Here is a 144,179-nt window from a genome sequence, read left to right on the forward strand (position 1 = left end):
CCAGGGCTTCCTGCTCAACCCTGCCACAACAGGGACTGTACTAGTACAGCCTGTGTACTGTGTACTCCTCCAGTCCCATGCAATAGATCCTTCCTGTCGACATTCCAGGCTGTCCTGTGTTGGAAATCTGCCACCCTGTGACTCCGGTTGTATTCTGGCACTCTAAAATTTGTTCATATTCTCTTTTTAGAGATATTTGAAGGAGTTTGTCTTAAAGCTCAGGTGAGTAGTTGCTCTCACTCCACCATCTTGGCTCCTCCTCCTTGTGACTTTTCAAAATCGAATATGATGATTAATGAATAAAAGTGGGAATGTAATAAAGGGGAGGGGTTTGAAGCCTTCTTATAAAGAAAACCATATGTGTACATATTATCTATGTTTCAAATATCTCAGGCAATAGTTACATAAGGAAGGAAACAATATAGAAATGATGAAGGCACACTTAAGTTGAAAGAGTGTTGGGACTGGAAGCTCAATTCCGTGTGGACAGTCTCGGGCAGGTAAAAGTGGGACTTCTAAATCTTAGAGTCTTACGAGGCCCTCCATGAACAGCGGGGGTTCGAGAAGGTCAGACTGAGCTAGCTCGGCTAGCTCGGGTATTTCCGCCTCTCCCCCAGAGATACCTGATGGGTGGAGTCTCCCTGCCCTCGAGGTCGTCCCGGATTGGAGCACACCTAGTTACCTAACAACACGGTATTGAGATGCAAACTGTGTGGCTAAAGGTTAAGTAGGATTGAGGAAGCCTAAAAGCTCTCTCTTAGCACGTGTGGAGCCAAGAGGACAGTAAGGCTCCGCTTCTTTTCTTTCCTCTCTCCCCTCCCCCTCTCTCCCCGCTTGTACTTCTACTTCCAATCCCTTAAGCTTAGCCTCCTTAGGAGATCTCCCCCTCTTCCTCCTAAGGAAGACTCCCCTGCACTTGTAACCAATTCCCTGGAATAAAGCTCAACCCCTGTTCGACTCTGGAACGTCCTTTCTCTCATATGTGCATCCGGCGTGGCCAGCCGAAGACCTGGGACAGGTAGGAAAGACTCGGGTAGCCCAATACAGGCCTCTAGGCTTGGCAAAAGAGAAAAATAAATGTGGGAATAAACACCACCAGCAGTGACAAAAACCAAAATATCAGGGGAGTCAATATTAAGAGATTTCTTTCTAAAAGTATATGTGAATTCAAGGTTGAAAGTAATTCTGGAAGTAGCTAGAAAAGGTCCCCTACAAACTATCTTTTTATCCCTCACTGGCCCAATTACCATGGCAGATGGGAATCCCACCCTGCAATCTAAATAAACAAAAACAAAAATGCACAAAAGCTTCTGTAAAGAGAATTTCAGTCATCATCAATACATGGAATGTGTGCACACTTATACACAACAACAAAACTAGTTTGACAAAATGTTGGGATAATTCAGAAGGTGGTAAAGGAAAAAGAAGAACTCCACAGGGCTTATTTGTAGGATAATTCATCCATCTCTAAGAATGCAACATTTAATTCCATCAAAAGCAATGAATAAGTGAAGCTTGGAGAGATGAAGGGTTTTTGGTTTAGTAAGAAGGCAGATGAAATTCAGTTTTCTGCTGACAGTTACAACCCAAACCACTTTTATGAGGCCTTGAAAGTTATTTATGGGCCAACAATCTATGGTGGATCTCAACTACTCAATGCTGGTGGAGCTACATTCATTAGTGATAAGGACATTATCCTGGAGAGATAGGCTGTAAACTTCCATAGCAGTCTACACAGAACATCATTAATCAATGGGGAAGCCACTGATTGTTTACTACAAGTTGAAGTTAATCCCTCTCTACAAAAATTTCCACCTGAAGAAGAGGTTTTGAATTTTATTAAGCTTCTTTCATATGGCAAAGCAGCTGGTGTTAATTCCATTCCATCTGAGATTTACAAGATGTACATCTGGAATCCATTGTTCATTCAAAAGGTAACTGAAATATTCTGGGTTATGCATCAAGAGGAGTTCAAGGACACCTCCATTGTCCATCGCTCTAAAGACAAAGTAAATATATTGTCCTGTGACAATCACAGGGGTGCAGGGATCTCTTTCGATTAGTCATTGCTGTCAAAATTGTTGACATATTCCTTAATAGGCTCATCTTTCAAGTGGAAGATGATCATCAACCCGAGAGCCAATGTGTCTTCAGAAAATAACAGTCAATATGGTGTTTGCTGCACTTGAGGAGAAATACCAGGAGCAGAAGAGAGGTCTGTACACAACATTTGTAGATTTGACCAAGGCCTTTGATACTATCAGTTGCAAGTGCTTATGGAAAATTTTGTCAAAATTTGTTTGCTCAGAAAATTTCATCAGGATTGTACATCAATTTCATGATGGCATGATTAACTGGGTTCTGAATAATGGACAATGCTCTCTTGCTTTTTCACTGCATTCACTATTTATACAAATAAAGGCATCTAAATGATTAGACAAATACTAATTACTAATGGGTGAGTTCACCCAATACAATACAAATTAAAATATTATCTAAATCAGTTTACTCATTCAATGTCATATAAATTAAACTACTAAAGTGTTACTTTACAGAACTAGAAAATAAAAACAATAATGAAATTTGTCTGGAGAGGGGGAAAGATTGATAATACTAAAGAAATTAATGAAAAAAGAAATGTGATCTAGTATTGCTAGATCTAAAATTAATAATAATAATAAATAATCAACAAGATAATTTAGTACTGGATGAGAGAGAGGTTGATCAGAGGAAGATTAGATACACAATACAGAAAGACAAATATGTATAGTAGTCTAGTGCTTAATGAACCCAAGGATCCCAATATTTGATTAAGGTGTTGGGAAAATTAGAAGCCAGGCTGGCAGAAATTACAAATAAAACAACACTTCACAACATATACCAAGATAAGCTTTAAATGAGCATATGATTTAGCCATAAATGGTGACACCATAAACAAATTAGTGGTGCACAAGGAAGAAATTACCTGTCAGATACGTGGATGGATACAGTGAAGACTTTATGACCAACAGGAGATTGTTAAATTCACATGAAGTAAAGTGGACAATTCTGATTGAATAAATTAAAAAGCTTTGTAAAAATTAAGTGCAGCGAAAATTAGAAGAAAAATGGAAATCTAGGGAAAGCTATCTTTTCAGAAAGTTCCTCTAATCAATGTCTGTTCTCAAATATACAGGAAACTAAAGCAAATGTATAAGATTAAGGATAATTTTCCAGTTAACAATCAAAGGTATTAATAGACAATTTTCAGAGGACGAAATAAAAGCAGTCAATAGTCAAATAGGAACAAATGCTCCAAATCATTAGAGAAGTGAAAATTAAAATAAGTTTGAGGTATCACCTTATACTTATCAGATTGACTAAGATAACACAAAAGGAAAGTAACAAATGCGGGAGGGCATGTGAGAAAGTAGAAATTCTAGTAAGTACCATGTTGGTGGGACTGTGATTTAGTCTAATTACTCTGGAAAGAAATTTGGATTTATTTCAAAATTTGTTTTAAAAATTTATTAAACTGTGCATACCTTTTGATTCAAAAATGCTGCTACTACATCAATACCCCAAAGGCACAGAGTGAAACAAGACTGTGTGCTTGCTCCCATGCTTTGTACCATGATGTTTTCAACTATATTGTGAAATTCCTTCAATAAGAACAAACACAGCATCAAGGTCAGCTACCACATTGATGGCAAATTCTTCAACTTGAAAATGCGACAATCTGAGACTAAAGTGGAGAGAATGTTGCATAATTTTCTGTTTGCAGATGATTGTGCACTCAGTGCAGCCTCTGAACCTGAAATTCAACAATGTAGGAATCATCTTGTGTTAATTTTGACCTAACAATTAGCACCAAGAAAACACAGGTGTTCCACTAGTCAGAACCACACCATCCATACGTGGAACCATCAGTTACAGTAAATGGAGAAGTTTTGAAAACTGTGGATAAGTTCATTTATTTTGGCAGTATACTTTCTAGGTATATACTGACTGATCGTGAGGTTTATGCACACATTGTCAGAGCTAGCTCTGTGTTTGGGAGTCTTTGAAGGAAAGTGCGGCAAACTGAAGGTCTACGGAACTGTTGTGTTAACCTCATTGTTGTATGCCTGTGAAACCTGGACTGTAATGTCATGCCAGGAAACTGAGTCACTTACATTTAGATTATTTTAGGAAGATTCTGAAGATCATCTGGCATGATAAGATACCATACACTGAAGTCCTTTCTTGAACTAAACTGCCAAGCATTGAAACTCTTTCTCTTGAAGCAGAACTCTAGTGGGCTGGGCACATTGTTCAAATGGAAAACATACACTTGTCATAAAGACTACTTTATGGAGAACTCATACAGGGCAAGCACTCACACGATAGTCAGAAAAAGCTATACAAGGACACTCTCAAGGTCTCTCTTAAGAAATTTGGAATTCATTACTTCACATGGGAGACACTGGCACAGTATTCCCCAGTATGCTGTGCCCTCATTAGAGGAGGTGCTGTGCTTTATGAGCAAACAGAATTGAATTAGCTCAAAAGGAAGGTGAGATGAGTACATTTAGATATTCCATCCCTCAAATGTTCACATGGACCATTTGTGCCAGACACATGGTAGAGCTTTTTGAGTTCATATTGGTCTGATCATCCACAATCAAACACACAGTGATTTGACTCTAACATAGTGATATCACTTTGGTCCTAGTTGAGGAAGAAGGACAACGATTCAATCCCTGAGTGAATGCTGTGTTTCCATGGACAAAGATTCTACCCTTACAGGAGGGGAATCAGAGTTCCTGGAGGCAGTTTACACATATAAGGTGGTGGCAGAGTGGATCCATAATGGAGAGTTCATGGAAAATGGGAATAAATGATCATGGGATGGTGTAGGGAACATTAATAAGCTTCATACCCAGAACAAAGGAAAATTTCTGTCATGGGGCCTTGTTTCAAAGTTCTCTATCTTTTGAAGGCGACAGTGAGGCTCAATGTAGAAGAGAAGTAAGAGGCCTAAAACCTATGAAAAAATAATAGAAATTCTTTAAAAGAGGGAAGTTAAAATAGATTCTTTAGAATCTTTCATTCTATAAAAATATAGAGAATGAAGAGAAAATATAACCAAAAGCACTAATGAAGAGAACAAAAGGAAAATATTTATTTTTGAAAAATAAGATGGGATTTTAGGGAGGCAAAATAGCAGAGTAAGCAATGGATTACTGTCTCTCTCCCATTCCCATCCCTGAACACCCGTAACATACCACCCCAGAAGAGAACCTGGAATAGCAGACCCAGGTGAAAGACAGTGTGGAGCAGTCTTTTGATTCAGGAGACTTAGATGATCAGCAAACAAGTTCAATATCACTTGGGTGAAAGGGTCTTGCAATCCATGACAAGAAGCATCCCAGTAACATGGTGGCAGATTACTTCAACAAACCAATAGGAGATCCTGAGCCCCAGAACAGTAAAGTAAGTAAACACTAACACCAGAACTCCTCACATGCATTAAAGCAACCAGAGGAACTGGCAAACTCCAGGTCAGAGCACCAATACATATACTTGTGAAGCCTCAGGCAGGCATCTTCCAGCAGCCAGACATTCTCAAGCTACCAGCCCCAAGTAGGCAGGCATAACTCCAGGAGTGGACATCCCTTTTCAGCCCCAAGTGGGAAGGTGTCTTGAAGCAGCTTACTTTCATATGCTTCCATGTAGCCAGGAGCAACATAGAAGAATCCCACATGACCTTAGCAAACAACAGACACCACCACTAGCACCACAGCTCAACAGTAGACCTGACTAGCCAGCACCTGAGGCTCCTAGGCACAAAGTCAGTGACCAGGCCCCTGACCCTCAGAAGAAGAAACTTGGGATATTGCCCCTTGGGCTCCAGCAATAGAGCTTACTTTTAAAAGTCAAGAAATAGAAAAAGCATCATGAGTAAGAAGAAAAAAAAACCTTGAACACAGAGAACTTATATGGTGAAAAGGAAGGTCAAAAATATATACTCAGAGGAGAACAACATTGTCAATATATCTACAACTGAAATCAGAAAGGGGAATGTGAATGGGCCTTAAATCCAAAGAACTGTCTTGAAAAGCCTAAGAAGAATTTTAACAATAAAATAAGACAGGCAAAATAAATATTGGGGAAAGAAATTAGAGATATGCAAGAAAGATTCAATAGCTTGGAAAAGAAAGGTAAAAATTAAAAAAAAATAATCTATAAAAGTATTTCATTATAAACAAATTTATTATAAATAAACAAATATATTGTATTTATTATATATTACATAATAAATAAATATACTATATAAAAGTGTATAAAAATTATACTCCATAAAAAGTAAAATTTGGCCAAAAGGTAAAGGAGTTGTAAAAGATAATGGAAGAAAATACTTTCTAACCCACATCAACTGAAAAGGAAGTAAAATACTTAACCCTATCTCAGAAAAAGAAATTGCACAAGAGGTCAATAGGAAAAAATCTTCAGGGCCAGATGAATTTACAAGTGAATTCTATCAAACATTTAAAGAGCAGTTAATTCCAATACAATACAGACCATTTGGGAAAATCGACAAAGGAGTCCAGTCAAATTCTTTTTATGATGTAAATATGATGATGATACTTAAGCCAGGACAAACCAAAACAGAGAAAAAATTATAGACCAATTTTCCTAATGAATATAGATGCAAAAAATTTAAATATGTTATTAGTAAAAATGTTACAGCAATTAATCATGAGAATAATACACTTTGATCAGGTAGAATTTACACCAGTAATGCAGGGCTGGTTCAGTATTAGGAAAACTATCAACATTGTTAATCATATCAACAACAAAACCAAGAGAAACTATATGATTATTTCAATAGATGCAGTAAAATCTTTTGACAAAATAAAACATATATTCCTATCGAAAACACTGGAGAGCACAGGAATAAATGGAGACTTCCTTAAATTACAAGTAACTCTACCTAAAACCATCAGCACCCATTATACATAATGGGGATACACTAGATGCAACTGCAAAAAGATCAGGGGTAAAACAAGCATGTCCATTGTCACCACTGTTATTCAATATCACACTGGAAATGTTAGTTTTAGCAATAAGAGAAGAAAAGGAATTAAAGGAATTAAAATCGTCAAAGAAGAAACTAAGTTGTCATTTTTTTTTGTAGACAATATGATGATACACTTAGAGAATCCTAGAAAATCCAGGGAAAAAAGCTCCTTGAAATAATAAACAACTATAGCAAATCTGTAGGATATAAAATAAACCCAAATAAATCATATCCATTTCTATATATTACTAACAAAGTCCAACAGAAGAGATAGAAAAAGAAATACAATTTAGAGTTAATGGAGACACTAAAACATTTGACAGTCTACTTGCAAAAACAAGCCCAGGGACCATATGAACACAATTACAAAACATTTTTCCCACAAATAAAGTCAGATCTAAATAATTGGAAAAACATTAGTTGTGCTTGGGTAGGCTATTCAGTGCCATACCAATCAAGCTATCAAAAATTACTTTATAGAGGTAGAAAAAGTAATGTCAAAATTCATGTGAAAGAACAAAAGGTCCAGAATATTCAGGAAATTAATGAAAAAAAAATCCTAGGGAAGTGATCTACCCATATTAGATCTTAAAATGTATTATAGATCAGAAATTATCTGAACTACTTGGTAAGCTAAGAAATAGAGGGGTAGATGAGTGAAAAAGGATAGGTACATAACACACAGTAGTCAATGATTACATCAGTCTACTTTTTGATAAATGCAAGGACCCCAGCTTCTGGGATAAGAACTCACAGTATGAAAAAAACTGCAGGGAAAATTGGAAAATAGTGTGGCAGAAACTGGTCATAGACCAACATCTGACACCATATACCCGTATAAAGTCCAAATAGGCACACAATCTAGGTATAAATACTGATATTGTAAACAAATTAAGGGATCAAGGAATAGTTCATTTATCAGATTTAGGGAAAGTGAATAAATTTATGACCAAACAAGATATAGAGAATATTACGAAATTCAAAATGGATCATTTTGATTACATTAAATTGAAAAGTTTTTGCACAACAAGTCAACAAGCCTAGAGGGTCAATGGGAAACATCTATCCTGCTGCACTGCTAGCAGAGCTCACTCCAAGAGAGGTCATGCCAGTACAGAAAAAGAGTAGAATAGTCTGGTCCCAGGTCCAGGGCTGTGGAGGGGGTGGAGAATTCCATGGAATCTGTAGTAGCAGAGGGAGTAGTAGGGTTATTTCTGGAGCTCTAGACCCACAGATTCTGGGGAGATGGAATGGTGGACAATACATCCACACCCACTTCCACTTGAAGCAGAGTCCTACCTTGACAAAGCACAGAAATTCAAGTATTTGATTAGCAAGATGAGCAAACAGTGTAAAAAATTCAGAATTTAGAATCTTACTTTGGTGGTAAGGAAGACCAAAATACATAAATAAGTTTTGTAGATGAAGAAGACAACAAAGTAAAAGTTCCTCCAGCTGTAGCCTGCAAGAAAAATAGGAATTGATCTCAGGCCATGGTAGAACTCAAAAATGAGTTTTAAAGTCAAATAAGAGCAGTGGACGAAAAAATGGGAGGAGAAATGAGAGTGATGCAAGAAAATCATGAAAAGTGATTCAACTGCTTGCTAAAGGGGACCCAAAATGCTGAAGAAGATAACACTTTAAAAATAGAGTAACCCAAATGGCAAGAGAGATCCAAAAATTCAATAAGGAGAAGAATGCCTTAAAAAGCAGAATTGGTCAGATAGAAAAGGATGTCCAAAAGTTCACTAAAAATAAGTAATTCCTTAAAGATTAGAATGGAAGCTAATGACATTATGAAAAATCAAGAAATTACAAAACCAAACCAAAGGAATAAAAAATAAAAATAAAAACAGCAGAAAATGTGAAATATCTCATTAGAAAAACAAATGAACCAGGAAATAGATCCAGGAGAGACAATCTAAAAATTATTGGACCACCTGCAAGTCACAATCAAAATAAGAGAGTAGACATCATCTTTCCAGAAATTATCAAGGAAAACTGCCCTAATATTCCAGAACCAGAGAGTAAAATAAATATTGAAAAAAATCCACCAATCATATCTTGAAAGAAATCCCAAATTAAAAACTCCTAGGAATATTGTAGCCAAATTCCAGAGCTCCCAGGTCAAGGAGAAAATACTGCAAGCAGCCAGAAAGAAACAATTTGAGTATTGTGGAAACACAACCATGATAACACAACATCTAGCAGTTTCTACATTAAGGCATTAGAGGGTTTGGAATATGCTGTTTCAGAGGTACAAGGAGCTAGAATTAAAACCAAGAATCACTTACCCAACAAAACTGAGTATGCTACTTCAGGGGAGAAAATGGTCATTCAATGAAATAGAGGACTTTCAAGCTGAAAGGACCAGAGCTGAATAGCATATTTGACTTTTCAAACATAAGAATCAAGACAAGCATGAAAATGTAAACAAGAAAGAGAAATCATAAGGGACTTGCTAAAGTTGAACTGCTTACATTCCTACATAGAAAAATAATATTTCTAACTCTTGTGACCTTTTTTCGGTATTAGTTGGAGGGACTGTATACATATTGACAGAGAGCACAAGGTGAGCTGAATATGAAGAGATGATATCTAAAAAAATAAAAATAAAGGGTGAGAGAAATATATTTGCAGAAGGAGGAAGGGAGAAATAGAGTGAGGTAAATTATCTCTCATATCAGAGGCAAAAAAAAGCTTTTTCAATGGATGGGAAGAGGGGGGAGGTGAGAAGAATGAACCTTATGCTCATTGGATTTCACTGAATGAGAGAATAAGAAAATCTCTTACAATACAGGAAGTTTGAGAGAATGGTATAAATGAGTGGCAGTGGAATGATGAAAGGGAGGACAAATGGAAAGGGGGTAATTAGAAATAAAGGAGGGACAGGGTCAAAAGAGAGAATAGAATAAATGGGGGCTAGGATAGGATGGAGGGAAATATAGTTAGTCTTTCACAACGTGACTTTGATGGAAGTGTTTTGCATGACTACACATGTATAACATATCAAATTGCTTGCCTTCTCAATGGGGATGGGTGGGGAGGGAAAGAAGGAGAGAAGTTGGAACTCAACATTTTAAAAATGAAGGTTAATAACGGCTTTTAAATGCAATTGGGAAATAAGACTACTGGCAATGGGGTATAGAAATCTGTCTTACCTACAATAAAATAGAGGGGAAGGGGATGAGAGAAAGGAGGGAAGATTGGGGGAAGGGGTAATTGGAATGCACAGTGTCTTGGAGACTGGTGGAAGGGAGAGGTGGGGAGGAAATTTTCAGCTCAAAATCCTGTGGATAGATTGTTGAAAACTAAAACTCAATTAATTAATTAATAAAAAAGAAAAAGAACAAATTAAAAATCCCCAATAAAGTACGAAATTAGAAATACTGACAACCAAAGCAGAGATTAATAAAATTGAAATTAAGAAAACTAGTATGTTAATACATAAAACTAAGAGCTGGTTTGATGAAAAAGCCAATAAAAAGGATAAACCTTTGGTTTATTTGATGAAAAAAAGAAGGAAGGAAACCAAATTACCAGTATCAAAAAGTTAAAGAGTGAATTCACTACCATTGATGAGGAAATTAAAATAACAATTAGCAACTATTCTGCCCAAGTGCATGTCAATAAATCTGAAATTCTATGTAAGACAAATAAATATTTAAAAGATATAAATTGCCCCGATTAACAGAAGTGGAAATAAAATGATAAATTCCATTTCAGAGAAAGATACTGAACAAGTGGTCAATGAACTATATAAGCAAAAATCATCATGGTCAGATGGATTTCCAAGTGAATTCTAAATAAAAAATTTTTAAAAAACACAATTAATTCTAATACTATATAAAGTACTTGGAAAAGTAGGTGAAATAGGCCTGTCAAATTCTTTTTATGAAATAAATATGGTGCTGATCTCTAAATCAGGAAGAGCCAAAACAGAGAAAGGAAATTATGTAGCAATATCCCTAAGGAATACAGATGCATTTTTTAAAAATAAGATATAGAAAAGAGATAACAACTTACCAGGAGGATAAAGGCACTATTAACAGGTAGGATTTATACCAGGAATGCAGGGCTGGTTCAACACTAGGGGAAAAAACTATCAGCATAATTAATCGTATCAATAACAAAATTAACAGAAATCTTATGAGTATCTCAATAGATACAGAAGAAACTTTTGGCAAAATACAACACTCATTCCTATTAAAAACAGTAGAGAGTACAGCAATCAAAGGAATTTTCCTTAATATGATAAGTAGCAACTTTCTAAAACCATCAACAAGTATTATATGTAATGAGAATAAGCTAAAGGCTTTTCCAATAAGATCAGGATGTGAAGCAAGGATGTTCATTAACACCACTGTTATGTTAGCTTTAGCTTGTATTCATCCTTTGTTTTTGAAAAGGACCATGATATCAGAGAAATGATGACATGACTTGCACTTGATTTTGTTTTGAGTGAGGGAGGTCTGTACAAGATCACCAGCCTCACTTTCTTCTCCTGAGCCATCTGGATTCAGTGATTAGATATTCATCAGGATGACTGGAGATGGCCCAGGATGCACTGGGAGACCGTGGATAAATATAGGCAAGATATATCACTCAAGAATGTGAAAAGGCTACAAAGAAACAAAACCATCACTTTTGCAGATGATATGATGATATACTTAGACAATCCTAGAGAATCAACTAAAAAAACTACTTGAAATAATAAACCACTTGAGCCAAGTTGAAGGATGCAAAATAAACCTACATAAACTATTGCATTTTTTATATTAGGAACAAAGCCCAGCAGCAAGAGATATAAAGAGAACTTCCACTTAAAAGAACTATAGAAAATATAAAATATTTTGGAGTCTATCTGCCAAGACAAACCCAGGACATATATGAACACAATTACAAAGCACTTTTCACACAAATAAAATCAGATCTAAATAACTGGAAAACATAGCAGATGCTCATGGGTAGACTGAGCTAATATAATAAAAATAACAATTCTACCTTAATTAATTTACCTGTGTAATGCTTTATCAATCCAACTACCAAAAATTATTTATACAGTTAGAAACAATAATAACAAAGTTCATCTGGAAGAACAAAAGTTCCAGAGTTTCAAGGGAACTAATGAAAAGAAATGTAGGGAAGCTGGCCTAGCTGTATCAGATCTAAAACTCTATTGTAAAGCAGCAATGATCAAAGTAAGTGGTACTGACTAAGAAAGAGAGTGGTGGATCAGTGGAATAATTTAAGCACATAAAACACAGTAGTCTACGACTATAGTAATCTGTTTTATAAAACTGAAGACTCACGTTTCTAAAATAATTCACTATTTCACAAAAACTGTTGGGAAAACTGGAAAACAGTATAGCAGAAATTAGGCATAGACCAACAACTTATAATGCATACCAAGACAATATCAAAATGGGTATACTTTATATATAAAGGGTGAAAATAAAAACAAATTGTGAGAGTAAGGAATAGCTTGCCTACCAGATTTATGGAGAATGGAAGAATTTAAGATCCAACAAGAGAAAGAAAACATAGAATACAAAATGAATAATTTTGATTACATTATTTTTTTAATTACACAAAAAAGCCAATGCAACCAAGATTAGACGGGAAACAGAAAGGTGGAAAACATATTTTTACAGTCAGTGTCTTTGAGAAGGGTCTCATTTTTTAAAATATGTACAGAACTGAGTCAAATTTACAAGAATTCACTTCATTGCCCAATTGATAAATGGTCAAAGGGGATGAACAGACAGTTTCAAGATAAAGAAATTAAAGCTATCTATAGCCATATAAAAATTCTCTAAACAACTGCAGACTAGAGAAATGCAAATTAAAACAGTTCTTAGGTTCCATATCACACCTACCTAATTGCTCACAAGATGGAACTGGAAAATGATAAATATTGGAGAAAAGGAAATAGGAAAATTGGAACACTAATGCATTACTGGAGTTGTGAACTGATCCAACAATTCCAGAGAACAGTTTGGAAATGTGCAATATATATTTGACCCAGCAATATAACTACTAGCTCTGTATTCCAAAGAGATTATAAAGAAGGGAAAAAGACCCACATATGCAAAAATATTTATACCATGTATAAAAATATTTATAGCAGCTCTTTTTGTGGTGGTCAAGAATTGGAAATTGAGGTGAAGGTCTTCAATTTGGGAATGGCTGAACAAGTTGCAGGATATGAATGAAATGGGATACTGTTGTGCCATAAAAATACTGAGAAGGTGGATTTCAGAAAAACCTGGAAAGAATTGCATGAACTGATGGTGAGTGAAGTGAGCAAAAGTAGGAGGACATTGTACACATTAACAACAATATTGTGCAATTACTGACTTTGTTAGACTTTATTCTTCTGAGGAATGGAATGATCTAAGACAATTCCAAAAGACTGATGATGGAAAATAGTAGCCACATCTAGAAAAAAAAAATCAAAACAATGACAAAAAAATGCAGCTATGTAGTCTGAATGGAGATGGAAACATACCATTTCATCTCATTTTTTTTCTTTTCTCATGATTTTCCCTTTTCTTCTGATTTTTCTTTTACAACATGACTAATGTGGAAATATGTTTAATGTAATCATACATACTTATCCTTTCTCAGATTGCATATTTTATTGAAGAGAATGAAGGGGATTGAGGAAGGGAAAATTTAGAACTGAAAAATCTTTTAAAAAGTGAATGTTGAATATTAAATGTATTTTTAAAAGATAAATGATAGCGTAAATGAAAATAAAATGCTGAAAAAATGAAATCAAAGGGTAGGAAAAAAGATTTTTTTAAGAAAAAAAGATGAGGCAGAGTCAAGATGGTTGAGCTCTCCCACTTGAACTCTCCCACTAAACTCCTAAAAAACCTGTAAAAATGACTCTAAACAAATTCTAAAGCAGTAGAAGCCAAAAAATATAGAATGAAGCAAATTTCTTACTCAAGACAATTTAGAAGGTTGACAAGATGGCTCTTTCTTACTGAGCTGGGAACAGAGCACAGTCTTCATGGGCCACACAGTGTGCACTGTGTTAGAGCAGGGCTCGCAGAACTTAGTCACTGGCAGCTGCAATGGTTCTGACTTCTGAACCCACAAACTCTGAATACAGATTTGCAGGTCAATGGGAAGGGTTTCTCACCTGGCTAAGAGGGGAGCATAGTCTGGACCAAGCCCCAGAGTCCCAGGGTGGCAGCAGCCACTGCTGAGAAGGTAGGTGTTTCTGGAAAACTCCACTTAAAAATCAGATCAAAAGTCAAATAATTCACTGGGAAAATGAGCAAACCGGGGTGGGGGGTGGGAGACTATATATTCTTACTTCCTTGGTGAAAAGATATTTTCTTACATCATTGATGCCAAGTAAGATCAAAACATACAACCAGAAAAAGGCAATGGAGTCAAACTTCCTGCATCAAAAGCCTCCAAGAAAAACATGAATTGGTCTGACACTATGGTACTGGTCAAAAAAGATCTGAAAATTAAGTTAGATAAGTAGAGGAAAAATGGAAAGAGAAATGAGAGTGATGCAAGAAAATCATGAAAAACAAGTCAACTGTTTGCTGAAGGATAACCCCCCAAAATGCTGAAGAAAATAATACTTTTCAAATTAGACTAACCCAATGGCAAAAGGTGCAAAAAGCCAATGAGGAGAAGAATTCCTGAAAAAGCAGAACTGACCAAAAGCTCATGGAAGAAAGTAATTCATTAAAAATTCGAATAGAACAAATGGAGCATAATGACTTTGGGAGAAATGAGGAAATTTGAAAACAAAACCAATAGAATAAAAAAAAATGGAAGAAAATGTGAAATATCTCCTTGGAAAAACCACTGACCTAGAAAATGAACCCAGGAGAAACAATTTAAAAATTTTTGGACTACCTGAAAGCCACCATCAAAAAAAAAAAAAGAGCCTATACATCATCTTTCAAGTAATTATCAAGGAAAACTGTCCTGATATTCTAGAACCAGAAGGTAAAATAGAATGGAAAGAATCTGTCGATAATCTCCTGAAAGAGATCCCACAAGGAAAACTCCAAGGAGAATTGGGCCAAATTCCAGAGCTCCCAGTTCAAGGAGAAAATGTTGCAAGCAGCAAGAAAGAAACAACTTAAATATTGTGAAAACACAATCAGGATACCACAAAATTTAATAGCTTCTACACTAAGGAATCAGTGAACTTGAAATATGATATTCCAAAGTTCAAAGGAGCTAGGATTAAAACCAAGAATCACCTACCCAGAAAACTTGAATATAATACTTCAGGGGAAAAAATGGCCATTCAATGAAGTAGAGGATTTTCAAGAATTCTTGTTGAAACGACCAGAGCTAAATAGAAAATTTAACTTTCAAACACAGGAATATAGAGAAGCATGAAAAGATAAAAAGGAAAGAGAAATCATACAGGATTTACTAAAATTGAACTGTTTACATTCCTACACAGAAAGATCATATTTGTAAGTCTTGAGACTTTTCTCAGTATTAGAGTAGTTGGAAAGATTACATACATATAGACAGAAGGCACAGGGTAAGTTGAATACGTAGGGATGATGCCTAAAAAATAAAATTAAAGTGTGAGAAAGGAATATATTGGGAGGAGAAAGGGAGAAATAGAATGATAGAATGGGGCAAATTATCTCATATAAAAGAGGCAAGAAAATGCTTTTTTTTTCAATGTAGGGGAAAAGTGAGAAGGAAAGAGTGAACCTTACTCTAATTGCATTTGGCTTAAGAAGGGGATAACATGCACACTCAATTTGCTATGATAATCTATCTTACACTACGGGAAAGTAGGGGAGAAAGGGAAATGTGGGGATTGGGAAGACTGATAGAAGGGAGGGTAATTGGGAGGAGGGGGTAATTGGAAGTAAACACTTTTGAGGAGAGACAGGGTTAAAAGAGAGAATAAACGGAGGGTGGGCAGGATAGGATGGAGGGAAATATAGTTCGTCTTTTACAATATGACTGTTATGGTAGTGTTTTGCATAACTACCCATGTGTAACCTACATTGAATTACTTGCCTTCTCAGTGGGGATTGGTGGAAAGGAAGGGAGGAAGAGTAGTTGCAACTTGAAGTTTTAAAAATGAATGTTAAAAATTGTTTTTACATGAACTTGGAAATAAGACATACAAGTAATGGGATATGGAAATCTATCTTGCCCTTCAAGAAAATAGAGGGAATGGGGATAAGAGAAGGGAGGAGTGTGATAGAAGGGAGGGTAGATTGGGGAAGTGGGTAATCAGAATGCACTATGTATTGGGGTGGGAGGAGGGGAGAGAGGGGGAGAAAATTTGGAACTCAAAATCTTGTGGAAGTGTCTGTTGAAAATTAAAAATAAATTAATTTTAGAAAAAGAAAATACCATCTGCACCTATAACTGTAAGCACCTCGACATGCACAAGGGTTTCTGTTATCACAGATTCTTTGATCTGCTCTTCTAAATGAAAAGGCAACTTCTGAGGGGTCTGGATTCATTTGAATAAAGAATATATTTCATTCATTTTTCAGAGAAAATACAGAGAAATATAGATCAACAGACATGACTTCCAATTGTCTGACATAAGCAGTACATACATCATAAATCAACAGATAGGTCCAACTGTCTAACCATTACATGCATGCATAGTTAAGAGAGAGAGAAACACCAACATCTAGGTTTTTAAAGCCAAGGGGCTCTTTAACACCTCCCCAGAGTCTCATCTGGCCAAGCAAACACTTCCAAACTTAAGTCCCAAAGTAAAGCATCAACTCAGGGTATTTATACATTTTTTAGAGCCAGAGAGCATTCCAATCTTTGAGAACCAGTGCCTCATTAACAAAAGGCATGGGCGTTCTCACAAATCTTCCCAGGTACATGAACGAGTGGGGAAGAACTTAAATCACATTAACAATACAAATACATAAACTGTTTCTAGTTAAAGATATCTGCTGAATAGGGCAGTTCCCAGGCTCTTTTTTATCTTTTTAAACTAATTTGCATTGGTTAAAGTTATTTTAAAAGTAGTTGCAATTCCACTAGGTATTGTCCAATGTTTTTTTTCTTTTTTCAGAGTCAAGTTTTTCATATATAGAGAGGTATAGATTTAGGTACAAATACACATTTATATATTTAATTTTTATTCTTATGCGTTTTTAATAAATATTCTGATATTTCTCATTTTGTCATTGTTGTAAATGTTTAATGCATCAGAGTAGCCAGTCAAGGAATACCCAGTCATTGACTTTCATTCTCATTATATGACCAACACACCTTCCTTTTCAGTTATACTCTCTTCGATGTATTTTTTAACACTGCTTATATGCAAGATATAACTGATAAATATATTCTAGTCTATTTTATCCACATTTCTTTTTCTTATTTTGCCCTTAAGAAACTTTTTTTCCCAATTGCATGTAAAGTAAATTTTCAATGTTTATTTCTTAACATTTTGAGTTTCAAATTTTTCTCCCTTCCCCCTCCACAAGACAGCAAGTAATCTGATATGATCTATACAAGATGAATCATGTTAAATCTATTTCTGAATTAACCATGTTGTGAAAGAAGAACTAGAACAAAAGGGATAAACCATGAGAAAGAAAAAAAAAAACAACGAAAGTGAAAATCGTATGCTTCAATCTGTATTCAGACGTTAGAGTTCTTTCTTTGAATGTGGATAACATTTTCCATCATGAGCTTTTCAGAATTGTTATGTATTGCTGAGAAATGAGAAGTCTATCATAGTTGATCATCTGATATTCATTCTTAAAATTAATGATATGATTGTGCATAGCTATTTGATTGGAAAAAAAATTACAAATAGTGCCAAATCATTAACATATCATTTCCTGCCTGTTAAAATATGTTAGTTTCCTTTTCGTTATATTATTTAATGAGTACTTTATATGACCAATGACTCCTGATTCTTTTCTCAAAGAAAATATTATAGTTTTATGCATGTTTTTGATCTCCCTTTTTCTCATTTATGAAACATATTTTAAAATATATTCTGCCAGCCCCTCCCAACCCATATAACGTTATATATATATATATATATATATATATATATATATATATATATATATATATATATATATATATATATATATATATATACATACATATATATATATGTATATGTGTGTGTATGCATATATACATACATACACTATATGTATATGTGTGTATGTGTACATATATACACACATATATATCTACATACACATATATCTGTGTGTGCTTGTGAGTGTATTTAATTTAAAAGTGAGCTCAGCAATCTGCATTTCTCTTATTTTTTACTTCATTGATTAGATATTGGCTCACAAACTGCAATTTTCTACATATTTTCATGGTGTACTTTTTGCAAACATTTATTGTTAACATTGTCATATAAGGTGACCAATTATTTCACAAAATAATGCATTTGGTTGCCTTTGTACAGGTGACAGAACAAACTCTGCCAACTTCTTAATTTACTTTGCCAAAGAAAACCTATGACTCAGCCTTCTATTTAGTTGCAACATACTTCCAATGCCATTTATAGTAAGAATGTCATAATGTCATATCATTCTTCTAGTAACATGCTTCCTCATTAATTATGGGACAAGAAACTTTCACATTGAGAGGACTAATAGCTAACCTAGCAATAGGCATTTTAAAACCATGTGAGTTCCATGATTCTCTTTTATTTATTTTCTCACTGTCTCTTCAAATATAAATGAGAGCTGAGTGCCATTTGGTACTTTTCTTTGTTTCATGGATTGCTGTGACCAATAATTCATCACCAAATGAGTAGCTTATTGGTGATAAAAATCTCCATAAATAAATAGGTCGGTTTTTTTTTTTTTTTTGGAAATCAGATAAAGTCTGTTATGAGGATCAAAGATAAATAGGGAAATAAGAAGAAAAAAATGGTGAGATTTTATAGATTCATGTTAACAAGACTAGATGCACTACATAGAGGGGTATATTGGAGCCAGTTAAAATTATGCTTCAGAACTCGTTAAATTCTCAGTGTGAGCAGTTATACCTCAGAAGTTGATAGAGCTTGGTTTATTGTTCTGTTGATTGCCTGGCCAAAGGCGTCAAACTCAGATAGAAACAGGGGCCATTACATGACTATCCCTGAGGGCTACATATTGACTTATAAAACCATGTACTTGACACCTCTGGTCTCGAATTAAGAAAGTAACGAAAATCTAAATAATGCAGATGAAACATTAAAGTGTCTTGTAATTTTTTTTTCTGTGTGTGAGAAGTAGTCAAATATTTACCAGGATACACTCTGACTGCATCCTAGGATATTGAGTGAAATAGCTCACTCAATTGCTATGCCACTCATTATGATAAAGAGCAAGGAATATCACTGGAAAACAGCAAATGCAGAGAGAGAGAGAGAGAGAGAGAGAGAGAGAGAGAGAGAGAGAGAGAGAGAGAGAGAGACAGAGACAGAGACAGAGACAGAGACAGAGACAGAGACAGAGACAGAGACAGAGAGACAGACAGAGACAGAGAGACAGACAGAGACAGAGAGACAAAGAGAGACAGATACAGAGACAGAGAGAGAGAGAGAAAGAGAGAGGCAGAGAGGCAGAGACAGAGAGAGACAGAGACAGAGAGACAGAGACAGAGACACACACACACACACAGAGAAAGAGAGAGAGAGAGAGAGAGAACAATCTTCAAACTTTAAGTCAGTGAGCTTTATTTCAATAACTCACAATGTTCCATAAAGTAATTGATTACTGTGTTGACCTGTTGTATCAAGTTCTCTTAAACCTTTTAAAAGTTTTATGTACAAAATGCAAGCATATTACTTGTGAATGATTAAAATATCATTTCCAGTAATTTATGTAACATACTAGACTTAAGACACTCCCATTTTAATGTATTCTTTCTATTGTGAAATAGTATTTGCCTTTCATCATTTAATATCTTTCCCATTTTCTAGCTATGTAGATAACGATAGGTCAAGATTGCCCCTAATTGTGATGTTAGAAGGATTGAGTGGTTTAACTGATTTTAATGAAATATAACCAAAAAGCTTTACCATGGACAGGTTGTTCAAAGGAATTTGATAATTTTATATTCATATAGTCATAGAAGACCATACACACACACACACATATATGTATACACACATACATATATACATGCATACACATAAATATGTAATACATGAATATGCCATATATAAACTCCATTCAGTTATTTTTCAATGCCAATAATCTTACCTATCAGTAGGTAGCTGGGGTAGAAACTCACTCGTGATCAGACGAGAACCCCTCCCTGTGGGGTTGCTTAGCATGGAGAAGAGAAAATTTAGGAGATAAAATCATGGATCTGGAATGAGGAAGACCAGAGTTTAAATCTGTCCTCAGACACTTATTGATTCTGTGATTATGGGCACATCACTTAAGGAAAAAGTAATCACAAAACTTCTGTATATCTCTGTTTCCCCAATTGTATAGTAAGGACAAAATAACCCTTCTCTATGTTCTTGTGATGATAACATGAGAAAATATTTGTAAAGTACTTTGCAAGCCTTAAAGTGCAACATAAAAGTTATGCTATAATTAGCATTAATATAGCTGTCTTCACTATTGAAAATAGAAATGCATTGAGAAGAGGCTCCAGGCAATCCATTATCCAACATGCATTTATTTATCACTTATTATGTACCAGGCCAGGTGCAAAGTGGATAAAGTCATGGGCCTGGAATCAGTAAGATCTGAGTTCAAATTAAGCCTCAGACACTAGCTTTGTGACCCTGGGCAAGTCACTTCACCCTGTTTGCCTCAGGTTCCTCATCTGTAAAATGAGCTGGAGAAAAAAATGGCCAATGATTCTAGTATTTTTGCCAAGAAAATCCCAGATGGAGTCATGAAGAGTTGGACAAGACTAAACAACAATAGGAAAAGACTATGTGCCAAGAACTATTCCACGGACTGAAGATACAAGACTTGAAATGAAACAATCTTTGCTCTCAAGGACCTTACATTATATGTTAGTAGACAGTATTCATGTATATAAATATAGATAAAATGTAAATATACAGACAATAGATGCTAAATGAATGAAAATAATTAGCTAATTACTTATATAGGAGGGAGTTAGGAAGAGATGGCACTAGGATTGGACTTGCCTTTCTTTGACCAAGGAGCCATGAAAGGAAGCCTCAGAGAGGAAAATTTAAGGTTGATACCAAACAAAGAGTTGAGTTAACTTGTTTCTTTTCTTGTGGTTTTTTTATTATTTATATTTTATCAATTAATTAATCTTTAATTTTCATCATTCGTTTCCACGAGATTTTGAGTTCCAAATTTTCTCCCCATATCTTTCCTCCCCCCCCATTGTGAATTCTGAGACATTGTGAATTCTGACTATCCCTTCCACCAGTTAGCCTTCCCTTTAATCACTCCCCTGTTTGGCCTTAAGGCTGAATGGCTACCTGAGCCTTTTCTTACCTGTCATCCAGGTCTTTGGGGATCAACCGGATGAACGTGTTAAGAGAAGAGACTTTCCAGAATCGAACAAGGGTTAGGCTTTATTCAGGATCTTAGTTACATGTGCAGGGTGAATTCTTCCTCAGGAGAGGGGAATCCTCCTCCTCCCAAGGGGCAAAGATCGTACAGCAAGAGGATGGGAGCAGGAGAGGGGAGGGACCTTCTGCCCTCTAAGGGCCCCTCAGTGTGAAGAGCACCTTCAGGCTTTCCTGTCCCTACTTAAGCTCTCCCGAGGAATAGTTTGCATGTGAATACCGTGCCTACTCTCAGCCCTTAGCTAGTCAACAACAGGTGTGCTCAGACCATGGGCCAATCTCAAGGATGGGATACTCTCCCCAGCAAGTTTCCCATGGAGAAGAGGCGGAAATGGATGAGATAGCCCGTGTCTCACGCCTCAATTCCCAGCTGTTCCCTGGGGAGCCTCATGAGAACTCTGAGGTTTAGAAGTCCTCACCTTTACCTGCCCGAGACTGTCCACGCGAAACTGAGCTTACACCCCCAACACTCCCCCTTATTTCCTTACCCCTTACTTTCTTGTAACAGCAAGATAGATTTCCATACCTCATTGCCTATATATCTTATTATCCAATTTCATGTAAAAACAATTTTTAACATTTTTAAATAAAGCTTTGAGTTCCAAATTCTCTCCTTTCTCCCCTCCCCATACATCCTCATGGAGAAAACAAGCAATTCAATATAGGTTATACATGTGTAGTTAGGCAAAACACTTCCGTAATAGTAATGTTGTGAAAGCCTAACTATATTTCCCTCCATCCTATCCCTTCCCAATTATTCTATTTTCTCCTTTGACCCTGTCCCTTTTAAAAAGTGCTTGCTTCTGATCATCCCTTCCCCCAATCTGCCCTCCCTTCTGTCATTCCTCCGCCTTTATCCCCTTTCCCCTTACTTTCCTGTAGCATAAGACAGTGAGTGTCTTTTTGAGTGTATATATTATTGAGTATATATGTTATTCCCTCCTTAAGCAAAATCCAATGAGAATAAAGTTTACTCATTCCTTCTCACCTCCCCACTCTTCCCCTCTATTATGAAACCTTTTTCTTTCCTCTTTCATATGAGATAATTTATCCCATTCTATCTCTCCCTTTCTCCTCCCAATATATTCCTCTCTTACCCCTTATTTAATTTTTTTAGATATCATCTCTTCATATTCAACTCATCCAGTGTCATCTATCATCTATCTATCTGTCTATCTATCTATCTATCTATCTATCTATCTATCTATCTATCTATCTATCTATCTATCTATCATCTATCTAATTTCCCCCAACTACCCTAATACTGAGAAAGGTCTAAGTTGTTACAAATATCATCTTTTCATGTAGTCATATAAACAGTTCAACTTTAGTAAGTCCCTTATGATTTTTATTTCCTGCTTACCTTTCCCTGCTTCTCTTGATTCTTGTATTTGAAAGTCAAGTTTTCTATTCAACTCCGGTCTTTTTATCAAGAATGCTTGAAAGTACTCTATTTCTTTGAATATCCATTTTCCCCCTAAAGGATTATACTCATTTTTGCTGGGTAGATGATTCTTTGTTTTAATCGTAGCTCCTCTGAACTCTGCAAAATCATATCCCAAGTCCTTGATCCCTTCATGTAGAAACTGCTAGATCTTGTGTTATCCTGATTGTGTTTCCACAATACGCAAATTGTTTCTTTCTGTCTGCTTGCAATATTTTCTCCTTGATCTGAGAACTTTGGAATTTGGCCAAAATAGTCCTAGGAATTTTCCTTTTGAGATCAAGAAAGCAATAGGTGTGTTCTTTCAGTATCTATTTTACCCTCTAGTTTGAGAATATTAGGACAGTTTTCCTTGGTAATTTCTTGAAAAATGATGTCTAGGCTTTTTTTGATCATAAATTTTGGATAATCCAATCATTTTAAAATTATCTCTCCTGGATCTATTTTCCAGGTCGATGGTTTTTCCACATGAGACATTTCACTTTGTCTCCTATTTTTGCATTCTAAAGTCATTAGCTTCCATCTTCTCCATTCTAATTTTTAAGGAATTATTTTCTTCAGTGAGCTTTTGGACCTCCTTTTCCATTTGGTCATTTCTGCTTCCTAAGGCACTCTTTTCCTTATTGGCTTAATGATCCTCTTTTATCATTTGGGTTAGTCTATTCTTAAGGTGTTATTTTCTTCAGTATTTTTTTGGGAGGGGGTCTCCTTTAGCAAGTTGTTGACTCGTTTTTCATGACTTCCTTGCATCACTTTCATTTCTCTTCACAATTTTCTTCTCCTGCTCTTATTTGATTTTCTTTTTTACTTTTTTTACTTGACTTTCAAAGTCCCTTTTGAGTTCTTCCATGACCTGAGATCAATTCATATTTTTCTTGGTGGTTTTTGATGTATTATCTTTGACTTTGCTGTCTTCTTCTGGTTGTATGTTTTGATCTTCTTTGTCACCAAAGTAAGGTTCTATAGTCTGAATTTTTTACTGTTTGCTTATCCCTAGTCAAATACTTGGCTTTTTGTCAAAATAGGACTCTCCTTCAAATAGGGGTGGGGGTGGATGTACTGTTCTAGGCTTCAGGGACTTCAAATTAGCCAGTTAAATCTCCACCTTCTGTGGGACCAGGGCTCTAGAAGGAGCCACTACTGCTGCTGCTGCCACTGCCACCTCTGCCACATCACACTTCTCTTTCTTCCAGGTCCCACAGAATTTTCTCACTGACCTGCTGTGTTTGGCATTTGTAGGTAGAGAAGTATGGAAACCATCACAGCTGTCAGTGATTGGGGCTCCCGAGTCTTGCTCATGCCCCTTCTGTACTGGTGCAGCCCATGCCAGACCACACTCTGCTGCCATCCTGGTGCAATATGCCCTTCCTATAGACCTTTTAGATTGTCTTGGGCTGGACATGTGTTTCACTATATCATTTCATGGGTTCTGAAGCTCTAAAATTTGTTTAGAGTAATTTTTTACAGGTGTTTGAAGGAATTCAGGGGAAAGCTCAAACTAGTCCCTGATTTTACTTTCCTGTATTGGCTCCACCCTGCTCTGTGTGTCAGAACTTCTTAGTATGTAGAAATATTCCAAGGTGGATTGAGTTTCCTTGATAGATAGAAAATTTCATCTCATTAGAATTTTTCAAAAAAAAGATTGAGATCAGCAGTTGAGGGAATCCTCTTTCATTATTACTTTAGGGTGATACTCTCCTTAGCAGGTATTATAGAATAGATTGGAAGGCCTCTGGAGTTATTTCTAACTTGGAAAACTGGGGATTCTTCTTCTCTTTGACATTTAAGAATGACCTTCTCAATAACTCTGAGCTCTTTCACATTATTCCGTCTCTTCCAAAACTCCAATACAATTGAAGACAATGTTTGCCATCCTTTTCCTGACTCTCTGATGAGCAACAAAATGTTTGATTTTCCTCTCATAGATTTATCATTTTCCTTCAAGTATTTAGTCCTATTGACCCAGGCAACCTCAATTTCAAAACTATTAAAATCTAATATTCTATACTGTGACCCTGAGAGATTGACTAACTTTCAAAGAATAATTCATTTTCTCCAGAGAAAGATACATACATACATATATACAAACATATATACATATGTGTGCATACATATATGTGTATATGTGTGTATACATATGTACATATTTAAATTTTCAAAATGTCATAGAACATTGTAGACTAGCCTTTCTATTTATTATCACCTGCTATTACTCACCTTGGTGTACTTCTTGCAAACAAATATAAGCACCACTTTGACAAAACACAATTTTGTCACTATGGAGCGAAGGATGTATTTACGTGGAGGAAATGCCACTTAGATATATTAAGAAAACTTCACATTTATGTTTCATTGTTATGGAAACAAGGCAGCAGTATCAAGGTTATTTACTTAGAAATTGAACAAATAAACCCAGAAAGAAATTGAAAATTTCTTCCTATTTGAAAGCAACTCATTCCATGTTCATGGGTTTGCTTGTCTTTTCTTCTCTTACCACCACATTTTAACTGAAGTTAATATTTTTAGGATCTGTCTGGAGTCTAGTGGACCTGAGATGCTCATAAATCCACAGTGGTAGGCACTAGTCAATGAGGGAAAAATCCACCCCATAACTAGAGAAACAAGATTACTATAATTTAGTTGTCCTGAGAATTTCTCAGATTAACACTTTATTCATGCCATAAATGACTCAGTTTTTTTTTTAATGGAGAGTAAGAGGAATGCTGAAAGAAGGATAGCCAAATGAATGAATGAATGAAAATGCATTAATTGTCATTTATATGAAGAACATTGTTCTTTAGGTATGTAAAAATTTTAGTATAGGCAGACCCCACTTTGAAGAAGCTAACATTCTAATGGAAGAGCTAATGCCCATAGGAGAGAGATATTTTAATTTGGAAAGTCAGAAGAGTAGTGAGTAGAACCATAGAGGAAGTATATAGACTCATCCTTTCCACTGATGGTGGCAATATTCAGTTTACTATTATTTCAGAACTGAAACGATTTTGGGAGATGGGGTATTTGTATGGTAACAATTATCTTGGCAAAAAGATAGTGAGGAGTAAGGTACAAGATGATGGTAGCAGCTGGCCTGATATATAGAAGATGGAACGTGAGTAAATAGACATATTGAGATAAATGCTTTGGTAAAAGACCCAGAATCTCAGAGCTGGAATGGAACTTAGAGACCATTGCATCCAATCTGAACCTTATCAGAAATTTTTTATTTGGGGGGAGGAGTCAAGATGGTGGAGTAGAAAGATACACATACGCTAGTTCCGAACGCACAGCCCATAAAATAACTGTAAAGAAGAACTCCCAACAAATTCTGGAGCAGCAGAAGCCACAGAACACTAGAGTGGAGGAGATTTCTGTTCCAGAGAGACCTGAAAAACTCACATGAAAGGTCCATCACACCCTGGACCCTGTGCAGAGTCCAACCCTGCCTTGGCTGCAAGGCACTGAGAGGAGCAGATCCGAGTAGGCTTCAGGGACAGAATCTCCATCAGCTGTGCAGATCCCTCCACCCACAGGCGCCAAAGATCAGTGAGAGGGTCTTTTCAGCTTGCTGAGGGGGGAGCGGGGTGTCTCCATAACTCAGGCCACCTTGGGAGGCAGCAGCAGACAGGGGCTCTCAAAGTAGGCAGGAGCTCAGATCCATTGTTGAAGGTCTCCCAGTAAACCCCCTGAGGGAACTGAGCCCTGTGTGGCGGCTCTGCCCCCACCTGAGCACCTGAACTTAATCTCACACTGAATAGCAGCCCCACCTCTGCCAAAAGCCCTGAGGCTGGGAAGCAGCATTTGAATCTCATCCCCCAAGCACTAGCTGGGCAGATCTGGGGTCGAGATGAGTGTGGAGAGGAAACTCAGAAGTCAAGTAACTGCCTGGGAAAATGCCCAGAAAAGGGAAAAAAAATAAGACTATAGAAGGCTACTTTGTTGGTGAACAGATATCTCCTCCCATCCTTTCTGATGAGGAAGACCAATGTTTACCATCAGGGAAAGACATAGAAGTCAAGGCTTCTGTATCCCAAAAATCCAAAATAAATATTCAGTAGGCTCAGGCCGTGGAAGAGCTCAAAAAGGATTTTAAAAATCAAGTTAGAGAGGTGGAGGAAAAACTGGGAAGAGAAATGAGAGAGATGCAAGAAAAGCATGAAAAGCAGGTCAACACCTTGCTAAAGGAGACCCAAACAAATGCTGAAGAAAATAACACCTTGAAAAATAGGCTAACTCAATTGGCAAAAGAGGTTCAAAAAGCCAATGAGGAGAAGAATGCTTTAAAAAGCAAAATTAGCCAAAAGGAAAAGGAGGTTCAAAAGTTCACTGAAGAAAATAGTTCTTTCAAAATTAGAATGGAACAGATGGAGGCTAACGACTTTATGAGAAACCAAGAAATTACAAAACAAAATCAAAAGAATGAAAAAATGGAAGATAATGTGAAATATCTCATTGGAAAAACAGCTGACCTGGAAAATAGATCCAGGAGAGACAATTTAAAAATTATGGGACTATCTGAAAGCCATGACCAAAAAAAGAGGCTAGACATCATCTTTCATGAAATTATCAAGGAAAACTGCCCTGAGATTCTAGAACCAGAGGGCAAAATAGGTATTGAAAGAATCCACTAATCACCTCCTGAAAGAGATCCAAAAAGAGAAACTCCTAGGAACATTGTGGTCAAATTCCAGAGTTCCCTGGTCAAAGAGAAAATATTGCAAGCAGCTAGAAAGAAACCATTCAAGTATTGTGGAAATACAATCAGGATAACACAAGATCTAACAGCTTCTACATTAAGGGATCAAAGGGCGTGGAATAGGATATTCCAGAAATCAAAGGAACCAGGACTAAAACCAAGAATCACCTACTCAGCAAAACTAAGTATAATACTTCAGGGGAAAAAATGGTGTTTCAATTAAATAGAGGACCTTCAAGAATTCTTGATGGAAAGACCAGAGCTGAAAAGAAAATTTGACTTTCAAACACAAGAATCAAGAGAAACATGAAAAGGTAAACAGCAAAGAGAAGTCATAAAGGACTTACTAAAGTTGAACTATTTACATTACTAAGGGGAAAGACAATATTTGTAACTCTTGAAACTTTTTTCAATATCTGAGAAGTTGGTGGGATTAAACACACACACACACACACACATACAGAGCACAGAGTCAATTGAATATGATGAGATCATATCTTAAAAAATGAAATTAAGCGGTGAGAGAGAAATATATTGGGAGGAGAAAGGGAGAAATGAAATGGCTCAAATTATCTCTCATAAAAGAGGCAAACAAAAGACTTGTTAGTGGAGGGAAAAAGAGGGGAGGTGAAAGAAAAACATGAAGTTTACTCTCATCACATTCGACTAAAGGAAAGAATAAAATGCATACTCATTTTAGAATGAAAACTGATCTTACAATACAGGAAAGTGGGGGATAAGGGAATAAGCAGGGTGGGGGGATGATGGAAGGGAGGGCAATGGGAGGAGGGAGCAATTTGTAGTCAGCACTCTTGGGGAGGGACAGGATCAAAAGAGACAACAGAAGCAATGGCAGGCAAGGTAGGATGGAGGGAAATATAGTTAGTCTTACACAACATGACTATTATGGAAGTCATTTGCAAAACTACACAGATATGGCCTATATTGAATTGCTTGCCCTCCCAAAAGGAATGGGTGGGGAGGGAGGGATGAAGAGAATTTGGAACTCAAAGTTTTAGGAACAACTGTCGAGTACTGTTCTTGCTACTAGGAAATAAGAAATACAGGTAATGGGGTATAGAAAGTTATCTGGTCCTACAGGACAAAAGAGAAGATGAGGACAAGGGAAGGGAGGGATGATAGAAAAGAGGGCAGATTGGTGATAGAAGCAATTAGAATATTAGATGTTTTGGGGTAGGGGAGGGGAGAAATGGGGAGAAAATTTGAAACCCAAAATTTTGTGAAAATGAATGTTAAAAGTTAAATAAATAAATTTTAAAAATAAATAAATGAATGAATGAGTGAATGAACGAATGAATGAATGAATAAATAAATAAAAAAGAAAAGGAAAAAAAATTCTTTCTTTACCATACTGACTGATGGCCATTTGACCTGTGCTTGAAGATTTCCTATGATGAGCAAGCCACTAACTCTGAAGGCAACTAGTTCTATTTTTAGACATGTCTAAATTTTAAGAAATTTTCCTGTGATATTAAACCTAAATTTGACTCTAAAACTTCTGTGCATTTTTGTTATTCCTGGGCCTCTTCCAAGTGAGTCTTTCTTTATCCATACTAACCACATCTGTACCCTCCACTTGATTCTTATGTGACATAATGCCAAGGCCTGTCACCATCCTAATGACTCTCTAGGTGTTCTCTATATTATAAATATCTTTACCATAATGTTGTACTGAGAAACTGAACACAATATTCAAAATATTGTCTGAATAAGACAGACTGCACTGCAACTCTGAGCAAAGCTCAGTTTGGACTTCATGTTTCTTTGAATACAGCCTAATTTTACATTCATTTCCTTGACTCCCTTATCATTCCAGTGACTAGAAATAGGTTTTTAGTCCTCTACTCATCCCCAAATGTTTTAAAATTTTATATTTTAGATGAACTGATACCTTGCAATGTTCAAGTCATCTTATTCTCCTGGAAAAATTAATTTTGAAATCAAATTTGTCTTCTTTTGTAAAGAAATTTGGCATACATTTTAGGAACCACTCTACTACAATGAGGATCATAGGATCTGAATGTCTGGAGAGCTTCAAGAATGAAACTCTTGAAGTATAAGAGACAGATTCGGAGGAGATCTTAGAAAGTCATCAAATCTGGCCATCTTATTTTCCAGAAAAGTAAATTGAGGTTCAGAAATGCCATGTGACCTCCCCAGTGTAACATAGACCATAAGACTTGGAGGAAGGATTTGAGCTCAGATCTTCTTGACCCTAAAGTCAGGATTCTATCTCATACACCGTTCTGTCTTCTCTGTCCAGTATGTAACACACTGTCCTAATCACAGAGTGTGTCCATGACAACACTCAAGAATCTCTGGGAAAGTAATTTCAAAACGAAACTTGATTCAATATATCCTATCTTTATATTTTGGTACATTATACTCAGACCTTTATGACCTGTTCCCCTCTAATTAGTCTCGTTGCCTCTAGTCTTTCTTCTTTCCATCCATTCATCATGAAGCTAATGGGAATTGCTATTCCTAGAGCAGAATTCTGATCAAGCAATTTGTCTGCTTAGGAAGTTTAAATGGCTTCTAGAATAAAACCATACCCTCTGACTAGAATTTAAATCTCTTCCCAATCTAGCACCAACCTGACATTCTAATGTAACTGTCTTCAAGTATTTGGATATTTATCATTCAGAGGAGGGATGGTGCTTATTTACCTTTTCCTAGAATGTAGGATTACAAGTTGTGAATTCAAGTTCCAACAAGGCACATTTCGATTCTTCATAATTATTGGATCTTTCCAGAAAGACAATGAGCTATCCAGTAGGTGGTGGGCTGCCTATTTTGGAAGCTTTAAGTCATAATTAGGGTGATTGTTTTTTGGGTATGTTGTGGAAAGTATTTTTTGGGGGGGGTGAGTTGCACCAGATGGAAACTGAGGTTTCTTACAACTCTAAGATTCTGTGGTTCTAGGAATGAAGGCTATGAACTATTAGAGGAAATCGCCCTTACATTAAAGGTCAGTTGAAATGTTTCCAGTAGTCTTTGTGGAGCTATTTTTCTTTTAAATGAAAAAATAAAATTAGATGATGCTGACTAGGCTTAATGGTAAGTGACACACTGTGATCTCAATTAATTTACTTCCATGGCCAAAGGATGAGTATTCTTGATGCATCTTTCATTGTTTGTATAATCAGATAAACCTATTTTAAATTACAAAATGCTAGGACTAAATGACCGTGTAGGGGTCATCTGTTTCTATCTTTTCACTTCAGAGAACTACAATGAAAAATGGTCATTTCTCCATAAATGTGTCATAGACAGCTTAAACTCAAAGTCTTTAAGACTAATTTCATGTTTATGCTAAAGTCTTCCCCTACTCTGACTGCCTTTATTACTTTCACCCTCCCAGTTACCCAGGCTTACAACTTAGGTGTGATCTTCCCTCTCTCTCATCCTCCATATCTAATCTATTTCCAAGGACTGTCTTTTTTATTTACTTGCTTAATATCATAAATTGCTAGATTGTTGTTCATCCTTCATTCTCGAAGAGGAGAAATGACTTTTGAAAAGTGATATCTTGATTCGCAAGTGAAGCGGATTTAAGTGAGGCAGGGCTGTGCAAAGTCACCAGCCTCATCGTCTATTCCAGAGTCATCTGTGTCCAGTGGCACAAGATCAAGAGGACCAGTGATATCACAGGATGCAGTGGGGGATCTTGGCTAATATCTTTCCCAGGTTTCAATTTGTTTGAGGCAATGTCCATGCAGTGATTAAGGCTAGGTGAGAAATGAGGAAAAAAATGATCTCCTTTACAGATTAAAAAAAAATAATAATCTGGGAAGGGAAGACCCTCAGGGTTTCTGGCCAAATTAGAAACAATTACTATCTATATGTACTCTGAGTCAGCAAAGCACCCTAAAATGACCAAGTGAGGCTTGGCCTGGAACCTATTCTTGACCAGTGAGAGCCAGAGTCATTTGGGTTTGAGGCATGGTCAAGTAGCTGGGTTTGAATCCCAGTGAATTTTATCAAAACTTAGTTTTTCAACGCTATATTTTGAGAAATTATTAACTAGATGAGTTGGAACTGCACAGCAAAGCCTATGGGATCCTCCCTGGAACTGGGACACTCCTTAGCAACATCCTGGAGTTTTCCTAGCTGCCAGGGCTTGACAACCTAGGTCCTGATCATGTCACTGTCCTCAGACTTTTCTCCTTGGAGAACTTTGACTTGCATTTTAAAAGGGAAAGTAGAAACTGGGGAGCTAATGGAGTCTATTTGTAAAGGTGGATATATCTTAGGTGAGTGTGTAGTCTGGAGGTTATTAAGGAGATGGTTTTAAAATGATTTAATTCTTACTTTCACTGATTCTAATTCAGACCTATCCTCCCTTTCCTTTGCCTCTGAGTACCATTTGTTATAGCTGTCCCACTCATGAGGCCAAATTTCCTTATTCGTCAGTTTCTGTCTTAAATACTCTAATATGCTCTTATCAAAGCTGCCCCAATGAGGCCAGAAAAATTTAGGATCATCACTAGTCAAATCAACTCAATTCTGGCAATATGAGGGAGAGTCAAGACCATATTTATTAGACATTTGAAAAGCACATGTTCGTTCTGGGGGTTTGCTAATAGGATCTGCTGCATCTTCCCCCATGTCTTTACAACACATCTGTCCCATCTTAAAGGTATACACTCAAAGATAATAACACCACTTAACAATATGCACAATTCAAATGCACTAGAAGGGAATACAGCAACACAAAAACCAAAATACTAGTACGCAAAAACATAACTGAAAATACGTGGAGTAAAATAGTTAATTATCCCAATTTTATTTTGTTAATGGTACAGTAAATAAGTAGGGAAGAGAAAAAAATAGATGTAAGCTTTAAACCCCAGAATATCTTGTGAGGTGTCAAAATTTATATTCCCTTGGACAGAGCAACCACAGGTAAGGGCATGATTTCAAATGTGAGCAGAAGAAGAGAGAAGGAAAGGAGAAAAGGAGAAAGGAAGGAAAGAGGGAAGGGAGGGAGGGAGGGAGGGAGGAAGGAAGGAAGGAAGGAAGGAAGGAAGGAAGGAAGGAAGGAAGGAAGGAAGGAAGGAAGGAAGGAACAAACAGCATTGCCCAACTAGAACTAGCCATTTCGGTCTTCAGTGGGGCAACTACTATACCACTCACAGATTGTGGTTTGTCCTTCATTCTCAAAAAGGGCCAGAAATATGATGTCTTGAATTTAAGTGAGGCAGGGCTATGCAAAATCACCAGCCTAACCCTCTCCTTCCAAGTCATCTGGGTCCAATGGCAAGATATAGATAGCAGTAAATGTCCCCCAGACAGACATATTGATAGATAAGTGTATAGATAGATAAGTGGAAGAGAGAGAAAGAGAGAGAGAGAGAGAGAGAGAGAGAGAGAGAGAGAGAGAGAGAGAGAGAGAGAGAGAGAGATGTACAAATATATTTCCTTCTTTCTCCTTATATTGCTACCACACTGATGCAAGATTTGGTCACTTCATACCTGCACTATTGCAACAGTTGGCTGATTGGTCTGCCTGCCACAAATCTCTCCCCACTATACTCCATTCTCAACTCAGTTACTAGAGAAATTTCTAAAGCTCTGGTTTAACCATGTTACAACCGTATTCAATAAAATCCTTTGGTTTTTAAAGCCCTTCCTAATCTGAATTCTTCCTACCTTTACAAACTGCATTACACCTTTGTATCTCCTGCATATTCTATGATTCATTGAGACACTGGCCTCTTGATGTTCTTTGTGTATAACAATCTATCTACTTTGAATATTTTCATCATTGATCTCCTATGCCTGGAATGCTCTCCCTTCATATGTCTGTCTTTTAACTCCACTAGTTTCCTACAAGTCTCAGCTAAACCACAGTATTCTACAAGAATCCTTCCAAGTTCCCTTTAATTTTAGTGCTTTCCTAGACTACTCCCAATTTATGTGACATTTATCTTGTTTGTGTAGGGACAGCTAGGTGGAATGGAAGATAGAGTGCTGGTCCTGGAGTTAGGATGACATCTTCCTGAGATCAAATCTGGCCTCAGACTCTTATTAGCTATGACCCTGGGCAAGTCCTTTAACCCTATGTCTCAGTTTCCTCATCTGTAAAAATAAGCTAGAGAAGGAAATAAAACATTCCAATATCTTTGCTAAAGAAAACCCCCAAAAAAGGATCATGAAGAGTTGGAATTGACTGAACAACAAAATCTTGTTTGTTCATAGTGATTTTCATGTTGTTGCCCCCATTAAATGGGAAGCTCTTTGAAAACAGGGATTTTTTTTGCTTACTTTTCTTTCTTTTTTCTTTTTATCCCCAGTATGGAGCACCAATATCTGACCCTTAGCAGGTGCTTAATAAGTGCTAATTGAGTTGAATTGGATGGAGTAGGGTAATATTGAAAACTTATGTAAAGAAAATTTATTACACATGAATTCTCCATTTAATGAGTATTTGCAGAGATATGGTCAAGGTAAAATAAACCTGTCCTTTCTGCAAAAGATAGTGATCTCATGGAATGTTCAATTTGTAATATAGTTATTCTCCAGAACAGTAGGGGAAAAGTACAACTGTTATGCATTCTCCTGAAAAAGTGTTTTCTTCACCCAACTTTAGTGTACAAAAGGATTAAGGGAAAAATGATATGAAAGAATGGAGGAACCCCTAGCGTTGGATCTGCTCATTGGCTACTATGAGCAAGGAATATCTGGGCTGGTAGAAAATTCACAAATTTGTAAATTGCTATACACAGGATGGTTCTTGGTCAGTAGACCTTCTATTACTGATACAATACGTAAAGAAGTCTCTCCATTTTGGTAAAAAGAAAAGTAACAGCAAGAGTTTGTGTTCCAGGGCTAGTCTTTGAAAAATGCAAGCTCATTTGTAGACCACAGTGTTGCATCAGCACAGGACTTCTTCAGGAATCAGTGGATCAATAATTGTTTGCTACATACCTACCAGTGCCAGACACTATGCTGTGAGGAAGATACAAAGAAGCAGAAGAGGCAAAAGCACAATCTGGGGGTGGGAGGTAGCATGCAAACTCATATATATAAAGGAAGTTATATATAGGACAAATATGTAATATTTAACAGAGGGAAGACACTGGAATTAGGAGAGGAAATGTCTTCCTGAAAAAGATGAGATTTTAGTTGGGACTTAAAGAAAGCCCCAAATCAGTAGGTGGAGTTGAGGGAGTGGACTGTTCCAGGAATGGGGGACAGTCAGAGAAAATACATTCCAAAGCCTGAGTTTTCCCACTTGTAAAATAGAAATAATAAAAGCACGTTCCTCATAAGATCATGTGGATTAATTGAAACAATATGGAAAGCATTTCGCAGACCTAAATGTTCTATAGAAATGGCAGTCATCATTATTATATCAGCAAAACCCTAGGGGAGGACAGTCTTTAAGATGACATATTGTCTTACTAAATAAATCCACTGATTTTGTTTCTTATCATTAACAAACAATAAAATACGGTCCATGAGTAAATTCTTTATGTTAATAGACCATCTTAAAGTCTACAAAGTTCTTTAGATGTAATATGTATCATAACAGTTAACATTCACAGTGCTTCAAATTTTGCCAAGCAATTTGCATGTATGACCTCATTTGATCCTCCCAACAACCCTGGGAAATAGGTCCTGCTATTATCTCCATTTTTCAATTGAGTATGAAAGAGGCTGTGACTTTCCCAAGATCATACAGTTAATAAATGTCAGAAGCGAGACTCAAACCCAGGTCTTCTTGATTCCAGTTCAAGTATGCTTTCAACACTGCTACCTTCCTTCCTTATCATGCCTCTCTCTTAGACAAGCACTGCAGAGGGACCGTCAAATAGATAGACTTATAAGTGCTTAAGAAGAGAATGGCAATTTGGATCCAATTCTGGAAATTGTGCATCTTACAATGATTCTAATATGTTCTTTTCTCACAAATTCCATCTTTTAAACACCATTGTTCTCAATGGATAGAATGTGGTTTTCTATTATGAAAAACCACTATATCTAAGGTATCCAAATTGCAAGTAATCTAATGGAAGAGTGACAAGAAGCATATTGGTTGTAGTTAACTATTCCAAAACTCTTTACAATCTGTTCCCTTCCAACCTTGTGGTCTGCTTGCCAATTGTTAAACATTTATCATATCCATGCACCTTCTCACTTTACAAATGAGGAAACTGAGACCCAGAAAAGTGAAATAACTTACCCCATGTCATGCAAATAGTAAGTAGGAGTGGAAGGATTTGAACCTATGTCCTCTGAATCCAAATCTGGCAATTTTTCCAGTATAACACCCTGCCCACCATCTTGTGTCTTCTACTGGAATGTATGTTCCTTAAGAGAAAGAACTGGGTTTTTTTGGTTGTTTTTTTGTTTTTGGTATATGAATAGAGTGGGGTATTATAGTGTGATAAGTCATGAAATAATTACACATCTAGGTGGGATCTTGGATTAAGGGGCTGTACTCAGAGTCAGAAAGACTTGAGTTTGGATATGTTATGAATACCTATTAGCCATGTGACCTTGACCAAATCACTGAACTTATTTTAAGATTAAATTTCTTCCTTTCTATAATCTAGATAATAATTGCCCTTATCTCATAGAGTTATCATGAGAATGAAATGAGGTAATGCATGCAAAACCCTTTGGAAGCATTAAAGGATTATATAAATATTAACTCTTACTATTATAATAAATCATGTAAATAAGAAATTCAGAAAAAATTGAGAAGATATACATGAAATGACTTAGAGGCAAATACACAAAAGAGATGGAACAAAGTGGAAAATAACTATTGCACTGTAACTGAAGAAAAATTTAAAAGAAAGGCAGAATCTGAATAATTGGGGGAAAAATTAATGATCCCAGAGAACAGATAGCCAATGGAAGAATATTTTGGTCCCTACAGGCATCTTCCATTCATGAGGGAGCAGTGGAAGATTATCATAGAAGAACAGTGTAGACATAATCAGATGTGGTCACACTATGGAGTATTTGTGCTGAATTATGTTTGCTTGTTACAAGGCAGGATTCAATGGGTCTCGAGTGGATGGGGTAGGGGGGAAAAAGTGATTTTTTTTTCCAGGAATTAATGAGATGTAAAAACAAAAGACATTGATACATCTTACTTTTAATGTTAATAATTCCAGGAAGAGTAATGAAGTCTTTTTTTCCCTTTAGTTAATATTTTTCAAGTTTTGATGTTATGATTGTGTTTGTATTTTGATAAAATTTGCCAAAATCAATGAAAGGGGAAAGATGGAGGGATATGTCTTACCCTTGGGTTTTAATTTTATTTTACTTTGACCCTAGCTTAGAATCCTCCTCAGCTTAACCCCCAACTCCTTAAGTGACTGGTATGGTATACAAAAGGTCGAAATGAACAAGGCATAAAGACACCAATTATGTATTCTGGCTATGAATCACTTTAAATAGAGTTGACAATGATGATTTGACTCGTTGGTGTTGAACAAGGTAAATTCCTACCAAATATCCAGTCCAACACAGCTATGCTTAAAACAGAAATTCTTGAGATTTCTAAATCCTTGGTTATGCTTTTATTAATCTGCTGCATATCCCAAGGGGAGGCTCAGTGAAAGTCTGCAAATGGATGTTATTGAAAAAAAATACTCTAAGATTTCAGACAAGGAGTGAGAAGAGAGCAGGATTCATAAACAAATGTCTCCAGAGACATTCTTTTCTTCCCAAGAGCCAAAATCCTCCAATGAGAACCCTTGCTGCTTGTGCCTTCAAAGTAGTAATTTGTATTCCACCAAATTAGATGACTACTCTGAATGAATGAAGTTATAGCTTAATATTTTTAGTAATGATAACATTTGTAGGACAAGTGCTTTTTAAAGCCCATAGATATGGAATGTGGAGTGGCATTTTAAAAAGGTGACCTTAGGCAAGATTCATTAAGGCCCAGTAAATGTCAAATATTTTATCAACTGTGTAAAGTGGCATGTAGAGAGGTGTTTTTTTTTTTCCTCACCTCCAAAGCATGATTAAAACTGTGTCTTTTTAATAATAATATTTTTTCTGTATCCAATGCTTTGTTCCTTATGTGGGGCATAGAAAAAGATAAAAGGATGAAGGAAAACAGGGAGAAAGAGAAGGGTGAAAGGAAGGATGGAGGTAGGGAAGGATGGAAGGAAGTGGTGACTCATTTAGCACTGGTAGCACTCTATTAGGTATTTCACAGACAAGAAAAAATGCATTCAGTCCTGGAAATACAGAAGGAACAACAATGTTTTTTAAGCAGAATCAAGTGGGTTAAGTTCTGAAGGAACCCTTTCTGATTCTTATTTGGAATGGTAAAATCCTGATACTTTCTTACATTTTCTCCTTGGAGAAACAAAGACGCTCATTAGAGAATGCTATTTATTTTTTTTTTTTATTTAACTTTTAACATTTATTTTCACAACATTTTGGGTTACAAATTTTCTCCCCTTTTATCTCCTCCCCCCCCAAACCCAAGCATTCTAATTGCCCCTGTGACCAATCGGCTCTCTCTTCTATCCTCCCTCTCTGCCCTTGTCTCTGTCTTCTCTTTTGTCCTGTGGGGCCAGATAGCTTTCTTGACACCTTAACCTGTATTTCTTATTTCCCAGTGGTAATAACATTACATTTGATCCTAACACTTTGAGTTCCCACTTCTTTAGCTCCCTCCCTCCCCACCCCTTCCCTTTGGAAGGCAAGCAATTCAATATAGGCCAAATCTGTGTAGTTTTGCAAAAGATTTCCATACTAGTTGTGTTGTATAGGACTAATTATATTTCCCTCCATCCTATCCTGACCCCCATTACTTCTATTCTCTTATGATCCTTTCCCTCCTCATGAGTGTCGACCTCGGATTGCATTCTCCTCCCCATGCCCTCCCCTCCAACCTCCCCCCCACCCTGCTTGTGCCCCTGTCCCCCACTCTCCTGTATTATGAGATAGGTTTTCCTATCAAAATGAGTGTGCATTTTATTCTTTCCTTTAGTGGAATGTGATGAGAGTAGACCTCATGTTTCTCTCTTGCCTCCCCTCTTTATCCCTCCACTAATAAGTCTTTTGCTTGCCTCTTTTATGAGAGATAATTTGCCCCATTCAACTTCTCCCTTTCTCCTCTCAATATTTCTCTCTCACTGCTTGATTTCATTTTTTTTTAAGATATGATCCCATCCTATTCAATTCACTCTGTGCACTCTGTCTCTATGTATGTGTGCGTGTGTGCATGTGTGTGTGTGTGTACTCCCACCCAGCACCCAGATACTGAAATGTTTCAAGAGTTACAAATATTGTCTTTCCATGTAGGAATGTAAACAGTTCAACTTTAGTAAGTCCCTTATGACTTCTCTTTGCTGTTCACCTTTTCATGGTTCTCTTCATTCTTGTGTTAGAAAGTCAAATTTCTTTTCAGCTCTGGTCTTTTCATCAAGAAAATTTGGAAATCCTCTATTTCATTGAAAGACCATTTTTTCTCCTGAAGTATTATACTCCGTTTTGCTGGGTAGGTGATTCTTGGTTTTAGTCCTAGTTCCTTTGACTTCTGGAATATCCTATTCCATTCCCTTTCATCCCTTAATGTAGAGGGTGCTAGATCTTGTGTTATCCTGATTGTATTTCCACAATACTTGAATTGTTTCTTTCTAGCTGCTTGCAATATTTTCTCTTTCACCTGGGAGTTCTCGAATTTGGCCACAATGTTCCTAGGAGTTTCTCTTTTTGGATCTCTTTCACACGGTGTTCTGTGGATTCCTTGAATATTTATTTTGCCCTCTGGTTCTAGAATCTCAGGGCAGTTTTCCTTGATGATTTCATGGAAGATGATGTCTAGGTTCTTCTCTTGATCATGGTTTTCAGGTAGTCCCAGAATTTTTGCATTGTCTCTCCTGATTCTATTTTCCAGGTCAGTTGCTTTTCCAATAAGATATTTCACATTGTCTTCCATTTTTCGAATCTTCATGCTATGTTCTGTGATATCTGTCTTTCTCATAAAGTCCTTAGCATCCATCTGTACCATTCCAGTTTTGAAAGATCTATTTTCTTCAGTGAGCTTTTGAATCTCCTTTTCCATTTGGCTAATTCTGCTTTTGAAAGCATTCTTCTCCTCATTGGCCTTTTGAACCTCTTTTGCCAATTGAGTTAGGCTAGTTTTCAAGGTGTTAATTTCTTCAACATTTTTTTGGTTCTCCTTTAGCAGGGAGCTGATCTGCCTTTCATGCTTCTCTTTCATCCCTCTCATTTCTCTTCCCAGTTTTTCCTCCACCTCTCCAACTTGACTTTCAAAATTCTTTTTGAGCTCTTCCATGGCCTGAGCCCATTGGGTGGGCTGGGACACAGAATCCTTGATTTCTGTGTCTTTGCCTGATGGTAAGCATTGTTCTTCCTCGTCAGAAAGGAAGGGAAGAGGTGTCTTTTCTCCGAGAAAGTACCCTTCAATAGTTTTATTTCTTTTCCCTTTTCTGGGCATTCTCCCCTGCCAGTGGTTTGACCTCTGAATATTCTCCTCACACCCACCTCGCCTCCTGGTCCTCCCAGCCAGCGTTTGGGGACTGAGATTCAAATGCTGCTTCCCGCCTTAGGGCTTTTGGCAGGGGCAGGGCTGCTATTCAGTGTGAGAATTAAGTTCAGATGGTCAGGTCGGGGTAGGGCCACCTCTCAGGCCCAGTTCCCTCAGGAGGTTTATGCACAGACCTTCCACAATGGATCCAGGCTCCCGCCCGCTTGGGGAGCCCCTGTCTGCAGCCACCTCTCAGCTTCTATCTCCCGGGTGGGCCTGAGCCATGGGGGCACCCCACTTCCCTCTTGACCCGCCAAAGAGACTCTCTCATCGACCCTCATCACCTGTGGGTGGGGGGGCTTGTGCCGCCGCTGGAGATCCCGTCCCTAAAGCCTGCTCAGATCTGTACCTCTTGGAGCCGCCGCAGGTCTGGGCTGGGCTCCGCGTCTGCAGCACGACGGACCTTTTGTGAGAGGTTTGCAGGACCCTCTGTCGGTGGAGAGACCCTCGTGGCCACAGGATATCTCATCCCGTAGCCCGTTGGGATCTTTTCCTCACAGTGTCGCGGCCGCTTCAGGGCTGCACTCAGCTCCCAGTCCCGGCGCCCAGTCCACAGCGCGAAGGACCCCCCGGGAGAGGTTTGCAGGTCTCTCCGGAACAGAAATCTTCCTTGCTCCAATATTGCGTGGAGTCTGGGTGCAGAATTCACCGTGGGTTGGTCCCCTCTAGCCGTTCTGTGGGTTGTGGGTTCGGAGCCATGTGTATGTGCGTCTTTCTACTCCGCCATCTTGGCTCCGCCCCCGAGAATGGTATTTATTTGTAAAAATAATTTACTAAGAATGTGGACTCAGTGCAGTGCTGGACAGAGGTGGTGTGGTGGAAACATGAATTTGGTGTTGGAGGACTTATGTTCAAATCCCAGTTTTCCTACATATCACCCATGGGATTGGGGATACAGAATTCTGCTGCAGTTTTTGGTACTGTTGAAATTATTATTTGTGGTTGGTTATTAGAAGTTGGTGTAGGTAGGGTTTGTTCAGGGAAAGAGTTGCTTGTTTGTTTGTTTTTTACTTTGGAATCCCATCTTTGATTACATCAGTATTGGGAACTTCCAGACTCCCAGTAAGGAAATTTCTTGAACCTTCAATACAAATGTGAACCTGTTCAGCAACTTACACTTTTTAGAGAGTTATTTAGGGGCATACAAACCTACATCATCTGCTCAAAGGCAATATATGGCAGAGGCAGGGCTTAAACCAAGGTCTTCCTAAATCCAAAATCGGCTCTAAATATTTGTGTCAGTAAGCACCCCAAATACACAGGGGGATATCACAAGTTCTTTGAATCTATTTTTCTAAAAGGCAAGGCAACTTTTGAGGGGTTAACAATCACGTTAATCAAGCACATGTATCATTCCTTTAATCAAGCACATATATTATTCACCTAGTTGAGGGGAGTCAGAACCCTGAACTTCAAAGGAAATACAGAAAAATGAAAGATCAACAGACATGGCTTCCTCTGCCTGAACGTAATTCAACCAACAGGTCCAACTGTTTGATCGTAGTTACCATAGAGGGAAGCACTAATATCTGGGTTTCCCAAGCAGGGAGGGCTTTTTAGCTGGCTTCCCAGAATCCTTGTCTGGACAAACAAACACTTTCAGTTAGTAAGCCCCAAAGTGAAACCTCACTCTCAAGTATTTATACCTTTTTTAGAGCCAGAGGGCATCCCATCCTTTGTGAACCAGTGCCTCATTAACAAAAGATGTGGGCATTCCTGTAAATCTTCCCTAATTAAACTCCCCTTAATGAGCAGGCCCATTAATGGGTGAGGAAGATCTTTAAACACATTAACAATACAAATACATATACATATACATATATATATACTGTTTCAAGTTAAAGAAACTCATTTCTATACTTTACTCCTAGTAAAGACTCTTTATTGGTAAAGACAAGATTCAATCAGAGGCACTTGATTATACAAAAACAAAAACTGCAAAAGATCCTATTTTGCTTGCCATCACAATATTACATATTTAAAGAGAATAGCAATATGTACATAATAGATTCTCAGTTTCATGTGCAATCATCTTTTTATCATACAATGTTACGGATATGCTTGTTTTATTCTATACATTAAAAATAAAATACATATTTATTTTGAAAGTCAGCTGTATAACATGCTGCCTTTCTAAGGGTATCATCTTTAGACTCCACCCTACTCCCACCTCGCCCCCCCCCCAAAAAAAAAACGTAGATTGAATGGAAGAAATCTTGACCCTTTCTAAAAAGCTGACAAAAAGTTGCACTCCATCAATTTCAACACCCAATCAATTTCTCCAAGGCAATAGAGAGGAGTTGCTTTGAAACTTTCCCTCTTTGTGTATGTTCTTACCCTTCCTCTGCAGCTGTTTTTTCAAGAGTAGCTGTCAGGTTAAACAAGGAAAAATAAACTAAAAAAGACTGATGAGGTTTGAGGAAGTCAGCTAATAATGGTGATGACAGATATATAATCATCACCAAATCACCAAGAGAGACATTTCCAGTGAAATCCTTTCAGTTTGGTTTCAAAAACCTTGATCTTGGGTATGAGGGTTTTGTTTGTTTGGAATTTTTTTGCTTCTCTGAGAAGTCAATTTCCATGGTGTAATTTGCCATAATGACATTTTTACTGCAGTGACAGCCTTCCAAAGGACTGGCTGTTTATAAGCTTAGGCCACTCGCAAGATGCAAAATGTTAGGGAAGCAGCATTGTTGACGTAATGCTCCCAACTATCAGTGGAGAAGGGAAAAAGATACCAGTTGGAGTTCTACATAATGTCAAGATATTTAGAATGAGTGGTAATATCTTTCGTTACATGTAGCTCATAATGGTCCCATGGCATTACCATAGTGTAAAGCCTTCTCACAGTAGATAGGATGAGTTTATTTCTGTCTAGTGATTTTTTAAATGTGGAAATGGCAAATTTAATCAGCAAATATTTATTATAGTAAAAAAGAAACAAACATTAATTAAAAGCATACTATGTGCCAGTCAGTCTGCTAAGCATTACACAAATATCTCATTTGACTCTCACAAGAACCTTAGGAAATATTGGTGCCATGATTATCTTCATTTTACAATTGAGAAAACTGACAAAGACAAAAATTAAATAACTTGCCTAGTAAATGACTGATGCTAGATTTGAACTAAGGTCTTCTTGACCCTAGGTCTAGTACTGTATTCACTTTGTTCATCTAGCTGCAATTATAATGCTATACTCTAGGATACAAATATGAAGAATAAAATTATCTCCTCTCTCAAGTAAATTATGCATTGCCCTCTAATTATGTTTTTACCACAATGGATCTGCCATTTCTCCAATTTATATCTCCTACCAACAAGGTGATTAATAACCACCCAATTTCTTCTTACCTCATGTGATTCTTGCCTACATCTTCCAAATATTCTTCCATTATGTCATCCACCCAATGTGACAGGAGTCTTCCTCTAGATCTCTTGATGGTGTTTGAATTAGCCAATGGTCAACCAACAATTATAAATTACCTGTTACATGCCAGGTACTGTACTAGGCAAGTGTGAGATATTCCCATCTTTCCAAGAGATTTTGTTAGATTGGTAGATAACAAAGGCAATTCACTGGTACGTTACATACTTATCTGTTTGATTATAGAAGTTCTTGATGACATCCTTTATGTTGTTTCACTTCTTCCTCACCATGGTGCAGGCAACAATGAGTTGAACTGAGGGTTAGGAAGACCAGGGTTCAAATCCAACCTTCAATACCTAAGCAAGTCACTTAACCTTGTAATCTATCCAGAAAAATTTTGAAAGCTCCAAGTTACAGATGGGGGTGCCTATTTTCATGGTGGAGGGAATTATCTCAATGAAAATTCTTATGGCAATAAATATATTCCCCAAAACATATATGATAGCCTACAGAGACCTACTATGAGCTTATTTATTGCTCTTTAAGTAGCTTATGATTTTAATTCTTCAGAGACTAGCCCTACAATATTGCTAAAAAAAGTTCACTTTTAAAAAGATAGATTTTTCCCCATAGGTAGAATAGAGAGGCTCATTAAAAACACTGGAAATTTTCCAAAATGTGACTTAGCCTTCTCTCCTCCTTCTCTCATTAAATATTCTGATATGCTATGCTAGATATTTCTTTGAACAAAGTTTCAATTTGGCATAAACAATAGAATATAGACATTTGTGAAATGTACCTCCCATTAACACACACACATCATCATCATCATCATCATCATCATCATCATCATCATCATCATCACCATGAAAGTCTCTTCAAATGGAATTCCAACATTGAGCCTGTCAAGTGCATGAGGTAGCTAAAGTTTCAGAAACAAAAGGATCTTGATTTTAGTTTTAATATTAGATATTAATTAGTATTTAACTTGAGCATATTGGAGGTACCAAGGTTTTGTCCTTTTTAAATTAAAGGCTGAATTTCAAGAATTCTTTGACACTATGATTCTTTTTTGATCATATGCTAATGGAGGAGTGAAAGGGATATTTGCTGTCTCTACCACTGGCACTTCTCATGCTTTTCCTCTGTAGTTTTATTTCATGATAGCTCACCTTTTCCTGAACCAGTGGCTGTATCAGGGCTTTGCTGAAAGCACCTGCAAAGCAGAAACCTGGGGTACTAGACAGAATACTGCACTTATCACAAGAAGACTATGTGGCTCCCATGCTTACTAGCTGTGTAACTTGTGGTGCAGTTACTATAGTTCTTTGAAGCTTATCTTCAGAAAGCAATCTGCCAATCTTTTAACATCCCTGTGAGCCAGAAGATATTTTTATATTTTAATGGAAATCTGATAGATTTATAGAGTGCCTCTAATGGCAATTATCATATTATGTACCCCTCCCCATTAACAGATGGCAAAACTGAGGCCCACAGATGTGTAGAGACTTGCCCAGAATTACCCAGGTAATAATTGTCTAAGATGGGATTCCAACCCAGGTCTTCCTGACACTAAGTTCAACAGTCTCTGTCTTACGCTCACCTACTGCTTCAGCAAGACATTCCATTAGTTTGAATTCATCGAGCACCTATTATGGGCAAGACAACTTGCTAATGGATGCTTATACAAAGTATTAAAACCTTTGAAATAGACAGTGTCCTCAAAGAGTTTATTTTGTATTGAGAAGATCCTATAGAAAAGCAATAAAAGCAAAATGAGTAACAATCATGATGACGATGATGATGGTGATGATGTGAGCTTACATTACAATACATATGTGAAACTACAGAAAGCTGTTTTTTATTCTTCTACTATACATCATTGAATAGATTAGAAGAATTGTAGGATGGTGACTTATGCAAGGGCCATTTTGGATTACAACCAAAAAGATGAGAACAAGACTGTTGATGATGATGATGATGGAGATGATTATAAACAGCTATACAATGTTGTTACATTTGCAAAGTACTTTATAATGGTTTCTTATTTGTGCCACACAATAAAAACTAGCATTTGTATAGCATTTTAAAGCTTGAAAAGCACTTTACAAGTGTTATCTCCAGTTTTCTTGACAATAACTCTTGGAGGTAGATACTTTTATTATTCCCATTACAGATGAGGAAACTAAGGCAGAGAGAGGGTAAGTGACACCCAGGATCACACTGAGACAGATTTTGAAATCAGGCCTTTTGGACTCCAGTTCCAATTTCTCTGGCAATGCTAAGAGTCATAACACATTATGGTATTATGCCCATTATTTTAAAGATGAAGAAAACGAGATTTTGAGAAGTGAAGTTATTTGATCCTGGTCATATAGTTGGTGAATAGCTGAGGTGCGAGTATGAACTAGTCCTCCAGGCTGCAAATTCCCAAGCACTATTCACTATGTACTGATGTCAGTAAGCACTCTATAAGGAAAAATGAAAAGGGAAGAAAATAGTAACTATAAGAAAACGCATATTATAAAGGAAACAAAGTGGATAGAGCAGTAGACTTGGAGTCAGAAAGAATGAGTTCAAATCCTGTCTCAGAAATTTGCTAATTGTATTACGCTAGCGAAGTAACCTAACTTGTGTTTGCCTCGGATAAAAATACCCTTTACCTCTCAGAGTCGTTGTGATGATCAAATGAGATAATATATATAAAGGGCTTTGCAAGCCTTATAGTACTTTATAAATGCTAGCTATTAAGTGGAAATGGGGGAGGGGATGCGGGTAAAGGGAAGACTTTAAGGAGAATGTAGAACCTGAGCTAAGCTCTGACAAATTCCCTGCTCTGTTTATCCCTGAAATATTATTTTATGCCAAACAGGTTTGCCAGGAGACAAATCCTTCCTTTACCTTACCTAAAGATTATGAGAAGAACTGTTCATTTTCTCTTCCCTCCCTTTCACACTTGGCGGAGAATAATGCAAAATCGGTTCACCTAAGAAATGGCATAATAAGAATTTGTCCTGCGTATCATCTTTCAGTTTTAGCCTCAACTTTAAAAGATAGATAAAAGGCTGTTTTCCTGGTACTTTACACAAGTCACGATTTAAGAAGGGCAAAGATCTGAACATTGTGCTCATAGCAAGAGTGCAGGGATATAGACAGATTTTTCTTTCTAATGAATGTAAGTGAAATGCACAGACAGACTTAAAGGTAGGCAGAGGACAGGAGAATAGGCAGCAGAATTTCAGAGTCCCATCCCCTGTATTCATCACCTACCTTGGGCTGTTTGATATTTTTTTAATGATGGCAAAGGGGACGTTTTACATCCTGCAATGAGAAATTAGACATAAAATAAGAAATTTAGACCTAGAAGATACCTTAGAGTTCACCTAGTCTAATTCTTTTATTTTATAGATGAGGGAATGAGGGTCAGACGGATTTGTCCAGGATTATATTAGTAGTGTCATAGGCAGAAGGGGACCCCTCTATTCCTGATTTCTGATCTAACATGCTGTTCACTATATCAAACTGTCTCTGGATGCTATTGCTTCTGAAAGAGGAGATGACAGAGTAACACAAAATGATAGTCTGTTATAAATCAGTCTTATGGTAGTAAATCAATAAATAATATGTGTGGACGCTTTATAACTTAAAAAAGTACTTGCAACAACCCTAGGAGGCAGTCATCATATTGTTGCCCCCATTTTACAGATGATGTAATGGAGGTAAAGAACAGTTGGATGACTTCTCAAAAGTGACCCGGGTACTTCGTGTCAGGGTTTTCATTCAAACAAAGATGACTCTTGATTCTAGCATTAGAGCTCTTTCTACAATTTGCTTCTCTCCCTATGGGTATGTGTTAATGAGGCTGAGAAGAACACTTAATATGTGAAGGAAGGTTAAGAAAGAGAAAAAGTGCAGAGAAAGAAGAAGTTGGGTCTTTGAGAGTTGGCAATTATGCTTTGACTTGGCATTGATACTACTCAGCTACAATTGTCATTTCTGTGTTTTAAAACCTCCAGTGGGTCCCCATGATGGGCAGAATCAAATTCAAAGTCTTCTGTTTGACATCCAAGCCCTTCAACAATCTGGATCAAACCTGCTCTTCTAGCTTTATTTTATGTAGCCTAAAGATGTTCTTGAATCCATGCACTCCCAATAGCTACTTGACCTGGGAAAAGATACTTTTAACTTCAGAAGGCCTTATTTTCTTCATCTGTTAAGTGGGTGGGTTGGTCTAGGTACCCTAAGGTCTCTTCCAATGCTGAATTAATGATTTTATATCCCCATTTTCCTTCATCTAAGGTCCAGGCAAATAAGATTGTGGTCTCATTTGTGACATTTAAAAAAGCATCAAGAGGTTTAATTTCTGGGGAAGTTAATTATTTTATTAATAATGCCAATGTGTTTAGTAATAAAGGATAGTCATTTGGCTCTCTCTTAGATCAAAGATGATTATGGTGGCAGGGTCATAGCTTATATTTCCATTGTAAGAGTGGTGTTTCCTGAATTTGATTGGTTAACAATTGATTAACAATTAATGAAAGAATGAATATTACAATGAGATGCTGAATTTATGAACTAAGATTATGGCATTTTCTTCTAAATTACTTGTAGACTTAAGCAAACTATTCAAAGAATTTATCCTCACCCAAATCTGAGCAGAGCACAAAGTCTTCCCCACCTAGGTGGAATCTGAATCCAATCTCATCTTAAGTGGTGTCCTTCAAAAGACTGAACTTTTAAAATAAGGACATTAGAAAAGAGAGGGGAACTCAGGATCTTCCCAAATCACTGGTTATTAATAATCATTTCTCTTACATCCCACAGACACATCACACACTTGCCCACTACTGCTTTTTTGGTCATACAGTTCCTCATAGCTGAAATGTCTTTTCTTTATAATCCCAGGCACCTACAGGATATCCAGAGATACCATACATCTTTCAAGATCCAGTTCAAATATTCTACTTGGCTTCCTATAAAACTTTCCTGATCTAGGCACATTTTAGGGTTAGCATTGATGATAAAGTGAAGATTTGCAAGAGAATATCAACTAGAATGCTTAAAGTTCTCCAATCCACATGTCAGGATGGGTTTAAGAGCCTTGGGGAGGTTTAATAGAGAAGATTTAAGTTGAAGATAGGATAAGGGTCTTTGGATATTCCAAGGGCTGTCTTGATGCAATGGTATTAGTTTTATTCTGCTTGGCCCCAGAGAGCAGAATTGGAATCAATGTGGGAAAGTTGCAAAGAAGTCAGTTTTGGCTTGATGTCAAGAAGAACTTCCCAATAATTTTAACTAGCTAGAATGTGGAATAGACTCTCTTGGAAAATAGAGAATTTTCCTCTCACTGGAGATCTTCAAGCATGGGTAGGATTTCACTGTTTGGAGTTTTGTAGAGAATTCTCTTGTTTAAGACCAAGATATCCTAGAAGACCACTCAGTTGCCTTATGTATTCTGTAATTCTGTACCTTTCTGTAGGTGACTGTTCTAGCTTCTGAACTCTCACAATCTCTCCTTTGTTTCTCTCTCTTTTTTTAAAATAAATTTATTTATTTTCAGTTTTCAACATTCACTTACACAAAATTTTGAAATTCAAATTTTCTCTCCATCTCCTCCCTACTCCCCCAGGACACTGTGTATTCTAATGACCTTTCTTCCAATCTGCCCTTTCTTCTATCACTGCCCCTTCCTTCTCCCCTTCCCTTCTATTTTCCTGTAGGGTAAAACAGATTTTTAAAATTTTTTTTTTTTATTTTTTCCACTAACTGCATGTTAAAACAAGTTTTTTAACATTTGGCTTTTTTTACATTTTGAGTTCCAAATTCTATCTCTCCCTCCTTTTATCTCCCCTCCCCCTCCCCCTCTCTGAGATAGTATGCAATCAGATATAGGTTATACATTTGTAGTCATGTAAAACATTTCCTTATTAGTCATTTTGTACAGAAAAACTTGAATGAAAGGAAAAAAGTGAAAAGAAGTGAAAAACAGCATGCTTCAGTATTCAATCAATATCAGTTATTTCTCTGGAGGTAGATAACATGCTTCATTATTCATCCTTTGAGATTTTCTTGGATCATTGTATCACTGAGAATAGCTAAATCATTCATAGTTCCTCATGGAACGATTTGCTGTTACTGTGTATAAAGTTCTCTCCTGGTTTTGTTCACTTCACTTTGCATCAGATCATGTAAGTCTCCAGCTTTTTCTGAAATCGTCCTGGATGTCATTTTCAATTTTTTTTCCCTTTATTTTCAGTGTTCTACAATCAGTACCATATACCTTAGATTTTTTTCCCTCCCTTTCCTCCCCCCTCCTTCCCCCCTCCTTCCTCCCTCCATCCCTGAGACAGCATACAATTGTATATAGGTTCTACACATACATTCCTGTTAAATACATTTTCATCATAGTCATGTTGTATAGAAGAATTAAACCGAATGGGAGAAATCATATAACAAAACAGAATGTAATACAAAAGAAAATGATCTGCTACATTCTGCAATTGAATTTCATAGTTCTTTCTCTGGATGTGGAAGGCATTTTGCTTAAAAGACCACTGGGAATTTTTAAGTCCTTGCATTGCAATAAAGTTCTAAATCTACAGGAAAAAAATCCTCTCACATTGTGGTTATTGTTGTGTACAAAGTTCTCCTGTTTCTGCTCCTTTCGCTTGGCATCAGATCTTACAAGCTTCCAGACCTCTCTGAAGTCTTCTTGTTCATCATTTCTTATAGCTCAATAGTATCCCATTACATTCATATACCATAATTTATTCAGCCATTTCCCAATTGATGGGCATCTCTTTGATTTCCATTTTTTGGCCACCACAAAGAGTGCTGCTATTAATGTTTTTGTACATGTGGGATCCTTTCAGAATTTTTATGGTCTCTTGAGGATACAGTCCTAGAAGCAGTATTTCTGGATCAAAGGGTGTGCACACTTTTGTAGCCCTTTGGGCATAGTTCCAAATTGCTCTCCAGAATGGTTGGATCAGCTTACAGCTCCACCAACAATGAATTAGTGTTCCAACTCTCCCACATCTTCTCCAACATTTATCATCTTACTGTTTTGTCATGTTAGCTAATTTGATAGGTTTGATGTGGTATCTCAGAACTGTTTTGATTTACACCTCTCTAATCAATAGTGATTTAGAGCATTTTTTCATATGACTATAGATCTCTTTAATGTCTTCCTCTGAAAACTGCCTGTTCTAAAATAGATTTCTATACTTCATTGCCTATATATCTTATTTCTTAGTTGCATATGAAAACAACCTCTAACATTCATTTTTAAAGCTTTGAGTTCCACAATCTCTCCCTTTCCCCCTCCCCACCCACCCTCATTGAGAAGGCAAGCAATTTGATGTAGGTTATATATGTATGGTCATGCAAAAGACCTCCATAACAGTCGTGTTGTGAAAGACTAACTATGTTTCTCTCTGTCTTGTCCCACTCTCCGTTTATTCAATTCTCTCTTTTGAGCTCTCCCTCTGCAAAGTGTTTGCTTCCAATTACCCCTTCCAGGGGCGGAGCCAAGATGGCGGAGTGAAAGCAATGACTCACCTAAGCTCCTGGACAAACTCCTCTGGATATCTCTGAAAGGAGAATCTGACCAGACTTTGGAGGTGTAGAATCTAGTGGGTGACAGACTTTCACAGATTCGGAGCCCAGGTTGGACTGGAAGGTCCATGGGAAGGATCTGTTCTGTGGGGGTAAGCCCCCAGCGCACAGCGCAGCGCGGTCAGCGCAGCAGGGTGGAAGGGACCTGAGAAGCCTGAGAGTGGCGGGCGAAACCAGCGGAGCAGGAGACAGGCCAAACCGAGCCGGTGAGAGCCACTGAGCACCAGATATCAGCGCAGCAGCGCTTGAAACCTTCAGCCTGAAGACTAAACTTCGGTAAGTCACCTACTTGAACTTCCAGGAGCTAGGATGGCAGAGTGATCCGTAAATGCTCTCCCCCCCCCCCCCCCCGATGACCGTGAAAGAACCATAAAATTCTTCCCCAGATAAATCCTGGATCAGCGGGAACAGCAGAAGGGGGCAAATAGTCTCATAACACCAGAGGCTAGAAAAATAGCAAAGGGGGATTCTTCCTACTGTGGGGGAGGCGATCTGGAAGGACAGACTACCCAGGGCAGAGAAAATTCGCACTGAGACCCAGGCAAGCCTCAGAGCCGGGAGACAAGCCCCAGGAGGGGCGGGAACACGCATTAGCTTCTAGGCATGCCCTAGCCCTCCAGGGGAAAAGGGAAGACAATAGGGAAGCTGGGATCACCATCCCCTGACCTTGCCTTTGCCTCAGGTCAGCTGAGGAGATCTCCTGAGACCAGACCACCCCTCCCACACACCTAACAAGCTAACCCAGGGTTGATCTGGGAAACAAAAAAAAAAAAAGCCTGCTTTTAGCCTAGACACACATCAGCTCAACTTAAAGATCTGTACCTTTTGACTGAAAGAACCAGAAGCTACAACACTCAGCCAACATCATGAATCAGAAAAAGCAGACGAAAAGTGAAAAAACCATAGAATCTTTCTATGGGGATAAGGACCAAAACACAAACACCAAAGAGGTCAGAGCTGAGACTGTACTTCCATCTGAAACCTCAGATGGGACTATGAATTTCTCGCAAGCACAACTAGATTACCTGGAACATCTGAAGAAGGATATAAAAGAAAAACTGGCCAATGATTTTAAAATTATAAAAAAAGAATTCACTGATGAGAACATCACTCTGAAAAGGAAAATTGAACAAATGGAAAAGGAAGTTCAAAAATTAACTGGAGAGAATAATTCCCTAAAAGGAAGAGTTAATCAAACGAAAAAGGAAACCCAAAACCTAATTGGGAAAATTGATCAGATGGAAAAGGAAACCCAAAACCTAACTGGGAAAATGGTCGAATGGAAAAAGAAGTACAAAAATGAAATGGAGAAAATAGCTCCTTAAAGGGAAAAATTGGTCAGATGGAAAAGGAGATGCAAAAGCTAACTGAAGAAAACAATACGATGAAGATTAGAATTGGGCAAGTAGAAACTAATGACTCAATGAGGCAACAAGAATCAGTCAAACCAATTACCCCTTCCACCAATATGCTGATCCTTCTAGTATTCCCCGTCTCTTATCCCCTCCCCTTGCATTCCTGTACAGTAAGATAAACTTCCATACCTAATTGAGTATGTATGTTATTCCCTTAGGAAGTCAAATCCAATGAAAAAAAGGCTCACTTATTTCCTCTAACCTTCCTATTCCTCCCCTCCATTGCAAAAGCTCTTTCTTTCTTTTTTTATATAAACTACATTCTACCTCTCCCTTTCTCTTTCTCCTATTACATTCCTGTCAACCCTTCATTTCCTTTTTTAGATGTCATCCCTTTATATTCAGCTCATCCTGCGCTCTCTGTCTCTCTGTCTTTCTCTCTGTCTGTTTCCCTTTACATACATACATATATATATATATGGATATACATATATATATATAACACAGATATATATGTGTATATATATATATATACATATATATACACACATACACACAAATATGTACACACCCTTCAAATATTCTAATACTGAGAAAGGTCTCATGATTTACAAATATTCTCTTTCCATGTAGGAATGTCAACAGTTCAACTTTAATAAGCCCCTTATGGTTTCTCCTTTTCACCTTTTCATGCTTTTCTTGATTCTTGTATTTGAAAGTGAAATTTTCTATTCAGCTCTTGTCTTTTCAACAAGAATTCTTGAAAGTCTTCTATTTTATTGAAGCTCCCATTTTTCCTCTGAAGTATGATACTCAATTTTGCTGGGTAGGTGATTCTTGGTTTTAATCCTATCTCCTTTGACCTCTAGAATATCAAATTTCAAGCTCTCCAGTTCTTTACTATAGAAGCTGCTAGTTCCTGTGTTATCCTGATTGTATTTCCACATGACTTGAATTGTTTCTTTCTGGCTGCTTGTAATATTTTCTCCTTATCCTTGGAATTTTGGAATTTGGCTACAATATTCCTCGAAATCCTCATTTTGGGATTTCTTTCAGGAGGTGATTGGTGGATTCTTTTCACTTCTATTTTGCCTTCTGGTTCTGGAATATCAGGGCAATTTTCACTGACAATTTTTTTGAAAGATGATGTCTAGGTGATTTTAAAATTATCTCTCCTGGATTCATTTTCCAGGTCAACTGTTTTTCCAAGAAAATACTTTGCATTGTATTTTTTTCTTTTTTTTGGTTTTGTTTTATAATTTATTAATTTCTCATAAAGTCACCAGTTTCCATTTACTCTATTCTAACTGTTAAGGAATTATTTTCTTCAGTGAGTTTTTGGACCTCTTTTTGATTCATTCTGCTTTTTAAAGTATTCTTCCCCTCATTGGCTTTCTGGAACTTTTTTGTCTTTTGGGTTAGTCTAATTTTAAAGGTGTTATTTTCTTCAACGTTTTGGGGAGGTTTCCTTAAGCAAGCTGTTGACTTGTTTTTCATAATTTTCTTGCATCACTCTCATTTCTCTTCTCATTTTTTCCTCTATTTCTCTTACTTGAGCTCTTCCATGGCCTGAGGCAAATTCATATTTTTCTTGGAGGCTTTAGGTACAGAAAATTTGGCTTTGTTGTCTTCCTCTGGCTGCGTGTTTTGATTTTCTTCATCACCAATGATGTAAGAAAATATCTCTTCACCAAGAAACTAAGAATTTATAGTCGATTTCTTTTCCCCCCATTTGCTCATTTTCCCAGCCAATTATTTGACTTTTCAGCTCTGTTTAATCTCCAAATGTAGCCTCCATTTCAGCAGTGGCTGCAGGTGCCCCGTGAGTGCGGCTGGGGCAGGATCATGCTCCCCTCTCAGCCTGGTGAGAGACCCTTCCCACTGACTTTTGAGACTATCTTTAGCATTTGCGGGTTGAGAAATTTGGAAACTCAGCAGCAGCCAGGGATTCAGTCCCCTAAGGCCTACTTCCACTCTGTCCATGCTGGTATAACTCACACCAAACGGGGCTCCACTCCTAGGCTGGTGCAATAGACCCTTCCTGTCAACCTCCCAGATTGTCTTGGGTTGGATATTTGCTTCAGTCTGTCATTTTGTGACTTCTGCTGCTTGAGAATTTATTTGAAGTCATTTTTACATGTTTTTTGAGGGGTTTTGGGGGAGAGCTAGCTGGTTATTGCTTCTACTCTGCCATCTTCTCCTTTGCCCCTTTTTAATGTATTTTCAAATCATAATTCAAAGGATGAAGGATCCTTTGTCATTTAGATAGGGCAGCTAAGGTGGCTCAGTGGATAGAGGACAGGATGTGGAGTTAGGAAGACTCATCTTCTTGAGTTCAAATCTGGGCTCAGACACTTACTAACTCTTTGACCCCAGGAAAGTCACTTAGCTCTGTTTGTCTCAGCTTCCTCATCTCTAAAACAAGCTGAAGAAGGAAATGGCCATATCGCTCCAGTATCTTAGCCAAGAAAGCTACAAATGGGGTCACTTAAGAGTTGAACAGGAAGGGAAAATAACTGAACAAATTCAAAGGATATTTATTTATATACCTGCCTCCACTTTGAGAAGAAAAGCCCTGTATGAATGAATGGAAAAGCATTTATTTATTTATTAAGTGCTTATTTTGTACAATTTATTTGGAATACAAATGTTAAATAGAGTTAGCCTTTGACCTTAAGGAGATTATTAATTTAGTAACACCTTTATTGAATAATACAGTACTTGGCCCACTGTATATACTCAAACAATAATCCTTGATTCATATAGGTCCTTGAGACCAAAGTTCTATTGATGTACTTAGACTAATTCCACATAAAGAAAAAATATAGAAAACAGTCACTGTTCTCAGATTTTCACATCCATGACAATCTTATTGTGATGGGTAGCTGCAATGTCCATTCTCCCTAAAATTTAGGAGCTAAAGCCAATCTTGTATCATGGTCATAAAAGTTCAGAGGTGGAAGATGCTTCAGTGACCATATAGTTTAACCCATACTCCCCGTACAGCCTTCCTTTGCTTAAAAACTTCTGATGAGGAGAAACTTGTTATGTCTCAAAGTGGAAAATTCTATGGGGTGATTTTATGGTTACAAAATTTGAAGTTGTTGCTGTTTAGCATTTTCAGTCATGTCAGACCCTTCATGATCCCATTTGGGGTTATCTTGGCAAAGATACTTGAATGGTTTGCTGTTTCCCTCTCCAGGTCATTTTACAAATGAGGAAACCAAAGCAAACAGGATCACACAGCTTGTAAGTGTCTGAGGTCACATCACAAGGATGATTGTTCCTTAATCCAAGCATGGCACTCTATCCATTGCAGTAATGCCTAGATGCCATATTGGCATTAAATCTATTTTTTTCCCATTTGAAACATTTAGTCCATACCTCTGTCTTATTGGAAGAAGTGGAACAGGTCTGTTTCCTCTTCAAGGTGACAGACCTTAAAATATTCATAGATTTTTTATTTGACCCCTCCCCAATATCTTTTTCTTTTTAGGTTTAACATCCATGGCTGCTTCAACTTATTGTCATATATTATAAACACGAGGCTATGGTGCCCTATGTCTTTATATTATAATAGAAAACCATGTTGCTTTCTTACCTTTATTCCAAACCCATGTTAACAGAAAACACAGAAACTCCATTTTTCACCTAGCCTTGACTTGATACCTAATCTCCTGACTTCGAAACCACATCACCACAATAGATCATGCTGCCTAAATTCAGAGGATAGTGATGATAACCGGATTTCAAATAATGCTTTGAGTTTTTCAAAATAATTTTCATTCATTATCTCGTTTAATCATTCCTGAAAGCCCAAGTTAATTGCTATTGTTATCCCCATTTTAGACATGAAGAAACTGAGGTGGGAAAAAATTATCTAACTTTCCCTGTGTCAAAAAACTAGGATATATTTGAGGCAGGACCTGAATCCAGGTCTTTCTTGATTTAAGTTTCAAATCAAGTCCTTTAGCCACTAAATAATTTTGCATTTCAGAAATTAAAGGTACCCTAAAAGTCATCTAGCTTAACTCCTTAGTTTATAGGTAAAGAAACTGAGGCTCAGAGAGTCAGTCAAACTCAGCCCTGAGTTTCTTTATTCTATTCTACCATGTAGCCTTTCATTTTTACACACTCTGGGGCACCACTGTCACCAACACTCATGATGACCCTCCTCTCATACTATCTGAAATCCCACATCTGTAAGAGCCTTTTAAAGGATCACCCACTTAGTCTGTAACAGACAGCTCTGGAAGCAAACAGATGTTCCAGATGGAGATGGCCAGTTTAATTTGCCACTTCCAAGTCTGTAGAGATACAGTGTCTGTCATTAAAGATTCATTTAGACTTACCGTAATAGGAAACAATAAAACACAACTCAGCTAATAAATGACAAACAGTAGTCCTGAAAGTGAAATCTCATAGCAAAAGTCACCATTTTCCATCACTGGATCTAGTGGTTAATTTCTCCACCACTCACAAGGCTTAGTTAAAAGGCTTTTTATCACCAGTTCCATTCAAAATGATTGGTATTTTGTTGCAGTCTTCTTTCTGCTCCCCTGCAGTGATAGTATTGGACTTTTCCATCCAGGAGGAAGTGTGCCTTAAGTAGTTTAAGCAATTTAAGCCCCAGAAATTATAGGTCATATAACCTTAACAAATGAGAGCTGAGAGGGCCCATGGAATGTGGAATGTCAGAATTAGAAAGGGTCTTAGGAAACACGATGTCAGCTGTAATTAGCCTTAGAGCTAGAAGGAACCTTACTTAGAACAGAACATGTCAGAACTGGGAGGTAGCTTGGAATAAAAGATGGAAGAGCAAAAGGGGACCTTAAACCAGAAAATATCAAACCTAAAAAGTGTCTCAGAACAGGGAATGTCAAAATTGGGAGGGCCCTAAGAATTAGGAATATCCCTCCTGGGAGGGGACTCAGAGCAGAGAATGTTAGAGTTTGAAGGGCCCTTGCAACACAGAATGTCAGAGCCAGGAGAGTCCTTAGAACAGGGAATGTCAGAACTGGGAGAGATCTTAGATCACAGGGATGGCAGAGCCAGAATGGACCTAACAACAGACACTATCAGGAAAAGGACCTTAAAATAAGAAATGTCAGAGCTAGCCCGGAGCTTAGAACATCACATATCAAACTAGAATGAAATCTTCATTCCATTTTGTCCACAATCCTCACTTTACAGATGGACGAACAGTTGCTCTCAGAAAGGAGGGACTTGTCCAAGTTCATACAACTAGACAATCTTCAAGGTCATTTAAAGCAGCAGACCAAGTATTCATTCTGAGGGACCATGACCCTTTGTGGGTGACTGTTATATTCTTAGCTCCTCTATATTTGGAAACAGAACATCCATCTGCCAGGTCACCCTTGGAGTGAGAGCCTCTTTGAAAGTAAACCTCAGATAAAATGAACACATTTTGTTGATACAGTTAAACAGCTTCCAAAACTGCACCACTTTAAAAAAGCTGAGATGAACAAATGCTCTGCCTTCAGTGATAACACCAATGTGCATTTGAGGCAGCCAGAGGGCATTGAATCCAGGGAATTTGAGAGGCATCCTTTACATCTCCTTTCTTTTCCAAACATAAGAGGCAGTCAGTGATTCAGTGGATCCAGCTGAGCCTGGAGTTAGGAAGACTTGAGTTCAAATTTGACATCAAATGTTTACTAACTGTGTGATCCTGGGCAATTCACTTAACTTTTGCTTGCCTCATTTCCTCAGCTGTAAAATGGGGGTAAAATGGGGGTATCTCACAGGATTGCTGTGAGAATCAAATGAGATCATATTTGTAAAAAGCACTTAATAAAGTGTCTGGCATATAGTAGCCTCTATATAAATGTTTACCACCACCTCACCCCTAACGGTGTAGTAGTGGAGTGAACATTGGATTCAGAGAGTATTTGGGTTTGAATTGTGAACCTGCTGCTTACTATACGAACTTGGGGGAACCTTTTAAACACTCTAATGAATAATTTAATCATCTATAAAATGAAGAAATGAAGCTAGGCAATCCCTCCCTTGCCTAGGCCAGTCCTAAGCAAAATTTTGAGTGAATGAATGAATGAACAAATGAAAGAATGGAAAGAGGAATATATATATGTATGTATGAAGTAATTACTATGTACCAAGTACAGCGCTAAATAACATGGACAAAATGGAAAAGCAAGACATTTTCTGTTATCAATGGGCTCGTATTTTAATTGATAGCATTTATATAGTGTTTTGTGATTTGCAAAGCACTTTACAAATCTTATTCTATCCTCATCAAAACCAGAGGAAGTGCTATTATTATGCCCATTTTACAGATAAAGAAATCAAGGCAGACAGTGGTTAAGTGACTTGTCGGGTCCTACAAGTAGCATATTTCTGAGGTGAAATTTGAACATATATTGAAGGGTTCAGCTTCAGGACAGATGGAAAGTGTCAGTGATCTTTAGGATGCTCAAAAAGGGTAGATGACAAGACCTGGGGTTATGGAAAATACATTAGAAGGACAGATGGTGAGGAATCTTGAAGTGAGCAAACCTCCCTTAACTTCTCCCCTTCTTGCCCCTCTTTTCCTATCCAATTATCTCCTACTCTCCATTTAGAAAAAAAATCAATAGCTGTCTCTGAGAACAGCTAGCATTGACTCAATCAAGGTCCTGACTCTCTCCAGGGTGATAGCAAAGCATGGAAAGATGGAAAAATACATGCTTGTATTCTCAATGCTATGCATTGACTATCAAATGAACTCTAACGACAATGACTGGAGAGACCCCATTCTCCCCCCAACTCAAGATCCTTGACCTAGGCACAAGCCCGGAGCAGATGTTCACCAAGAGATTGTTTTCCTCCTGTCTCCTTAAGAATTTTGATAAAAGCAATTGGCTCCCACAGCTCTTCTTAATGTTCCGATGGGGAAAACAAATTCCTCTGTATGAAAAGCTTTCTCTCATGACTATTTAAAGACAACAGATGTCATGCTGTTCCTTGACAGATGCCTTTCAGTCATTCATTTGAAGCGTAACTGCTGATAAATACCTTATTGACTGGATCCCAAGGATGCAGGCTTCTGAGAAATTTGCATGAATTCAGTTCAATTAAATCCAATGAGCATTTTTGTGTCTACTATATGCCGGGTTCTGGGTTGTCAATGACAAGAATGAAGCAGCCTCTGGCCTCTGGGAGATTATGTTCTACTGAAACGTGAAAATAATGTTTACTTGATGTGACACTTCCGTAGGAGGAAAAGGTGGGGTAGGGTTCTCCTGATTTTTTTCCCTGTTGCTATTCATGAAAAATTTTTACCTAGAGGAAGGTTTCTTCAATCCTTTATACCATGCATCCCCTGGGCAATCTGTGGAAGACTGTGAACCCTTATCAGAACTGTGTTTTGTAATTCGTAAAATAAAATACATACAATAACAAAGGAAGCTGATTTCAAAATAATCATTTTGAAAAGTCATACATCTTTAAGACCACCAGTCTATCTATATCTATATATGTATCTGTATCTATATCTATCTATCTATATTATCATAGCTTCTTTGTAACTTAATATAAAACATAAAAGTGGGCAGAGTCTGTTCCATTTCTGTCTTTCCAACAGTACAATGCATGGCTTAACAAACATTTATTGAGTTGAATTAGCATTATTGGGCAATGGACTTTGGAACACATTTGCTAAACTTACTCCAAAATTGTCATTATCCAATCCAGTTCAACACACATGTACAGAATACCTATCCTGTTGGTAAAACTGGCAGTAAGGGGTAGAAGTTGAGTGGGGTGAGGTGAAAGGAAGATTTAGGTTTAATGTCAGGGAAGTCTTTATTACAATAAGATCTATCCAAAAATAGACAAAGATGCTTTGGGTGGGAATCAGTTCTTCCTGACTGGATGTTTTCAGGTAAAAGCAAATTGACCACTTTTGTGTTTATTGTTGAGAATCCTTTGTTTTTTTCTGCTACTCATTCAACCGATTAATATGTATTTGTTAAGCATCTTCACTTTGTCAAGGACTGAGGATGTAAAAATAAAAATGAAACCATTCCCCCCCTCAGGGGGCTTACATCTATTGGGGCAGAAGAATTTTAGAAAATATGCAGAATAGATGTACTCTGAGACCTCATAGTGTCACATTGTTAGCGGCCATTTTTCATGGATTACCAAGGTCAAAAAGTGAGCTATATAATGGCCGGTTTTGGCAGGGAATTTCTTTGCTTATATAGGCTTCTCCTCTGACAACAGACCCAGAATGTCCGTGGGCTCAGATTCAAAGGCTTCCAAACTTGGCAGTAGCTGTCAGAACCCATGTTTCCCTGAGATAACCTTTCAGATTTTCCTGTACACTCCAGTGAGATGACAAAAGGACTCTTTCTGTGGAAGAACAAATTAAATATATTTTAAAGGACAAAAAAAAGTCCCCACTTTTCTCCTAGTTAGGCTGAATAGAGTCAGCTGACCAGGCAGAATTTTCTTCTTGAAAGTCCTCCCGCTCTAACCTTCTTGAGCCAGTATCCTTTTTAGAGGGTCAAGGTGGCTTTCTTGTGTTATGTTTTTCTCCTCTCCAATAATTCCTCCTTCACTCAGCTGTCAATGTGATATTCTTTCAGTTCAGATATGACTATATCTCTGCCCTACTCAATAAACTCCAGTGACTCCCTATTATTCTAGGATCAAATATTAAGTGGTCTGCTTGGCCTTCAAAGCCTTTCACAAGATAATCCCTTCTTACCTTTCCAGCCTTCTAACTTTACTACCCTCTACCTACTCTACAATCCAACAACACCATTTTTCTTGTTCTTCAAACACTTGATCCCCTAACTCCATACCTTTTTACTGGATGTCTCCCATGAATGGAATGTCCTCCCTCCTCACTTTCACCTCCTGAATTTCCTGGCTTCTTTCAAGACATTGAAAAGTCCACCTTCTGTAGGAGGTTTTTCCTTATGTCTACCCTCTCCCCACTGGGGCAGCTAGGTGGTGCAGTGGATAGAGCACTAGTGCAGGAGTCAGGAGGACCTGAGTTCAAATCTCACCTCACACACTTGACACTCACTAATTGTGTGACCTTGGGCAAGTCACTTAACCCCAATTGCCTCATCCTGGGTCATCTCCAGTCATCCTGATGAATATCTGGTCACTCAATTCAGGTGGCTCTGGGGGAGAAGTGAGGCTGGTGACCTGCACAGCCCTCCCTCACTCAAAACAAAGTCAAATGCAAGTCATGTCATCATTTCTCTGATGGCATGGTCTTCTTCAGCAATGAAGGATCACTGCCCTCCCTCTGATATTGTCTTCCATCAAGTCTGTCTTGTGTAAACACAGTTGTTTGTGTGTTAGCAACCCCATGTGAATGTTAACTCCTTAAGGACAAGTAGTGTGTCCATTTTTGTTGTTGTTGCATTTCTTTGTTATTCCAGTCTTATCACACTGTCTAACATGCAGTAAATACTTAAATGCTTATTGGCTCACAGACTATGGACTCCTATCCTCATTTCTATATGGATTTTTTGAAATCAGTTCTTCTAAATTCAGGCAGAATATCTTATCCATTAAAATTTGGAGTTTGAATGGGAGACCCAAGAGATTCTCTAATCCAGCTCTCTTATTTGTCAGGTCAGCAAACTAAAGCAATTGAGGTTAATTAATGTTCCTAATTCATAGTAAGTGGCAGAGTCAGAATTAAATCCCCATCCCTGGACTTTCAATCTACTGAAAATCTAGAGAGAATGACTCCTTCCAAATCAGTTATCTAGAACCATTCCCAGGAGATAAGACAACAGGAAAAATACACTGAGCCCTAAGTCACTGCTGTTTGCTATTTTCTCTCTATGTTTGCCCTTTTCTCTACCTCAAAGAGGCTAAAAATAATAAAAGATTATTTATGAAGGATTTACAGAAAAGCATCCTCAAAAATCCAAAAGGACATGAAGGCATAGATGGACTTTGAGAAGGAAGCAGCAAGGTGAATGAGTTCATAGATTATATGTGTACATATACATACACACACACATACATATAGAGACAGATAAACAGAGACAGACACAGAGAGAGAGACAGAGAATAGTTGCAGGGGACATATATATTCCAAATAAGTAGAATATATAGTACATATTACAATACATAGTGTATACATATATGTTGCTGCTGTTGTTGCTGTTATGTTTGTCCTTTGTTTTCAAAGAGGACCATGACATCAGAGAACTGATGACATGACTTGCAGTTGACTTTGTTTTGCGTGAAAGTGTGCAAGGTCACCAGCGTCACTTTCTTCTTCTGAGCCATCTGGATCCAGTGACCAGATATTCATCAGGATGACTGGAGATGGCCCAGGATGCAATGGGAGACCTTGGCTTCTTTGGTCTTGGGCCTATTTAGATACTCACTTGGGGAGAGCTAAGGCCCATAGAGTGAATAGGCCTGTTTAAGAAATAGTCAGGAAGTGGCCTTGCTAATGAACAAAAGAAAAGTAATGTATTATATATTCATATACTTATACATATAAATATACACACATACATGCACACACATATACATATATGCATGCACAGACATATGTGTATATATGTATGTGTGTATATGTGCATGCATACATATATATGGATATGTATATATACATACATATGCATACATATATATACACATGTACACATATATATATATTGTGTGTATGTGTATATGTGTGTGTGTGAGTGATCCCTGTTGCTATTCTAATCCTAAAGAAAGACACCTTCTTGAGGTCAGGGACTCTCAGTTTGTGCAGTGTGGGGCTCAATACCTAGTGCAATGGTTGGCACATAGTAAATAAAAAATGTTTTTTTGAAATGAATTGTTTCAATTTAGGATCGTCAAGCTGTAAACTTGGAGCTGGAAAGATCTTAAAAGGCATCTGTCCCATTCCCTTCAAAGATGGGGAAACTAAACAGTTTAGTGATTTCCCTGAGGTGGCACAAGTGGTAGGTCTCAGAAGCAGAAGAGAAAAGTAGGTCATCTAACTCTAGATCCTTTGCTAGTCTTGGAGTCAGAAAGACCTGAAGTAAAATCCTACCTCAGTCACTTATCTGTGTGACCTTAAGCAAATCATTTGACATGTTTCAATTAGTTTCTTTGTCTGGAAAAATGAGAATGATGACAGAACCTGCATCAGACTTATGGGGAAGAACACAGGTATTGCGAACCCAAAAGCACCATGTAAAGATTAGCTATTAGTGTTGGTGGTGGGGTTATTTTCCTATTATTCCTCTGCACCATACTGCCTTGCAAGGAATTATTAGATAGGATCTCTTCTCCAGCCCTAGAAGAGTTCCATGTTTTCATGAAGCCGAGTTTGGTCCCAGAACAATGACAGTGCCTCTGATCAGATTCTTCCCTCACCAATGAAAGAAAAGGGGAAGAACGTATACAAAATCTTCAGGTACAGCATCCAGCTGCAAACCTTTCAGTACTTCTGCAGATAAGCACAAAATGGCACGTAAAGCAAGCCAGTTTTCCTGGAGCGAGCATCAGTAGTTCTCATTTTAATGAAGTCTGAAAGCCTGAGTGATGTGCCTTTAACTCAAGGATTTTGTTTCAGTCAGTGGTTTTTAACTAATTACCATAAGTACTGTCCATTTAGAATTTCACTGTAATTCCAATCCCTATTAGCAGTGTATAAGCAGCCCCTTATCTTGGCTGCAAGCTACTGTTTATTCATGACTGAAGACAGTACATCACCGACATTGTCATATCAAATAGATGTGTTTTGTATTACATTGTGCACCATGTGAATGGACCAGAAGTGATTCACCAAATAGGAAGTGCATTTAAACATAAACGCTCATTTTAAAAGGAATCCAGATTTGATTTGATTGCTTATGTGGGACTATTCCTCCTTGAAGTTTCTCTTTCTTCCTTCTCCTGTGCAGTTTCTTTTCCTTTCTCCTTCTCTTAGAAAGAAAAAAAATGAATGTGAAGTGGTACAAAGACCAAAAAAATTTGAGAAAGACCTGACCTACATAGATTTTCACCCCCTATTTCTGTTCACCAGACAACTTTACTCTTATTTAGGTAGACATAATAGTCTCTATATTATGTTGACTGACAGTTTTATTGATTGAATTTCATGTTAGGGTAGAGATGAAAAAGACCTGGGTTCAAATCTCAGCACCAACATATACAAGCTCTGTGACCTTGAGCAAAGTCAGTATTCCCAAACAAAGCTTAAAATCATGAATTATTGGACAGTGGAAGGACTTTCCACACTGGAAGATCCCAGATCTGGACCCACATGCAAAACTCATTACACAAGGTTTCTAATCTATCCCTGAGTGGACTGGAAGCTGTGGAGATGGCTCTGCCATGGGTAAGTAACTCCAAGATTATATGTGTAGAAATAGAAGGAACCTCTAAGTCTAAATGGAGTCCAACCTCCTCATTTCACAGATAAGGAAGAAATCTCTGACCCATGGAGATTGATTGACTTGCTTAGCATCACACTGGGACTATGAATGAGAAGCAGTTTTTGAACCCAACTACTCTTATTCCAGATTTCATGTTCCTTTGAAACTAGAAGAATCTGCTAGGTTATAAGGGAAAGGGCAATGGATTTGGAGTCTGGAAGAGCTAGGTCCTAATCCCTGTGCTCACAGACTTATTGGCCATATGACCCTGGGCAAGTCACTAAACCTCTTTCAGCTTGCTTCCTCATCTGTAAAATGAGGAATAATATTAGCACCCACTCAACAGAATTATTATGAAAGGAGCAAATGGGATAAAATATGCAAAGTGTTTTATAAGCCTTAACACACACACACACACACACAGAAACACACACACACACACACACACACAAGTATTGGAGTTATAGTTTCACAATATAGGTAGCTGATAAATGAGGAAAAATCCTGAACCAGAGCAGTTCAGTGCCTGCTCTGAAACTTGTAGCCTTAGAGACCCATCTAGAGCATTGAAAGTTAAATGGCTTGCCCACAGTCTCACAGTCAATATATGTCAAAGGCTGAACTTGGCTCCAAATTTTTCCAGCTCTAATGTTAGCTTTCTATCATTTACACACATCTTACTGATAGAAACATTATTATTTTTATTATTAATGAACTATAGGAAGCAGACATTTTAAGTAGTGATTTTAAACTTTTCAAGGTCATTTCTATATGTCATTGATTTGATACAACAACTCTAGGAAGATGGCATGGACATTGTGATGAACTACGATGATAACCATAAAAATAGTCCTGACACTGAGTCTCAGAGGGCTTAAGTCATTTGCCCTGTACCACATAGCTAGTAAGCCTTGGAGTCAGGATTTGAACCCAAGTGTCTTCTGCCTCCAACAGCAGCTATTTCTGTCCTTTGTTTTCCATGACAAGGATGTCAAATCATTGGGAAATATTTATTGAGCCAGAAGGAGCTCAAGCTGTTCCCATTCACAAAGGCAGAGCAGCAACCCACGTACCTCTGTCTCCCCTTTCCTCCCAGCACATCTGCAAAGGCTCTGTGAAGGATCACCTCTCTCAAGCTCCGAGAGACACATATGGAAGCAGACAGATGTTTCTGACAGAGATGGCCAGCCTAATTTGCAGTTTTGAAATCTACAGGGACGCCGTGTTCTGTCATTAAACATTCATTTAGGACTATCTTAATCAGGAAGGATATAATGCCTTGATGTACCTAGATGATAGATGGTACTTTCCTGGAGTGAATATTAAAGTGACAGATGCTAACTTTTAATTTTTTTCCCACTCTGAGACTCCTAGGTTAATTGCAGTGAATGGCTACTTGTCTAAAGCACCTGCAAGTCCCAGGGGCTCATTCAATCATCTCCTTCACCATTCATCAAATACTTATTGGATACCTATTATGTGCAAGGGGCCTTGAGGGAAACTCTGCTAGGAACAGGAAGGACCTACCATGTGAATGGGGCCTGAGTGAAGCTCTGCTAGGACCCTAGAAGGACCTACTATGTTCAGGGTTCTGGAAGAAGCTCTGCTAGGAATATGAAATAACCTATTATGTGTAGGGCCTGAGTGAAACTCTGCTAGAAACAGGAAGAACCTGCTTTGCACAAGGGGCCCTGAGTGAAGCTCTGGAAGGTCCTTCTATGGGCAGGGCCTTGGGAAAGGCTCTTCAAGAATTAGAGAGGAGGAAGAAGGTGATGTATTGAAGAACTTGGGGTTTTTAAACTGAAGAAGCAAAATCTTAGTGGGAGTCATGAAAATTGCTTTGGAGAGCTTGAGAAACTACCATGCAAAAGAGGCGTAAACATTATTCTCCTTGGAAGTCGGTAAAAGAAACAAGGAAGGCAGATTTCAACTCAAAGGATGAAGGAACAAAGAAACTTGATAATAATTACATTTGTCTAAAAGCAGAATAGGTAACCTTCTCTTCATTAACTGTTTTCAAGTGATGAGTGGGGTGGTGGGATAGCATTCCTGTTGCTTACTTTTGGGTTTGGTTCTTGATTTTTTAAAATAGGTATCTTTTTGGTTTCTCAACCACCTTCATTTTTAAATGTCTCTCCCTCTTTCTTTTTCTAGAAAAGCGTCTTTTTTTCAGAGAGAGAGAGAGAGAGAGAGAGATAGGAAGAGAGAGACAGAAAGAGAAAGATAGAAAGAAAGAGATATAAAGAGAAAGATATATAAAGAGAGAGACATAAACAGAGACAGAGAGAGAGACACATATAGAGAGTTACACACACACACACACACACACACACAGAGACAGGGACAGAGACAGAGAGAGAAACTATTCATCAGAATTAACTATTAATTAAAACACTGTTAAGTCTGATACCATGTACAGTGTTCCATACTTATGTTTTGCCACCTCTGTCAAGAAAAAAAAGAGGTCAGTTTAATTTGGGATGCTTTTGGAAAGATTATTAAGATGGGTTTGTTGGGGGCAGTGGTAGGGCTTGGGTTTTTGTTTTGTTATTTCAATAGGAATTGAGTTGGACCTTAAAGGACAGGCACAAACTGTTTGATGTATATGGAGACTTCAGAGTTTCAGGTCAAATCAAAGGGAATAACATGAGCAAAGATTTGGAGGCAGGAAAATGCAATGTTTAGTTAGGAAATAATAAATTTCGCAGATTATTTAGAACATAGTGTTAATGGGATAAGTGGGTAAATAAGGTTAAAAAGGACAGTTAGAACAAGACCGTAGAAAGCCCTAGGAAGTATCCTGGCTACAAAGTTTGGATTTTGGTCTGTAGGCAAAGGCAAGTACATTTGAAGATTTTTAATCCTTGGGTGTAACATGATATGAGGATTCTTCAGAAATATTAATCAGACAGCAAAATTATATGGCTTGGATGTGGAGAAGGCAATGTCCAGAAGGCCAAAATAGGAATCTACTAAAATAGACTGTCCATGACATAAAACTGTGAAGTACAGTAGGAGAAGACCAAATTCAGAAGAAGTAATGAATTGGAGAAACCTGGTTAATGAAGTGGCAGCTGTGGCATGAGCATAGGAGATACTGGAGAGTAAAGAACCATTGATGACTGATTCCAAGTTTTTGAGTCTAATGATGGAAAGAATGGTGGTACTAATAGCAAATGTAGAAATTTTACCTTCAATAATCCTTGTTAAAATCCCTACTATGTGCCAGAATTTGGAAATGCAAGGTTACTAAGATGAAAGTAAAACATTTTCTTCGCTCAATTAGGTTACATCATACTGGGGAATAAATCTATGCACAGGTAAATAAATAGGTTCAACAGCAACAGGTAACATTTATTTAGGGCTTACTATTTGCCAGGCGCTGTGCTAGATACTTTATAATTACTGTCTTATTTGATCGTCACCACAAACCTGGTAGATTGGTGGCATTTTATCCTCATTCTACAGCTGAAGAGGCTGAGGCAAACAGAGGTCAAATGACTTGTCCAGCCTGATACGCTACAAGTGTCTGAGGTTGTATTTGAACTCTGATATTCCTAAGTCTAGGCCCAATACCTTGTCGGTTGGGTTGCCTAACTGCCTAGTCTCTTTCTTTCTCCATATCTCTGTCTCTTTCCATCAATATATCTACCTATTATGTATCTCTATACTCTCTCTACTTACCTGTCTTTCTATCTCTCCATTTATCTACCTACCTATGCTCTTCCTCTCTCTCTGTCTCTCTCTCTCTGTCTCTCTGTCTGTCTCTCTCTCTGTCTGTCTCTCTCTCTCTCTGTCTGTCTTCTGTCTGTCTGTCTGTCTGTCTGTCTGTCTGTCTGTCTCTCTCTCTCTCTCTCTCTCTCTCTCTCTCTCTCTTTCCCTGTCTATCATCTCTCCATGCATTCATTTATTTGATACAGTGGAAAGAACAAGGGACTTAGAGTCAGAGGACAGGTGTTCGAATTCTGACTCTGCCCTTATTAAGTACTAGACACTGGGCAAGTGAGGTTCTCTCTCTGGGCATCAGTTTCTTCCTCTACAAAGACTGGATTGAATGATGGCTCAATCAATTCCTTTCTACCTCTAAGTCTCTACATCTCCATCCTCTTATTTAATACATGTGGGGAATCCTGGTGGTAAAGCTTCCTCCACTGCTGTCTGTGAAGATCACAGCAGTTCTGAAACTGAGTTGTGCTTGTACTTGAGGTGAGGCACTGTGAGTTGAAGTGCCTTGTTCAGGGCCACACAGCCAATGTGAATTACAAGCAGGATTTGAAACCAGTCTCTAGAATGAGCCATTCTGTCTCTTGTGGCTGGCACAAAATATATGTGAACAAATTTCAATTAAAGACTGAGTTCAGATGATAGGATGAGGAGATCAGGAAAACTGGGGGAGAGGAAAGTAGTTCACTTTTAAAGATTGTAAGGCCAAGATGCTAAGGTCACATGAAGTTGGAAAGATGTATAATGAAGGCCAAGATGGTGACCTTTGTGCCTGAATGAGATCAGGGTCAGAGAGATTGGCATGAGAATGACCTTCATAAAGCCAGGGTGAAACATAGCACTTACAACATTCAAGCTGACTATCTGATTATATTCCACACTCCATTTCTAGTGGAGATACCTTCCTGCATACCTCCACCTCACCCTGCCCCATAAACACATAATTTATATGTGAAGAAGAAGGATCAGAGAAATGACTTGTCCAAGGTGGCCCAGATAGCAAGTGATAAAACCAAAAGTTAAACTTAGATCTTCTGACCACTTTAAAACAGAGGTCCTGAACTTTTATTTATTTATTTTTTCAGGCGTCACAGAACCTTTTGGCAGTATGGTGAAATCTAAAGAATTAAATAAAATGTAAGGAATTACAAAGAAAAAAATAACTATTTAAATATAGTTATCAAAATTCTTTTGAAAAGTCCTTGTCTTTCATGTTAAGACACCTTTGCATTAGGCACTGAAATAGTACGGTGAAAAAAATAGATGTCCAACCAGAAATTAGAAGCACAGCTCTTGTCTTAAATATTTACTTGCTGGGTGACCCTGAGAAAATTATTTAACTTCTATGAGACTCAGTTTCCCCTCTTTTAAAGTGAGGAGACTGGACTTGACCTGGAAAGTTATTTCCACCTGAAAATCTATCACACTTGATATATTTGTGATCACAGGACTATCAATTAATCTCTCTCAGTCTGTTTTCTTATTTATAAAATAGAGGTAAGGTGACATTTTTCCCTGTTTTCAAATATTTGAAAGGAAATTGATATGAAGCCATTGTGATACATTGAAATAAGAAATGGCTTGACAGCCAATTTTTTCCTCTATGATTTGCTATCTGTGTGACCTTGGGTGAGCCACTTAAACTCTAGATCTCAGTTAGCATTTCTTGTGCACCTATTACTTGCTAGCAAATATGTTTAGTAGCTCCTTTCCTCCTATTTATGATCTCCAGGAGACTGACTTAGTAGTGAAGTTACTGAATCAAAAGATATGCAGTTTGGTTCCCCTTTGGGCATAGTATCAAATTGCTCTCCAGAATGTTTGGATCAGTTCACAACTCTACCAGGACTGCATTAGTATTCCAATTTTTCCATGTCCTCTCCAACAAGTGCAATTTTCCTTTTTTTGTCAGATTAGCCAATCTGATAGGTGTGAGTTGGTACCTCAGAGTTGTTTCAATTTGCATTTGTCTAATCAAAAGTGATTTAGTGCATTTCTTCGTTATGCCTATACACAGCTTTGATTTGTTCATCTGAAAACTGCCTGGTCATATTCTTTGACCATTTTTCAATTATGGAATTGTGTGTATTCTTATAAATTTGATTCTTTTCAGATCATAAAAGTGGGAAAAGGACTCATATATACAAAAGTATTTATAGCAGCTCTTTTTATGGTGGTCAAAACTGGAAATCGAGGGGATACCCATCAGTTGAGGAATGACTGAACAAGTTGTGGTATATGAATGTAATGAAATACTATTGTGCTATAAGAAATGGTGAACAGGTGAACTTCAGAAAAATCTGGAAAGACTTACATGAACTGATGTTGAATGAAGTTAGCAGAACCAGGAGGACATTTTAACATAATAACAACCACAGTGTGTGAGGATTGTTTTTTGATAGACTTAGCCCTTCTCAGCAATGCAAGGACCTAAAACATTTCCCAAGGACTCATCATGCAAAATGCTATCCACTTTCAGAGAAAGAACATCCATCAGAACACAAAATGAATCAGACTATTTTCTCCTTTGTTATGCTTTGTTTTGTTTCTCTCATGATTTCTCCCATTTGTTTTAACTTTTCTATGCAATGTAACCAGTGTGAAAATGTGTTTAATAGGAATGTATGTGTAGAACCTATATAAGATTGCATGCCATCTTGGAGAGGGAGGAGAAGAAAATTTGGAATTTATGGAAGTGATTGTTGAAAACAAATGAATTAATAAATTTGGGGAAAAATAAATTTGACTCTTTTCTTTGTATATCTAAGAAATGAGTCCTTTATCAGAGATACTTGCTATAAAAATTGCTTCCCAACTTTTTGCTTTTCTTTAATTCTTGGATGAGTTGGTTTTGTTAGTGCAAAAGCCATTTAACTTAATATAATCAAAATTATCTATGTTACTTTTCACAATGCTCTCTATTTGTTTGGTCTTGTTTGGTCATAAAACTGTAACTCACTTAACTTCTCTTTTAAGAATTTGGATACCATAAAACTTGGTGCAAATATGTTTAGTATTGGTATTGCTTCGTTGCTATGGTACCTTTTAGCAAGACATAGCTTCCTCCCTTATCTCTTTTAATTAGATCTATTTTTTTTTTTTTTTTTTGCTCTTGCTTTGTCTGAGGTTCGGATTGCTATCCATGCCTTTTTTTTCTTTTCTTTTTTTTTTTTTTTACTTCAGCTGAAGCATAGTAGATTCTGTTCCAGTTCCTTACCTTTATTCTGTGTGTATGTCTTTCTTCTTCAAGTATGTTTCTTGTAAATTTCTTGTATTATAGGATTTTTCTTGTATTATTGTTTCTTGTATTATAGGATTCTGGTTTTTAATGCACTCTGCTCTTCATTTCCTTTTATGGGAGAGTTCATCCCATTCACTTTCATCATTATGATTAGTGTGTATTTCCCTCCATCCTACATTTCCTCCTGTTTGTTCTCTCTCTCCTTTCACCCTTTCCCTCCTTAACAATGTTTTGCTTCTCTCTACCACCTCCCCTGGTCTACCCTCTCTTCTGTCAGTTCCCCTCTCCTCCTTTAATTAATCTGCCCTCTCATTCTCTTGTCAGGTAAAAGAGATTTCTATATTCAACCGATTGTGTCTATTATTACCTCTTTGAGCCAATACTGAAGAGATCAGAAGAATGTTCAAGCCATGTCCATTGCCCACCTTCCCATCCCTCCCACACGCACACTGTAATAGGATTTTCACATACCTTAATGTGAAATAATTAACCACATTCTACCTCTCCCTTCCTTCTGTACAGGATACTCCTAATTCTCATCCCTTATTTTTTTGTCATTCCCTCCAATTCACCTTATAGCTGTATCCTCTGTCCATCTATATTCTTTCTAACCATACTATTAGTGGTGCAATTTTTAAGAATCACCAGTATCATCTTCCCATGTAGGAATGTAAACAGTTAAGCTCCAGTGAATCCCTTATGTTTTCTTTTCCCTTTCTCCCTTTCTACGCTTCTCCTGGGTCTTGATATTGGAGAGCAATTCTTTTTGTTCAGTTTCACTTTTCCTATGACAGTTTGAAATCCTTCTGCTTCATTGATTAATCGTTATTTTCCACTTGAATTATTATGCTTAATCTGGCTGAGTTGGTGGTTTTTGGTTATAGTTTTAGCTCCTTTGCCTTCCAGAACATCATGTTCTATGACCTTCAATCCTTCAACATTGCAGCTGCAAAGTCTTGTGTAATCCTGACTCTGGCACCCCAGTATTTGAATTGTTTCTTTCTGGTCACTTACAATATTTTCTCCCCTTGACCTGATAGTTCTGAAATGTGGCTAAAATGTTCCTTGGAGCTTTCATTTTGCGATCTCTTTCCCGAGGTCATCTGTGGATTCTTTCAATGCCTATTTTGCCTTCTGGTTCCAAGACATTGGGGCAATTTTCCTTTAATTATGTCTTTCAGGTAGTCCAGTGATTCTGACATTATCTCTTCTGGATCTGTTTTCCAGGTCATTTGTTTTTCCAAGGAGGTATTATGCATTTTCTTCTATTTTTTTCCATTCTTTTGAATTTGTTTGATTGATTCTTGATCTCTCAAAGAGTCATTAGCTTCTACTTGCTCAATTCTAACTTTTAAGCTGGTTTCCTCAGTTAACTTTTATACTTTTTCTTCCATATGGCCAGTTGTGCTTTTTTTTTTCCCATCTGCTGAGTTTTTTCATAATTTTTATTTTGCTTCACTCTCTTTTCTTTTCCTAAGTTTTCTTCTGACTCTTTTTATGCAATTGTTAAACTCCTTTTAGAACTCTTCTATGAGCTCTTTCTGGAATTGAGACTACTTCCCATTTTTCTTTCAGGTTTTGCCCATAGGTGTTTTGACATTGTTGTCCTTTTCTGAGTTTATGTCTTTATCTTCCCTGTCACCATAATACCTTTCTATGGTCAGATTATTTTTTCTTGCTGTTTTGTTGCTCATCCCTTTTGGCCCCTTTCCTTTAAATCTGAGCTTTTCTCCCAGCGAAGGGTGACTTTTGAAGGCTTCTTGTCCCAGTGGCTACAGGCTCTGGCTATTTATCTGGTGATGGATGATGCCCTGAGGTCCATGGGGACCCCTTGTGTCTGGTGCTTCACTAAGAGAGTGAAGTAAAGGGAATCTGGTGCTGCTGAAAGCTTTATGGGTGTGGCAATTTACCTGGATATGAGGCAGGGTCCTAGTGCTGGTATCTTCCATGTGTTGAGGCTGGTAGGGTGTTTCTGCATTTCCCCAGGGTTACACTGAATTACATGGTGGTCTGACAGCTGGAGTCTGCATGTTCCCTTGGCTATCATAAGGCACATGCTGGGGTATGGGGGACTGGTGTTGGCAGTTGCCTGATCTGCACACTGGAGCTCAGGATCACTCACTGGTTTGCTAACATTGGTCTTACTGCTGGCTTGCTGGGATACTCCCTGTCCTAGACTGTGTTCTCTTTTACCCAAGTGAGACAGATCTTTCTTGTCGATCTTCCAAGTTTCTTGGTCTAAAAGATTGTTCCACTCAGTCTTTTTGCTGGTTGTGCTCTTCCAGGTTTTGTTTGGTGGACAGTATTTTATGGTTGTTTGGAGATGAATATGAGAGTTACATTGATTTAGAGCTTACTCCAACATCTTTACTCCTAGAAGCCTATTTTAATTGTACTTTAAAAAGATGTCATGCCATATTCTTATACATATACATATTATATATAGATACATATGGATATACACGTATATTTGTATATATACATGTGTAGGCACATATATATGTGTCCATTTAATATTAACTAAAATTGTTTATAGGTTCATGGATTTGTGAGTGGAAGGGCCATCTGAGGCTATCTAGTCCAATACCTTTATTTCACAGATGAGAAAATATTTACAAAAGACCAGAAGAGTCTAAGTGAATTCCCCAAGGTCATGTAAGTATCTGGGATGTGATTTCAGCTCAGTTCCTCTTGCTTCAAGGGCCAAATTCTCTCAATAGTACCAATTGTAAATTATATATATACATACATAATACATATGTACACACATATATATTTGGGAATTGCCAATTATATACATACATAATACATAATACATACATATATACATATATATATATTTGGGAATTGCCAATTATACCTATATCATTATTATTATAAACATTATTATGTTTATGTTATATTTCTCAGTTATTTTTTGAATTTTTTTGAGCAAGTGCACCCTTGGTGATTAAATGATAGAGGTACGGCTAGAATAAAAAACCTGTGAACTCCTTAAAGCCAGGTATGATTTTTTTTATCTTTCTTTTTATCCCCAAAACTTAGCCCAATTTGGGGCACATAGTTGATACTTAAATGCTTATTGACTGACTGGAGGCAGGATCACAAGATTATAGAATTAGTTTTAGAAGGTCCCTTCATGGCTCATAGGACTAGAAGTTGTAGAGAAAATGCCACCACTATTGATAGACAGAGTCTCTTTATCCATGAGTTCCTTCATCAGTTGAACTTCAAAGATCTAGTCCCTATCTCTATTCCTATTTCCTTTCTTTATGTATTTTGCTCCCCTTCATAGAATGTAAGCTTCTTGTTTCCTCTTAGCCTTGTTTTCCTAGCCACCTTGACCAGTGCCTAGTGCATAGTAGGTGCTATAAAAAAAATTCTTGTTGAATCGAATTGAATCTGTGCTCTTCTATTGACTTGCTGAGGGACTATAGATAGCTCTAATAATGATGCCCATTATTTCTATAGTATTTAAAGGTCCAAAAATAATTAGTGTTTTTCATATCTCATTTGGCGCTTACATTAATCTTGTAAGACAGGTGTATTGAGGTTTATTAATTTCTTTTCTCTAATTAATTTATTAATTTCTTTTATGGATTAAGAAACTAGCTTAAATAAATTAAGTGACATGTTCATTATCAATCAGCAGTAAGTGTGAAGAACGGAATTTGAATTCACATCCCTTGACTCTAAGTCCATCACAATATCCTCTCCACTGGGTGCTTCCCTTTAGTTCCATCACTTCTGGGAGCCATTTACCCACCAATTCATGAAGCTATTATAAGGAAGAATACAAATATCAAATACTTTGAGTATATTGAAAGAAATTTATTAGGTAAATTTGAGGTCTGTTGAACACACACATACACACACACACATCACACACATAGACATATATACATGAAAATAAAAAAAAAATAAACTAAACTTTTTTCCTAACTGGCACAGATAACAGCTGAGCCCTATCTACAAATTCAAAATTTTTTCAAGTGTTGGCATGTTGAATTCTCCTATCAGAAAGCAAATTGTTGTATGTCTCAACAAGTTGAGACATTCTGATATTTTACTTGGCCCTAAAATGTTCCTTTTGTTCCCTTACCCTGGTCTCTCTGTCCCTCTTGGCAATGGGTAGAAACAAGTCAAGCCATTTTTAGTGCAATGACACTAGGGTTCATTGTGCACTAGTTTCTTATTTTCTCTACAATTGTATCATTAGCTTTGAGGAATTTGAGAACTTTAGAACACTTTTTTTTCTAGAAATAACACTGACTGCTCTACCTACAATGTATGATCTTAGGGAACTCACTTTGTCTCTCTCTTTCTACATCTATGAAATGGAGGGGTTGGATTGAATGACCTCCAAGGCTCAATCCAGCTCTAAATTTCATGATCCTCTTGTATTTTCACATAAATTATTTCAAAACTATCAGCTGATTTCCTCCCTTTTTTCATTATCAGTCATAATTTTAGGGGAAAGAAAAAAAAAGTTCTGCTTATTACTATTATTATCCTCAGTTGTATTCATTTTATGATACCATATGCGAGTGATATTTGCTAACTTTCCAGTGAAATTTGGGCATTTCCCTGGATATCAATACCATTTTGAAAGTGTTCTATATATACTGCACTCCATAAAACTTCCAATTTCCCCATTTGAGGGTGTATTTAATTAAAACCTAGTTTTATGGTGCATACACTAATTATTGCTCTTAGCTTGAAGGCTCAGACTGATCATACTTTTAATTCTATAGCTCAACTCCTTTCCAAGCATTTTGAATGGTGAAGAGATTTCAAATGCATTCAATAGTTTCAAAATAAATTCCCCATTTACTTTAAAAAATTATCTTAAGCTGCTAGTTACCTGTTTAAGACCTCTAAACAAGAGAAATTCAATGTGCTGAAGATATCTGACTCATTTAAGGGATAGCTAACGTGATGAGCAGATGAATCAGTATCTAAAAAAAAAATGCCAGTAGTCTGAAATAAATAAGATTAAATTTAATAGCAGCTAAGTGGCATAGTTTGACTTGGTGTTACAAAGACCTGAGTTTAAATAGTAGTTCAGACACTAATTAGTTGTTTGACCCTGGGCAAGTTACTTAACCTTTGTCTCCTCATTTGCAAAATGGGGGTAATGATAATACCTATCTCAGAGGGTGGTTGTGAGAATCAAATTTTTGTTTCAGTTGTGTCTGACTCTTCATGACCCCATTTGAGGTTTTCTTGGTAAAGATACTAGAAGGTTTGACATTTCCTTCTCCCACTCATTTTACAGGAAGAAAAAAATGTAGGAAAACAGGGTTCAATGACTTGCCCAGGGTCATACATCTAGTAAGTGTCTGAGGCTGTGTTTGAACTTAGGAAGATGTGTCTTCTTGACTCCAAGTCCAGCACTCTATGCATTGGGGCACCTCTTAACTGCCCAAGAATCAAATAAAAATTAAACAAAATCAAAAACAGAAATCACTTTGCAACCTTAAAGTACTATATGGATGCTAGTTATCAGTGAAGATAAATATAAAGTCTTAAACTTTGGTACAAAAATGAATTTCATATATTTGATTTGTGGGGAAGGGATACCTAGACAGGAGTTGATTAGGGGAAAGTTCTGGGATTTTTGATTGCAAGCCCGTGATTACTCTTTGGTATTTGTGAAAGCTAGTGAAATCTTGGATTTATTAAGAGAGCCATAACATCCAGGATTCAGCTGGACACAGTCTTGCTCTGTTCAGTCCTATTTAACCCTCATCTAGAATATTACGTTTAGTTCACCACATTTTAGGATGCGCATCAATGAATTGGAAAGGATCCCAAGCAATGTGCTCCTTTCTCCAAAAAAAGTCAAAAATTTCAAAATCATGTGATATGAAATTCAGTTGAAGAAAGATGTTGGAAGTAACTATTAACTGTTTTCAAGTATTTGAAAGGCTAAGATGTCTAAGAGGAGATTGGCTTATTCTGTTTGAATCCAGCAGTAAGAACTAGGGGCAATGAGAAGAAAGTTGAAAAGAGATAGAACATGGCTTGATAGAAGGAGGGGGGGAAGTGCCTAAACTTCTCAAGAATTATGCCAAGCAAGGCATGATGGATTTCTCTGGAAGTTACAAGTTTCCTGTCACTGGATATCTTCAAATGGAGGCTAAATGACTCCTTGTCTTGAATGATCCTTTGCCAAGTACATTTTTGCAGAGGTTTCTGCCACGTACAGGTTGGACTCTAAGATTCTGGGTGTGCATGTGCTTCCAGGAAGCTTTTAAAGCTGTTGACTGAGTTTGTGTGTGTGCATGCTAAATGAGCTATCTTTTCCACTGGATGAACAGAAAAGTATGCTTCATCTTTTTCCCTAGCACTGTTTTACATATATCATAAAAGGAGAGTCAGTTTGACTTTTGGAATTCCAAACCTAGTCAAGCCTCTGTAACATAACACAACATAATACAACCCAACTCAGCACAACATAGTAGAACACAGCACAATACAATAGAGGACACTACAGTACAATACGATGCAATACAAGTTTCATTAGGGAACTAACAATGACAAGGGTATTTACAAAGCACTGGTGACAAAAAGGCAAAAAGATGACTATTCCTTGCTCTTAAAGAGCTACCATTCCACTCCGTGAATACAGTACACAGAGACATGTCTTCATATGATATAGCTAATAATTGAGGGATCAGGATGCACTTCCTCTAGGAAGTGGAACATAAGCCTCCCTTTGAAGGAAGCTAGAATTTTGAAAGGCCTTGTGAGGAAAGACTGCCTGAGAGTTAGCACCACCCAGGGATAGGGAACCTGCCCTATAGGTCCTCAAGTGTGGACCTTTGACTGAATCCAAAATTCATAGAACAAATCCCCTTAATAAAAGAATTTGTCTGGTAAAACTTGGACTCAGTCAAAAGGCTGCACCCAAGGACCTAGAAGGCAACATGTGGCCACAGGTTCTCCATCCCTGAGTCCTAGGCAAAGACTAAGAAATGGATTGAAATGGCAAAGGTCTTTGGTCCAGTGATGACATGGGTTGAAATTAAGTTTTAAGATGGAGAAAAATCTTGCAGTTACCCAGCAAAACTAAAATCCCTGGTTCTTAAATTTAGAGCTATCAGGGTCCTTAGAGGCTATGAAGTCCAGTTCCTGAATTTTATAGCTGAATTGAGATAAAGAAAAGCTGAATACTTTCCCATGCAACTAGTAAATATTAGAGTCAGAATTTGAACCCTAACTGTATGTGCAATACCTTTTCTCTGAACTATCCTCCTCAGAGCACTTCTAGTCTCAGTCTCACATCTATGATTCATCTTGAAGTTTTGAGGAGAGTCTGTATTGACTGAAGTATAGTATATCCCCATGGGGATCTATTTGCAAGTCAGAGATAGCCTTTCTGTATATTGACAGACATACTCCTTTGCTGGCTCTGGACTGCAGCCTCCCCATATCTGTGTCATTTGCTCTTGCTGATGGTGTCAGAGATGATTTGGACTTGAAGTTATCTGCAGCATCTACCCTAGTCTTGAGTGATAATAAATCAGCTTGGCAGGTAGGCAGTTCACTGTGAATCACCAGGGCTTAACAAATTGTCCAAGTTATAAAATATGGACAACAAACTTTTGATGGGCTTTAGGACAGAATAAAGGAGCGGAATGACCTAGCCATACTTGGAGGTCCCCAATGACAAGGAATACAAATGAGCTTCCCTTGGGGAAAGTATTGGGTCAAGTATGTCAATTCTAAGCCTACCTGTCCTTGATCAACTGGAGAGGTCACTGGGGAGTGACTCTGGCATCCATCTCCCAAATTCCAGCTGAACTAAGTCTTAGCTTGGAGGACACATCCAATAATGTAATCTCATAATGTTTCAGCATTTTGTACAGGCAAGAGGTAAATACCACATTCCCTGAGGTCTAGAACAAGAATAGACCTTAGCCTATATCTCTTCAGTTTTTCTTTGGGGTTACTTAGGACATTTTTAGGTACTCATTCTCCTCAACTAATGAAAATCCACAGGTTCATATGATTTTCATATCATTTTCACTTCTTCACACTTTATTCTGGGGAGAGCTTGCTATCCAGAGTTTCAACTAACAATTTAATTATCTGTGAATTTTGTTGGCTATCACATGCCAGAACAAAGAAAATAAAACTAGCACTTGTATGGGGAATATGGATATATGTTATGTATATTATGATGTAGACATAAAGTCATAGACATTGTGTTGGTTAATTTTGATGAACTTTTGCCTTTTTGAATAAAAATCATCACTATAAGGGATGATTTACTATGTGTACGTGTGTTTAGGGGGGTATACTTAGAAATGAAAATGAAAAACCAAAAATAAAAAGTTTTTTTTCCAAAGTACACCATCTCTTAAATCATCTTAAAATTCATTCAATGAAAATAGTATAAGTCAAACAATATTCAAATACTTATTCCATGTTTAACATATGCAGGAGCTATTCTAGGCACTGGGGATACAAAGAGAAGCAAAAAAATATGGTCTCTGTGCTCAAGGAGGCAGTCAGTCAACAAGAATTTATTAAATAGCTTATATGCCAGGCACTAGAGATAGAAAGGATAAGCGAAAAAGAACATGGTCATTTGGGAAGGAAGGAAGGTAATAGCTAGGAGGATTCAGCATGATTTCATGTAGAAAATGATGCTTGAGTTGATTCTTGAAATAAAGAGATTCTAAGAAAAGGAAGGAAGGAAGGAGTGTGTTCTCAGAAGGTGGTGAGAGGAGCAGCTAGTGCAAAGGCACAGAGATGCAACATAGATTGTTCTCCTTTGACTTTCATCTCAGTGAATCTAATCCTTTACCTCAATCATTCACATTCACTATTATGTTCTCTCCCTCTCCCTCCCTTCCCTCCCTCCCTCCCTCTAGCTCTCCTTATTAGCCCCACTGTACAATAGATTGAATACATGGTATAGAAATTTCTCATCAGAAGGAGTGCAAATTATCTAAGCATTGGGAAAAATCTCACCTTGGCAATTGGCTTCATGAAGTGTTCACTGAAATGGCAAAAATGGGAAAACTCTCCAAATTTCAGGTCAGCCCCATGTGAAATATTAATATTTAACCCATTTTCACTCAGGCAACCTCAGAGGAGGGCAAGCAAGAATATTAAAGCCTTGTCAAATACTGGGGACTTACTCCTAATCAATCTTCCAGTAATGAATGAATAGGATTGAAAAATGTTATTAGAATAATTACTCTTCATCATGATGAATAGAGAATTCCATGAGGGGAAAATTAAATCATGTGTTCTATGTAAGTTCTAACAGATGGGTAGTGAGCATTCAGAAGATTAAGACATTGGGAAGATCACCCCTCAGATTGTGGGAACCTTGCTATGAGAATAGGGGTTCAAATAAGAGTTAGATTAAGTGATCTCTGAGGTTCCTTCCAATTTTGAGACTGTTGACAACTGGTCTCTCCAATAGCTTTCGGATGCCATCCTTAAATGCTAGCTCCACTCTCATCAGTTTTAGAGCTAAGATTATATTTAGCTTCAAGAGAAAGTTTCAAAAAATTTGTAAAGTTTCAGTAGTTTCTTTTTTTTCACAAGGTCAAGTAATTGGAAGGTTTTTTTTGGAACCTTTTTATGCAGCTCATTTCTGAAGAGGAAGAAGGGAAAGAAACTCTTCAGCAAACACTCTAATAATAAGAGAAAAGGAATGAATCCACTATCTTTTGAAGACCATTTGAATTGATCTAATTATGAGGAAGATTTTCCTTACATTAAATTTAGTTCATCTATTAAATATACTCCCAATAATATTCATTCTAGGTTGGTCAAGCTACCTTGGGCCAAGTAGAATAAATGCCATTCCTTGCTGACTAACAGTTCTTTAAATCGTACTCCTCCCTGCCTTGAGTATTCTCTCCTTCACATTAATCTCCTCAGTTTTTGAACCAATGTTTATGTGACCTAGTCTCCAGATCTTCCACCATCCTGATGGTACTTCACTGGAGGTTTTCCAGCTTATCGATATTCTTCTAACAATACCTACCTGGTATGAAAAGGGCAGAGGAAATAAAATCCATCATCTTGGAAGGTGTTCCATAATGGAAATATTGGTTTTTGTCCTTCATTCTCGAAGAAGACCAAAATGGCATCACCATGATAAAATGAAGTTTCAATGTGTCTGACTGTAGCTGATCAGAACAATATGAGCTCAAAATGCTCTATGATAGATTGGGCACAGATAGTCCATGTGAATATTTGGGGTGAATACTCCAAATTTGCGCATCTTGTATTTACTTTGTACTGTCTCAATTCTGCTTTGCTCATAGAGCACAGCACCTTTTCTGATGTGGGCACACCATGCTGAGTAGTCCTGTGCCATTGTCTCCCATGTCACACAATCAAATCCAAAATTCTTGAGAGAGACCTTGAGAGTGTCCTTGCAATGCTTCTTCTGATCACCATGTGATCATTACCCCATGTGAGTTCTGCATAAAATAGTCTTTTTGGCAAGCAGACATTTTTCATTTGAACAACATGGCCAGCCCATCAGAGCTGCATTCTCTGAAGCATAGTTAGAATGCTTGGCAGTTTAGTTAGAGCAAGGACTTCGGTGTCTGGTTCCTTATCCTGCCAAGTGATCTTCAGAATCTTCCTAAGACAGTACAAATGGAAGCAATTCAGTTTCCTGGCATAGTGCTGGCACACCATTCATGTTTTGCAGGCATACAACAACGAGGTCAGCACAATGGCTCTATAGACCTTCAGTTTGGTAGTCAGTCTAATATCTCTTCTCTCCCAAACTTTTCTTTGGAGCCTCCAAAACACTCAACTAACTCTGGCAATGTGTGTCAATCTCATTGTCAATGTGTACATCCCTGGAAAATACACTACCAAGGTAAGTGATCTTATCCACAGCATTCAAAACTTCTCCCTTTGTTGTAACTGATGGTTCCACATTTGGATGGTGTGGTGGTGGCTGATGGAGCCACTGTTTTCTTGGTGTTAATTATTAGGCCAAAATTAGCACAGGCAGCAGAGAATTGATCCATACTTTTCTGCATCTCAGCTTCAGAGGCTGCATTGAGTGCACACTCATTTGCAAACAGAAAACCATGCACCAACGTGCCCTCCACTTTGGTCTTGGCTTGCAGTCTTTTCAAATTGAAGAACTTACCATCAGTACAGTAGTTCACCTTGATGCCATGTTCATTCTCATTGAAAGCGTTTGATAACTTGGCTGAGTTCTCTTGCAGCAAGAGCAGTTCATCTTTAAAGTCTATTGGATTTTGTGTTGTCTGTAAATGTGTGCATATTCCATGTGCTGATGGTGAGTGGAATCATATTTGCAGATATTTTTGTGCACTTTGTACATTTCTTTGTGTTTTGACCACAGAGTGGGAACATGGTAATCAGACCAGGATTGGGTAAGCCGACAATTTTTAGGGCACCTTTTCTACCCCCCTACCTCATACCAAGAGGTGAGCAATGTGATCCTTAAAAGGTGGCTCAGACACCCAAGGGGCTGCTGGATCCCACTGCTGCTTCCAGGGAAGCCTGACCTGGGTCACCTGTGTGTATGGGGGGGGGTTATGACTACAGCTCTCAGTGTATCTGTACCACCTGCTGCTTCATCACTTGCCTGTCAGACTCTGAATTCAGAAAACTAATTTTTTATCACCTACTAGGTAGCTATGGATAAAGTGCTAGGCCTGAAGGTAGGAAGACCTGAGTTCAAATTCTGTCTCAGATACTTCTTGGCTATGCGACCCTAAGCTCAATCTCTGTCTGCCTCAGTTTCTGTATTTATAAAATAGGGATAATAAAGCATCTGCTTTTTAAGGTTGTTATGAAGATCAAATGAGATAATTAGAAAGAACTTAGCATAATACCTGACATGTAGTAAACACTATAGACACATTAGCTCTTATTACCATTATAACTACCACTTGTAGTATGTACAGCTGTCATGTTTTGGTAAAACCTTCTCGGAAAACAGGCTGAACCAGACTGAGAATAATTGACAGGTCTCACATCTATAGGAGAGATAGGGGGATATCTACTTCAAGCATGTGAAGACTTGCCCCAGTGAAATGTGTAGATCAAAACAATTTATTCAAATGTCCATGAAGGTGGCTGGGAGCTTAGTTTTAATTTAATGGTCAGACACGGACAATCCACTCCATCCAGACCATCTAGTCATCTAGACTTTTGTCTTGCCACTGAACTTTGATGACTCTGGAAGAGAGAGTGAGGCTGACCTTTTTATGTAACTCTGCTTCACTTAAATACAATTCATGGACAAGTTAAAAAATCATTCCATGGTGCCATTGGTCTTCTTTAAAAACAAAGGACTAACAAAAACTTGTGGGATTTTAGGTAAGTCACTCACCTTTCCTGGACTTCAGTCTCCTCAACTATAAAATAGAATGATCAGACTAAAAGGCTGCTGAAATTTCTTGTAGCTTGAAATCTATGGTCCAATTATCTTAAGTCAATCTAAAGTCATATCAGCCTTTAAAAAAAAAAAGATTTGGCTGCCCTTTAATGTAGGCATTCATATTGAGTTTTGTTCACAAAAACCCCAAATGTTTTTCCTCCTTAGGAAACTACCCTGCAGCCATACATTAAGAATCTTGTGCTTTTGTGAAATCAATACTCTTTTAAACAATGCACAATGCTTTTATTTATCTATAAAGAATTTCACCTCCTAACATATGGTCAAACATTCTAGTCTGTCGCAATCTTTCTGGACCCTGACTATCATTCTTTGGGCTAGCTATCCCTTCCAACTTCTTCTGCCTGTGAACGTGTTTGATTTTCTTTTCCTACTTGGTCTTATTTTTGTTCAAATTTAGCAGACTAGACTGGATTTGGAGAATACTGTTCTGACAGTATCTAATTCTAACAATGATACCTCTTCTGCATATATGGTAAGTCTATTCTGATTATTTGTTCCATAATAAAAAATTTTATTCTACCAGAAGCAAGTCAAGCTATCAAAACCAAACTATTCTTAGCCTTGACTTGTATCAATACCTGAGCTGGAGAGTCAAGAACTCCCCTGGTGATGAAGCTGCTCTTGCCATGATCATGATTCTAAAAGGATGTATTGCTTTTTGTGACACTCTGTTGCTCATAATGAGGCCAACTTTATTCCAACCCAATAACTCTGCCTGTCTTGCTCAGGCCTTTTGTCTTTATAGATCAATCTTTTTTTTATTAATAAATTGATCTTTTACAAGTCTACTCAAGTATGGTCAAGGATACAGTATTTTTTTCTGGAATTTTTCTTTCTCTACTGCATCAATATCACTCAGGGGAAAAGGCTGAAAAAGAGAAGAGTCATTTGTCATTGGCTAATCATGGGAAAGTAATATCATTCTCTGGCAGCTGGTAAAATCCACAGAAGTCATAAAGATGATTTGAGCTTCCAACTGCCAGTCTCGTTAAGTAACATCTAGAATCAGACTCCAACAGTTTGCCAGAAAATGTGTCACAGAAACAAATGTCTGTTACTGAATATTCATATAACAGGTGATGGAAGAAAGCATGATCTCCAAGCATGAAAGCATGATTTGCCAGTACCAATGAAGATCCGTTGATTGGAGCTTTTAAGCAGTTAAGTGAACTACAACGTATCTGAATTGTTGTTCATAAAGCTGAGGGAGGAGGTTTGAATTGAGTAGGCACTACTGTCTGTTTCCTCTCTGTGTGAGTCCATAAGTGTTCTCTATACGTAATCTATATGTATAGAGCCTCTACAGGTAGGCAAAAGTGTCAATTATTTAGACAGAATTTTATTACCATATTGCCCTATGTTGGTAGGTAGATTGCAAACATTTCGGATTGGATTGAGTTACTTCAATGCAAATAATTTTCTTTCTATTCACTTTGCTTTCTACATAAACTACAACAACAGAGATTGTTACAGATGAGATTAATTTCACATCCTTTCAGGTCATCTTGGACTTATCTTTAACAAGCTATTTTAAAGTTAGGTGATGGTGAGTCAAGAAACTGGGTTGGTGGTTCAGAATATCTGTCTTCAATCTGTCACCTCTAGAAAAAAATTTGGCATTCTATGAAAAATATATTTAACTGACCAAACCCTTTGACCCAACAATCTCATTACTCAGTATATAACCCCAAGGAGGCCAAAGACAACAAGAAATATTCCTAGCAACTTGTGAAGCGGGGGGGCGGAAGGGAGAGAGGGAGGGAGGGAAGAAAGGAAGGAAGAAAGAAAGGAAGGAAGTAAGGAAGGAAGGAAGAGAGAGAGAGAGAGAGAGAGAGAGAGAGAGAGAGAGAGAGAGAGAGAGAGAGAGAGAGAGAGAGAGAGAGAGAGAACCTGTTGGGGAATCAAATGAATGAACTCATATGAATGTGATGAAGTGTTTTTGTGCTATAAGAAATGATAAATAAGAGGAATTCTGAGAAACATGGAAGACAGGAAAATTGATTTAGAGACAACCAATAAGAACCAATACAACAGTATAAACAATAAGTGCAATGATTTAAATGAAAACCAAGCTGGGTTGTTACAGCTGAGTTTTTCAAAACAATAATGCCTACACTGACCTTAAGGAGCTTAACTCCTGAAGGGGAGGAAAACTCCTGAAGTCTTCTCTTCCCCAAGTTAAATACCCCCAGTTCCTTCAGCCAATATTCATATTGCATGGACTCCATCTCTTCTCCAACTTGGTCTCCTTCCTCTGGGTACCCTCCAGTTTATCAATGCCTTTCATAAATGGTGACCCCGAGAACTTAGTAGGACACTCAAGCTCCTGCTTTCACAAAGCTTAGAAAAACATAAGTAGTTCTAACAGGCATGGAATAATGACATTAGAGAGGAGCAAAACAAGTGCTTATTGTTGTTGGATTTTTGTTTGTTTGTTTTTGTTTTTATTTGTTTGTTTTTCTGGGAGATACCAGGAAACTAATTATCATTTACTAATATCGTTGTGGGAGAGCAGCAAAGCTATCCTGATAGAAATGATTAATACCAGCAATGACTCAGTTTTAATACCATTAAGTGGAAAATAATGGAGTAGAATGCTTGCAATAAATGGTATATACTATTTTAATGTATATGTAAGTGTGGGAGATAACTGTTCTTCAGTGCCACAAAATCCCAAGGTAGAAAGTCCCTTCACTATCACAGGTTTCCATTTATATAAAAGACAAATCCCTAAGAATAGCTTGAGCTGTATACAAATGAAATGATGTACCAAGGATTACACATCTTATACATGTCAGAGGAAATATTTAAACCCATTTTTTTTCTTGACTGTAAGCCCTAGCATTCTACTCTCACTGTCCATGTTTCGTGTACTTGCCTTACAAATGCTATTATTATATATCACTATAAGGAGTCCCTAAGAAGTCACTGGGTTTCATTTAAATAATTATATTTTCTATCTCCTATCCTTTTCAACATTCCTTGAAAGTCCTGACATGTGAGAGTTTAACTAAGGTTTCATTCCATTTGAAATAAATATCTATCATAGTACCCTAATCAAGTCCTATGCTCTTCCAGATAGTATATTTTCAATATAAGTTAAGGCCAGAATTAAAATCCATCAATTTCCTTTTGATTTCTCATGAGTAGAAGCTGTAACCATGTCTTTCATCTCCTCTCTTATTGTCACTCGTTGTCAACATATATGATGAGAATTGCTTTTCACAGTTAAGTGGACCTTGAATGTAGGATAGCCAGGTATATGAGTCCCAGTGCAGTGACTGATTGTCATTTCACACACATGCTGCTAAGGTGTCAGTAGAACACTTTTGTTTCCAGATGAGGTGTTTTTGTTTATTTTTTCCTTACTTGAAAGTAGTTACTATCAGGCGAAGTTATTCAAAGTGACATCTGTGGCCCTCTTGCCATGTACGTAGTAATTCATCTCTTGCCATCATGCAATTAAGTCAATTAGGTTTCTAGGGCTGCTATGAGAGGACAAATAAGGAATGATTTCTCAACAGTATGTGAAACAGTAACCATCAAGTAAAATGCCAACCACTCACCATAACCCTTTGTGTTCCCTCACCTATTAACTTTCTAATAAATATTGACCAGCCGTTCCAAAAATGGCAGATCATGCTGATATTTTGGGGGCAGCTAGGTGATACATTAACTAGTGAATGCACTGGACCTGAAGTCAGGAAGACCTGAGTTCAAACACAGCTTCTGACCCTTACTAGCTTTGTGACACCGGATAATTCATTTAACTTTCATTTGCCTCAATTTTCTCATCTGAAAAATGAAGATAATAATAGTACCAACATTCGGAATTTGTTGTGATTATCAAATGAGATAATAATTGTAAAACACTTAGCACAGTGCCTGGAACACAGTGAGTACTATATAAAAGTGATTTATTATTATTTATCACTTAACATTAATAACCTAGTTTTTCTTCCTGAATTCTACATCTATGTCTCTAGCCCACTAAAATATCATGCTAATTCTTGACATTTTAAAGTTCAAATATTAAAGCTCAAATTCAAAAAATCAAGATTTGCTGAATTCTTAAGTGAAGTGGTGAACATTCTAAATTTGTCAATCTCAATGATCTTTCTCACTCTCTGAAGTGTTTGTATGGTGCATACTCCTCCTAAAATAACTTAAGTTCATATAGCTCTTCTAGGTTTCCAAAACAAAACATATAATAGAAAATATTGAGTCTTGCAGCAACCTTGTGAGGTAGGTGCAGATATTCATACCCTACTTTACTGGTGAGAGAGATAAGGCTAAGAGAGATTAAGTGCCTTCCCATGGTCACACAGCTAACAAGTAGGAGGTAGGATTCAAACCTAGATCTTCTAGTTTCTCAAACTACCACTCTATCCACCATGATATATAACCTATTAGACACAGGTTTTCTCATTTATAATTTGTTTATAATTATATTTATAATAGTAAGACATTTATAATACTAACAAAAGATAGTCTTTCTAGTGCTTCGCTGCTTCTAGGATCATGATTTCATCTGCATAGATAATACCACCATCAACATGGATCACAGCTCCTTCAGGACTTGGTAGACTGCCTTCATGAACTATTCTGACTGGAAAAATCTTTTTAAAAAACTTCATCAACAGGAAACTGATCCTCTCCACCCTTAGATATGTGGATGGAAGACATACAGCACTTTGCTGGGCTATTCTAGTTTTATAGAGCTGGCTAGAGACAGGTTCCTGGAGTGGGAAGAGAACTGTACTTGGATTCGGAAGAGACCTGAGATTGAGATTATATCTCTGATAGTGAGTGTGTTACTGTAGACAAGTCATTAAATTTCCTGAACCTCACTTTTCTCCTCTGAAAAAGGGGTCTGATAATGCCCCTTTTATTAGAATAAAATACTAATTTCATAGGATTATTGGGTAAAACAAGTGAAATAATGAGGGTATGGCATTTTGTAAAACTAATTTTGGAAAATTCAAAACACTATATAAATTAGAATCAGTATTATTTGCATTCCAATGGTATAGCCTTCAAGAGCCAAGGATTTTTTTCCAAGTTGTAGTGAGATAATAATAACTGATTTTGGCTTCTCACAAATAAAAGGATACAACTTCTTGATTCAAAAGTGAAGTTTTCTCATGCCACTGACAACAACCGAGAGTATGATGCTGAAGTCTTGTGATGCTGCTCCTGTCCTTTGTGATGCTGCTATCTTCCAATAATATCGCACTGCCCTGCCCAGCACTATTACTCAGTGAGCTCCAGGGGTTGCCTATTACCTCCAGGATGTACTTTAGACTCCTCTCTTTGGCAGTTAGAGTTCTTCATAAGCTGACCCTTTCCTAACATTACCATCATCATGCATTTTATTCTCCCATATATTTTATAATCTAGATACACTGGCTTACATGATGTTCCTTTCAGGAGCAAGATAGCAGAGTAGAGAAAGCTCTCAGCCTAGCTCTCTGAACATATCCCCCAAAACTTGACAATAACACTTCAAATCAAATTCTGGTGTGGCAGAGCCAAGAAAAGGTCAGAGTGTGATACTATTCTAACCCAAGACAACTTAGGAAGTCAGAAAGAGAGAGATCTCTGACATGAGTGTGGAGGCTGGCCATTATCACCACTATTATTAAATATTGTACTAGAAATGCTAGATACAACAACAAGAAGAAAAAAACAAAATAGAATGAGTAAAAACAGGTAATGAGGAAACAAAACTATCATCATTTTCATATGAGAGATGATATATTTAGAGAATCTTAGAAAATCAACTAAACTTAACACTACTAAACTCACATAATAACCTAAATGCATTTCTAAAAATCACATGTTCTGAAAGTCTAAAGCCATTTAACACTTGGATCGAATCCAATACAAATTGCATTTATTAATCTAACAATGTCATCTCATGTCATCTAAATCCAATACGCATTTGTTAAATATGCAGTACATGCAAAATATTATGCTACATGTTAGGAATATAAATATAGTCCTTCAAAGCATTACATTATACAGGTGATAAATAATAGAAAAACAAACAAAATTGTCCATGATGATCTGAGGATTGAAAGAACACTAGCAATTAGTGATATGGGGAAAAATTTCCCATATGTAGGTCTGTGTGAGCTGAAGCTTGAAGGAAACACGAGATTCTCAGAGGTGGAGGTGAACAGGCAGTGCATTCCTGTGAAAAGGCACAAAGGTAGAAAATAGAATGTATAGTTCATTCAAAAAAATTCCAGTTTGTCTGTTACATCAAATAAATGAAGGGATATCCCTGTCAGTACTCCTTTACTAACTAAACCAGAGGTAAGATGTTTCTTTAACATCTGCAGTCCCTGTCCTCTTAACCAAGAAGAGGAGGTAAGTTTAATCATTTATCATCTGATACTAATATTGTTAATTGCACTTAATCTGAATTCATCTGTCTGAAATTATTTTGTGCAGTGCTAATAGTTAACTTTTTCATTATCAGATTGGTTTTATGTCAATCAATCAATCAACAAACATTTATTACCTTGATAGAAGATCGAGGAACGAAACAATCCTTGAGATAAGCTCATATTCTTATAGAGGAGAGAATAATTCCAAATAAAAATATAGTATAAATATAAACTTACAAATAAATACATCTATATGGTATATAAAAGTATATTAATTTAGGCAATAATTTATTTTAACCAATGTAGCTTTCAGAAAGACATGCACTAAAGATGTAACAAAGGGCAAATAGTAGAGGAAGAATACATGTGTGGCATGTACCATAACAATAAAATCAGGAGGACTTTTCTCATTACCACCAAAATTCTAGACAAGTGAATATCATGGTTGATGAAAAAGGCATGCCAAGGGACAAATTCACGAGTGAGTGGAGAGTTGTTTTCCTGAGCAATTCAGTTCTAAATATTGCCATTTCCCATAGATACCTTAAGCCCTTAAGCAGAGATTTTTTTCAATCACTCATCGAAAAGTGGTGCATGGTTTCCAAGGAGTAATCCTTTCATGCCCACTCTAAGGGAGCCTTGAAGAGATTATTCTCCCTTAATGTTTAAACGCCAAGGCCAAATCACTCGAGAGACGCTTACTTTTTAATGACACTATCCAGAGTGCTGAAAGTTGAAAGTCCCCCACTGGCTGCATGTCAATTATAATCTCTCTTAATCAGAGGAGCAACACAGGACCACCTCCAAACTGTATAAATTAGGGAGTCTTCACACCTAATGACTTCTATTTAACTTCAGGAAACAAAATACTTCAAAAGAAACTTTGTCAGGAAAAAAATAAAATACTGGACTCTTATTGTGATCCCAGTTTAACTTCACAATATATTTACCTGATATCGTCCATTCATCTTATATTCCAACCAAACTAGATTGCTACCTATCCTTCTATCTATTTTCCATTCATTCATGTAAGTAATCCCTCATGACTTCATCTTCACATTTTGAAATGTTCATCTTCCTGAAGACTCAGTCCAAATATTATGACTTCCATGGAGCTTTGTACAATTCTCCAGTCAAGAAATATTTTTTTTCCCAGTTCTTAGTTTTCCTCATCCACTTAGTTTAGATACTTCTTTTTGCACTCATCACCACCACCACCACCACCACCATCATCATCGATAACATTTACATAGCATGTACCAGGAACTATGCTAGACACTTTACAATTTATTATGCCATTTGGTCCTCACAACAGCCTTGGCAGGTAGATGTTATTATCTTTATTTTGCAGATTGAGAAACTGAGGCAAACATATGTTAAGTGACTTGTTCAGGGTCACAAAGCTAGTAACTGTGTGAGAGAGAATTTAAATTCAGGTGTTCCTAATTCCAAGTCCAACACTTTAAACACCCTGCAACCTAGCTGTCCTGGAATAAAATGACTGGGTTCAAATCCTGCCTCTGGGACACTGCTTCTGTGAACTTAGACAATCTGCTTAACTGTTTTGAGTCTCAGTTTCTTTCTCAGTAAAATTAGGGGGTCACACATCATGTCCTCTGAGGTGTCCTTCATTTCCATAGTTTCATTAGCAATTCTTGAGGTCAGGGTTTAGTGTTTCTCAGTTTTGTAGCTCCAATAAAAATAAAGTGCCTCATGTTAAATATATACATTGAATTGAATGGTTATATTTTCTAATTTCAAATATGAAGTAGGGAGCAAAATTATGAATCCTTACTTAATGGATATCAAATACATCTTTCCTACTTCTATGATATTGCTCAGGCTTTTTATTAACCATCTGGGGATCTTAAAACTGGAGTCTGTCAACTTGCCAAATATTTTGATGGTGCTATTTTAATGTAACTGGTTTCCCTTGCAATGATATTTATTTTATATTATGTATTTAAAAAATATTCTGAGAATTTGATCCATGGTTTCCACTGAACTGTCAAACCATGCCCAAGTCATAAAAAAGGTTAGGAATCAATTATCAAAACATGCTATTTGCTTATATCTAAATAATAGTTAACTTTTGTTGCTTATGTTTAATTTTTGAAGAAGGCTAACGTACATCATGATGCTGGGATGTAATAGTGGATGATGGGTAATGTCTTCATTTCTGCTTGAATTAGCTTTAAGTGAGGCAGAACTGTACAAAGTGTTCAGCCTCACTTTCTCTTCCAGAGTCATCAAAATCCAGTGGCAAGACAAAAGTCAAAACAACTGGCAATGACAATGAATGACCTTGCCATCGCCAATGTTTGACTAAGCTCTAATAATTTCAGAGCACCTACTTTAAATGTCTTCATGGCAAATTGTTCTTTTCTCACTATCCAGCAGGGGAAATATTTACATGTTTGAGGTAGATATCCCCTTAACTCATCAACAGGCTTGAGGTTTATTGGATGCCTTTAACTTGGTTTAGGCTGCCTGCTGAGATGGTTTCATTGGGTGTGATCACCGCACATACTACAGCTTCTTGGAGCCAAAGGTGAGAATTGAGTGATGTGTGGACACTAAAGGTGGATAAGCAACCCTGAAAAGTGGTCAACAAACCCTTACACCAGAGGTGCTGGTCCTCCCTCAACATCCCATATACCACAGAATAATATATATATATATATATATATATATATATATATATATATATATATATATATATATATATATACAAACACACACACATATATGCATATATATATGTGTGTGTATATGTATAATATATGTGTGTATACATATATGTAATATAAAAATACATTTCAAAGTATACGAATATCCATGAATCCCTGGCAGTCGGTCAAAATCAATAAGCAATAGCTGTAACAATAGCACTATCAATAGGACAATTTAATTATAAACATCAGCATACCTAAAAACTAATTAACAACCTAACACAAAACATAGCCAAGTGAAAAACTCAGATCAAATTCCACTTTTTTATATGCTTCTTCTTACATAGAAGTGAAGCTAGAACAAAGGAGGTAAGAACTCTTCTTCACTCTGCCTGGGTCAAATGGAATTGAGAATGATGTTTTTGATTATCAGCACCACATTTTGGGAATGATCATAAAATCACAAAGCTAAAACTGTAAATGAACTCTAAAGACATAGACTCCCACTGCTCCCTTTCCCTCATTTTAAGGAAAGAAGGAGGAAACTGAATTTCAGGGAAGAGAAATGGTTTGTCCAATACATAGGTGTCTCAGGTAGCATTAGAACTTAGACCCTCTGACACCAGAGCTCATGATCTTTCTACTGCAGCTTTGTAGGTTCTTTTACTTCTAAATATTTTTATTCTGAAGAGTGTTCTGAGGAATTTGACTAGAAAGGTAGGAATAAAAAAATATCATAACGAAGGTTCTTAGGTCATTTTTCAGTGGTGTCCAACTCTTCATGACCCCATTCGGAATTTACTTGGCAAAGATGATGGAGTGGCTTGCCATTTCCTCCTCCAACTCATTTTACACATAAGAAAACTGAGGCACATGGTGAAGTGACTTTTACAGTGCTCCACAGCTAGTATCTGAGGCTGGATTTGAACTCAGGAAGCTGTCTTCCTGATTCCAGAGATGACACGCTAGCCACTGCACCACCTAGCTACCCCGTGAAAAGTTGAAGGAACTAGACATATTTAGTCCAGAGAAGAGAAGTCTTCCTGGGCATACGACAGTTTTCTCTACGTATCCATCCTGTGGATGAAGGAGCCTTGTAGCTAATTTTGTGGTAAGAAGCTAGAGCTAGGAACAATTTTGTGGCATGTGTGTAGAGACTTCCTAATAGTCAAATGTATGACAAAGTAAAACTGTTACTTCAAAAGGTAGTAGTTTCTTTTTCATTGTGGGGTTAGAAAGGATTTCCTTCAGGAGATAGTAATGTAATATACAGAAATTAAGGTGCAATGAAGAAGACATATGTCTCTAGAAAAGTTACATATATTATGTGTACCTTAGTTTACTCATCCAGAGTTTGGCTTGATCATTTCTAAGGTTACTCTCAGCTCTACATTGGTGAGGTATGAGTTGGATGACCAGTTATGGCGGTGCTATTGTTGGTTTTAAGCAGATTTCTAGTGTATCTATGGTTGGATTGAAAGGCTTTTTAAGCCCTTTCCGATGCTTAGTTTATGTGATTTTCCAGTGTTCTTCTCTGACTTCCCTAGCCTAATGTGATCTCTCTTTTTCCTGAATTACAGGAGCAATTTTCTGATTAATTCATTTGACAATTAATCATATGCTGCCTTGTGACATCCTGTCTATTATTGTCTTGAGCTATTTGAGATTTTCCTCTTCATTATTTTAACATTTCTTTCGAAGTCCCATATAACATTTCCTTTGCCACCTCACTAGATTGTAACCTTCTTGAAGGCATAGACTATGTTTAATTTACCTATCATCCACGGTGTTTCAACCTTTTGTAGTGTCATTTACAACAACAGCCTTGACCAGTTTGTGAGCTTAAAAAGGAAATTCCATGAATTTGCTACTAACTTTGAGAAGCAAGCCTTTAAGAAGCTCAAAAGAATCATGAATCTGTCAATCTCTCCACGTATAAAGATGACAGCTTTCCCATATCTTGATAAATCTGTGAGACAGTGTTGCCTAATGGATAATGTACAAGTCTTGTAGTCAGGAAAACCTGGATTCAGATCAGGCTTAGACACTTACCACCCAGGTGGTGTTGCACAAATCACTGTCATGCTCTTAGCATGACTTAGGTAAAAAGGGTATGATTATAACATCTGCTTGACAAGGTTGTAGCAAAGATTCAATGAGATGATAGACAGACAGAGTGCTTTGCAAAACTTAAATGAAGTATCACAAACAGATCAGCTAAGAGTAGTAGTACTAGTACTAGTAATGATAGTACTAATAGTAATAGTATTAGTGGTATTAGTACTACTAGTTGCATTAGTAGTAGTGCTACTAACAGTAGTAGTATTAGCACGAATAGTAGTAGTATCATCGTCATTAGTGGAATTAGTGCCATCCTCATTCTCATCAGATGGACTTTGTGAGTAGCTATCAGCCATACATCCCCCACGAAAATATCAGCAGTGGTCATCCTTGGGCTGGACCTCTGTGAACTTAACCTAGACTGGTCCTCAGATGTCGATACATAAGTGAGCCTTCACTGAAAACCTTTCTAGTTATGAGGACTTGCTGAAGCTTTTAGAGTATTGGTGTAGCCTTTAGGAAGCTAGGATTGACTCCATATTACTAAAAGGATCATACTGGAAAGTAACTTAGGGATCATGTAGTACATCTCCTCACTTGGAGATTAGGAAACTGAGATCAAGAGGTGATAGCAACTTTTCTAGGGTGATAGGGAAAGAGATGAGTTCAGAACATATGGGACATTCCATCTCACATTCCTATACCTTCGTATTCCCTCCTTACTTCCACCTCAGATTTCCCCAACTCAGGTTTCATCTTCTGCAAAAAACCTTTCCTAATCCTGCACATGCTAGTGACCTCCCTCTCAAAGTACCTTGCAATGAACTACTTTGAAAAAGAATGTATTTACAACCTTTGATTTATACTCTCTCTATATTTATATGTATTTTTGTCTCTCCAATTAGAAGGTAAATTCTTCATAAATACAAGTCATTTCATTATGTATTTATATTCTTTATATGTTTATTTCCAGTCCCTAGAATAGTGCCTGGAATATGGAAGGTGTTTAATGAACGTATTAATTGATTGATTGATTGATTGATTGACTCTAGGTCCTCAATCCATAGCCAGTGTTCATTCCACTCCTCTGCACCCTCTGGAAGACATGAAGTAATTAGTTCTTTCCATTTGTCCTAAAAGTCTTTCAGACGCCAAAGTGGTGTGGTTCCTACATGTACCATAACTTCTATTGTCTATTTATTCTATATCTTGGAGCTTTAAAAAGTTCTGAAATCTGGAGTCCAAAACATCCAATGATTTTTTTTTTCCTCAGGTAACAAGCATTTAAAAACAACAAAAGATTTCATTCTCATTCAAAGCAGCATGAATCAGTGGAAAACAAAGACATCTCTCTATAACTGGACCCAGATATATATATATATATATATATATATATATATATATATATATATATATATATATATATATATATATATATATATATATATATATATATATATATATATTTAATGTGAGGACACATTTATCCAAGTAAATGGATTTGAATCTCCAGAGCAAAGGTGGAAAATGTGTTGTTGCTTTTTAAAATTTTCTTTGGTTTGTCTTCCCCGCACCTCCCATGGAGAAATTGTTTAAAGATTTGCTTAACTTCTCCAGGGAGTTTTTAATTTTCTATCTACTGATTTCTGAGTTATTTTCTTCTGAAATTGCAAGTCATGGCTCTTGGAGGCCTTTTGAATGTTAATGTTTCTGTTATAAGAAAATTGGGTCACATGACTTCTCCCATCCTCCAACAGCCTACAGGGAACTTAGTTGGGAATCATGCCCATAATTTTCTAATAATATCTGTTAATTTAATCTTAAATGCAGTCAAATGCCACCCTCCCCCAAAGGGAAATCCTATTAACAATGGGATTCATAAGCAGAAATTATTCTAGACAGGAAATAATAAATTGTAGGAAAGCAAAACCAACAGTAAAATTTAAAAAAATCTTTGCAGGAGTAATAATCATTCACATTTTTCTGTGACTTAGAATTTTCAAATCATTTTCCCCAACTCTGTGGGTAAATACAAGTATTATCATACCATTTTACAGGTAAGGAAACTGAGACTCAGAGGGAAATGATTCATTGTTAGTCCCATTTCTAGTGAGTGTTTGAGATAGGATTTAAGAGTAGGTTTCCTGATTTTAAATGGGGTGTTTTCCCCGTTCATATCATGGTTTAGTCAAATTACGTCAATAAGTGTTGATTAAATATCCACTACGTACAAAATAGAAGCAGTTTGGTACGGTGGACAGAGAGTTGGACTTATACCTGGGTTTAGTTTCTGCTTCTAGCACATATAGGACCTTGGGAAAGGTCTTTCCCCACTCGGTTGCCCCCAGACCATTGCATAACACATAAGGTTACTAATTCATATCAGTGAAGGAAATTTCTACCCCCCAAATTTCCTATACTGATGAAATCAAAGAATGTCTAACACACACACACATACACACACACACACACACACACACACACACACACAGTTTTCTTGTTAGATGCTGGAAGTTTTAAAAGGTCAGTTCCTCTAGTGCAAAAACTGCTTCATGTTTGCCTTTATGTTACAGTTCAAAAGAAACATAAGATTCAAAAGTTTAGAAACATCTCACTCCCAAATGACCATAAAAAATATTTGCACCCAATCCGTGGGTTAAGCTTTCTAAGCTTGTATTGGTCTCATCAGTCATAGCCAGACACACTGGACATTGACTCTGACATCACCATCTTATTTTATGCATGGAGGAAAAATGATAACATCTTTATATCTTCAGAACCTAGCACAGTATCTGGCACAGAGGAAACTTTTAAGAGATGTTTGCTGATCAACTTATTTATATAAAAATAAAGCAATGCCGTCCCTCATAGTGCCCCTTATGTTTTCCTAACAGAATAGGACCTAAATAATGATAAGGAAATGCAATTGTTATTATGCATTATGCATTCATAATAATGTAAACTAATTTCCAGGATGAGGATAGGAAACAAATCCATTTGACTGAACTAGAGAAGGATTTATTAAGAGCCTGCTATATTCCTAGGCACTGTGCTAATATTTTACAAAAAATATTTCATTTAATATGAAGTAAGACTGAGGAGGTAGGTAGGAGTCACATTTGTGAGGGCTTAAACTGAAAATCTTTTATTTTATCTTAGAAACACTGGGGAGCCACTGATGATTTAGTGTAGTTTTGCTTTTCAGGTGCCATTTTTCTGATACTTTAGTGAAATCTACAATGATAGGAAATGATAGGATATAATGCCAAAATGGCATTCCAGTAGGATCCTGGTGATGGGCTGGTCTGCTAGCTAAGTGGCACAGTAGATAGAGCACTGGAACTGGAACCAGAAAGATTCATCTTCTTGAGTTCAAACTCAGTCTCAGACATGTCCTAGCTGTATGATCCTGGGCAAGTGATGCAACCCTGTTTGCCTCAGTTTCCTTATCTGCAGAACTAGCTAGATTAGGAAATGGCAAACTACTTCAGTATCTTTGCCAAGGAAACTCCAAAAGGGGTCACAAGAGTCAAATATAACTGAAACCACTCAATAAGAACAATGAACTGATGTATCTTGTTGTTCATGACCAATAACAGTGGGAATAGAGGAGGGCTCATGGCCAGAGAAGAGGTGCCACGACTTAATGGTGGATAGGGAGAGGAAGTGACATCGAAGTATATTTTTCACAGCAAGTTGAATCTGGTGAGTATAGCATACTAGGCATTGAATTCAACATGTGAGTGAACAAAGACCATTTTTATTATTAAGTTATATTGCTGGTAATGCTATTGTGTGAATCCCCCAAGATCTGAGAAGAATAAAAATTTCAAGTCACTCCCAAAATAAATAAAGATGTATAATGATCATAAATTGTCTATAAGCATATCTCCAAGGGTGATTTATGGAAAAAAATAAGACTTTGAAGCAAGAGATATGGAAGAGAAGAGATATTATTAAGGACAGGTATAAGCTAAATAGAAGCTCGTTGAGGACACAGTATGTTTTATAGTAAGAAAGAAAATGAAAAGGTCATCAAGTCTGACCTGCTTATTAAACAGATGAAGAAGCTGAGATCTAGAGGAGATAATTGACTTGCTCTAGGTATACAAGTAGTCAGTGGTAAGGAAGGGTATGAATTCATGTTCTGATTATAAACTGTATGGTCTTCCCATTGCATCTCACTGCCTCCATTGTTGTCTTTGGTTCCTCAGTGTCTAAGCTTGAGTCTTCGAAATAATAGTTATGTAGAAAATGCTTTCTGACTGAACGGGGAGAGGGACCATTCAGGGAATAAGGATGAGGGAATGGTAGGTTGGCAACTATGTGTACTATATTGGCAACTCACAACACATTAAAAAGTTCAGAGGAAGATCTTCCCTGGCAGAACCTAGTCAACAAGTCAGTCAACAAGCACTGGTTAAGCATACTATATCTCCAGGAATTGGGGAATACAAAAACGGCCACTCATATCTAATAGAGGAGACATTACACAAATAAGTAAGTATGTACAAGACAGAGACATTGTAAAGGAAAGGTAATCTCAAAGGAAAGGACTAGCAGGAAAGAAATTGATGAAATTCCCCTAGGATGAGTAGGTAAGGGTGGCTAGTGGTGATATGCAAGTCAAGAGAATACCTATACTGAACATACATCTAGCCCAGAACTAAGCTATCTTGATTACAGAGAGAAATCATGATGTAGTTAGTGGGTAAAGGATTACTCTTAGATGGAGGAAACTTTGATTTCTCTCCTGCCTCTAACACATATAAGACATAGGACCACAGGCAAGTCATTTAATCTTTTAATTAGTACCCTAGGTTATTTTTCAAGTTGACAACCCAGAGATGAGTTGCTGACCCACCTAAGTGGAGAAAATTTCCACAAAAAAAGCTTTCAACATAGATGAAATTAAAGATCCAGACCAGAGAGACAAATACAGAGACAGGAAGAGACAGTTCTAGAAACACAGAGAAAGACAGAGAGACAAAGAGAAAGAGTGAGGATGCTGAGAATTCACAGGTTATGGTGCAGTCTTATCATTTCATTCCTCTGCTCAAGAAATTTCAGGGGCACCCCAAAGTTGCCAGGAGAAAGCAGATAAACGACAAAACCTGTGAAATCTGCTACTCCTCTGTTTGGCATTTAATGCCTTTCACAATGTGGATCCAGCCAATCTTTCCAGACAGGTTACACATCATTCACCATGAAGTCTAAACTCCAGCCAAACTATCCTTCTTAATGTTTCCTTACTCAACCTTCAATTTCTTTTTCATTAACTTTGTATAGCATGCCCTCCAAACCTGGAATATTCTTCCTCCACACCTTCACCTCTTGGAATGTCTAGCTCCCTTCAAGGTTCACCTTACCTATCAATCCATCTATCTGTCCTGATTCATACAGTTTACAGAACTCTTTTTGCCATTACTCTGCCATACATATATATGTAAATCTGTATATACATATGTGTGTGTGTTTGTATGTATGTATGCAGAGTAATTGCAAGGGGAGTTCATATTCTGATTATACTGAGTGTATATATATATATTTACACACATATATACACATATATTCTATTTACATGTTTATTCAGAATACATATATATTTTATTTACTTATCTGTAAAATTCTAGTTTCCTCATATAGAGTGGAAGACTCTTGAAGGCAGGGCCTCTTGCTTTCATATGTGCATCCCTAGAACTTAACACAGTGTCTGCCCCATATTGTGTTTTAATTAATTCTAGTTAATTGATTGATCCATATTTGGCAAATCACTTCCCTCTCTCTGAACCTCAGTTTTCCCATTTACAAAATGAAGGAGTTGGATGAAATCATCTTGATTGTACTTTCCAACTCTAAATCCTGCTACATGGATATTTTGAAAAGAAACTATTTAAATGGTAGATTTGGTCAATTATGACAAACAGTACCAAGATTCTGATGAGTGGTTGAGATAGCAAAATATGTCAGAATAAGGATTTTTTTCCTTCTGGTAGTTCTGGCCAAGTTAATGAATACATTCACACTGGAATGTGCTGAATGTGCATGCACACACACACACACACACACACACACACACACACACACACAGAGCATTCACAAGCCCTTCTGGGGCAAATCAAGCTTTCCCTCTGTTCCAAGGTCATAGAGAATGGCAGATTCCTGAGTGATGCTCTCCCCATGAGCTCCTACACATCTTCTCACTGGGGGAGACATCACCTCCATGCTGTGTTAATTTCCTGAGCTGCTAAGACTCATCTTATCCACCTCCCCTCCCCATCACCACTCCCACCCCTTCCTAAGAGCTTGACTGTTTATCCATTTCCACATCTGATATTATCAGAATCCATTTGACAAGGCAATTGGGGGAATGATAGCCAGTGCTGTGTCGCTCTCTGTGTATGAGATTACGGCCTCATCAAACATACACTCCACCTCATCTTCTCCAAATACTCCCTTGATTATTAATATGCAAAGTAAATAGCTTTGGCCTAATGCTGTGGAACTTGCCCAGAATGGCAAGCATTTCAGGGTTTATACACTAATAACTCCAGTGCCTCTCGCCTTGAATGGCATTATAATGTGACTGGTGAGCTATTATAATGGATTCCAGATCGCTTGGATCAATAAGAGGCAGAGAATCCATGAATATTCTCCCCATACCATTTGAGAAGAGTAGAATCACAAATTTAAATAACCAGCCTGTGTAAAGTCTGTCCTAAAATGCAATTATGTACAGTGATGGGGGATGGGCATCGCTTGGTTAATAGACAGAAACATATAATTCAAGCAATCTCATTTGCACTGTCAACCTCCTCCTTCCTGCCAAGTTGTGGACCGGTAACGGCTAGCGGAGAACACATCAGTAGCTTACAGTTGCAATTCTCCCTGTTCCTGTGTATGCCCTTGGGTAGAGGTGCTAGGAAGATGAAATATGACCAAAGGGCAGGGAAGTTAAGAGATCATAGTGTTTGTAGGTGGAAGATAACTTTGGGAATATCTAATTCTCCCATCTCATTTAAGGTTTTACTTTTGAATGTTTTACCTTTTATCAATGCCTTTTATTTTGACACTATATCTATTTGATGATATCCAAGTCCCACCCCTTGGACTCTCCCATGTCCCATAAAAATAAGGTGATCAAGCAACAATTTCTGACAGTGTAGGCAATATTCTACATCCATAATACCTTGTTTCACTACTGAGAGAAGTATACTTCATTATATTAAGTGCTGAATCCACCATGCTATCTAGCTGCTTTGGAAAAGAGACTCTATTCCTGCGCCACCTCCTATGGGATACATTTATCAGTGCATTTCGTTGGTGGTATTCTCTCCTTCCACTTCAAATGGTCTGTTAATGTATATACACATACACACATGTGTGTATACATGTGTTCATGTAGATATATAGATATGTGTTTGTGTGTGTGTGTGTATATACATATATATATGTATACATATACATAAATATATATCTGCCTATATCTAGATATTTAGATCTGGATATCTATTTGGTTCCAGTGGGTAGAATAAGGAGCAATGGGGAGGAGAGGGATTACAAAAAAGCCAACTTAGGCATGATATAAGGAAACACTTCCTAACAATTAGAGCCATCTCTAACGGAGTCATCTATTGCCATCTAGTTCTGTCTAATGTACTCTAATATATTAAGTTATGGTGCTTTGTTTTTGTTGCGTTGGGTTGCTATATTAGGAGTGACAAGAAATTGTAATGTCATGAATAGAAAGCTGGCCTCTGAACCAGGAGGAACTGGATTAAAGTCACACTTAGGACACAGACTGGTTGGGTGCTTAATCTCTCAATAGTCTGGGCAGGCTTCTCACACCATAAGATCCAGAGAAGCTGCTGATCTTCATTGATAGAAAAAGTTTCTTTATCTTTCAGTTCCTAAGCTACTAAAATCACAAGAGCAATTCACCATCTGTAGGATCATACTGTATACCATCAATAAACCCAGATAAATAGATAGAGAGATGATAGATAGATAGATAGATAGATAGATAGATAGATAGATAGATAGATAGATAGATAGATAGATAGATAGATAGATGGATGGATGGATGGATGGATGGATGGATGAATGGATGGGTGGATGGATGGATGGATGAACAGAGAGACAGACAGATAGATGACAGAAGGATTGATGATGGATGAATAGAGAGATCGAGGGATGAATAGAGAGAGATAGACAATATAATAGACAGAGAGATAGAATGGAGAGACAGACAAAAATAGGTGGATAGAAAGATGAATAGATAGAAAGAAAGGAGACAGGTACATAAATAGATATAGAGAAGTACTCGTGGAGTCAAGAAGATTTGGGTTCAATCCTTGTCTCCAATACAGATTAGTTTTGCGATCTTGAGTAAGTCAACCTCTAAATGGCCCCAGATGATTCTCTAATAATATGAATTGCATAGCTGGTACTAATCTGTATTGATAGATGGAGCTTCCCCACCGGGAGTTTCCTCTACCCATGAAACTCTTTAAGCCCCAGATTCCTCATCTGTATAATTGGAAGAATAGCAATATTTTCTTCACATGCTTGACATGAGTATGAAATGAGATAATGTACATAGAGTGTTTTGTAAATCTTAAAGTGCTGAATAAATAGGAGGTAAGGACCTATGTGGGTGCATACACACCTATCTCCATACATACAAGTATACATATATACATTTATATGTATATACTAAAAATATAAATAGCATAAACATAATGTTTAAGACAAAATAGGTGACACAATGCTACATCAATTTCCCTGACAAATAAATCCTTCATACCAGTGGTTTCCCATAGTCCATGCACTTCTGGCAAAGCATGAATCTGAGTTATTATCACCATGAAGCCACATGCAAACATACCTGGCATTCTAATTTTTCCCCTCATTTATCTACATTCTTCTCCCAGCTATATGGGGTACTCTATGGAATTCACTGTCATCATTCAACTGTCTTCTTGCCCTGAAACTCTCCACAGTACATGAGGCCTCCTCACTCAGAAATATTATTCTATCATGATATTCCCATTCCTCCATTAGTGAATTTCTTTGGAGGCAACTCCATTGTAAGCATGGGCTTCAGCATTCTCCTACTCAAAGAGCTTTGACTTTCGAGACTTGAACACTATGGCTCCACCCTGGCTAGGTTACCTTAGTTCCTCCCCTGCCCCGCCCCCACACTTTTCAGCTCCCTTTTTATGTGTTGTCATCCATTAGAATGCAAGTTCCATGAGTCTAGGAACTATCCTATTTTTTCTGATATTTGTATCCCCACCTCTTAATACAGTACCTGGAATCTTAGCACATAGTAAGAGCTTAATAAATGCTTGTTGTATGATTGACTGCCTGCCAACAACTAAATATTCAGTGTGATCTGATATGATCTTTTAAAGTAAAGATGTCTTCTGCTGACAAAAGAAATTAGAAGACTTTTCCATATCCATATACTTTACTTTAAAAATGGGCAAATGTGATTAATGAAATAGAAATTAATTTGAAAGTGTTAGAGGTTTCATTAGATCTATTTATCATCGTGTGTTTTCTTAATCAATGTATACCACTACTAATAGCTCACATTTATCTAGTTATTAAGTCTTTGAAACACTTATAATTCTGTGAGATTGTTAGTGTAAGTGTTCTTAGCCTCCATTTTACAAATGGGGAAACTAAGTGTGAGAAAAGTTAATGACTTGCTTGTGACCACACAGATGATAAGTGTCTGAGAGAGGTTTCCAACCCAAGCCTCAGGTTTTAAGGTCCAATTCTCCAAGTCCTACATCATTCCATCAACTCAAATCACCATTATGGTGATAAAAGTTCAATAATTAGATACGTGATAGATAGATAGATAGATAGATAGATAGATAGATAGATAGATAGATAGATAGATAGATAGATAGATGTCTTTATGGCCATCAAGCTTTTGAGCTTATTCTCATAATCCAAAGTCAGTTGATAGGAATTAACCCAAGGTTTTGTTTTCCTTCTGCCTGATGTTGACATTGGACTCACAAAATATGACCAGCTGGAAACTTTTTCCACAAATAACTTCTGAGCTTGTGATTGAAGTTAGTGCACCTTCCCCTATGACAATGTCCTCCTTGTTTCTCTACACCTAGTGTACAAAGAAATTGCAGTGTATATTTTCATGCAATTTTATTTCTAGAATTCTGTCACCTTATATAGTGAGTTCTTCTAAAATACATTTTCCAATAAAAAGTAATGATCAAGATCTATCTGTCTGTCTATCTATCTATCTATCATCTATCTATCTATATCTCTCTATTTCTCATCTAATTATTGAACTCTTCCTACCATAATAGTGATATTGAGTGATAGAATAATGTAGCAGTTAGAGAACTGGACCTTATATAGATAGAGATATATTTCTACTTATATCTATCTATACGCACATCTATCTATAAACATATATTCATATACACACATATGTGTATATGTCTATGTGTGTGTACATGTGATAGAAGTGGATTAAATAGCTTCTGAGGTCCCTTCCACCTCTAGATCGATGAGCCTATGCCTTGTTCCAGATCACACACACACACACACACACACACACACACACGTATGTGTGTGTGTATATATATACATATATATAATATATATAATTATCTCTCTCTCTCTCTCTCTCTCTCTCTATATATATATATATATATATATATATATATATATAATAGTAAATAGCAGAGGTGAAATTTCAACCAGGTCCTCTGATTTTGAAAGCCTTCCCAGTATACCACCATATTTCATTTTCCAACCATTCAGCCACCACAGGACTTGAGTGAAGGCATTGAGTACTAATAGGAACCAGAAAGGTTTAGTTATTTATTGTCTTTGTTGAGCTGGTAAGGGCCTTAATCACTCACTTCCTTTGGGCTACTTAAGAGTTATTTATAAGAACTGACACATTAATTTGGGAAAGGTGCTTTGAGATCCTCAAATGATGAATTCTAGGTAAGCAGAAATGATGAGTATTAATTATTATTAAAAACTAATGAAGTTAAAATGAGGCCTGGGGAATCAACACCTTAGAAATTGATTGATTGCCTTTTCCCTTCACTATTCTCTAATGACATTACATTTGCCGTTTAATTTTCCTGTAACCACTTTTCAATAATCAAGGAAGTCAAATTAAATTAGGCTAAATTGAATTTGTTTGCTGTTAACATTGGTGTCTTACTTATTCTGCTGCTACTTAAGGGTATTTGGTAAGTTTTCAACTAGTTTTACATCAATTTGCTTTCAATTCATCTCCTTCATGTTGCCACCCCTCAACCCCTACTATCCAATCCATGACCAGTCAAAGTCTTTAGATGAGATTTTGTATTTCCTTTGGTCTTGAATCTTTTCAGTGAAGCTCCTATTTCCTTGCATTTACTTTGAGTTACAGAATTTCACAGCTAGAAGTCTAACTCATCCCAATATTTCCTCTAATACTTAAAAACAGTAATGATAATACAGCTGATTCTAAACTATTAGAATTTTCTCTATATTTCTATACCATTACCAAGAAGTGGTAGTCTAGCTTACTCTAAATTCACATAGCTTTAATTTTTAGGAAACTTTTCCCCTGAAAATAAGTTTCAATTGTTGTCTTTGCATCTCCTGCCCACTGTTTCTTGTTCTGTCCTCTGGGACAGAACTTATATCTCTTTACACTTATATCTCTTTAAAAACAATCACATCCTCCTCCCTCAAATCTTCTCTTTTCCATGTTGAATATCCCCAAGACTCTCAATCACTCTTCCACTGCATTTCTTTTTCTTATATTCCCATATGCCCAATTCATAGTAAGGATTTGATAAATGTTTGTTGTATGACTGATAGAGTGTTGATTGAAATGGCATGAGCTTCAGGTCTTACATCATTCTAGAAATTCCCCTTTGGAGAGACACTTTCCAGATGATGAGATGCCTTTTTAAAATACAGTGCAAAGAACCACATGGTGGTGAACCCAATAATCATCTGCTAACATTGCCTCTGACAAACAGGACATGTACATTTTGGCACATACTTATGAATGGAAAACACTGAGGGAAGAAATTACCGTGGAGAATGGGGCCACTTCCTCACTGCCACCAATACCAGTTGTTGACTCAACTGCCACTGAATGGAGGATAAATCTGAGAGCTCTGGGAATGGCAACACCATCTCCCTCACCCTAACTGACCCAAAGCAATAGTCCTGCTACGAGCCCCACCATCATCCTAGAAGCAAACCCCAGGGCAAAATGACCTGGCATTCTGGTAATCTGATGTGACTTCTATAGGTGTAACATCCAGACCCAAAAGACCCAGCTAAAGACCCAGAAGACAATTTAAAATTGTAAAGTTTATTATATAATGTTGTAAAATATAAAACATTAGAAAGAGATATAATTTCCTCAATGCACATGACTTTCAAGATGATGTATTACTATCAGCTTTGGTGAAAAACCCTAAGGACCATTGGGTCTTTCCATCTTCCATGAAGTTGAAACCTCCTTGCATTGGCAACCTCCCACCCCATTAAAATGTAACTCCTTGAAAGCAAGGACTATCTAATTTGTGTGTGTGTGTGTGTGTGTGTGTGTGTGTGTGTGTGTCCCCAGTGCTTACGACTTAATAGATTGGCATAATGCTTCGTACATAGAAAGCACATAATGCTTTTCTTTCAGTTCTTTCTTTGTTAGTTCATTCATTCATTCAACACTGACACCATATTAGAAATCTTCTAACAACACAAAGATCCCATAGTCTTTAGCAACAAATAATATCACCACATAGTGGGCCAGCAAAGCTCCAGTTGTTACAATGAAGAACTGGGTCAGTGCTTTGGGATGAACTACATGGAGATCTGGGCTATAGTATTAGAAGAGTAATGTCTTCACTAATGGGACTTGTTTGGGAATTTCCTTTCAACCGCTTAGGAAAAATACTGTAAACTGCTGTAAAGGCAGGGAGTTCTTTCCTTTTTTATCTTTATACCTCTAAGTATTTTGCACAGTTCCTGGCACATGGTAGTCACTTAATAAATGGTTGTTGAATTGAATCAAACTGAACATCAGTGAGAAAGATGATGAATCTCTAATACACATCTGTGGTTTCCATCAGGGAGTGTTTTAAAGATAGCATCGTACAGGGAGTGTAAAGATTTTTTTTTAGAGCCATGCACATGATGCATTACAGAATGTAGCACCATCTGTTTTAAGTAACATTTATTTTCCTGGTAAAATATGTTCTAAAACTGAATAATGTCCATGTAGTCTAAATATTTGGTTTCCATGGGCATCCTGGGAATCATATGCAAACATTCAGAGGATTCAGGAGGCATTACGAAATATTGAAATGGGAGAAAGCAAAAGTTTCTCTGATATGCAGCATGCTCTATTACTATGTAAATGGGATAGCATGATTATTTATTGATTTTGAACGTTCTGGCAGTTGGAAATATTACAGAATTAGAAGACAGCTGTTGACTATAGCACACATATCTGTCTATGTAACCACTGTTGGGATTGAATCAACCTGGTTCTGAATGCCTACAAGCAAAGCTACAGAAAAACAAATTAAAGGGGCTATTTTGCAGCAATTTAAAAGGTGCTTGTAAAAGACACATGAGGGTGTGACGATATCTGGCAAGTTAACTCTGGAGAGGAATTTGGAACAAGGGTTTTGCAACTGGAGTAATAAAACCAGATCTTGATTGTTGGCCAAATCTGAAGTCTTTCCCACCCCATTCATCTTCCACAGAATTTCCAAAATGACCTATGTAAACCATAGGTTGGATCATCTCACCATCATATTCAGGAACCTTCTAACACTCTCTGTTACCTTTAGGATCTTATATAAAGGCCCTGAAAGTTTTATTCAACCTAGCCCCCACTTATCCTTCTAGATTTCTTAAACATTTTCCCCGTCTACACATTCTAGCTATTCTTAACTATTTGTAATCTCTTCTTCTGTCTCTATGTCTTTGTACCAATCCCCCCTTACTCCCCACCCCATGCCTATAATGTTCTCTCTTCTTACCTTTCCTTCCTAAGATTTTTTTATTTCTTTTAAGACTCACCTCAATTAACATCTTCCAAAGAAGGCTCTTCCTGGTCCACACAACTGCTAGTAACTTCTCTTCTAAAATTATTTCCACCTACTTTGTATATATCTTGAATGCAGCAATTTGTTTAAATATTATCTCTAAGTTCTTTGAAGCCAAGTGACTGCTTTGGTATTCTTTGTGTCCCTGGCCTGAACTTAGAAACTAAAATGTCGCAGCTTAGATCATTCAGTACCAGCACTGAAAGGGGCCTTAAAAAATCAAACCTTGATCATTCACCTTAAATATAAGAAAGGGTGACTTGATCAAAGTCATCATTTAATAGCAGAATCAGGATTTGAATCCCAGATTCATGGACAAGCTGGAATCAGCTAAAGATCTGAATCCTAGATCAAGATATCTCAGAAGCACATTGAATCATGGAACCTCAGAGTTGAATGGAAACTCATGGGCAATCTTGTCCAATCCCTTGACTTCAATAGGATTTTCCTATATGACATTGCTACTGTGGTCATATCCAACTCTCTATTGAATATCTCTATGAAGAAGGAAGCAGAGGAGGAATCCATCAGTTCCTAAATAATCATCCTGCTCCTGAATTGTGGTTAGGAATTTTTTTGTTTGACCTTAATCTTAATTCTCATCTTTTCAGCATCCATTAATTGGCTTTCAGAGATCAAGAAAAGCAACATGTGTGTATTTTATTCTTGGTTATTTCACTAACTATTGAGGCAACCCTCGTTGAAGTGAGAAGGCATCTCTCTGGAAGAACACTAGACTTTTCCATGATGTGAACAATAGCTGCAGGTGAACTCTTGTGGTTCATGATGTTGTATAGACTTGTTGGGAGGCAGCCATACAGAGTAATGGGTTTCATGGACATGACTGTATCCAACAGCCTTGTGAATCCACAAAGTCTAAATTGGGACACATCTTTCAGCATGACTTTCCCCACTATGCTGAGGACTGTTTCACTCCCCTTGCCCCCAGCCCCTAAGACTTTGCTTCTAAGCTTGCCTTGGAAAGACTTAGAGAAAACTGACTGGTAAAAGTATTGAAGTCAGGAATTTTTTGATAGAGCCATTTTTTTCCAATCTGCAAAAAATGAAGCCAATATTTCAGGCAATATTTTATAGGTTTGTGCATCTTTAATAGAACTTGCCAATCTCCCTAATGGTATATGGGGCAGGGAAAGCTGTTATTGATTTTATAGACCTATTCTTATTACACAGAAGCAATATGACATGATAGTCAGAGCACTGGACCTACAATCAAGGAGTTCTGGATTTAAATCATGCTTCCCTGATATATGACGTGTGAGGTGAACAAATCACTTGGAGTTTCAGAACCTCAGTCTCCTCATTTGCATAATGGCAAGATTGTTATGCTACCTCCCTAATGGGTTTGTTTTGAAGAAAACACATTGTAGAGTTTTAATTCTTTAGAAATAGAGAGGCAAGCTGTCCTGTTGAAAGGGGAATAATGCAGTTCTCTAACACCAAGACCAAGAGCCAAAAAAGGTGAGAGAAAGCCCTTGGGAATCAAAGCAGAGGGACAGAAGGTGAGAACAAATTTAAGCTAACATGGGATGTGGAGAAGGAAGCACTTTGATTGGAAAGGGGGATACACCAACTGACAAGAAAAAATGTGTTAGGGTTGAGGAAATGAGCTCAGGAGTGGGGAATGAGCAGAAGGTGCATTGGCCTGGAACCAGATACTGACAAGAAGAGCAGAGAGGATGTGAGATCAAGAAAGGACTGAAGTGAAGAATTCAGAAGGGATGCCGGCTAGAGCTGGCAAGGTGATGACTTGTGATGCTGGGGGCGGGGAGATGGGAGGAAGGTGGAAACAGAAAGGAACAGTTTTCAGAGACATTCACAAAGGAGACCTCAAACAAAAAGGCAACTATGCTCTCTAGTCTAGGCAAAGAAGCAAACCAAAACTCTGACCAGACTGACCGAGAGAGAGCTACCTGAGAGAGGAAATCTAGCCTGAACAATTGCCAACTCTCTAAGTGAGGGCTCTACCTGAGGAAATCTTAGCCGAAATCGTCCTCCCCACCCCCAGCCATCTGCCCAGAAACATATAGCAACATGCGCAACACAAATGGTAACACATATGTCTAGCTATGATTTATAAAAAGCTTCTTAGTACTTGGTGGAGCAGTCGATAGAGTGGTGGGATGTGGAGTCAAGAAGACGACTTTAGGTCCTGCCTTAGACACTTAATAGTTGTAAACAAGTCACGCTATGCTTGCCTCAGTTTCAGCACCTATAAAATGGGGATAAAAATAGGACCTCTCTCTCTTGGGATTGATGGGAGGTTAAGAAGAGATAATAATTGTAAACCATAAGGCACATGCTTGGCAAATAATAGATAGTATGTAAATACTAGTTATGGTTATGATGAGGATGATGTTGATGTCTATTCATGCTAATATTGGAGTGAGAAGGGTGCCTAGTATAGTGGTTAGGGCCCTGGACTTGCTGTCAGTAAGATCTAAGTACAAATCCTACTTAAGACACTTATTGGTAAGATGTGTGATCTTGAGCAACTTCATTTTACCTCTCTTAGAGCTCAATTTCCTCATTTGTAAAATGAAGGAGTTGGACATGTGGCCTGAAATGTCCCTTCCAGCTGTAAATCGATGAATATAAGCTCTCCAAAGAATATAAGAATATAAACTCTCCAAAGGCAAGGACTTTTTTTTGGTTCTCTCTTTGCACCCCCATTTCTTGCCACAGTGGCTGGCACATAGTAAGGAACTAATAAGTTGCTTTTTGATTGATTAATTGATTTAACAGTCCTATGAGGTCAGTAGTGCAAGTATCCATTTCATAGATGGATAAATTGAGGATTGAGAAATTACAAGTTGATGGAGGAATTACAGATTGGGAAACTGAGATGATATGACCTGCTAATTTTGAGGCCCAATTGATCTGTTTCATCTTTGACTATACCCTTAGTGCTATTAGCGGAGTGCCCAGCACATGGTTGGGGCTTAATAAATTGAACTATTGATTAAGGTGAAATAGGATGGTAGAAAATAATGCTAGATTTGTAGTCAGGGGGCTTGGTTTCAAAAGCAGCTCTGGTTGTGTGTGGTGGGATATACCTATAATACCAGTGACAGGGAGGCTAAGGTTGATAGATTTCTTTAGTTTGGGTGTTCTGAGCTACAGTGGGCTAAGTCAATCAGTTATCCTCACTGAATGGCATTAATATAGTGCGTCCCTGGAAGCAGGTGGGTATCAAGGGGTATAACCAGCCCAAAAGTAAATGAAAACATCCTTGCTGATCAGTAGTGAGATCAAACCTGTGAGTAGCTCCTGCACTTTGAACTGAGGTGTTAAAAACAAGCAAAGCCTAACTCTTATTTACTACCTGTATGCCTTGGGAAAATCCTAATTTCCTCATCAGTTTCTCATCAGGTTCTCAGTTTCCTCATCTGTTAAACAGAAGGGATTAGACTAATGGTCTTTGAGGTCCCTTATGGATCTATGTCTGTGATCTTTCTACAGGTAATAGGAGAATGAATGTTACAGCCTTAAGAACAAGTATTGTTTGGGTCTCTTCTCACCCCAACCCTCACCCCTGACTCTCTACATCAAATTGCATCCTTACTTTTTTAAAGACCTAAAAAGGGAAAAGACCATAGGTACCTTTCAATGGTAAAACATCAAACACAGTGCCTGATATTGCAATGTTGGCCAGTACTTTGGAGTGATGAGTGTACTTATGACCCTGGTCAAGTCCCCTCACCTCTCAAGAGCTCTGATGTCCTTATCTCCAAAATGAATATCAAAATTATCAGTTTCACAGGGTTTTGTAGGGATCAAATAAAATCATGTATGGGAAACACTTTGAAAACTTAGAGTAATATATACATTTGATCAGTGGTAATGATATTGATGATGGTGGTGATAAAATGGTAGTGATGATGATGAAGATGGTGGGGATGATTTTAATGAGTGATAGTTAGTGGTGATATTAAGCCATTAGTAGATATTTGTTGAATGAATTAATTACTGTCAGTATCTGGAGTTGTTTATTTGGTTTGGTCTATTTACTTAAATCTAGCTACAAATGAGATGCTGTATTGGGTGGGGGCTGATCACGAATCTTTCCACAGTATTCCCACAGATAAAGACATGGGGCTAAGAAGAAAGCAGGGGCTAACTTGCTGTTGACCTTGGAATCAGAAGATTTGGGTCCTAGTCCCGATGCTTCTGTTCATTGCCAATATGTCAGTTTATGCATCTGTAAAATGAGCATGGTAGGCTATATTAGGATAAGGGTCCCTCACCCTTCCCAATTAATGAATAAATCAACAGAGTAAGCTAGGATTTACCTATGACCTCATCACAATCACGAGATATTTCCTACATAGCACCTTCTGCCTTTCATCCAATGGGCAAAAGTCTTAGGATCCATTCAAAATGATTAAAGGCTTATCCATATAAATAGTTATAGGAGAAAGAGACACACACACAAATGTATATATATATACACACACATATATACATACATACACATATATACATACATACACATATATATATACATATGTATTTACTTATATTTGCACATACATACACATTTTGGTGAACATATACATATATGTTTTGTATATATGTATGTAGTATAATAGCAAGTTTACCCTTTTATTTGATTGTTTGGAAAAGGATGGAACTCTAGATGTATAGCCAAGATGATAAGGATGATCTCTAATGTAACTTCCTGCACTCAATTCTTTGATTCCTACATCTTTTCCCTTATCTTCTAGATCCCAGTCCAGGGTTCTTCCCATCACATTACACTGTCTCAGACTCTCTTTCTTAAACCCCTATCTCTAATCAAGTCCATCACAAAATAGTCTTATCCCAAAGCAAGAACTCTGGATTGCCTCTATCCCTTGAAATGGTCTACCAAAACAAAATAAAACTAAAACAAAGACCAACAACAAAGGACCAAAGCAAGCAAACAACAAAACACCTATAAGGTTATAAGGAGTCCTTTGGGATAACTAAGGATAAAGGTGACTTTTAATATTACATATATATATATACATATATATGTATATATATATATATACACACACATATACATATGTGTGTATATACATATGCATATACGCACATATACATGCATGTACATATATGTGTGCGTGTGTGCATATATAAATATAGATATATCAGTCTCCCAAATGCAAGATTGGGAAGGCTTATAAGAGTTCATCTTGCAAAGATCTAAGCCACTCCACCTCTCTTATCTCAGTTTCTTTAGTTAGAAAATGCATGAGGTTGAATTAGAGCTTTGAGGTGGCTTCCAGTTTGAGCACCATGTGAATCAATGATGACTTAGTGAACTGGGATGAATAGAAACGAATTAGAAAGAGTATTTTTTGCTGACCTGTCCAGGAGCACTGCAAAGTCTTGCCCTACACTTGGCTCAGTGTTCTGATCAAAGACTCCTCAATTTCGCCTGGTGCTACTAGCTTTGTTAAGAGAAATTTAGACAGAGTATGGCCAAGTAGAACCATTGAATGCCACAGGAAGAAAGAAACCTTGGGGACAATCTAGTCCAACTCCCTTTTTGGAAAAAGCCTAATGATACAGACACCCCATGGTTGTTGTGTCTTTTGTAAACTTCAGAGAACTATTTAAATGCTATTTAAAGGGATTTATAATACTACCATAGCTACTGGAAAGAATATGGCAGTCTATCCCTTTATGGGTATTCTCATCCTCCCTCTGAGGTTTCTTATCAAAATAACCCTCCCTGGACACCACTCCCCAATCTGTACTGTCTCTCTCTATTAGAATGTAAGCTTCTTGAGGGTAGGGCTTGTCTCTACATCAGTAGAGCCATCCAGGATGGTCAAGGGAGTTTATTTAATGGGATTTTCCCATAGTTATTCTCACAGTTCTTTTAAACACAAAGGAGAGATGTGGTATTGTGGATAAAAATGTGGGGCTTGACATCAGGATGACCTGGCTTTGAACCCTGCCTCAGTTCCTTACTTGGCCCTTTTAGGATCCTATGAGGGAAGACGTTCAAGTCATAAGTAACAGCCTGTGTGAAAGTGTTTCTGTCATTGGAAAGATGAGGAAACTGAGGCAGAGACAGAAAGAGAGTGGCTCAAGGTCATATAGCAGAACAGCTGCAAAGATACCTGGACCATGAGCCTCCTAACTCTGTCTAGGGATTGCCTATCGAATGGCATCAGATGGATTATTCTGCAGACACTCAGTTCCTTTTCTATGTGTGAGTATGGACTGCTGCTCTTGTCCAGGGTCTCTAGGAGATGTGGAATAACCAAGGGCAGAACTTCCGTTTAAAATAAAATTTAATAAGCTCTCTAGAGAAATTAGCTGAGGTCAGAGATCTAAACTTGCCAAATAAACACATTGTCAGATACTCAAATGGACATGTTCTCCCTCCTGCCCCTCTTTAAAACATTAAGGAGCTGAATAATCCATTTTTTTTTCTTCCCCAGCACTAGATAGAACAAGGAGCTCATAAATATTAATCTTTCCAAGTGGAAGCATTAGGCCTTGTTACTTCAAGTGGAACTAACTGAAAATTAATGATGGTTTTCAGAAAAAGCAAGAATATATACACAGAAGCAAATAAACACAAACTTATTAATTATTTAACAACTTGTTAATGAGTAGAATCTCAGTATTCGCTGCTTCCTGCTCCAAATTGCCGTGGCCAAGTTTTCTCCCTACCTCCCAATAAAGTTTGGCTGAGAGAAATTTAAAAAAAAAATCACAGGACTACAATGCAGTTTTTGCCCCAAAATAAGAATCTAGAAAGTCTGGGAAAAAACAACAACTGACAAATATATGACATTCGCAGATTTACAAAATGTTTTATACATATTGTATTATTGGGGCCCTACAAAAAAACCTGTGAGTTGGGTAGTAAGGATCAAGATTTAGAGCTGAAAATGACATCAGATTTTATCTAGTTCAGTCACTCCATTTAAAGAGGAAGAAATCATAAAGATTAAGTGACCTGCCCAAGGTCATACAACTAGTCAGCATCAGAAACAGTATTTGAACTTATTACAGATTAAATAATTTTTCTATGGGACCATAATGAGCTCCAACTTAGAACTGAGAAAAAATGAGGCTAATTTGCCTATAGTTACCCAGCTTATAAAGTGTGAAAGAAGGTATTGGAACATATTTCTTCCTAATTCCAAGATTAGCACTCTCCCCACTACAGCACTGTAAGACTGGGGAAAGAAAATTAAAGAGAAAGAGTTGAGGTTTTTTGGTCTAAGATGGGGAGGTCACAGAATGTCAGGTCTAGAAGGTACCTGAGAGATGAGCTAAACTGATCCTTTTGTTTTGCAGAAACTTCCATGACTAAAATGCTTTGATGTTTCATGGTACCTTAGAGGGGACTTTAGAGTCTGGAAGACCTTGCCAATAGAACACTAATTCTAACAGACTCTGTCAAACTAGATTTAAAAACAAAAAAGTCAAGTGAAGTCAAAACAACAATAGTGAAAAATTGTTGGATTGTGCTGTCAGATGCAATTAACTACATGACCTTGGTTGTGTAATTTCTCCCTAACCACTCAGTTCTGCTCAGTGAAAACATTGGAACAGGTAACATCTGGTCCAGAGCAGCAGCACCCAAGTAACTGATTGGGGTCTATGAGAAATCTCAACCTTCACTAAATTCCTCAACACAAAGCTCTCTACCCTTACTTAGGCCTCAGAAGGCTCTGGGCCTTCAGGGATGGATGTAGCAGAGGGGAGGTAAAGATTGAATGGTGTAACCCTTTGCTTTAACCCACTGTTACTCTTTCTGTAGAAAGGTTTGTTTCTCTTGGTTATAGATATCTTATTTTATTCAGCATGTTTCTGATTATTTTTGAAGCATAGATGGAAGATGCCTAGTTCAGTTATATACCAAATACCCACCTGCCAAGTTTCTGAGTACAGGGGATGGACTGCAAGTCTGTTGCCTGCAGGAAGGCCTAGTCAACTTCAGCAAGGTGAATCATCGAGTTGGAGATGGGAAGTGGAGGATGGTAGATGAGTTTAAGAAAGCAATCTTCTAAGATATTTAGCAGTTTCAATCAGTTTTCAGTGAAGGGAGTAGCCACCCAAACACAATCACATCATAGAATCACAGATTTAGATCTGGCAGGGACATCATTGGTCATTGAAACCATCCTCTTCATTTTACACATGAGCACAATGAGACCCAAATAATTGGAATGATTTGCTCAAAGTCACTGAGGTAGAATTATATCAGAAACAGAATTTGAATTCAGGTCTTTTGACTTTAAAAACAGTGCTTTTTTTGGTATAACTGGTGTTCAATGCATTCATAATAGATTTTACATGTACAATCTGCCTTACAGTCAGTGTTACCGAGATGAATATGCCAGCTAAAGCAAGGGGATGCCTGTTCATTTCAGAAAGCCTGCCTCCTCTTTTGCTAAGAATGCTGGCAATTCCTCCACCATCCAAAGAAGTTTTCTCTCTATCTGGATGAGTCAAAGATAATGACTATAGCTTTTAAATGTGAAGCTCAATTTCCTCTAGGATAAAAAGTGGTTTCCATCAGGCATCCGAATGAGGCAAAAAGCTAAAATTTTGACCATTTTTACTTAGGAAATTACCAAAGACTCTTACCTCAGGGGTGAGACTTATCTGGCTTTCCATATCAGTAATTACGTTCTGAAAACCTAAATGTCCCTTAAAGTTTGAATAAGGGAAGAGTGAGGTGTACAATTAGACTAGCACCACATGATACGGCCTTAGTCTAAATTTAGATGGGGCTGCATTTAGCCAAGGCCCTTTACCCAGTCATTATGGGGACAGTGTAACATCATGGATTGATATGCTAGATCCACCTCTGATGTTTCTTGTTGTAAAGTTGTTTTTCAATTGTGACTAATTCTTTGTGACCCACTGGAGATTTTCTTGGCAAAGATACTGGAGTGGTTTGCATTTCCTTCTCCTGCTCATTTTACAGATGAGGAAACTGAGTCAAAGAGGGTTAAGTGATTTGATCAGGGTCATACAGCTAGTAAGTATCTGAGGTCTGATTTGAACTCAGGAAGAAAAAGTCTTCCTGACCCCAGGCTGAGCGCTCAGTGCATGATAGTGTCACCTAGCTGCCCTTCTGATGTTTACAAGCTATGTTAATAAGGACAATTCATTTGATCCTTCTGTGCCTCAGTTTCCACCTATGTAAAATCAGTAAAATAAGGTCTTACATACTTACCTCCTTGGGTTATTGTGAGTCTCAGATGAGTTAATATAGGTGGAGTGATGTGTATATTTTATATCCACTCTACAAACAACTGTTATTTTCATTTGGCAATATCCCATTTTTCTTTTCTCTTTGCACCTGAGGTATGATAGCCAGACCATATTGTGGAGCTCTCCAGATTGGCTGTGATGCTGACCAAAATAGCTGGACAGACCATTTCACACACTAGCTATTTTGGTTCTACCGGCCAAATGTTTCACAGAATCTCAGAACATAAGAGGTATTTTAGCAGACTTTTTACCTAACCTCTGCCCAAATTAAATACCACCAATGAGGTAGAAAGTATTAACCTTCCCTCCCCTCAAACAGCCTAGACTCATTCACTTTTGGTTAGATCCAGTGCTTAGGTGTGTGTGCATTTTTGTTTTTTTAGTATTTTATTTTGTTCTCCCTTTATCACAAATGCCAATTTGCCTCTTTTCAAATTCTACCCTTTTGGGCTAGTTCTTGCCTCCAGGATCAACCAGAATATTTCCTTATGTCATACCTTCAAGTACTGGAAGATTATTATAATCTCACCAATCTCTCTCCTCCCACTCACACCCACACCAAAATTCCCCTTTCTTTCCTTTTCCATGGAATTTGGTACCTGGTACAAAGTCTTGTTCTCTACCCCTACTCATTGGGGACTTCTTTAAAGATGTCATTTTCCCTGACTGTCTCCCATGCCTAGAATGCTCTCCTTCCTCTGCTCTAACTACTTATCTCCCTGGCTTTCCTCAAGTCCCAGCTAAAATACCACCTTCTATAGGAAGCCTTCCCTAATCCCTATCAATTCCAGGGCTTTTCCTCTTTCACTTATTTCCTACATAGCTCACTTTATATCTATCTATATTCATTCTGAACCACTCAGGGCCCAAACTGGGAACAAATAGGGCTTGGTCTGGGACCAAAGTGATTTGGAGTTAAAACTGAACTTTAAGAGAAAAAAAACAAAACAAAACAAAAGTTTCAGAGATTGAAATGTATATTTCCTTTGGGCAGAACACCTCTAGGTAAGGTGTAATACCCTATGTGGAGAGAAAAGAAAGGAAAGAAAGAAAGGAAGTGTATCAGTAAGTACCCCAACATATACAGGGGAGCCTGCTATCACAGGTTCTTACATCTGCATTCATAAAAGGTAAAACAGCTTTTGAGGGATTAGCGGTCACTTTAATCAAGCACATGTACATACACACATATGCATATACACACATATGTATATGTATGTATACACACACACATATATATACATACACATATGTACATATGTGTATGTATATATATGTACATCATTCACTTAGTTCAGGGGAGTCAGCACCCTGAATTTCAAAGAAAATACAGAGAAATCAAAGATCAACAGACACAGTTTCCTCTGTCTGACCATAATCGATACACATACATCACAATTCAACAGACAGGTCCAACTGTTTGATCATAGTTACCAGAGAGGAAAGCATCAACATCTAGGTTTTCCAAGTGGGGCGGGGAGAGCTTAGAGGTTTCCCAGAGTCCTCATTTGACCAAACAAACACTTGCAGTCAGTAAGCCCCAAAAGAAAGCCACACTTCAGAGTCTTTATACAAGGGTTTTACAGCCAGAGAGCATCACATTCCTTGAGAACCAGTGCCAAAAGGTGTGGACCTTCCTACAAATCTTCCTAGGCCTGACTATGGGTGGGAAAAATCCACCTTAATCACATTATTTAGAGGCACTTTTCATAAAACAAAAAAAGCAAAATATTCCACTTTCCTTGGCCTTACAGAAAGGAAGAACGAAAGAAAGAAGAAAGAAAGAAAGGAGAAAGAAAGAAAGAAGGAAAGAAGGAAGGAAGAAAGGAAAGAAAGAAAGGAAGGAAGAAAGAAAGAGAAAGGAAGGAAGGAAGGAAGAAAGAAAGAAAGAAAGAAAGAAAGAAAGAAAGAAAGAAAGAAAGAAAGAAAGAAAGAAAGAAAAAGAAAGAAAGGAAAAGGAAGGAAAAGGAAGGAAGAAGGAAGGAAAGGAAGAAAGAAGGAAGGAAAGGAAGAAAGAAAGAAAAAGAAAGAAAGCTGAGTTGCTCAAGTGAAAGTTTGTTCCCTAGTGGGCAATTCCTTCTGCGAACAGAAACAATTGTATACTAGTTTTGGTCAGAAACCTTGAGGGTCTTCCCCTCCTAAATTATGTTTTTTTAAAGATACTATTCTTTGCCTCTTTTTTTTTTTTTATTGACCTTAATCACTGAATGGGTGCAGCCTCAGTCAAACTGAGACCTTAGATTGAAAAGGCCAAGGTCCCTCACTGCATCTTAGGGCATCTCCAGGTGTTTTGATCCATATCTGGTCACTAGACCTAGATGGCTCTGGAGATGACAGCGAGGCTGACAACTTTGCTCAGCCCTCCCTCACTTTAATCCAATTCATTTGCATGTCATGGCATCACCTCCCTGATGTCATGGTCCTCTTTGAGAACAAAGGACAAACAGCAGCAATACCTTCACATCTTTGTTTGCATGCTTTCTCCCCCATTAGATCATAAACTCCTTGAGGTCAAGGATTGTCTTTTGTCTCTTTTTGTACTTAGCACAATGCCTGGTGCATGTTATTACTGCAGCTGTTCAGTCATTCAGTCATGTCCAGCTCTTTGTGACCCCATGGACCATACTGTCCCTGAGGTTTTCTTGGCAAAGCTTGACACATAGTAACTGTTTAATAAATGTTTAATGAGTTGAATCGAAAAGATGTAAAAATCTTCTCAAATACTTTGGTCTTTTACTCTATCAGCCTCCTCAGCTTCACTCCTCAGAATCCACTCAGTCACCTACAAGGGCAGCAATATCCCAAATACTCTTTCCTTCTTCTCTTCCAGTGACTTAGTAGTTCTATGTATCTGATTAATTCTTTAATTCTCCTGAGCTGGATCATCATCCATGACCTAGAGAATAAGAGTGATGGATTTCATTCATGCTTCTGATAATTACAGAACATGAAGTCATGGCCAAGTCTATTAACCTTCTAGAGTCTCATTTTTTTCTTCTGTAAATTGGGGCAATGATACTCACAAGGTTATCATGAAGCTTACATGAGATAATATATGTAAAGTATTCAGCATGCATTAAAATACTGTACAAATATTGGTTGTGATTATTTTTTTTTTCCTATCCTCTAAAGGTGAGTTTACCTGAAACCTCAGTTATAGGACCTTTTTTCTCTCTACACTCTCTCCCTTGGTGATCTCTGAAGCCCTAGTGAAGACAGTTGTCATTCCTCTTTAGATCATTCCTATCTCTACATATTCAAACCTAGTCTCTTGCTCAACATTAATCCCTCATCACCAATGACTTCTTTCAGGCATTACATATTTAAAACGTCCAAAAAGAAGTTCATCTTTCTCCCCTAAATCCAACCCTCTTCCAACTTTGTCTGCTTTTGTCAACATTCATATTCATTATTTCAGAATTATCCTGCATACTTTTCCTCAACTTTACCCATCATATTTTATCATCCAACCTTATTGATTCTAAATACTTATCATTTCTAAATAATATATACCATTGAGAGAAACCATGTTATTGTTTAGTTGTTTCAGACTCTTTGTTGATCTTATTTCAGGTTTTCATGGCAAAGATACTTAAGTAGTTTGCCATTTCCTTTTTCAACTCATTTTATAGACGAGGAAACTGAGGCAAACAGGGTTAAGTGATTTGCCTAGGGTCACACAGGCTAGATTTGAACTCAGGAAGATGTGTCTTACTAACTCCAAGCCTGTTGTTCTATCCACTGCACCTCCTAACTGCCCAAGAGGAAAATCATAGTACAATGTAAGATGCACTTGCTTAGAAGTTAGAAATATGGATCTAAAACCTTTCTCCTCCTGGACCTTCCCAATCTTTATGCTTCAGAAACTTTAATTATGATGTGAGAATCAGATTAGTGTGTGGATAAAGAACATGTTGGAAAGTAAGGAAAGTCTAGGTTAAATCCCACCTTATATACTAGTTATGTGACAATGGACCTTGATTTCCTCTGTAATGTGATTTCCTCCATCTGTTAATTGAGACAGCTCACCTTGAAGACCTCTAGGTTCTACTCTAAATCCATCTAAGTCCAAACTCTGACTTAAACTAGTTTCATGAATCTGTGCAAAGCAGATATATGACCTTGAGCTATTGAGTCATTTAACCTCTCTAGGCTTTAATTTACTCATACATAAAATCAGGGATTTGGACTAGAGGGCTTCTGAGGTCTTTTTTAGACCTCATGTCTAAAATGTCTCCATACCTCATCTTTCATTCCCAAAGACAACTCTATAAACTGAAGATTTGTATTAGTAGAGTTTCATTACTAGGGGTCCCTTCTACCAGTGAAATCCCAACTCTGGACTGAAAAAAAGGAGAAAATTTAATGAAAATATTGATACATTTAGACTAGATAGACAGTGAGGCTTGTTGGGTAGAGAACTGATATCATAGCAAAGAAGATCTGGGTGTAAATCCTAATCTAACACATATTGGCTGCCTGATTAAGGGCAAGTGACTTAAGTCTCATTTTACTAGATAACTCTCTAAAAATCATAATTTATAGAGAAAGTGTGATTTAAATTATTAAAGAGAGTGTCCTCATTGAAGAATACCCTTTACACTAACAGAATCACAGATTCGGTCCCCATCCCAGTTTCTGTGTATATAGGTATAGAATGTAAGAGTTATAAGAGGTTGTAGAGTCAAACTAATCTCACCTTCTCATTTCATCAATGAAACAAAACAGGTCCAGACTACGGTAGTGACTTGTCCAGTATCACAGAGTGAGTTATCGTCTCAGCTAGGACTAAAATCAAGATTCCCTGTTTTCAGGCCTATGATCTTCCTACTGTATCCCAAAGGATGGCATGTCCTCTCCTCCTTATAAAATTGGGTTTATTTCCTAAGGTGCTGCTCTCTTTTACCAACTCAGGAGAGTACGTAATTCTGCTTGCTTAAACCTGAGCCCCAGTACCCTCTCCTCTTGAGTGGCATAGCTATCTTGGCTATCTTATACCTGGACTTTATCCAGATTCATGTATTCTCACAGGATACTGGAGGACAGTAACCCTCCTAAAAAAATTAGCCCCTTAAAAACCATAATCACAGTTTTCAAATATCTAAAGGGCTTTCATGAGGAACATGAAGCAATATTGTTCCATAATCCAGAAGCTGAGGTAGGACTGGAAGGTAAAAAGAAGTAGCTTTGGGTTAGAGGCCAAACCTAACTTCCTCCCCAAAAGAGCCATCTCAAAGTGGATTGGGCTGCCTTGGAAAACCAAGAAGCAAAAGCTAGATAATTATTACTTGGGAGCACTGTGATAAGAGTTCTTGTTTGAATATCCCCTGAGGTTGCTTTTCAGACTGAGACTTGTGACTGTATGAAGGAAGAGGGACTGAAAAAGGTATGCTTTGATCTTCTCTCCCCACCTTGCATTCCTTTCATCCTTCATTAGAGATGCTCTAAAAGAATGGGAAATCTGTCTTTGAGTTACTTGCCGGTGGTCACACATTTAATGAACATCTGAGGGAGGATTCAAACCCAGCTTTCTGGGGATGTATATGTAAGAAGCCTTTCCTAGTCCCTTGTACCTGCCAATGGCTTCCCCTCTAATATCAACCTCCATCTGCTATATATTTATCTGGTATTCATATCTGTGTCCATGTTGACTCATGCATTGGAATGTAAATTCCTGAAGAGCAGACACTTAGTAGCTCTAGTGCCTAGATGGATGCTTAGGATTCAGTAAATACTTAACAAATTGCATTGTTTGATCGATTGAACCTTAAGATCCTTTCCAGTTATAAATTATAAGAATAATAATCTAGAACAAAAAAATGCATGTGAAATTGCAATTTGTTAAGTACTATAAATATATGCCCAAAAGGTACAAATATATGCCAAAAAGATACAAAACTGGTCCTTTTCTCCTAGAGAAATAAATTACGTCTACTTTCCCCTTTTGGTGGCATAAGAGTATGTGTGAACCTGGGTACCCTTGAGCCTGATTGTCCAGGACTTGACTCTGACTAGCAGGAACTGGGAGTTTGTTTGTCACTGATCAACATGGGTGGTCCTTAAGCTTGAGGGTCTTCTATTTTATTCTCACTGGATCATAGATTCAAACCTAGAAATGACACTAGAAGCTGTCAGGTCCACCTCTGCTCTTATTTTATAGGTACAGAAACTAAATCCCAGAGATGATAAATTATTACCCAACGTCCTCCAGGTAGTGAAAGGCAGATCCAAAACATAATCTTTTACTGAATAATTGTGTGGACTTGCCAAAGACATGTGGGGTTAAAGAGAATTGTAGTCAGAAGCCCTGGGACTGAACTCTAGGTGAGTTATGTTCCATTTTATCTATGTTACCTTCAGCAAGTCACAACTTCACGGGGGTTCAGTTTTCTCCTCTGGAAAATGAAGAGATGAAATTATATGATCTTTAAGGATCCTTCCAGCTCCAAATTTTATGATCATGGAAGCTTTCCTCCTAGAAAAAAGATTTCTTGATATATCCCATTGTTCTATTTTTGCAATATCTGCCATGTATGCATACAGTCTATACACACACACCTACATGGATATGGAGGTGAATTTAAATGACACATTAGATAGAGTATAAAGCACTGGACCTAGAATCAGGACGATCTGAGTTCAAATATGACCTAGGGAACTTATTAACTGTGTGACTCTGGGCAAGTCACATAACCCCTATTTGTCTGAGTTCTTGATCTGTAAAATGTAGACACAATGGGGAAAAAATGGCAAACCACTCCAGTATCTTTTCCAAGAAAACCCTGTGGACATTGTTCATGGGGTCACATAAAGTCATACACAACAGACTGAACTACTTAGCAACAGCAACAAAAATAAGTGTGCATGACATATTTGCTTATTACTATATATAATATATGGAGGTATTCTACATATAATTTATATAGAAAAAAGCACTGCATAGTTAGATAGATAGGTAGATAGATAGATAGATAGATAGATAGATAGATAGATAGATAGATAGATAGATAGATAGATAGATAGAGACAGATAAAGAGAGGGGGTACTATGTATATATACATATATATTTAGAAATATCTATATATTTTGATCCATACCTAAGTGTTTAGAAACATATATACATATATAAACGTAGAAATAAGTTTTTATTTATGTGTGTACATATAAAATCAATATCTGTATGTATATCATTTGTTTATATTTTACTGTAATCTAAGGTTTTACTCTGCCCTCTCTGGGCTCAAGGCTCTGATGTCTTTACCCAGATTATGTGTATATGTGGCATTACATCATTCTGAGTTTAGTTTCTATTTATTCATAAAGGTGGCTTTTGACACTCAACCAGTGTTATTTGCCTTTTCTGTCAAAAGTTATTACTCAGGTTTCAATCAACTGCCACCTAGTTCCTCTACCATTCCTCGTTAGCAGTGGTGATGCTGGAGAATTTTTCCCACTGGTCTGAGCCAGGCCCCATCTTTACTTCTGATGTCTTATAAGGCTGTTTCAGCTCTCTGGAATCTTGTCTCATTTTGGACAAAAGGAACCAAGAAAGCAGGCACCAAAGTGAACTTCCTTCTACCTCTCCCCCGCCCTTCAGAGATCAATGAAGTTCCAGTTTTGAGAGAGAGAGAGAGAGAGAGAGAGAGAGAGAGAGAGAGAGAGAGAGAGAGAGAGAGACCCAGGACAGCTCCTGGCCATGATTCAGTCCTGAGTTTAAGTTGCCAATGGAGTGAAACTTTATTAGCAGACACAAGCACTTTTCCTGGGAGAAATCAGAATAAATATGATCTTATTCTCTTTCAGCACATGCAAAGGAAGTCCTCGAAATCTTTGCAACAAGCTGGATTTCAGACAAATGTTGCCACTTCCTTCCTCAAGTGAGCTGGGCGAGGAGCTGTTGAGTGACATTGTAACTTGGGAGGAAGGAATGCTGAGGTGTTCATTAGCCAGTCACTGCTGAGGGCTGACATAAGTAACATTTTTAAGAGCTGGATGTGGTGGTACCACCTTATTAAATATATTAACTGATGTGGCTGGCTGCCTGCTAACTTCCTCATCTCACTTTCCCATCTATAAATAACTGCAGATCCTCTTCTTTTAATATCTCTTGGAAAGTGCTTGTCTCCTAATAAATGGATTTCCTTTCCAATTAAAATCATAGAGATGGAGTACATAAACAAATTTAGAGAATATCTGATTTAATCCCTCATTTTACAGATAAGGGAACTGAGGCCAGAGAAATGAAATAACTTGCCAAAGTCATACAGAGAAAAAATGAAAGAACCAGGATTAAAACTCAGGTCCTCAGATTCCAAAATTGATATATCTCCTTTTCTGTTTTGTTGTTTTTCAGTTGTGTTTGACTCTTTGTGACCCAATCAGTATATCTCCTTTTATGTGCTGCTGTTTTTCTGTCATGCCTGACTCTTTGTGACCCCGTTTGAGGTTTTCTTGGCAAAGATATTGGAGTGGTTTTCCATTTCCTTCTTTTTTTACAGAAGAAGGAAATGAGGCAATCAAGTTTAATTGACTTGCTCCAGGGTTTCTCAATTAGAAAGTATCTAGAGGGGGCGGAACCAAGATGGCGGAGTGAAAGCAACGACTCACCTAAGCTCCTGGAAAAACTCCTCTGGATATCTCTGGGGGGAGAGTCTGACCAGACTTTGGAGGTGTAGAATCCAGTGGGTGACGGACTTTGATGGATTCGGAGCCCAGGCTGGACCAGAGGGTTCACGGGAGGGATCTGTTCCGCGGGGGTAAGACCCCGGCGCACAGCGCAGCGCGGTCAACACGGCAGGGTGGAGGGGACCAGAGGAGCCCGAGAGTGGTGGGCGAGACCAGCGGAGCAGGAGATAAGCCAGGCTGAGCTGCTGAGAGCCACTGAGTGCCAGACATCAGCGCAGCAGCCCTTGAAATCTTCAGCCTGAAGATGGACTTCGGTGGGTCACTACTTGAACTTCCAGGAACTGGGATGGCAGAGTGATCAGTAAGTGCTCTCTCCTCCCCCCTGATGACCGTGAGGGAACCATAAAATTCTTCCCCAGATTAATCCTAGATCAGCGGGAACAGCAGAAGGGGGCGGGTGGTCTCATAACACCAGAGGCTGGAAAAGTGGCAAAGGGGGATTCTTCCTACTGTGGTGGAGGCGATCTGGAGGGACAGACGACCCAGGGCAGAGAAAATTCGCACTGAGACCCAGGCAAGCCTCAGAGCCGGGAGACGAGCCCAAGGAGGGGCGGGAACACGGTTAGCTTCTAGGCGTGCCCCAGCCCTCCAGGGGAAAAGGGAAGACAATAGGGAAGCTGGGATCACCATCCCCTGACCTTGCCTTTGCCTCAAGTCAGCTGAGGAGATATCCTGAGACCAGACCACACCTCCCACACACCTAACAAGCTAACCTCAGGGTTGATCGGGGAAACAAAAAACAAAAGCCTGCTTTTAGCCCAGACACACATCAGCTCAACTTAAAGATCTGTACCTTCTGACTGAAAGAACCAAAAGCTACAACACTCAGCCAACATCATGAATCGGAAAAAGCAGACGAAAAGTGAAAAAACCATAGAATCTTTCTATGGGGATAAGGACCAAAACACAAACACCAAAGAGGTTAGAGCTGAGACTGTACTTCCATCTGAAACCTCAGATGGGACTATGAATTTCTCGCAAGCACAACTAGATTACCTGGAACGTCTGAAGAAGGATATAAAAGAAAAACTGGCCAATGATTTTAAAACTATAAAAAAAGAATTCACTGATGAGAACATCACCCTGAAAAAGAAAATTGAAGAAATGGAAAAGGAAGTTCAAAAATTAACTGGAGAGAATAATTCCCTAAAAGGAAGAGCTAATCAAATGGAAAAGGAAACCCAAAACCTAATTGGGAAAATTGATCAGATGGAAAAGGAAACCCAAAACCTAACTGGGAAAATGGTCGAATGGAAAAAGAAGTACAAAAATTAAATGGAGAAAATAGCTCCTTAAAGGGAAAAATTGGTCAGATGGAAAAGGAGATGGAAAAGCTAACTGAAGAAAACACTACGATGAAGATTAGAATTGGGCAAGTAGAAACTAATGACTCAATGAGGCAACAAGAATCAGTCAAACAAAATCTAAAGAATGAAAAGATAGAAGTAAATGTAAAATATTTAATTGGAAAAACAACTGACCTGGAAAATAGATCCAGGAGAGAAAATCTAAGAATTATTGGCCTGCCAGAAACCCATGATGAAGAAAAGAGTCTGGACAATATCTTCCAGGAAATCATCAAGGAAAACTGTCCAGAAGTACTAGACTCAGAGGGCAAAATAGTCATCGAAAGAATCCACCGTTCCCCTCCCAAAAGGGATCCCAAACTCAAAACCCCAAGAAATATAGTTGCCAAATTCCAGAGCTATCAAGTGAAGGAGAAAATACTACAAGCAGCCAGAAAGAAACAATTCAAATATCAAGGACACACCGTCAGGATCACACAGGACCTTGCAGCTTCTACATTAAAAGATCGAAAGAATTGAAACCGAATATTCCATAAGGCAAAGGAGTTGGGACTTCAACCAAGGATCAACTACCCAGCAAAGTTCAGCATAACATTTCAGGCAAGGAGAAAGTCATTCAACGAAATAAGGGATTTCCAGAGCTTCCTGACCAAAACACCAGAACTCAATAGACAATTTGATCTTCAAATGCAGGTCTCCAGAGAATCATAAAAAGGTAAACAGAGGGGAAAAAACAAAAACAAAAACTTGCTACTCAATTAGGGCAAACTGTTTACCTCCCTATAAGGGAAGATGATACCTGTTAATCTTGAGAACTGTGCAGCTATTATGATAAAAGGGATATATGTAGAGGGAATGGGCATAAAGTAAATGATGTCATGGCAAAAATATGATTTAAGTATGAGAAGAGAATGTAATAGGAGGTGTGGAAAGGGGGAAGCAGAAAATGGCAAATTATATCACAGGAAGAAGTACAAAACTATAGTAGAGGGAAGGAGGGGAGGGAGATGAGCATTGTTTGAGAGGTACTCTCATTTGATTTGTTCAAAGGAGGGAACAATAATCTTAAGTAGATAAGCCTAACTAGCTCTATAGGTAGTAGGAGGGGAAGGGGGAAGAAAAGGGAGGGTGGCTAAAAGGGAGGAAAGAAGCAATAAGAGTAAAGGGAACTAAAAGGGAGGGGGGTCAAAAGAAGGAGGGGAAGGCTGCAGGAGGAGGGGGAGAAAAGTGAATACTATTGAAGAGGAGAAGGGAGACGGGAGAGCTAAAAGCACAAATGGTGGGAAAGAGGTTGGAGGGAAATACACAGATTGTAATCATAACTGTGAATGTGAATGGAATGAACTCTCCCATAAAATGGAGACGGATAGCAGAATGGATTAAAAGCCATAATCCAACAATATGCTGCTTACAAGAAACACATTTGAAACGGGGGGATACACATAGGATAAAGGTCAAAGGATGGAGCAGAATATATTGTGCTTCAGCTCATGTAAGAAAGGCAGGAGTAGCAATCCTAATCTCAGACAAAGCAAAAGCAGAAATAGATCTAATCAAAAGGGATAAGGATGGAAACTATATCCTGCTAAAAGGCACCATAGACAATGAAGCAATATCATTACTAAACATGTATGCTCCAAGTGGTATAGCATCCAGATTCTTAGAGGAGAGGTTGGGGGAGTTGAAGGAAGAAATTGATAGCAAAACTATACTAGTGGGGGACCTCAACCTCCCCCTCTCTGAACTCGATAAATCCAACCTCAAAATAAACAAGAAAGAGGTTAAGGAGGTAAATAAAATTCTGGATAAGGTAGATATGACAGATCTTTGGAGAAAATTAAATGGGAATAGAAAGGAATATACTTTTTTCTCAGCGGTGCATGGAACATTTACAAAAATTGACCATGTACTAGGACATAAAAATCTCACAATCCAGTGCAGAAAGGTAGAGATAATCAATGCATCCTTTTCAGATCATAATGCATTAAAAATTACATGTAATAAAAGGCCATGGAAAGAGAAACAAAAAATCAATTGGAAACTAAATAATCTAATTCTAAAGAAGGGTTGGGTTAAAGAAGAAATCATAGAAACAATCAACAATTTCATTCGAGAGAATGACAATAGTGAGACAACATACCAAAACTTATGGGATACTGCAAAAGCAGTTATTAGGGGAAGTTTTATATCTCTGAATGCTTACATAAATAATATAGAGAAAGAGGAGATCAGTGACTTAGGCTTGCAGTTGAAAAAGCTAGAAAAAGAACAAATTGAAAATCCCCAAGTAAACACCAAATTAGAAATACTGAAAACCAAAGGAGAGATTAATAAAATTGAAATTGAGAAAACTATTGAATTAATAAATAAAACCAATAGTTGGTTTTATGAAAAAACTAATAAAATTGATAAACCTTTGGTCAATCTGATTAAAAAAAAGAAAGAAGAAAACCAAATTACTAACATTAAAAATGAAAGGGGTGAACTCACCTCCAATGAGGAGGAAATTAAAACAATAATTAGAAACTACTTTGCCCAACTTTATGCCCACAAATTCGATAATCTAAATGAGATGGATGAATATTTTAAAAAATACAAATTGCCCAGATTAACAGAAGAGGAAGTTGAATACTTAAACAACCCCATCTCAGAAAAAGAAATTGAAAAAGCCATCAATGAACTCCCTAGGAAAAAATCTCCAGGGCCAGATGGATTCACAAGTGAATTCTATCAAACATTTAAAGAACAGTTAATTCCAATACTACATACACTATTCTTGAAAATTGGGGAAGAAGGAGTCCTCCCAAATTCTTTCTATGATACAAATATGGTTTTGATACCCAAACCAGGAAGAGACAAAACAGAGAAAGAAAATTATAGACCAATTTCTCTAATGAATATAGATGCAAAAATTTTAAATAAGATTCTAGCAAAACGAATACAGCATCTTATCACGAGATTAATACATTATGATCAGGTAGGATTCATACCAGGACTACAGGGCTGGTTCAATATTAGGAAAACTATTAGCATTATCGATCACATCAACAACAAAGCTAACAAAAACCACATGATTATCTCAATAGATGCAGAAAAAGCTTTTGACAAAATACAACATCTATTCCTACTAAAAACATTGGAGAATGTAGGAATAAAGGGAACTTTCCATAAAATAATAAGCAGTATCTATCTAAAACCTTCAGCAAGCATTATATGCAATGGGGATAAGCTAGATGCATTCCCAATAAGATCAGGGGTGAAACAAGGTTGTCCATTATCACCGCTATTATTCAATATGGTACTAGAAATGTTAGCTGTAGCAATTAGACAAGATAAAGATATCCAAGGAATTAAAATAGCCAAAGAAGAAACTAAGTTATCACTCTTTGCAGATGATATGATGATTTACCTAGAGAATCCCAGAGATTCAAGTAAAAAATTACTAGAATTAATAAACAACTTTGGCAAAGTTGCAGGGTACAAAATAAACCCACACAAATCTTCTGCATTCCTATATATTAGCAACAAAGTCCAACAGCAAGAGATAGAAAGAGAAATCCCATGTAAAGTTAGGGTAGACAGTATAAAATACTTAGGAGTCTACCTGCCAAAACAAACCCAGGGATTGTATGAACACAATTACAAGACACTTTTTGCACAAATAAAGTCAGATTTAAGTAAGTGGAAAAACATTAGTTGCTCATGGCTAGGCCGTGCTAATATAATAAAAATGACAATTCTACCCAAATTAATATACTTATTTAGTGCCATACCAATTAAACTATCAGACAATTACTTTCTAGAGCTGGACAAAATAATATCAAAATTCATTTGGAAAAACAAAAGGTCCAGAATATCAAAGGGACTAATGAAAAGAAATGCTTGGGAAGGTGGCCTAGCGCTACCAGACCTCAAACTCTACTATAAAGCAGCAATTATCAAAACCACTTGGTATTGGCTAAGAAACAGAGAGGTAGACAAGTGGAATAGACTGGGCACTCAAGATGCAGTAGGCAAGGAATATAGCAACCTTCTGTTTGATAAACCCAAGGACCCCAGCTTCTGGGATAAGAACTCATTGTTTGACAAAAATTGCTGGGAAAACTGGATAACAGTGTGGCGGAAATTAGGCATAGACCCATACCTGACACCGTACACAAGAATAAAGTCCAAATGGGTACATGATTTAGGTATAAAGATTGATACCATGAATAAACTGGAGAAGCAAGGAATAGTGTATTTATCAGATCTATGGAGAAGGGAAGAATTCTTTACTAAAGGAGAGATAGAATGCATTATGAAATGCAAAATGGATAACTTTGATTACATTAAACTGAGAAGTTTTTGCACAACCAAACCCAATGCAACCAAAATCCGGAGGGATGTAGTAAATTGGGAAAGAATTTTTACAGCTAAGCTCGGGGATAAAGGCCTCATTTCTAGAATATATAGAGAACTGATCCAAATGTATAATCATACAAGTCATTCCCCAATTGATAAATGGTCAAAGGATATGAACAGGCAATTTTCAGAGGAAGAGGTTAAGGCTATCTATAATCATATGAAAAAATGCTCTAAATCACTATTGGTTAGAGAGATGCAAATCAAAACAACTCTGAGGTACCACATCACACCTATAAGATTGGCAAACATGACAGAACAAGAAAATGATAAATGCTGGAGAGGATGTGGGAAAGTTGGAACACTAATTCATTGTTGGTGGAGCTGCGAGCGCATCCAACCATTCTGGAGAGCAATTTGGAACTATGCCCAAAGGGCTACAAAAATGTGCATACCCTTTGACCCAGCAATATCGCTACTAGGACTATATCCCCAAAAGATCATAAAAATGGGAAAGGGTCCCACATGTACAAAAATATTTATAGCAGCACTCTATGTAGTTGCCAAAAACTGGAAGTCAAGGGGATGTCCATCCATTGGGGAATGGCTGAATAAATTATGGTATATGAATGTAATGGAGTACTATTGTGCCATAAGAAATGATGAACAAGAAGACTTCAGAGAGGCCTGGAAGGACTTATATGACCTGATGCTGAGTGAAAGGAGCAGAACCAGGAGAACTTTATGCACAGCAACAACCACAGTGTGTGAGAGTTTTTTCTGGTAGACTTAGATTTGTGTAATAACACAAGAACTTCTTACCAAAAAAAAAAAAAAATCCCAATGGAGGATCTCAAGGCAAAATGCCTGCCACACTCAGAGAGAGAAATATGGAAGTCACTCACATATTGTAGCAGATCATGTTTGTGTATGTGTATGTGTTTGTGTATCATGTTCTGATTTGTTATACAATTTCTTTCATTTATCTTAGTCTGACTACATAGCATGACTATAGTGAAAATATACTCAATAGGAAAGTATATGCAGAATCTATACAGAATTGTATGCAGTCGTGGGGAGGGAGGGGGGGAGTGGGGGGTAGGTGGGGGGGATAAAATCACAATTTTATGGCAGTGATTGTTAAACATTACAAAAGAAAAAAAATAAATAAATCATTACAGATCTTTTTGAAAAAAAAAAAAGAAAGTATCTAAGGCTAGATTTGAACTCAGAAAGATGAGTCTTCCTCACTCCAAGGCTTAGTTCTCTATTCATTTCTCCACCATGCCATGCTTTCTTACCTCTATTTTTATTCCTCCCTCTTTTCATTCACTCCCTATACCCCAAACCACCAGCTGGTCTGTCACAACTAGTGACCCAACACAATGACAAAAAAAAAAAGAGTTGAAAAGGATCTTAATGAGACAATCTATAAGCATTTATTGAGAACCTGCAATCTACCAGACAAAGTGTTGGGGATCCAAAAATTAAAGCATGAAATAGTCACTGCCCTCAAGGAGCTTACAATCTCATTGGGGAAATAATGTAAAAACATATAACTACATAGAAAAAATAATATATACAACATAAAAACTAAGGCCTTGGGGAGGAAGGAGGAAGATCATTGAAACCAGGTTGATTGGGCAGGGTCTTTTTTTTTAGGAAGCAGCAAGTTCTAACCTTGGAAAAAGACTGGGCACTGATAGTGTTGGAGCATCCTGACCTGCAATCAGGCTCTGAAGCCTGGCTCTGAAGGCAGGGGTTGAAATATACTCTGTGAAGGACAGCAAGTAGACCAATTTGGGCTAGATGGTAGAGTTTGGATCTCAGATTAAAATTGGGAGAAAGGCTCTGGCAGAGCCAACAATGGTGGATTAGAGGCGGTCTAGCTAAATTCTGTCAATATTCCCCTCCAAATAATTTTAAAATAATTGCTTAAGTCAAATTTTGGAATAATAGGGTCAAAAAAAGATTGAGGTGAGACATTTTTCTGGCCTAAGAAAACTTAAGAGGTTGGCAGGAGAAGTCTGTGATGCCATGGTGGAGTCTTGTCCAGAGCCCACACATGGGACCATGACTGTAACAGCAGCAGCAGCAGCAGTTTCAGGAACTGTAAGCCCAGAGACCATAAGGGGAGTGGTGGGAGTCAGACAACTGGTCAGAAAGAGATTACAGGGGACCCTTTACTGGCACTGGCAACTTTCTTGACCATATTTTCCATACAGAGTTCTGGGTCATAGTTCTAGGACAGAGAGGAGCCCTGGGGGTCAGCCACAAGGAGGGCCGAAGTAGAAGTTCCAAGGCAAAGACAGAGACACAGGCAAAAAGACAGTGTGGGGGAAAGAAAAAAGAGTTGGAGACAAAAAGAGGAGGGGACAAGGGGGGAGAGAGAGAGAGAGAGACAGAGACAGAGACAGAGACAGAGAGAGACAGAGAGGAAGATAGAGGGAGATAGACACTGAGTATATAAAAATTAGAATAGGTCATCAACACATAGACTTAGAATTGAATGATGTCATCAAATCCACCCCTCTTATTTCAAAAATGAGGAAACAGAGGCCTATTGAGGTTAAAGTGCACTGTCCATGGTCAGGTGAATAGCTAGCAGAGCAGCCAATGCTGTGATCCAGTTTCTTTGCCTCAAAATGTAGCAGCACCCCCTCCCCATTGTTCCATGCTACCTTCTCTATGAAATTATACAACAAACAACTGCTTTGTCTTATTCCCAGTGTATCCAGTTATGCATAGGTACTGCATTAATACTGTCCAAGGATCCACTGCCTTGAATTGAATCTAACCTACTTCACCTAGCATTCAAAGTTCTTTGATCAATTCAATTTAATTTATTGAATCAATATAAACATTAAAGGGAACAGAAAGGCCTTTTAATCTAATTCTGTCAGTTTATAGAAGGGGAAACTGAGACCCAGGGAAGTATCATGACTTGCCCAAGATCATTAAAGTCAGCATTGAGTAAATTCAATAACTGCCTACTACATGCAAAGCATTATGCTAGACATAGCTGCTCCAAGGATAACAATGGTTCAATTTGCTTATGGAGTTAAGGTCCTACTCCTCGAAAACACTCAGCTATTTGTGATTTCCATAAACTCCAAAGAGTGTCCCTACCTCAAATGCAAAAAACTTTGGTTCAAATTCCGGTTCTGTGCTTGAGTCTCCCTTTCAATCTGCCTTCAGTCACTCGGCTCTATCTTTTGCCCTCCATGCTTCCCTTCCTTCCTGCCTTCCTCCTTCTATCCTTACCAGATTTTGGAGTATAACTTCAAGGAATAATGATCACTTCATTCAAATATTTTCAAGGCTGTCACTTGGAAGCAGGATTAGCCTCATTCTTTTGCATGTCCTCCCCAACCCTAAGGAAGAACTAGGAGCAGCAGATGAACCTTCAACCTTGATGATGTCAATGACTAGAACTGCCCCATGTTGGAAAGGGCTGCCTTGGGAAGTGGGGGCTCCTCCCTTCAGTAGCTCATTCATGCCCACTGATGCTTCAGAAACAACGTGAAAGTATTTTGCAGGCTTCAAGTACCCCCGATAAAGGTAAGCTGTGACAGGGTGTCCTCAGATTCTGTGGAGCTCTGGCAGCCACAAGCATCCCACCGACTTTCTTTGATGTAGTTCTCTTTTCTCCACTATCAGACCAGAATGTCTGACAGACAAGGAAATTGTTGGGTTGGCCAAGTCATCATAGGGACTCTATTCTCCCTGCCCCCAACCTTCCCCTTAATCTGATGCCTGAAACGATGGAACTCATGGGCTTAAAGGCAAAGGGAAATTTGGCTTGTCTTTAGGTCCAGCTCCTCCTATAGAATCCTAAAGTGCCTCCCTAACCTCATCAGGGACAAGAGTACTGAATTTAGAGTCAGAGGTCATGGGTTCAAAACCCAGTTCTGTCCCTTACTCCTTGTGTGAATTTAATCATGTCTCTAAAGCTCTTCCTGTCTCAGGCAGCTCTCTAAAATGCCATTGTCCCTCGCATGTGAAATGACTGGATTAAGAAAGGCAATGCAGCACAATCAATAACTGATCCTAGAGGCAGAAAGACATGGATTTGGATCATTTAAACTCTCTCTGATCCCAGACAACTCACCAAGAGTGCAAAGGAGCAGCAGATCAGCATTGGTGGAAGGAATTTCCTAACTAGGAGGACATTTCCTTTACAAATGAGTACAATTGCATCGAGGCAGGCAAAGAGAGGGGAAGAGAATTTGGAACTCAAAAATTTAACAAATATTAAAAATTATTTTTACATATATTTGGTAGAAAATGAAATACTAAAGGAAAAAATGAAATTACAGGCATGAAAAAATGCAAATAAGATGAGGGAGTGGCTGCCCAATGACCTCAAAGTTCCTTCCAGCTCTAAATCTATAATATCATATCTTCTTCCAATTTCACAGGTATTTGATCTCTCAAGTTATGTGACCCTGGGAAGTCACTTAGCCTCTGTCTGTCATCACTTAACACAGTACCTGACACACAGTAGGCTCTTAATAAACACTAGCTGACTGGATGACTGACTCAGTTTCCTCATAGAAGAAATGGAGCTAATAATAGCACTTCAAAGCTTGTAGCGATGACCCAATGAGATAATATTTATAAAATGCTTTGAGAACCTTATACTAGCTCATTTATTGTTATTATTGTTATTATTATTATTATTTATTATATTTGTAGGCCTTTTGTTGGGCCTCTCCATCTAAATTCACATCAGTGCACCAAGTATTTATTAAAAACCTACTATGTTCTAGAGGGCATGAAAGATGCTAGGGACACATAGGAAAGAAGAAAGGAAGGAAGGAAGGAAGGAAAGATTTATTAAGAGCTTATTGTGTACTGGCCACTGTGCTAAGTACCTTATAATACTACTATTATTATATTAATATATAATCATTATTATATATAATTAATTATATATTGATATATTATTAATCATATTAATCATTAATTATATATTAATATAATTATTCTATAAATTATATATTTATGTTAATATAATTATAACCCATAATATGTTAACACAATTAATAATTATATATTGCTATATTATTATATATTATTGATATATAATTATTATATTAATCAATTATATATTAATTATTATTATTATAATTATTCTTGACAAAGAAACTGGAGTGATTTACCATTTACTTCTCTGGCTCATTTTTACAGATAAGGAACTGAGACAAATATAGATAAGTGATTTGCCTCGGGTCATGAAGCTAATAAGTGTCTGAGGCCAGATTTGAACTCATGAAGAGGAGTTTTTGTAATTTCAAACCCAGTGCTCTAGTCACTGTGCCATCTACCTGCCCCAGCCCTGGGAGGTGTGTATAATCATTATCTCCATCTCGAATATGAGGAACCTGAGAAAAGCAAATGGAAGTGACCTACTCATGGTCACACAGCTAACCAGTATATGAGGCTAGATTTGAACTCAGGTCTTTCTGACTCCAGTTTCAGGGCTCTATCCACTGTGCCCATCGCAATATAGCTGCTGCTTTCTAAGAGCATCTCCCCTTTCCCCTTCAAAAGGGAGGGATTGCTTTTCTCTACCCAAATCATGTCTGCTGGGAGAGTTATGAGGGGGCAGAAGTACCATGCTGGGCTGCTGCTGCAAGCAAAGACTCTCTCTTCTGCATCCACTTGGGTATTTCTCTAAATCCCAGGGTAGGTGACATGAGCTGGCATTAACCAAGCATCTTCAGGACACAAGAGATTAGAGCCGGAGACTCAAACTGGTCCAAATTTCAATCTTTCAGAGACATTGAATGATATGTGAAATTCCAAGAGAAAGTAGAAGGCATCAAGCAGTCAGGACAGGAGATAAAACTGAGTCACAAAAGAATCAGAGGACCATCATTGGAGAGAGTAGAGGATGGACATTTGAAAAGCTCCTCTCAGTTCTTCCAGTATTTAAAGATGGCAACCAGGGATTCTCCTCGTCACTTCCCATCCAGCTATTTTCATAGATTAAAAAGCATCTTCAGAAACTTATCATTCAGCAGAATGAAATCAACTCAGAACCTCACATGCCCTCCACATGATAATTTCTCACCCATGAAGCATGGCTTTATCATGTCTATCTATCAACTTTGTTAAATGTGTTTTTTGTTGTTGTTCGGTAATTTCTCAGTTGTGTCCAATTTTGTTACTACATTTGGGGTTTTCCTGGTAAAGATAATGGAATAGTTTGTCATTTCCTTTTCCAGCTTACTTTACAGGAGAGAAAACTGAGGTAAGCCTAGTGAAGTGACTTGCACAAGGTCACACAACTAGTAAGCATTTGAAGTGAGATTTGAATTCAGGAAGATGAGTCTTCCTGACTCCGGATCCAACACTTTATCCACTGAACCATATATGCTATGTTATAATAATGTGTTATCTCCCCCATTAGTTGTGAGTTCTTATAAGGTAGGGACTGTCATGCCTTTTTATTGCTTAGCACAGTGGCTGGCATATCATAAGCACTTAACAAATGTCAGTTAACTCTGATAGATGTGGAGCTGGAAGGGATATCAGAGACCCATCTAGTGCAATGCCCTTATTTTACAGATGAGGAAAATGAGTCTTGAAGAAGTGAAGTTATTTGTAAAGAGTCACATAGTCATAGAATTTGAGAATCACAGATCTGGAGGTGGGAGGAGCCTCAGAGACTCATCTAATACAACTTCCTTATTTTACAGTTAAGGAAACTAAGGTACACAGAAGTGAAATAATTTTTTCCAAGGTCACATAGGCAGGGAGTGTCAGAGAAGGAATGTAAAGTTAGGTCTTCCAACTCTGAAGTCTGTGTTCTTTCCCATCGCACTGGCTCCCATCTCTCTCGTTGAGTTAGACATGATTGTGAAAAAACAACTTGGCCGAGTCAAGCAAAGAGAGGACAGAAGAGTCATTTGGGGAACTGTGCTACCCAATGTTGAAATATCAATTTAATTTTTAAAAGTTCAATTATCTATGATCTCATCAAAGTGAGCATTCATTAAGATTTCAATGCATCTATGGCAGGTCATCCTACACAGAATTTTTCTTATATATCCTCTTATATACTCCCTTTCCTTATCTTCCCTAAGGGGATCATTCAATGGACACGGGACCTTCAAAAATCAACTCATGACTTCTATGCCTGGCCTTTGGGACCATTTAATAAATGTGACTGAATAGATATAGAATTGCAGGTATAGAAAGTCAAATGTGGAAGGAATCTCAGAGATCATCTAGCCCAACCTTGCCATTTTTACAGATGGGAAAACTGAGGTCAGGAGAGAAAAGTGCTTTGATCAAGGTGTCAGGACAATGCCCTCTGCACTAGAATTTTATGTCTATAAAGGAAGTCCCAAAAGAATTAAATGTCTATTAACTAATCCTGGGACTCCCTGCCTCCTGGTGAGATTGTAAATAATAACAGATTACATTTATATAGCATTTACGTAAATCATGTTATTTGCTCCTCACAACAACCCTGTATAATAAAGGTTATATATTTTCTTAGGCCCATTTTTAAAGACAAGGAAACAGATCCTGATAGGCATTTGTTGTCTTGCCTAGACCCACGTAGCTAGTTAGTACCTGAGAGACAAGGATAGGAACTGAACCTACTATTTCATGGGTATGGAAAACCACCAGATGAAGAAACTCCTTCTACCTTTGTAAGTTGGTTCCTTTTCTGTAAGTTATAGTCTTAGAGATTTGGTCAGAATAATAAAAGATTAAGTGACTTGTTTAGGGTCACATAGTGAATATATGATAGAGACAGGATTTGAATCCAATTCATCCTGGGCCTCTCCAGTGTTTGAGAATGATTTAATCCAAAGTCCAGTGTTCTGTTCACTAAACCACATTGTTAGTCCAAAGTTCTAGAAAATGAGTAACCCAGCCATTACCTCTTCCCACTCCAAGATGTAAATAATATGAAGCCATCAAGAATTGACCTCTTAAAGCCCAACACCCAAGCATGGAGAAGGAGATGTGGGGTAATCAAAACCCCTTTCATTTGGAATTTCTTGTTCTTTCTTTTATTCACTTTTTTCCCCTTTTGATGCCTTGAATTTTTGAATTAATGCAAGAGGTCCTGTAGATAAATAAAAGCAACTGATTAAAAGAAGATCAGAGGCTGAGGAGCCCTGGCAAAGAAAGCTAGCAGTCATTGGAGATTTTTAGAGTTTGGGGGGTCAATAGTCCTCATACGTATGGAAGCCAACAAATCCAGAAAATATGAATTAGAAGTGAGCTATCAGGCCTGTGGTTTTATGCAACTCTCCCAAGAAAGGGATTTTAGGGTTAGCATCTTCTTTAATGCAGAACTGGGAGCCGCAGAGAAACAATAAAGAACTGAAGATACCCATTTCTTATCTGCTTCGAGAGACTCGTAAGTTTTCCTCTGGAAGTTAAAGCCCAGTCTAGGCTTAAAATGTCTGTGTGTCTACTCTTTGAAGAGTGGGCTTTGACCTTAATATAACACTCAGATGTACATGATGCATCTTCTCTCTGGAAGACTTTTCTGTGTAAGAACAGCTATATGGTGAAAGCTGTAGGAATGTAAGACAGAGAATGAACAGTCTTACTGCTATCTGTCAGGAGTATGAGTGGAGTTTAAAGGAATTTCTTCATGCCAATACAGATAACAGATGAGCTTGGAGAAGGTGATATGAAAGAGGAAGAAAAGTCACCGAAAAGAATGATTTCATATGTGAAATTCCTGCTGAGCTGGTTGGGATTGGTTTAGCTATGGGTTTGTCTCCCTGCTTAAAAACAAAAACAAAACAAGCAGGCAAACAAACAAAAAAACACCAACTGAAATTTCCTTAAAGCTAAGACCATTTCATAAAAGCTCTTAATAAGGAAAAAGAAGAGTTCAAAAAGAAGGAAGGGAAAGAGGATGGAAATTGGGGAAGAGGGTAGGGTAGAGTTTGAACACAAACTTTGTTTACTGAGATTTTCCCCTAATTTACTTAATTGAGTTTTGTTTTGTTTTGTTTTGTTTGTGTGTTGTTTTCGTTTTTTACTCTAGTAGCAATGTATGTCTGTGAGACTTAGATTTAGGAAAGCTGGGTGTCATAGAATCAATGCTGTTGAATGTGGTACAGAAGATGCCTTTTGAGAGTCTCTTGGACAGCAAGAAGATCAAATCAATCAATGCATAAATACATAATACATTGTATCATCAATACATAATACATTATCTGTCACATAAAAGAGGCAAGAAAAAAATCAATTCAGGCTATTCACTGGAAGATCAAAAATTGAAGTTGAAGCTTAAATACTTTGGCCACCAACTGAGAAGATGGGACTCATTGAAAAAGCCCCTGATATTGAAAAAGATTTAAGGCAAAAGGAGAAGGGTATGGAAAAGGATGAAATGGAGGGATGGTGTCACAAAAATAACAAATATGAACTTGAATAGACTTCAAGAGACAGTGGAGGATAGAAGGGCCTGGCATATTAGGGTTCATAGGGTTATAATTATGTACAGCTGAATAACTGAAAAAATAACAAGATTCTGTTCTGAAGACTGAAGAAACTCTCTGGAAGCCTCTTTAGTGAAATATTTTTTTCTGATTCTTCTCTCTCTTAAATGAGTGCCATATATTGTTCCTTGTTCTATTTTCTGTTCCAGGGTGCGTGGTGTGAATGAGAGTCTAAAGAGATTTGGAGCAAAGGAAATATCAACAGCAACAATAATAATATTAACAACATTTTTATATTTCTTTAAGATTTGCAAAGGAGTTTTGTGGTGTAACAGCAAGTGGCAGAAGCAGAGGCAGTTTCTGCATCTCTAGGCCCATAGACTGTGGAGGAGTCAACCAGTTGACAATACTTTTTCCACTCCCACTGGAAAAAGAGGAATAACTTGACAGAGATCAAAAGTCAAGTAAATGGCTGGGGAAATGAGCAGAAACTGGAAAAACAATCAGAGAAGAAGTAAAAGCTCCTACATTCAAAGCCTCCAAGAAAAATTTGAATTAATCTCAGGTCATGGAAGAGTTTAAAAAGGATTTTGAAAATCAAGTGAGAGAAGCAGAGCAAAAAATAGGAAGAGAAATGACAGTGATGCAATAAAATCATGAAAAAATGAGTCAACTACTTGCTAAAGGGGACTCCCAAAAAACTGAAGAAAAAACACCTTACAAATAGACTAAACCAAATGGCAAAAGAGATCCAAAAAGCCAATGGGGAAAAGAATGCCTTAAAAAGCAGAATTGAACAGATGGAAAAGGAGGTCCAAAAGCTCACTGAAGAAAATAATTCCTTAAAGATGAGAACAGAGAAGATGGAAGTTAATGACTTCATGAAAAATCAAGAAATTATAAAACAAAACCAAATGATGAAAAAATAGAACATAACGTGAAATATCCCATTGGAAAAAAAAGTTCTCTGGAAAATAGATCCAGGAGAGATAATTTAAAAATTATTGTATTACCTGAAAGCCGTGATCAACAAAAGAGCCTAAGCATCATTTTTCAAGAAATTATCAATGAAAACTCTCCTGATATTCTAGAAGCAAAGGGTAAAATAGACACTGAAAGGCTCCACCAATTGCCTCCTGAAAATCACCCCAAAAGAAAAACTGCTAGTAATATTGTAACCAAATTCCAGAGCTCCTAGGTCGAGGAGAAAATATTGCAAGCAGCCAGAAAGAAACAATTCAAGTACTGTAGAAATACAATAAGGATAACACAAGATCTAGCCATTTCTACATGAGAGAATCAGAGAATTCTGAATCAAAGAATCAGAATTCACATAAGTTTTCTTCTAGAACAGAGATGTCAAACACTCTAACCAACAACATTCCCAAGTGCTTCCCAAACTCGATTAAAATGTAGTTCCTACTTGATGTTACTATGTTGATACATTAATAAAAAATACATAAATGTGTGTGGTTGTCCAAGTCAATATGTGACTCACAGGGATCCTTATATATAATTTATGTGCCTCTATTTATAT

The sequence above is a fragment of the Notamacropus eugenii genome, chromosome 5 (genome assembly GCF_028372415.1).
Source record: "Notamacropus eugenii isolate mMacEug1 chromosome 5, mMacEug1.pri_v2, whole genome shotgun sequence".
Classification (NCBI taxonomy): Eukaryota; Metazoa; Chordata; class Mammalia; order Diprotodontia; family Macropodidae; genus Notamacropus; species Notamacropus eugenii.